General features: G+C 35.5%; 5 protein-coding genes across 7 annotated transcripts; 3 read left to right on the top strand and 2 right to left on the bottom strand.

Annotated features, from left to right (window-relative positions):
- Positions 1 to 16,869: 16,869 nt before the first annotated feature.
- Positions 16,870 to 42,432, bottom strand: mrrf (mitochondrial ribosome recycling factor). Its single transcript, XM_051121097.1, has 7 exons — positions 42,311 to 42,432; positions 36,506 to 36,690; positions 36,027 to 36,179; positions 26,716 to 26,834; positions 22,933 to 23,024; positions 19,283 to 19,442; positions 16,870 to 17,484 (listed from the first exon to the last, which is right to left on the bottom strand). The coding sequence occupies exons 2-7, from the start codon at positions 36,672 to 36,674 to the stop codon at positions 17,407 to 17,409; spliced, it is 771 nt and encodes a 256-aa protein (XP_050977054.1). The 5' UTR covers positions 36,675 to 36,690; positions 42,311 to 42,432; the 3' UTR covers positions 16,870 to 17,406.
- Positions 42,433 to 42,459: 27 nt separating this feature from the next.
- rbm18 (RNA binding motif protein 18) lies at positions 42,460 to 63,757 on the top strand. The gene is made up of 6 exons (XM_051121098.1): positions 42,460 to 42,628; positions 43,910 to 44,023; positions 54,986 to 55,112; positions 55,568 to 55,648; positions 62,415 to 62,503; positions 62,720 to 63,757. The coding sequence occupies exons 2-6, from the start codon at positions 43,917 to 43,919 to the stop codon at positions 62,880 to 62,882; spliced, it is 567 nt and encodes a 188-aa protein (XP_050977055.1). The 5' UTR covers positions 42,460 to 42,628; positions 43,910 to 43,916; the 3' UTR covers positions 62,883 to 63,757.
- Positions 63,758 to 65,344: 1,587 nt separating this feature from the next.
- Positions 65,345 to 84,399, top strand: lhx6a (LIM homeobox 6a). 2 transcript variants are annotated; one of them, XM_051121580.1, is made up of 9 exons: positions 65,345 to 66,011; positions 66,642 to 66,713; positions 67,091 to 67,273; positions 68,955 to 69,076; positions 77,742 to 77,959; positions 78,039 to 78,139; positions 78,237 to 78,332; positions 78,437 to 78,611; positions 82,869 to 84,399. In XM_051121580.1, the coding sequence occupies exons 1-9, from the start codon at positions 65,934 to 65,936 to the stop codon at positions 82,946 to 82,948; spliced, it is 1,125 nt and encodes a 374-aa protein (XP_050977537.1). In that variant the 5' UTR covers positions 65,345 to 65,933; the 3' UTR covers positions 82,949 to 84,399. The 2 variants fall into 2 exon arrangements, with proteins under 2 accessions (XP_050977537.1, XP_050977536.1); XM_051121579.1 differs by having other exon boundaries at positions 65,346 to 66,011; positions 77,739 to 77,959.
- Positions 66,025 to 104,999, bottom strand: morn5 (MORN repeat containing 5). Of its 2 annotated transcripts, none has more exons than XM_051121583.1 (6): positions 104,756 to 104,999; positions 103,253 to 103,400; positions 101,232 to 101,343; positions 100,993 to 101,124; positions 87,767 to 87,860; positions 66,025 to 66,260 (listed from the first exon to the last, which is right to left on the bottom strand). In XM_051121583.1, exons 2-6 carry the CDS (start codon positions 103,397 to 103,399, stop codon positions 66,248 to 66,250), a joined length of 498 nt encoding a protein of 165 aa, XP_050977540.1. In that variant the 5' UTR covers position 103,400; positions 104,756 to 104,999; the 3' UTR covers positions 66,025 to 66,247. The 2 variants fall into 2 exon arrangements, with proteins under 2 accessions (XP_050977540.1, XP_050977541.1); XM_051121584.1 differs by lacking the exon at positions 66,025 to 66,260 and adding an exon at positions 74,397 to 74,707.
- Positions 105,000 to 105,084: 85 nt separating this feature from the next.
- On the top strand, positions 105,085 to 110,289 carry ndufa8 (NADH:ubiquinone oxidoreductase subunit A8). The gene is made up of 4 exons (XM_051121582.1): positions 105,085 to 105,253; positions 105,813 to 105,976; positions 109,714 to 109,879; positions 109,981 to 110,289. Exons 1-4 carry the CDS (start codon positions 105,203 to 105,205, stop codon positions 110,116 to 110,118), a joined length of 519 nt encoding a protein of 172 aa, XP_050977539.1. The 5' UTR covers positions 105,085 to 105,202; the 3' UTR covers positions 110,119 to 110,289.
- The last annotated feature ends 14,090 nt before the right edge of the window (positions 110,290 to 124,379 follow it).

The raw sequence follows: 124,379 nt of genomic DNA, 5'->3' as shown, positions 1-124,379 counted from the left end.
CTTTAAGGATCCGAGGACCACAGGAGAGATAGACAAACAAACTCTCTCTGCCTTTTTTTTTTTTTTTTTTTTTTTGCATTTTGGCGTCCTGTTTGAGAGAAAAAAACAAGTATTTTTTCTGTGCCAGCAGAAAGCATATGCGCCGCAGCTCTTCGTTGTTCTTTTCTTTTCTTCATTTCCAGCGACCGTAAGAAAAATTAGATGCTGAAAGACTCTATTAATTCGGGAAACGCTGCCAAAGCCTCAGTCCACATGAAATTCTCTGCCTCCTCTTGAGCTACAAACCAAATGTCCGATCTCCTGCCGAAATGACAGTTAAACCCATCAAACGGCGCACCGTCCCCGCACTAGGCCTTACTTCCCCTCACCCGAAGACCCCAAAAAGGTTTTAATCATCTCGTAATTAATATTCCTGGAGAAAGAAGCCATAAGGAACCAATTATTCAATAAGACCCCCAGCCCCCATTGTTTAATGTGACATACAGGACGTATGTACGCTGTAGTTGACGCTTTCAGCCGGTGAATTCAGAGGTCCACCATCAGCGCCGCTGGCTGGGCTCGAGCCTCGACCGCTGCGCGACGATAATTGAGATCAGATGCGAGCGCGACCTGCTCGGAGGGTAACCTGGAAGCATTTATTTTATGGAAAAGATGTTTAGTTAAGTGCAGCGCTGTGGTCTAATGAGGCTGGACTGGGTTCTGTGATGAATATGATTGGTGAAAGCTCTGAAGGCTGGTTCCTGAGTCCTTCCTTCCTTGCGCATCAGGTTACAGATTAGTAGACTTCCTGTCCGCTCCGTGCATTTACCCTCGAAAAGACAATTCTTTTTAATGAAACTTATCATGTATTGGACTCACATGCATTAATCCTTCTTTGCGACTTTGAGCGTTTGATAAGAGGGGCTCTGCAAGGCATCACGAGTCCACGATCTCTGATGACATTGAACTCTGGGGGGCCTTAGCCGATGACTAATTTTGCATTATAACTAATTAGCATACGGCTTTTTTTTTTGTCCTGACTATTTATTATGTGCTGTCAAACGATTAATCGCATCCAAAATAAAAGTCTTTGTTTACATAATATATTTGTGTGTACTGTGTATTTGTTATGTATAAATTAATACACACACATAACTAATTAGCATACTTTTTTTTAGGGCTGTCAAACGATTAATCGCGATTAATCGCATCCAAAATAAAAGTCTTTGTTTACATAATATATTTGTGTGTACTATGTATTTGTTATGTATAAATAAATACACACACATAACTAATTAGCATACGGCTTTTTTTGTCCTGACTATTCATTTATTTAGTGCTGTCAAACTATTAATCGCGATTAATCGCATCCAAAATAAAAGTCTTTGTTTACATAATATATTTGTGTGTACTGTGTATGTGTTATGTATATATAAATACACACACATAACTAATTAGCATACAGCTTTTTTTGTCCTGACTATTCATTTATTTAGTGCTGTCAAACGATTAATCGCATCCAAAATAAAAGTCTTTGTTTACATAATATATTTGTGTGTACTGTGTATTTGTTATGTATAAATTAATACACACACATAACTAATTAGCATACTTTTTTTTAGGGCTGTCAAACGATTAATCGCGATTAATTGCATCCAAAATAAAAGTCTTTGTTTACATAATATATTTGTGTGTACTATGTATTTGTTATGTATAAATAAATACACACACATAACTAATTAGCATACGGCTTTTTTTGTCCTGACTATTCATTTATTTAGTGCTGTCAAACTATTAATCGCGATTAATCGCATCCAAAATAAAAGTCTTTGTTTACATAATATATTTGTGTGTACTGTGTATGTGTTATGTATATATATAAATACACACACATAACTAATTAGCATACGGCTTTTTTGTCCTGACTATTCATTTATTTAGTGCTGTCAAACTATTAATCGCGATTAATCGCATCCAAAATAAAAGTCTTTGTTTACATAATATATTTGTGTGTACTGTGTATGTGTTATGTATATATAAATACACACACATAACTAATTAGCATACGGCTTTTTTTGTCCTGACTATTCATTTATTTAGTGCTGTCAAACGATTAATCGCATCCAAAATAAAAGTCTTTGTTTACATAATATATTTGTGTGTACTGTGTATTTGTTATGTATAAATTAATACACACACATAACTAATTAGCATACGTTTTTTTAGGGCTGTCAATTTATTAATCGCGATTAATTGCATCCAAAATAAAAGTCTTTGTTTACATAATATATTTGTGTGTACTATGTATTTGTTATGTATAAATAAATACACACACATAACTAATTGGCATACGACTTTTTTTGTCCTGACTATTCATTTATTTAGTGCTGTCAAACTATTAATCGCGATTAATCGCATCCAAAATAAAAGTCTTTGTTTACATAATATATTTGTGTGTACTGTGTATTTGTTATGTATAAATAAATACACACACATAACTAATTAGCATACGGCTTTTTTTGTCCTGACTATTCATTTATTTAGTGCTGTCAAACTATTAATCGCGATTAATCGCATCCAAAATAAAAGTCTTTGTTTACATAATATATTTGTGTGTACTGTGTATGTGTTATGTATATATAAATACACACACATAACTAATTAGCATACGGCTTTTTTTGTCCTGACTATTCATTTATTTAGTGCTGTCAAACTATTAATCGCGATTAATCGCATCCAAAATAAAAGTCTTTGTTTACATAATATATTTGTGTGTACTGTGTATGTGTTATGTATATATAAATACACACACATAACTAATTAGCATACAGCTTTTTTTGTCCTGACTATTCATTTATTTAGTGCTGTCAAACGATTAATCGCATCCAAAATAAAAGTCTTTGTTTACATAATATATTTGTGTGTACTGTGTATTTGTTATGTATAAATTAATACACACACATAACTAATTAGCATACGTTTTTTAGGGCTGTCAAACGATTAATCGCGATTAATTGCATCCAAAATAAAAGTCTTTGTTTACATAATATATTTGTGTGTACTATGTATTTGTTATGTATAAATAAATACACACACATAACTAATTAGCATACGGCTTTTTTTGTCCTGACTATTCATTTATTTAGTGCTGTCAAACTATTAATCGCGATTAATCGCATCCAAAATAAAAGTCTTTGTTTACATAATATATTTGTGTGTACTGTGTATGTGTTATGTATATATAAATACACACACATAACTAATTAGCATACAGCTTTTTTTGTCCTGACTATTCATTTATTTAGTGCTGTCAAACGATTAATCGCATCCAAAATAAAAGTCTTTGTTTACATAATATATTTGTGTGTACTGTGTATTTGTTATGTATAAATTAATACACACACATAACTAACGGCTTTTTTAGCATACATTTTTTAGGGCTGTCAAACGATTAATCGCGATTAATCGCATCCAAAATAAAAGTCTTTGTTTACATAATATATTTGTGTGTACTATGTATTTGTTATGTATAAATAAATACACACACATAACTAATTGGCATACGACTTTTTTTGTCCTGACTATTCATTTATTTAGTGCTGTCAAACGATTAATCGCATCCAAAATAAAAGTCTTTGTTTACATAATATATTTGTGTGTACTGTGTATTTGTTATGTATAAATTAATACACACACATAACTAATTAGCATACTATTTTTTTTTAGGGCTGTCAAACGATTAATCGCGATTAATTGCATCCAAAATAAAAGTCTTTGTTTACATAATATATTTGTGTGTACTATGTATTTGTTATGTATAAATAAATACACACACATAACTAATTAGCATACGGCTTTTTTGTCCTGACTATTCATTTATTTAGTGCTGTCAAACTATTAATCGCGATTAATCGCATCCAAAATAAAAGTCTTTGTTTACATAATATATTTGTGTGTACTGTGTATGTGTTATGTATATATAAATACACACACATAACTAATTAGCATACAGCTTTTTTTGTCCTGACTATTCATTTATTTAGTGCTGTCAAACGATTAATCGCATCCAAAATAAAAGTCTTTTTGTTTACATAATATATTTGTGTGTACTGTGTATTTGTTATGTATAAATTAATACACACACATAACTAATTAGCATACTATTCATTTTTTAGGGCTGTCAAACGATTAATCGCGATTAATTGCATCCAAAATAAAAGTCTTTGTTTACATAATATATTTGTGTGTACTATGTATTTGTTATGTATAAATAAATACACACACATAACTAATTAGCATACAGCTTTTTTGTCCTGACTATTCATTTATTTAGTGCTGTCAAACGATTAAATTAATCGCATCCAAAATAAAAGTCTTTGTTTACATAATATATTTGTGTGTACTATGTATTTGTTATGTATAAATAAATACACACACATAACTAATTAGCATACGGCTTTTTTTGTCCTGACTATTCATTTATTTAGTGCTGTCAAACTATTAATCGCGATTAATCGCATCCAAAATAAAAGTCTTTGTTTACATAATATATTTGTGTGTACTGTGTATGTGTTATGTATATATAAATACACACACATAACTAATTAGCATACAGCTTTTTTTGTCCTGACTATATATTTATTTAGTGCTGTCAAACGATTAATCGCATCCAAAATAAAAGTCTTTGTTTACATAATATATTTGTGTGTACTGTGTATTTGTTATGTATAAATTAATACACACACATAACTAATTAGCATACGTTTTTTAGGGCTGTCAAACGATTAATCGCAATTAATTGCATCCAAAATAAAAGTCTTTGTTTACATAATATATTTGTGTGTACTATGTATTTGTTATGTATAAATAAATACACACACATAACTAATTAGCATACAGCTTTTTTGTCCTGACTATTCATTTATTTAGTGCTGTCAAACAATTAATTCGCGATTAATCGCATCCAAAATAAAAGTCTTTGTTTACATAATATATTTGTGTGTACTATGTATTTGTTATGTATAAATAAATACACACACATAACTAATTAGCATACAGCTTTTTTTGTCCTGACTATTCATTTATTTAGTGCTGTCAAACAATTAATTCGCGATTAATCGCATCCAAAATAAAAGTCTTTGTTTACATAATATATTTGTGTGTACTATGTATTTGTTATGTATAAATAAATACACACACATAACTAATTAGCATACAGCTTTTTTGTCCTGACTATTCATTTATTTAGTGCTGTCAAACAATTAATTCGCGATTAATCGCATCCAAAATAAAAGTCTTTGTTTACATAATATATTTGTGTGTACTGTGTATGTGTTATGTATATATAAATACACACACATAACTAATTAGCATACAGCTTTTTTTGTCCTGACTATTCATTTATTTAGTGCTGTCAAACTATTAATCGCGATTAATCGCATCCAAAATAAAAGTCTTTGTTTACATAATATATTTGTGTGTACTGTGTATTTGTTATGTATTTATAAATACACACACATACATGGATATATTTTTTCAAAAATATTATGTTTATGTATGTTATATAGTAACAATTATTTACTTTGTAAACACATGCATATTTTCAAAATATATATTGTATGTGTGTGTATTTATATATACACAGCACACACACGTATGTTAACAAAAACTTTTATTTTGGATGCGATTAATCACTGACTATAATGAGCATGTATCAAAATCTAATAAGAGCTGGGTAGTAACTGATTACATGTAGTCTTATGTAATCACATTCCAATAATGAAGCACTTGTAATTAGATTAAATTAGATTTTAAAATACTCATATCATACTAGGTAAATTTTTTACGGATTACATGATTATATTAACACAATATAAATGAATTATTCATGATTGATTTATTCACCCCAATTCCTATTTTCCATCTGTTAAATGTTCCTTTCAAAATGTTTTCCAGTTTTGTGGAGGTTCACACAAAGAACAGTCAGGTGGCTAAACGAGTTAGGTCAAAAAGTAATCTAAAAGTAATTAAAAAGTAGTCTGATTACATTACCTAAAATGTGTAATGTAATGGATTTATGGATTATGCTACTAACAATTTTTGTCATGTAGTTTGGCACCAGTAACAAAGAACAATATGTAAGTAATCTACCATGATATCATAATGAATAAAGCTTGATTTAAAATGAAATTCCTTAAGCATTTTAACAAAAAAATGAGTCATATGGTCCAGAAAAAAAGCACAAAAGCAGAAAACGATATCACAGAGAAGACCCTGCAGACCTTTATTATGACTGTGTGTCAAGATCAATAAATCACCTAAAATAATACATATTTTTTTTATACATAGACAAGGTTAGTTCAGTTTTTAAAATGCCATGTGATGTGATTCCTTAACATGTAATAGTAATTAAGAATAATTCATGATATTCAAAAAAAATAAAAAATACCTTTGTATTTGCCTGTGTACACTCACAGTGCAAGGAAAATATAGTTTTAGTCTTATTGTTTCAGATTTATTAAAAACTGTATGAAACCAACATGAAAGAGGCTACATTTACTAAAAACTTGGCACATAGATTTTTTAAAAAAAAAAAAGACATAAATTCTGAACACAAAATCTACACACAATTTCTTTCACAAAAAATGAGTTAATAATCTACAAAGTTGACCAGACTTCATGTTGCTAAAAAATAAAGATTCAAAAGGTTCTTTAGATTCTTTAGAACATGGTTCTTTTAAGAAAGGTTCTTTTCGGAACAAAACATCATTCTACTATTATATGAAAACCCCCGTTTGGAACCTTTATTTTTAGTTTACCTGTACTCCTACCACCTCAAATTCTTGAATTAAACTGTATTTTTAGATGCTACTGGCTGAGAAATCTTGGTGGCCTAAAATGAGGGTCATATCGCTACCCAATCTTTAAATCTGTCTACAGTCCACTTTCATTCCCCTCAGCATTAGCTGCACTGTCACTAGTGATCACGGGCTCAGTAAGAGGCCTCTCACCCCAGTCGCGTGTCCCTTTAACTAACTTGCATGGCAGGTGCCTCCCTTCTCGTTTGTGCAGTAAGACTTATGAATAAAATACGCTTAGCAACAGACAGCTTTGTGCCTGCGCGCATGTATGCGGTGACCCCCACTCGCCTCATCTCGCGTCTCTCCGTGCTTTGAGCCGTTGATTACAGTCCTCCCGCGGGGATATCGAGACTCCGCGGAGATGGGGGTATCTACAGCTCCAGTCACTTAGGATCAAGACAGGGGCAGGAAATCGCTACGGACTTAAAGCTAAATATATAATTCCTCCCGTGCTGGTAATCACAAGGTCCAGACGATTTGAAATGACAGTTTAACCACTTCAAACTCAAAGACGTTTCTGTTCAATAGGGTTCATCTAATGAGCGCACCCTGGGCCGGGATGTAATTGCACATACAGCGCAGGTTTAGGTCGTTCAGGTTGGATGGAGGGCAACCGGAAGGAAACTATTTCCACAGACTAAAATCCCAACTTGAATAGACCTTAGTCAGGTTTGCAGTATATTTAATTTTTGACAGAAGTCAAAACGAGGCTGTGAGGGGCTGAAGTGCAGTGCATTCAATGGATTGTTTAATCGGCTAATGAAATCGTCTTTCCGAGAGAAAGAAAAGCAAACTTTCAGTAGACAAAAAATCCATTAGTTGTGATTTGAAATTCTTCATGAACTAGGATCTTTATGCCATTTGTGCCATTGTAAACAGAGTTGGCGGTAACACTACAAGTACGCGAAGTAACGGGGCACAAACTAACGCCGGGTTAATTGTAACACACGTTGTTTAAAAATTTCCACACAAGCTAGCATAACCAAATTTACGGTATGTACTAGTTGCCGCAGCAACACTATTCAGAGAAAAAAGTGCGCCAAGATTCAAAAGCCTTTTGATGATATCGCTGAATGTTTATTTTACCATAGTAAAAGTAAATTTCTAGCTTAAGTGAATTTTTCTTCTCAATTTTTAGTATTCATTTAAAATGAGACAAATCTACTATTATTTTAATCACCAATCTGTTGTTTATCAGTTTAGATAGTTTATTAATGCTTGGCAAGTCAGCAGAAAACACTAACCAGTTTTATATTCCAGTCGCGCTGATGGGGAAAGTTGTAACACTGCGTTACAATCTGCCTCGCTATATTAAACTATGCTATTCTATGACATTTGCCATGTAATTTTCACTATTTACTTTTATGGAAACAGGTGAATAAAGACTTACAATCGACGTTTAATGTTGAGAAATTATTATTTCAAGAAATGTAAAGCATTTTGGCTCGTTTATGTGTCTCGTGATCTATGAGAGCTGTGTTTGGAGGGAGGGGAGTGTTTTTCTGAATGTCTAAATGTGTTTAATTTATTTGCTTGCATTGTTTTGAACTATACTGTATAGCTGTGTTTTGCGATCAGGGCCGTCCCACGCATGGTTGCGATGTGTTCATTGTGAACCTCAAAAATTAGATTTTGTTTTATTCTTAGAAAAACCCATTATTTTATTTGAAAAAGTTAATCATTTTATTTTATTGACAAAATATTTCAGTTTGTCGTGTATATTTTTTTCATTCGACCAGATAATATTTTAAGCTGTCATATGGTCATGTTACAGCGTGCCCCTCACATGTTACAATTAAGGGTTGGGACAATACATAGATTCGTGGATCGATTCTTTTCGGAATCGATTCTGAGCTTAGATTTTAAGAGCAGATAGTGCTCCAATCTAGTTTTTATCCGCACATTCAAATTCTCATGAAGTGTGCTGAAGAGAACTTGTGTGTTTGGCTGAGTCATGTAATTTCACCTCGGCTCAGAATGCTTTTATGACGTGAGGTTATTGTAAACACAGCCCACTGTGAATACCCTTGTAATAAATGATTATTTTAGGTTCAAGTGCGTGTTCAAGGATTTGGAAACAAGCAGAGCACAGCTGTTTCTAAAGCAGTGCCATCTGCTGTTCAAAACTAAGCTCAGAATCGATTTGAGAAAGGATCACGATGTGTTCGGAAAATCTCGAATCGATGCTGAATCATTTCTCGATTCGCGTTGCAACGATTTATGGTCCCATCCCTAGTGTACCCCACATACGGGGCATGTTGTCACTTTTCACTTCCTTTCTTTTGAGGTAAATAGCGAAAAAAGTATACACTGTAATTATGAAACAAAGCCACATATTTTTACAAGACAAGTGTGAAATAAACGTGAATAAAAAATATACTCTGAACCCCACGTGGATTTACACAAACTGAGAAATTCAAAAAGTGTTAGGTTGTGCCCCATGCTCCCCTACATAATCAGATTACTTTTAAAGTAACTAAGAAAGTAATGCTTTACTATTAAATTTACAAGAAAATATCTGAGTTACTTTCGCAAATAAGTAATGCAAGTTAATTTGTTTTCCCATTTATTCACTGACACATCTCATCATCCTTATGTTGAGAGAAATCAGAGGCACTTCCTTAAGCCTGAGGCTTATTAATTTCACTTTTAGTGTTAAAGGGCCTTTATAGTTGACAAAAATATATTTTTTTGTGTTTTTGTTATTTAGAATTAATAAGCAAGCTCAGCTTAGATGACAAAAACTAACACAAAAGTAACATAATGCATTACTTTCCATAAAAAGGAACTAATGCAATAAGTTACCTTTTTTTTTTTAATGGAGTAATGCAATATTGTAATGCATTTCTTTTAAAAGTAACTCAACAAACATACACCTTTGTTTACGTTTGTGTGATACTTTGTTGCAACCACAACCTTTCTGAGGAACTACATTGTTTGGCAGAAAAAATAATGTTTGTATTAATATCACTGCACTTTATTTGATCTGTTTTATTTTGTGTAACCTTATATGGATTAATTTATATAAAAGCAATAAGCCCTGTAAAGCTGTGGTTTACAGTGAATTTATAACAGCTAAGGGGGTTTTAATCAGTGTTTTCCCCAACACTGATTGTAAAAACTAAGCCTCATTTTCATCCATGTTAAATTCAATATGGCTGCGCGCGAACTGTGGTGGCAGAAAAACACTGGTAACAAGTGGAGGAAAACGGGTAAAATCCATGAAATAAAAGAGAAAAAGAAAACAATTTTTTTAATGCCAGAATTGGAATGCAAATAATTTTTAGAGAATGCTGACGTCAAAAACGCCATTTGAAGTTAAACACAGATGTTGGATGAACACTGCTATGATTACTCTACTTTTAAAGAATAAATATGATTTAAACCATATGTTTACATCATATTTACATATGCTGTTCGTAGGAGACACATCGTATTAACCCTTCAGTTACAGCACGACATAATATTTCAATATAACATTTATTTAATCTCTTTTTTTAAATTACTTTTTTCTCGCAAATGCAAGTTTGTATCTCCTAGGTCGGACTTTATAACTTGATTTAACTCAACGATAGTGAGTTTGTCAATTCTCAGGGGAAAAAAAGCCAGAGCTGAGGGGAAAAGAGAGAATGACGAGTTGTTTTTTCTTATCAGAATTGTAGATTTAACCTCGGAATTGTGAGAATAAAGTCAGAATTTTTAAATATAAACTCAAATTTACCTTTTTTTATTCTTTTATTCCATGGCTCCATAGACTGCTACTCGAAAACCGTCATTTTCTGCAACCAGATAAGCTCCACCCACAAACAACATCATCACTAAATTGGTATGTAGTTTTCATTTTGTATAAAAATCAGATTTACATTTATAGTACTTGGAAAACAGTAAAAGGTTTAAGGGTCAAGAAAGCTTAGTGTGTAAAAAAATAAATAAATAAGCAATAGGTCCTAAAATCATATGAAGCAATTCACACTTAAAAAAAAAAGAAAAAAAAGGGAATATTTAAAGCTTTAAATATATATTATTTTATATAATATATTAAAAAGAAAACAGACAGAGACTGTCTTATTTTGTCCAATCAAATGGCCCCAAAATGAACATGTCCCTCCCTCTACTTCCTCTAATAATAGCAAGTATAAAACCACTAAAGGCAAGCCTGCAACCTTTAGCCAAAAAAGCATAACAGCTAATGCTGCGGAGCAAGTAAGGAGACCAGATGGCTTTTCTTTGAATGGATGTCATTGGAGGAGAGGCCTCAGTTTTGAGGAAACAGCTTATCCTTTATTGAATCGACTGACTATCGGCTAATCGTCAACATGTTTTACACTAAACAATAGTTTTAGGTTGAGTTTACACTGAAAAGAGAAGTCAACTGACTTTTTGCAACAGGTGGGGTAATACAGACCCTCTCATCTCGCAATAGCAAGACAATCTCTGGCAAGTAGCAAATCAAAGTTCATAGCTGTGGCTACTGTCTATTTTATTATTATTATTATTATACAAGACATTTTTTAAGGGATACGTCCTTCAATCTGTCCTGTCTCAACTTCCAAATTTCATTAGGAAATATGTAAACAAGGAAAGAAAACAGAGTAAAATAATGACAAATAATGTCACGGAAACTTCAAACAAATGCAAGAAATAAATGACTAGTCACATTTCTGCATACAAGAAGTATAAATTGCAACTACTAGATTTTGAAAACACAAATATCTTAAAATATTTACAGTACATCTAGCAGTGATTCCATAGAAAACTAATTTTGGTTCCCCAAAGAACCTTTCCATGAACAGTTCTTAAAATAACCATTGTTTTTCTTCGGGTAAAGAGCGTTTGTGACCCTGGACCACAAAACCAGTCGTAAGTAGCATGAGTATATTTGTAGCAATAGCCAACAATACATTGTATGGGTCAAAATTATTTTTCTTTTATGCCAAAAATCATTAGGATGTTAAGTAAAGATCACGTTCCATGAAGATATTTTGTAAATTTCTTACTGTAAATATATCAAAACTTATTTTTTGATTAGTAATGTGCATGGCTAAGAACTTCATTTGGACAATTTCTCAATATTTCGATTTTTTTGCACCATCTCAGCCAAATGTTGTCCTAACATACATCAATGGAAAACTTATTTTTATTCAGCTATTAGATGTTGTATAAATCTCAGTTTCAAAACACTGACCCTTATGACTGGTTTTGTGGTCCAGGGTCACATTTGAATATTCTAAATAACCCTTTTCCTCTAAAAAAAGAACCTTTGTGCAATGGAAAGATTCCATGGATGTTAAACGTTCTTCAAATTCTAAAAGTTCCATCAACACTCTTAAAAATAAAGGTTCACCTTTCATTGAACAGTTCTTAAAAGAACCATTTTTGTCTTAGTATAAATAACTTTTTTAATAATCTGAAGAACCCTTTTTCCATTACAAAGGTTCCATGAACGTGCAGGAAACTGAAAAGAAAATAGGTTTAGAATAAAAAAATTTCGGGGAAGGATTTCGATTCTGTGCTTCCTCACAGGCAGCATAATAAATGATCAGGGCGGAAAAGTTTGTTAGGCTGATATCGAATAACAGCAGCGAGCTCGAAGTCCAATTCAAGTGTGAAGTGACATGAGCGTGCGGCGGTTAAATCTAACCGCGCATTCACGCAGGCTATCATCATGCCTGCATTACAATGCAGTTCACAACCAAGCCACATATTAAGTTGTGTAATTCTTTAAAAAGCGCTCCGATTGACCTGAGATCAAGAATGAATAATGCATTTGCCAGAAAAAGCTTCGTTTTGAACTCCTTATACGCTCCTCTGATGTATGCATGACTATCAGGGGGAAGAGAATCCGCGCTAATTTCCCTTCCACTTTGCATATGCAGTGATCATGCCCTTATGGCACCGACATCCCGACGGAAAATCTCTTTTCATCTCCAGCGAAGTGCATCTCGCGCTTAAACTGATTGGATTCTTGATGAGGCGGTCGGGGTGGCTCGCGCACTTCAGGCGAGGACGCGTCGAGCGCGCGGGAGCCAATTCGGTGCCACTGAAGTGATTAAACGCGCTCTCGAGGCCCCCGGTAACTATCTCCGCGTACGGATGCGTGCGCGGACCGTAATCAGCGCACGCGGACAGGGAAAGTATAATAGCACCGCTCTGCTCCTTCGCTGGAGACCCCGTTGTCTGGAAAGTGCTCATATTCCCACCTAACCAGCATATCAGTGTTCTAGCATTGTCACAAGACTGAGAGGATGAATAATGCAGTGCGGTCCTAACTCATTTGCATGCAAACTAGGGGGGAAATATGGAAGATTTCCATGCGTTTCTGCAGGGCAAGACAGAAAAGGCCGCTGGACACTTGTCTAGGCTAATAGCAGATGTATTGTTTTGATTATGCGCTCGCACTGACCCCGTTCCGACGTGGGGTCAAGAGGTGACGGTCCACGTAACGCGGCGTAGTGTATACTTCTGCGATGCGAGTTTACTGTCAATTCGAGAGTTTACAGAGCCAATTTACATGTATATATTTCCAGCGACACAGAAGGAAAAACATTTGGTCTCCCCGCTGCTATCGCAATCCTCTCCATCATGGTAGTGGTAAACAGAGAAACACACAGTAATCCACTTGATAAATGTCAAGTGAAATGAAGCTATCAGCTGAAAGCAATTTTCGGGGCAGCGCACGGAGCCAGCGACTCGGGATTTTCACCCCTCCATCGATCATGAGCCTCTCTCTCAGGCCAAGGTATACAATGCCCCCAAATTGCTGACATATGGACCGGGGGAAACCTGCCCATTTCCTCTGTCTGCGAACTAGCTCCTCTAAACTTTTGTTTATTTAGTGACCCCATGTTTTCATCCATTAGAGACAATGCTTTTCGGTTACTGCCAATGGCTTGCGAGAAATAGTGCTTGGATATGCAAGGAATAACTGATGATGGAATGTTGTATTATTAAAAAATTACGCAACCAGGAGGCGATAATGCAACCACAAAGCTGTTAGGCCACAAGTGTGTTCATTTAAAAAAATGGCCCAGAGTCAATTATTCATACCATAGTTATCATTTATATTTATCGCAAAGCCTTTTTTTGACTTCATTATGAAACTGATTAGAAACAGCCCAACTTCCTGTTGACTAGTCACGCTATTACCATTTTTGGATGAGCATTCACCCCATTCACCTTTCGCCCAGCTGCTAAAATCCTAAAAATAAAGGTTTCAAATAGGCTTAAAAGAGCTATTATGGTTCCCCAAAGAAACTTTCAGTAACGAGTTTCTAAAAGAACTAGTGTTTTTATTAGTGTGAAGTACATTTAAATAATCTAAAGAACCCTTTTTCACTATAAAGTACTAATTGACCCTTCGCGTTTAAGCACATCACATGACAAAAGACACATAAATGATTCAAAAAATAAAACATTTTTGGCAAATCCAGGTCATTTGCCATAAAAATATGATGATTTTTAATGTTTATGACTGTTACAGTGCCAGCTGTGGTCTGATTTCCCTAAAACCTTGCATGCTTGTTTAGAATCAGCTGTTGCATGTGCTCACCTTTTGTGAAGTTTTGAGTTTTCCTTTAGGCTTTATAGGCTATTGGGTATATTTGGACAGACCTGTTTTCTAAATGACCCTGTTATAGCTTCCCAAAGGTTTCATTTCAGCCTTTTTTGATAATTATTGACCTAGAGAGTCCAGAGAATTGCACTGCAGCTGGTTTTTCCAGATCGAGCGAAAAACCTGGGACTAGTTTGCAAAAGTTTTTTTTTCCACATTTTCTCAATCATTTAACAAATGGTTTGACTGACAACAGTGCTTCTAGAGGCAAAGTTTTTCCGAACGAGGAGGTCTAACATATTTTATGAATATCGTGCAACCCAAACCTTAAGTCGTGGAGACTTGAAACTTGGAGGGGTGGTAGAACTCACACTGTCTACAACGTCCAGGATTCCAGTGACATAAGACACTTGAGCCTGCGACAAACGGTTAAGGAATTATGAGCGATTTTGTACTTTTGATCGCTGTAGCTCCCCTGTCAGGCCGATTGAGGTGAGCCCTTGGTGACGTTGTAGATGGTGTGAGTTCTACCATCCCTCCAAGTTTCAAGTCTCCACGACTTATGGTTTGGTCTGCACGATTAGTTTTTTGGCAAATCCAGGTCATTTACTATAGAAATATGTTTTTTAATGTTTATGACTGTTATAGCACCAGCTGTGGTCCGGTCTCCTTAAAACTTTGCATGCTTGTTTAGAGTTTTGGTTTTTTTTAGAGATGTTAGTTTTGAGTTTTCATTTAGGCTTTATAGGCTTTTGGGTATATTTGGACAGGCCCCGTTTCTAAATGACCCCGTTATAACTTCCCAAAGGTTAATAGCAACATTTTTTGATAATTATTGACCTACAAAGTGCAGAGAATTGCACTGCTGTTGGTTTTGTCCACCTAGGACTTGTTCGCAAAAGTAGGTCTTTACATTTTCTCAATCATTTAACAAACAGTTTGATTAACAGCAGCGGTTCTAGAGGCAAAGTTGTTCAGAACGAGGACACAAAATACAATCATTTACGCCCTTGAACATGGCCAAACAGACCCACTGAGTTTCGATCTAATAGGTGTGCAAAGTTCGCTCAAATCGGCCTGATTTTTAAGATACAAAAATGTCATTATACCTACTTGCAGGACCAAGACCATGTGTACCGATTGGCCAAGCGGCCAAGCTCCGTGCCTTTTTTCATGTGACCTCAGATTCAGCTCTTATATACGCATTGTGAGTTTAGTGAAAATATCTCATTCTGTTCAAAAGTTAAAGCCGTTTCGAACGTTTGCGTCGGAGAGTCGAAAGTTAAACTTTTTTGATAATTATTTTAATTCACTGTCCAGAGAATCTTCCTGCGCAGATTTGGTTCCAATTGGGTGACAAAACTAGGACTAGTTTGCAAAAGTAGGTTTTTCGAAAAAATACCCGAAAATGTTGCTAGGGTGAGCGAAGGATTCCAATGACATAAGACACTTGAGCCTGTGATGAACGGTTAAGGAGTTATGAGTGATTTCGTACTTTTGATCAAAGTAGCGCCCGCGTCAGGCCGATTGAGGCGAGCTTGGGTCACGTTGTAGACAGTGTGAGTACTACCATCGCTCCAAGTTTCAAGTCTCTATGACTTAAGGTTTGGTCTGCACGATCAGTTTTACGTGGAGATTGCTGATCCTTTGCCATTCTAACAATTACAATAAGGTTTCAGCGCTACACGCTTGAACCCCTAAATGCTGTTTTGTGTCTCTTTAATGTGTCATGACAGATCGCTGTAGTGCCTCAGTTCAAGCAGCACATGAATCGATCATCTCTTTCGCTTTACTAGTTATAGCATGAAATAAACATGAATGAACATCGGAAGGTATGTTGTTTCAACCGTGGAAAGATGTCAATGCACAACATTTTCAAGTTCAGGTCCACCGACGTTAATCTGCTCTCCTGTCTGGTTTGTTTGTCGGACAAAAACGGCAGATTCAGTGTTACGATTGGTCAGATCACCTGTCAGTCAAATTCCCTGCAAAGGGTCAATTGTGCATTGGTAAAATTTAATGGATGTTCATGGAGGTTCTAAATGGAACCACCAATGCCAATAAAGAACCTTTATTTTTTAATGTAGAACATTTCTATTGCATTAAATGTTCTTTAGATGATTAAAATGTTCTTTACACTGGTTGTTTTGATTAAAATTTAGGTTAAAAATGGTTACTGTTCACTGAAAAGTTATTCAGGAAACCTAAAATGGTTCTTCTATGGAATTCGCTTCTATGTGAAAATCCTTTTTTGTTTTGAAGAGAGCAGCCGAAAAAACATGCAACATTCATCAACCATTCAGAATTGATATTCAGCACTGAGAATTCAGAAATGTTGTGGTACAAGAAGATATATTTCACATTGCCATTCTAGAATAATCTTAGGGATTATGTTTCAGCATTAATAAACAAAGAGCAGTGGATGTGGAAATATGATACAAAAGGCGAAACACACACACACAAACACATGGACTGGAGCACTAGGACAATAACAGATGCGTTTTATTCAGTTTACATTGCTAGATCTGATCATATAGATGAAAATAATGACTATTTTAGGTTGCAACAGTGAATGGGAAACAAATGCTGGCAGCATGTTGTTTTGTGCTCTCGGTCTCCATCCTGTGTGACTTTCACCCTCCTGTAAAGACCACAGAGTTTACATTCAGTGCGGTGCTTTTTACATAAACACCACGTTTGTGGCATCGCTTTGATTAGGAGGAGTACCCCAAATCACATTAAAACTTCATTTGTCCTGCATTTGTTTGTTTGGAGATGTGAACACAAGAAGCACCATAAGCCACTGGCGTGCCACGCCAACATTTGTTTATGCACGAGAAAAACACCCAAACACCATCCAAAACGCCACCTTCACCACTTCCATCACCAAGATCATTAACTGTTTTTTGTTTAGGGGGATTTTTGTTCCAGTCACAAGAACAGCAGACTGCCTTTGACCTGATGGTAGCAAGACAAACGAATCGGGGCACTATGAACGTTTGGAAGGCCTTGTTGTCATCCGAGCAACTCCTTGGTTTTGGTGGCTAGCTGTTTGTCAATGTCTGCCACATAACCGTCTGCCATTTGTTGAATCTGGAGATATTGGAGAACAGAAGACAGAACAAATGTATATGGTTATTAGTTATTCACGCATACGACATAAAATTTACACAGTTACACATTTATTGACTGCAAAATACCTTGTATTATTTATTGATTTTTTTGTTTGTTTGTTTGAAAACAATTATTATTGATGTTTTACTATTTATCACTACTACTACTACTACTACTACTTCTGCTGCTATATTATATTTATTATTATTAATAATAATAATAAAACAATTGAATATTTACTAGTATCAGTACTTCTACTAGCTGCTGATTAGTCTATTTATAAATAAAATAATTATTAATAATTTCAATTCTTATTTTATTAACACTGCAACTACTAAAACTACTACTAACTTACATTAATTTATTAATAATAAGACTAGTATTAATATTTAGTATAACAATGTATCTAATACTACTATAATAGTTTCAAGTTAAAATAAAACAGTTAAAATTTATTTGTAATTATTTACTATTATTATGAATGTACATTAATTTAATATGATTATAACAATACGTTATTATTATTATCATTATTACTGCTACTACTAAAACTACTACTAATAATTTATATTATTGTATTAATAAAACCAATATTTAGTATTAATAATATTGAATACTATTATTACTAATATTTTCTTAAAATTAATAAAACAACAATTAAAATATTAATAATTATTTAATATTACTATTACTGTACATTCACTTAATATTAATAAAACAAGAAATATTATTTTTATTATTATTATTACTAATAATAATTTATATAAATTTATTAATAAGATCAGTATTATTATTATTATTATTATTATTATTATTAACAACAGTTATATAAATATATTTAATACTACTATTACTAATTACTATTTTCTTATTCATTCATTTCTAAAATGAATGAAACAATTAAAATATTCATAATTATTTAACATTACTGTATGTTCACGTAATATTAATGATACAAGAAATACATGTATTATTATGATTATTATTATTACTACTACTGCTACTACTAAAACTACTAATAATAATTTATATTAATTTATTAATAATAAGACCCGTATTTATATTTAGTATTAATAATAATAAACAGGTTAAATAAATATTTAAAACTACTACTACTAATTACTATTTACTTATTATAATGAATAAAACAACTAAAATATTATCAGTAACAATTTACTATTACTATTAATGTACATGCATTTAATATTAACAAAACATGAAATAATAATAATTATTAATACTTCTGTTGCTTTAAAATATTTATTTAACAAAACAATAATTAAAAATATAATAATAATAATAATTATTAAAACTACTACTACTACTACTAATAACAAACATTAATTTATTATTAATGAACTAATACAATTATTATTACAATTACTTTTGTTATTACTGTTGTTATTCTTAATACTATTGTATTATTTAAAATGTATGTATTTTATTAATAATAAAACGACAACAAAACATGAATAAGTATTTATTACTATTACTATTACTACTACTACTACTAATAATAATAATGCACATGAAGTTATTATTAAAACAAGCTTTAATATTTACTACTATTACTTTTACTACTGCTACTACTACTTAACTACCTTCAAGTAAATATTTATTTATTAATAATAAAACAACAATAATATTTTTACTACTACTACTAATAGTAATATTAAAAATAACAATTAATAGTATTTATAATCTATTTTTAAATGGGTGTCTTTACAATTTCTAAATTCTCCAGCTATTTTTATTAGTTCATCCTAATTTGTCTCACCTGTTTTTCTATCAAGTGAATGGTATCTTCAGAGACGCCCTCTTTGGACTTCTTCACTCGAGTGACAGCGTTGGTTCGCACTTTCCTCAGCGAATCCTTGGCTTTGTTACTAAACTGCTTTGCCAGTTTCACCAGATTCTCCCTGTGTTCTCGTGTCACCCTGGAATTTAAATATACGGTTAAACCGACTCATTTCAGACCATAATAATCACTGAAAACTCTTCAGATCAGATGTGCTGATTTATATTTTTAGACCAAATGACATTGAGAAAAAATAGCTGCGTTAAGAACAAATCTGATAGTTCAGACTGTTATGTATACTTATGATGATATTATGATGGTTAAGACAGGCAATCTTTGATTATGATATGGCTGCGAGCCAGAAACGGCTACAAGCTCGCTCTTTGAAAATAAAACAAAAAAGTTTGACAATCAACAAACTGTTGTTCTCGCTCAAATTTTGCTGTAGGTGTAGAAGTTTCCCCATCTTATAATTGGCATTTTGCTGCCAGCCATTTGCAAACAGTCCAAGAGTAGTGTCTGTTTACTGCAAACAATGTTCATAATTACTGATTCGGAGCCAATCAAGCCTCCCGCTCTCTTTAGAAATGCAAATGCATGCGAGGAGGCTGCGCTGATTACGGGCGAGACGTTCGGCCCCTCCGAACGCGCTGCCAGATGAGCACCTGCTGCTGGAGCTGGAGCTGCTACGCGGCCTCGTAATCAAACAGTTTTGTGGTTTGTAGAATGAAGGCCGTGCGGCGAGACTCTTTGGCTTGGCAGGGAGAAGGAGCGGCGCTCGGAGATTCAAGACCGCTGCGTTCGCTTCTTTGTATCACATATAAAAGAGAGTGTATGGTGCACAGAAGGGAACATGAAAAATTACAATACAAAGCTCTCTGAAACACTAACAGAACAGCTGAGTTTTCCCAAAGCAATTTTGAATATATGTATCAGATGAAAAAGAACAGGATACGACTGGATTGAGATAAAAAGAAACATTAAGAAAAGAATGCAAGTGCTGCTAGAGTGTTCTGGATGGTTGCTAGGGCGTTGCTATGTGTTGGATAGCGTGTTTTGCATAGTTGCTAGGGCGTTGCTATGGGCAGGGTGCTCTCATTCCCTTTCTTGGCCTCTATAGAGAATGTGTTAAAGCTAAGGACTTTATACCAGAGGTCTAGAGAATTTTACTGTAGTACCAATTTGTAAACAGTAAAAGGGGTTTAAAATTAGTAATATTGCTAGACTATTAGTTCTATTTCAAAGCCCAATTTTCCATTGTTTACTTGTATGTAATGTATTGCCCCATTGAAACTTCAAGGCTTCATAAAAATATATGTCATATCAGAAGTTGGATTTCATTGGATCATTGGACCCTGCATTAAATCCCTTGACTCATTCAACTCTAACAGCGCTTGTTTCCATTGTGTTCAACCAATCTGGCTGTATTATGGTGTGTTTTCATTGGGTTGCACCAATTTTGTTGTACTGTGGCTTGTTTTCATTGTGTTGCGACTTCTTTCCATTGTTTGTGCCAAGTTCATTGTGTTGCAGATGGTTTCTGTTGTGTTTTGCCAGTTCTGTTGTACTGTGGCTTGTTTTCATTGTGTTGCAGCTTCTTTCCATTGTTTGTGCCAATTTTCCATTGTGTTGTTCCAATCAGGCTGCATTTGTGTCTTGTTTTTGTTATGTTGCACCAATTCCGTTTTGTTGCAGCTTGTTTCTGTTGTGTTGCACCATTTCGTTGTATTGTGGCACGTTTTTGTTGGGTTGCACCAATTTTGTTGTACTGTGGTGTGTTTTCATGGGGTTGCACCAATTTCGTTGTATTGTGGCGTGTTTTCATTGGGTTGCACCAATTTTGTTGTATTGTGACTTGTTTCTGTTGTGTTGCACCAGTTTCGTTGTATTGTGGCGTGTTTTCGTTGGGTTGCACCAATTTTGTTGTATTGTGGCGTGTTTTCATGGGGTTGCACCAATTTTGTTGTATTGTGGCGTGTTTTCATTGGGTTGCACCAATTTCGATGTATTGTGGTGTGTTTATGTTGGGTTGCACCAATTTTGTTGTGTTGTGGCTTGTTTTCATTGTATTGCGGCTTCTTTCCATTGTGTTGTGCCAGTTCTGTTGTATTATGGTGTTTTCGTTGGGTTGCACCATTTTTTTTGTATTGTGGTTTCTTTCCATTGCGTTGTACCAATTTGTTTGGGTTGCGACTGGTTTCTATTGTGTCATGCCAGTTCCGTTGTATTGTAGCGTGTTTTCATTGGGTTGCACGAATTTTTTTGTAGTGTGGCTTGCTTTATTTGCGTTGTGGCTTCTTTCCATTGTGTTGTGCCATTTTGTTGTGTTGCGGCTTGTTTCCATTGGATTACGGCTGGTTTCTGTTGTGTTTTCGTTGGGTTGCAGCAATTTTGTTCTATTGTGGCTTGTTTCCATTGTGTTGTGCCGATTCCGCTGTATTGTGGCTTGTTTTTGTTGTATTGTGGTTTCTTTCCATTGTGTTGTACCAATTTTGTTGTGCTGCGACTTGTTTACATTGGGTTGCGACTGGTTTCTATGGTGTTGTGCCAGTTCCGTTGTATTGTGGCGTGTTTTCATTGGGTTGCGGCTTTTTTTCATTGTGTTGTGCCATTTTGTTGTGTTGCGGCTTGTTTCCATTGGATTGCGGCTGGTTTCTGTTGTTTTGCACAAATTTTGTTGCATTGTGACTTGTTTCCATTGTGTTGCGTTAATTTTATTGTATTGTGGCTTGTTTTCGTTGTGTTGTGCCAGTTTCTTTGTATTGTAATTTCATTGTGTGGTTTCAATTTTATTGTGTTGTGCACTACTGGATCACCGTAAATGATAGTGTGTTCTAAATGGTTGCTAAGGTGTTACTATGCAGTTGCTAGGGCACTGTTATACAGATGACGATCAACAATTCATCAAGATCAAGATTTCTAGGCTATGCAGTGGATAGAGTGTTTTGAGTGGTTACTAGAGAGTTGCTATGTGGCTGACATCCTGATCTGAATAGTTACTAAGGTGATACTATTTGGTTGCTAGGGTGCTGACATATAGATGGAGTATTTTGAATGGTTTCTAGGGAGTTGATATGCATTGGATAGAGTGTTTTGAGTAGTTGCTAGAGAATGTGGTTCACAGATTGTTCTGGATGGTTCCTATGTTACTAATATGTTCTAGGTAGTTGCTAGGGTGTTCCTATGCAGTTGAAAGGGTGTTCTGGGTGGTTGCTCATGTGCAGCTGACAGTTGATACTAAGGTGATCTGGATTGTGATTGTTTATTGCCCCTAGTGAAAACAGGCTCTCCTTCACCCTGCTGAAAAAAAGTTAAAAACCAGCCTAAGCTGGTCTTCCAGCCCAGCCAAGCAGGTTTTCAGCTAGTCTAGATGACCTCCAGTCTAACCAACTTAAAAAAAGAGCCCAAAATCACTCTAAAACAAAAATGTCCAATAGCAATTGTGATGCATGCCTTAGCAAGCTAAAAACACATTAAAGATACATTAGCATTACACAGACAAACAGGATGAGAATGAGCCAGAAAGTCAGGAACTGGAGTGAAAGCAAACAAAGCTTGTAGAAAGTGCTGTTAAAAGGAAAGGTGAGAGTGGTCATGGGGATTCAGGCCCTGGGCGGTAAAACACTCACTTGGGAACAGGCACCCTGATGATGGTGCCCTCCACCTCCGGGTTGAGTCCCATGCTGCTGTCTTGTAAGGCACGGGTGACGGCTGCCGTGGCCTGAGGACACATCGAACAAACACACACACATCAGAGCTAATGACAGCCAGCTGGGCTTGTGGTACCTGCTGCAAACCTCCACGCACCCTTTGCATCTCTCCAGCCCTCATATCTCACTTGACCACCCCCTTCCAGATCAGTGGAGTACCCCGACCTCGGGCCCTTTGATCCAGAAGGAGCTGGGCAGCATCTCCCCATGATGGAGCTCCAGAGAGTGAGGTAGAGGGGTGGAGTGCGTGGTGTAGGAAGCGCCGCGGGGCGCTGTCAGTGAGAGATCCCGTGGGACGGAGCTGAGAGGTTGCAGTGCAGGGCGATGACCCACCGTGACCCTGTGTCGGGGGTTTCTGCCTGTTCACCTCATAACCTATTACAACTCCTGTGGCCAGACTAGCCTGAGATTACACTGAACTTGTGTGCAGGCAGTCTAGTGTGTATACATCATGGGGGCTGGTTTCACGGATATGAATTTAGGCTGTTTGGACTGGAATAGTAGTGTACCGCTTACTGCATATTGCACAGTGCAGTTGAGGTTAAAAGTTTACATCCCCCTTCTAGAATCGGCAAATTATTTTACCAAAATGAGAGAAATCATACAAAATGCATGTTACGGTTTATTTAGTGCTGACCTGAATAAGATATTTTACATAAAAGACATTTACATATAGTTCATAAGAGAAAACTATTTCAATTTATAATAATGACCCTGTTTAAAAGTTTACATACGCTTGATTACTGTGTTCTTACCTGAATGATTTTTAACGACAGAGTCCCTTGTTTATCCTGAACTGAAACTGCCAGCTGTTCTTCAGAAAAATCCTTAAGGTCCAACAAATTCTTTGGCTTTTCTTTTAGCTTTTTGTATATTTGAACCCTTTCTAACAATGACTGTATGATTTTGAGATCCATCTTTTCATGCTGAGGACAACTGAAGGACTCATTTTTAAGTCAGTGAGGTGCTCACTGATGCTCCAGAAGAAAAAAAACAATGCATTAAGTGCAGGGGGGTGAAAACTTCTGAACAGAATGGAGATGTGTACATTTTTCTTATTTTGCCTTAAGATCATATATTTTTTTTTTTTCATTTAGTACTGCCTTTCAGAGTTCGGTTCTGTACATACTGCATGTAATTTCTGTAAATGCAGTTGCCACAACCTGACTTTTTCAGGAGTCAATTTGGTTGCAGAATGTGGCTGTCACCCGCCTAAATTACTGAATTGTGTGTGTACACAACAGGATTAAGCACTAAAAGGTGAACTGACAACCAAATTTAGCTACAGTGTGTAAACAACCTCTGAATCAGACTCATTTAAAACTGTACACTCTAAACTGTAACTAAAACACTCACTGATGCTCCAGAAGGAAAAACAATGCATTAAGAGCCCGGGGGGGTGAAAACTTTTTGAATTTGAAGATCAGGGTAAATTGAACTTATTTTGTCGTCTGGGAAACATGCAAGTATCTTCTGTAACTTTTAAATGGCAGTACTAAATGAAAAAAAAAAAAAAAAAAAAAAAAGGTAGACAAAATAAGAAAAATGTGCACATCTTCAGTCTGTTCAAAAGTTTTCACCCCCTGGCTCTTAATGCACCGTTGTCCCTCTGGAGCATCAGTGAGTGTTTGAACCTTCTGTAATAGTTGAGTCCCTCAGTTGTCCTCAGTGTGAAAAGATGCATCTCAAAATCATGCCATCATTGTTGGAAAGAGTACACAAAAATGTTGAAAAACCAAATAATTTGTGCGACCTGAAGGATTTTTCTAAAGAACAGCAGGCAGTTTAACTGTTCAGGACAAACAAGAGACTCACAAACAACTATCACTAAACAAAAACACAGCTGTGGATCATTCACGTAACAACACAGTATTATGAATCAAGTATATGTAAACTTTTGAACAGGGTAATTTTTATAAATTCAACTATTATTTTCTCTTGTGGACTATATGTAAATGTCTTTTATGTGAAAAATCTTATTCAGGTCAGTACTAAATAAAAAATAACATGCATTTTGTATGACCCCTCTTATATTGCTAAAAATAATTGACATTTTGCAGATTCTGCAAGGTGTATGTAAACTTTTGACTTCGGCTGTACATATTCACCACAGAATTTTGTTGTACAATTAATAATGGAACGATACAATTATAACTCATACAGTTAATCTTTTTTTATTTACCGAAACCAGAAACAGACAAAAAAGCGCATACACATGTACTGTACACACATTCCTCTTATGTTAAATGCATTTCTTGTGAGGTCTGACTCACTCTCAGGCATTGTGTGAGTGCAATTCCTCTCTGATCGTCATCCATCATTACTTCCTGGTGGTTCATAATTTTACGGTAAAACCAGTATTGTTCTGGTTAGCAAGTTGAAAAAAACCCTGTAACCCTCTGCACTTGTGATTAAAACGCGAACAGGGTTCAAAGTCGCTCGAGAAACTGTGGGCTAAAAAAACTCATGTTCTTAATGATTCTGGATACCACACAGGCACACAGAGAGCGAAAGCTAATGACTGCTGTCTGCACCACAACACACAACAGCCACTGGGGTTTCTCAACAAGCCTGTACCTTCTCCGGCCCTTTAATGAATGACTGGAAAACAACAGCCTCTTCCCAAAGAGTGCGTAATGGATTAGAACAATCACGAAGCTGTTTGCTTTTGGTCCGGGCCGGTCACCTCTGTGTTGTTTTTTGCAGGCCTGTTAGGTAATGGCCAGTTTTTCCTGACACCCTAAACGCCCACATATGGCATTATGGTCATCTGAGCATGAAATCCGACCCTGTAATATTGTGCAGGGTCTTTTTTACTATTATTTTAATATAGAAGTGATGAATAGAAAGGCAAACCCATTTGCAAATGGTTAATTGTTAGATCAATAACATAACGCGTCACCCCAGCTGGTGTTATCACAAGGAAAAGTTACATTTTTGGATTTATGACATGGCTCTGTGTAATGCTTGATTAAAATTGTAATATTATAAGAGTGTTATCGATTGGCTGATATGTTGCAATGGACTATTTTTCTTGACAGAAGCTTCAAGCCAAAGCTTCAGGGTGATGCAAAACACCAAATGATCATCCCATCAAGGTTTATTTTGCAATAATGACCGGCTGACTGTACATTATCCCTTACATACGTGCAATCTTTGGCTTGAAGTCTCCCAGGATGGATGACTAAAGTAGATTGGTGGGTTTCAGAGCCACCAGGAAACCAGAGCCTTTGGTACATAGGCCAAGAAGTGAGAGCATTAATCTCATTAGGGTTATCTGAACATCAGGCAGAAAGAACTCATATATTTCAGCGGAGAGAGTGTGGTGACGGGAGGAGGAGGAGAGGAAAACCAGAAAGACACCGACTCGTAATGTGTAGCGAGGCAGAAAGACACCGAAAAGAGAGAGAGATATCACACATTAGCTCAGGTCTAAGTTGCAGAGGGCACTCTGCGGTCATTTCCTGGCCTGACAGCTAACCACAGAGTCTTGGCCTACGTTTCAATCGTTCTCCAAGAACAAAGGGCTTCCCCCAACAATCAATCAATTTCTCTGAAACCAGGCTGGAAAGAGTCCATCACACTCAGGTTTCAGTAGGAGAAAGACTGTGTTTTTGGTATGCGTGTATGTGTTTGACTTCGCATGCGGCGGTATGAAATGAGAAGTTCTGCTAGGAAACCATCTGTAGTTCGGTTCCGTACCTCTGGGAAGCCAGTCATGTTGACCACAAGTAGCTGAGGAGACTTCATGGATATCTGGCCCAGCTGGTTGAGTGGAAATTTGCCATCCTTTGTGGTGACTGTGATGTGGTCCAGCGCACCTGAGAACACATAAGAACACAATCCTTCGTTAACCAGTGGGTTTCGCCACACTTTCTAAGCGAGTTATTCAACCATTTGCCACTTAAAATAAAATAAACATAGCAATAAACTGGCAATACAACAGTTAAAATGGCATACAGTTTCATAACACCTCCTTGTTAATAGACATTATAGGAACATTTTTGCCCTCACTGAAAGCGAAAAGCACAATTAATCAGAGTATATGTGATATGTTTGATATTTGGGTGTGCGGTATACCAGTAGACATGATTAACCGGTAGAAATTTGTCAAATGGTAGAGATTTTGGACTATTGTTTCTATCACTGTTACCTTGCTGTGTTATGTGGTTATGAAAACGTATCGTTTGCGTGTGTTTTTAAGCATTGCGGTTTAAAAACAAGTGATTTTAAGCCATTGAAACGCAATCAGCAACAAAAGAGAACTTACTTCGCTATATGTGTGAGCTGTCTGATACAAATTGCCAAATTAAACTGCAAAAATACTATTCAAATATGAATCCTGCATGTTTTGTGTGTCCCTGTGTGAATGAATGGCGCAGACGCACGATTTCGTTTACTACACACATACTGAAGAGTGCGTGACGCTCGCCGTGTTTTCAGCCTCTGCCGCCTCAATACATGAGTACATGAACAATCTCTTGAACTGCTCTAAGAGTCACTTCATGAGCATTTTACTGTTTCTCTTGAAAAAAAATTGTTATATCATATACAAACAGAAACTTAAAGGTCTTCACAGTAACCTGTCAAAATAAAAGGTTGGTTTAACTTGAAGAAACTATGACAGAAATATATCACTTAAAGGAACACTCCACTTTTTTTGAAAATAGGCTCATTTTCCAACTCTTCCAGAGTTAAACAGTTGAGTTTTACCGTTTTTGAATCCATTCAGCCGATCTCCGGGTCTGACGGTAGCACTTTTAGCACAGCTTAGCATAGATCATTGAATCAGGTTAGACCGTTAGCATCTCGCTCAAAAATGACACAAGAGTTTCGATATTTTTCCTATTAAAACTTGACTCTTCTGTAGTTACATTGTGTACTAAGACTGACGGAAAATGAAAAGTTGCGATTTTCTAGGTCGATATGGCTAGGAACTATGGTCTTAGTACATGACGTAACTACAGACGAGTCAAGTTTTAAATAGTAAAAATATCGAAACTCTTTGGTAATTTTTGAGTGATTTGGTAAATTCAATGATCTATGCTAAGCTATGCTAAAAGTGCTACCGCCAGACCCGGAGATCGGCTGATTGGATTCGAAAACGTTAAAACTCAACTGTTTAACTCTAGGGGAGTTGGAAAATAAGCCTATTTTCAAAAAAAGTGGAGTGTTCCTTTAATGAAATGATAATAACAGTAATAAAATTATTATAAAAACATTGTTTTAAGGAATGTTTACCAGAAAAATGATTTACCAGAATTTATTTACCAGAAAAATGTAAATACACAACACAGTATTTCTGAAAAAAAGAATTATTAAAAAGATTATAAAAATTGAATGAAAACATTAAAATGGAATCCAGAAAATGAACTGAAACACAGAATTTGGAATTTGAGAGAGAGGAAAAAAATATTTCATAGAGCCTTAAAAAAATGTCACTTTTATTCAGTTAGACATACTTTTTGATTAATATTTTTTTTAATTTTGTTATTAATATTTAAAAATATTTTTTAGTCTTGAAAAATTGAAAAAAAAAAAAAAAAAAATGGAATCCAGAAAAATTAAAATAGAAAAAAACAAATTTGGAAAAAAATAAACAGATTTCATAGGGAACTAATGTTAATCAAACAACAAACGAGAGAAAAATCTCTCACTGCTCTTGACTAAATCACTTTTGTAACTTTAATAATAAGAAATATATATTTAATTTGCAGTGTTTTTATACATTTGATGACTTTATACAACATATGCAGTATTTCTTTTTTATTTGTTCCACTGTAGTTTTTCTGTCCTATTGCTTGTAAACAGTTTCTTATTTTGTGATATTGACACTGGTGACAAGAATGATGAAATTTCTATGGTATCAAAAATTGATATCATAAAGACCTTATTTAAAACAATCATAATATATCTTTACCATGAAATAGAATTACTCATATCGTGATTTTGGTCATATCCCCTATCCCCATTTCATATACAGTTTTGCCATGGGATACTGGAGCTATCCAGTAAGGAATCAGCCGACAAGATGCTTACAGTTTGAGCTAGTTAGGCCAAAACATTTAAGGGGCGTTTCTGAAACTTCAAGAGTAAAGCACAGCACTAGCAACACCAAGGTCATGGGTTCCATTCTCAGGAAATGCATGAAGCGAAAAAGAATGTTTTTGAACTCAAGAATGTTTCGACTGTTTTTGTTCATACAATGAAAGTCATTAGGGCCCAAAACAACACTGTATGTACCATTGTATGTACAAAAAACAGAGACATTTTTCAAAATTCCACAGAAGGTTTGGAATCACACAAGGCTGGATTTATTTTGGTGAACCATCCCTTCAAAAAAAACAATGCAATAACTACCTTCACTGTCTGACAACTAGACATTTGCCTGCATTTTGTATCCTTTCCCGAGCAGTCTCAAAAAAAATGAAAGGTTGCAAAAGAAGAGGCACCTTTCGATGTCTGTTGTGACGACATGTCTCGCTCTCCTTGAGGGATGAAAGCAGCCATTCCTTTCTCTCCAGACAGAAAACCAGAGCATTTCGCCAGCATGTCTCCTTCCCTCATCTGCCTTACCTCACACAGCAGTGTTTCTGTCTCCCACCCTTTGTCTGCAGTCTTACCTTACTTTAACCCACACTTCTAAAAGACCAGAGAACAGCTGAGACGCACTGCACTTTGATCTTTCACGAGAGAACCTGCATGTGCCTTTTTGACCAAAGAAAACACTCAAGAACTTCTCCATATAGTTCGCAGTTGAACAGTAACATCTAAGAAGATCATACTTTGCTAACCTTGAAAACCAGCTTCTGTTCAATCTTCAGTGGGTTCAACAGTGCATATGGGACTTCACCCAAACCTCCATCTCATCATGAGCAAAGGTATGGAGAGATTTGGCTCTGGATCCCACCTCAGATTGTGTGTGCGTGCTACCTGGAAGCCTTCACATCTGCTAACGCTTCTATGAAACATATTGCTGTTTCCTCCACTAAAAACCTTGAAGTTTAACAGGGAAACTATTAGCCAAATGGGCTCTTCCTGGTCATGGTACCAGCTGTTGCCCTCCCCGTTTCAAAAACCTAAAGGTTAGTCAATATTTAGAATATTTAGTTGCTTGCAGAAGAACCATCATATACATATACGATGGCTGTTTGAGCCTTTTGTTAGAAACACTGACCAATGAGGTGTTTGGAAAAATACAAATGTCTCTGTGAGGCGATGTACTCTGACGGCAGATTTATCTGGAACAAGAGAAGGTATATTTGCGGTGATCCAAGCGTAAGCGTTCTATCCTATAGATGACAGACCGACAGGCCGTAATCCTTGTGCAGTGTGCCCAGACACCAGGTCACCACATTAATCCTGCACTCTGCAACCTCGTTCCCTCGGCAAAGGTGATTCTCCTGTCCTTCATAATAAACTTGCAGCTTAATTAAATCCAGATGATTCCATCATTTACTTAAAAGAATGTTTTGCCATCTTACCGACTTTTTATATTCACTCCGTGGAACCAAGTCCAAGCTGGATCAAGGAGCATTGAGGGAAGGACTGGCAAAGGTCAAGAGGTGAAGAGGAAGAACATGGACTCCACAACCACAAGTCCCAAATGCCCAACTGTTGGGTCTTTAGGGATTGGGCTGGAGTGAACGGGGTCGACCTGGATGTACTTCAGGAAGTAGGATCGCAAACAGGGTGACCCCACCTTGTGGAACAATAGTCACAGCCAGAACATGTGCAACGGTTGATCGTTGTGCATTGATCCTCATGGGAGGACGAGGCAACACAATACTTCCCTACCCTTGTGTAACCTCACTGACATTGATAATGTAGATCAGGGCTCCTCCACTCCAGTCCCGAAGGGTCAACGTCCTGCTAAGTTTAGGTTCAACCGTAACCAAACACATCCGAACAAGCTAATAAAGGTGTGCAGAACTGCTTGCAAATACAGACAAGTCTGCAGGACACTGGCTCTCCAGGAATGGAGCTTAAAGAATCAGTTCACTTCCAGAATAAAAACTTCCTGATAATTTACTCACCCCCATATCTTGCAAAATGTTCATGTCTTTTTTTCTCTTCAGCTGAAAAGAAATTAAAGTTTCTGAGGAAAGCATTCCAGGATTTTTCTTCATGTAGTGGACTTCAATGGGGATTAGCGGGTTGAAGGTCCAAATTGCAGTTTAAATGCAGCTTCAAAGGGCTCTACACGATTTTAGCCAAGGAAGAAGGGTCGATCTGTTATTTTCTCAAAAAAAATTGGCAATTTCTGTACTTTTTAACCTATTATGATTCAATACAGTTAGGGTATGTCGAAAAACTCCCATCTCATTTTCTTCTCCAACTTCGCTGCAGAAGTACCAACCCAGTGTTTACAAAGCGAACATGCAAAGAAGGTCAAACGCCCTTTACAAAAAAGTTAAAACGGCAATGTAGGATGATTTTGAAGTTGGAGAAAATGAGATGGAAGTTTTTCGACATACCCTAACTATCTTAAACCGGAATACACAGAGTTCACGCAGAGCTAGACAAGACGAGCATTTGAGGTTAAAAAGTATATAAATTGTAATTTTTTTTAGAAAATAACTGATCGTTTCGCTAGATAAGACCCTTCTTCCTCAGCTGGGATCGTTTAAAGCCGCATTTTGGAAGTTCAAACTCACGGGCACCATATCAGTCCATTATATGGAGAAAAAACCTGTAATGTTTTCCTCAGAAAACATAATTTCTTTACGACTGAAGAAAGAAAGACATGAACATCTCGGATGACATGGGGGTGAGTAAATTATCTTTAAATATTTGTTCTGGAAGTGGACTTCTCCTTTAATGTTTATTTAATTCTAACAAATAAGTTCTTGTTAAAAACTAACCAGAATTAAAAATAATTTGCTTATAATTTCTGCACAGGAGAGACTTGGTGTTGTTTCCAAACAAAAGGAAATATATCGGTATTGGTATCAGCATTGGCTATCGGTCAAAATTAGCTGAAAATATCGCCATATTAGATGTCGGCAAAAATCCAATAACGTGCATCCCTAACGTCTATGATTTCAAACATTATGTAATCATGATGGAAAGGTCACTTGTGGTTACTTCTTCATCTGTGTACTCTGATTCAAAAATGTAGGGTAGGGCAAAAAACACAGATTTTCTCCAACTTCAAAATCATCCGACATTGTTGGTTTATCTTTTTTCTGTTTGTACCTGTATTGCTTGCATTTATCTGTATTGATTTATCTCGACTTTTTTTGCACATTTGCTTTGCGAACACCGGTACTTCCAGCTGTGTCACTTGTGTGTAATTACATAATGCGTGAGTTTGAGCCACAAGTATTTGTGGTTAAAAAGTTCATACATTTTTCTTTTTTTTAGAAAATGAAAAATAATTTAATTACATAATGCGTGAGCAAGTATTTGGGATTTTTCTTTTTTTTAGAAAATGAAAGAGCCCTTTGAAGCAGCATTAAAAATGCAATTTGACCTTTAACCTGTTGGCCACTATTGAGCTTTATGGAGAAAAATCCTAGAATGTTTTCCTCAAAAACATTCATTTCTTTTTGACTGAATCTTGACATTATCAACATCTTAAACGGCATGGTGGTGAGTAAATCATCAGGAAATTTTTATTCTGGAAGCGAACTTCTTGTTTAAAAGCACTGATGTAGATGACAAGTAAATGACACCAAATAGATAGATGTAAAAATATATCAGATATCATCAAATGACTAAAAGTCTCTTTAATTTAGGATATGATTTATTAATTCATTTAATTGTATCTTTCATATCTGAACTGAATTTAAAGTGCAGAGACAGAACTGCAATTTGAACTTGAATTTAAATAATGGAATTAACAGAATTAAATCCAAAATTATGCTGTAACTGTATTATTACACTCTAATAACTGTAAAACTAGTGCTGTCAAATGATTAATCGTGAATTATTATTATTATTTTATTTACATAATATAACTTTGTGTACTTTGTATATTTACAATGTGCATACAAATACACACACACGCATATATTAAATATATTTATATATAATATTGATTATATGAATAAAAAAGTACACTACCACTCAAAAGTTTGGGATCAGTAAGATTTTTAAATATGTTTGTAATGCTCAAAAATATAGAAAAAAGTTATATTGTGAAATATTACTATGATGTAAAACAACATTAAAAATCACATTTATTTCTGTGATTAAAGCTGAATTTTTCAGCATCACTACTCCAGTATTCAGTGTCACATGATCCTTCAGAAATCTGATTTATTATCAGTGCTGGAAACAGTTGTGATACTTTTTCTAACAATATACACTACTGTTCAAAAGTTTGGCATCAGTGAATTTTTATTCTTTCTTTTTTTTTAAGAAATTAATACTTTTATTCACCAAGGATGTGTTCATTTAATAAAAAGTGATAGCATAGATTTACATTGCTAGAAAAGATTTATATTTTGAATAAATGCTGTTCTTTTTAACTTCTTGTTCATCAAAGAATCCTAAAAAAAAAAAAAGGAAACCCAGGTTCCAAAAAAGTATTTGGCAGCACAACTGTTTCCAACATTGATAATTCTAATAATAAAACCGCATATTAGAATGATTTCTGAAGGATCATGTGATACTTAAGACTGGAGTAACGGCTGATGAAAATTCAGCTTTGCATGACAGTAATAAATTATATTTTAAAATATATTAAACATAAAAACCATTATTTTATATTGTAATAACATTTTGCAATATTATTGTTTTTTTCTGTATTTCTGATCAAATAAATGCAGTCTTGATGAGCATAAGAGACTTTTTTAAAAAACATTACAAGTCTTACTGATTCCAAACTATTGAGCGGTAGTGTACACGTGTAAATATTTTCAAAATATAGACTGTATGTGTGTGTATTTATATATACACGCGATTAATCATTTGACAGCACTATGACATGTAATTTTTACCAAATTATCTATAAATATATTATCATAAATTATTATATACATACATTATCATAAATCAAACATGAGGTAACAAATAATAATAATAATAATAATAATAATAATAATAATAATCCATTAAAGGGGAAGTCCACTTCCAGAACAAAAATTTACAGATAATTTACCCCCTTGTCATCCAAGATGTTCATGTCTTTCTTTCTTCAGTCAATGAGAAATTATGTTTCTTGAGGAAAACATTTTCAGTAATTTTCTCCAAATAGTGGACTTCAGTGGTGCCCTACATCGCTGTAGGAGTGAGTACATTGTCTGTGAATTTTTGCTCTGGAAGTGAACTTCTTTAATTCAACTTTAAAATGAAAGTTACCTGAAAAAAATATGATGGACATTTTTGTGCTGTAGACTACTATATAAAATCATACTACTGCTTTGACAGTATTGAACCCTTAAACTTAGAGAAATATGTTGAGAAACAAATGTATTCTACATATCAGTGACTACATAGGCATAGTTAGTCCAAATAAATTATGTAAATCCTTGTTGTGTGACTGTGTAGAATTATCAGCAATTCTGTCCGTTCCTGTTTCTGTCATTCTAATTCCAATTCCGTGAGGTCTTTTCAACAACAGTTCAACGGTTTTAAAGGGGGTCATCGGATGCTCATTTTCCACAAGTTGATTGTGGTGACTGATTTTTTAGGGTCTTAAAGGAGAAGTCCACTTCCAAAACAAAGATTCACATATAATTTACTCACCCCCTTGTCATCCAAGATGTTCATGTCTTTCTTTCTTCAGTCGTAAAGAAATTATGTTTTTTGAGGAAAACGTTTTAGAGAAACATTTTTCTCCATATAATGGACTGATATGGTGTCCCGATTTTGAATTTTCAAAATGCAGTTTAAATACGGCTTCAAACGATCCCAAATGCAGTTGTAAACGACCCCGGCCGAGGAAAAAGGGTCTTTCTGTTATTTTCATAAAAATTATACAATTTATATACTTTTTAATGTCAAATGCTCGTCTTGTCTTGCTGTTCCTGAACTCTGTTTTGGTTTCGGTTCATGACAGTTGTGGTATGTTGAAAAACTCCCATCTCATGTTCTCCCCCAACTTCAAAATCGTCCTATATCGCTGTTTTATCTTTTTTGTTAAGGGTGTTTGATCTTCTTTGCATGCTCACTTTGCAAAGACTGTGTCGGTACTTCTGCAGTGATGTAGATCTGCAGGCTGGGATTGTTTACAACCGCATTTAAGATCGTTAGAAGCCGCATTTAAACTGCATTTTCAAAATCGGGGCACCATATCAGTCTATTATATGGAGAAAAATGCTGAAATGTTTTCCTCAAAAAACATGTTATTAGGAAAGGTGATTGCAGAGATTCATTAAAAAACCTTATACTCATTTCTGCTGTAGGTGAAGCTGGATGATGAATGATTTGCGCGAACATAGACGGATATATGTAGATCGGGAGGTGCATTCCCTTCACAAACAAACGTAATCCACTGCATCTTCAGCGGCTCAGATGTCGGGAGTAAATGACGACCACTATGTTCATTATTACATCCAGCAACACAACACCTCAATCGCTCAATCGGAGATATTCTTTCTAACTTACATCCCTGCTCCAGCATCGAAACAGTGGAGGTCGGACTGTTACAGCTGATCTGAGACGCTCATGTCAATCAAACTATCGTGGGGATATTATTTTTACAGATTAATTAAAAACCACTGCATGGATTTTTATCATTATATGGTCGATTTGTACATACACTGCCAACACACATTAATGTTCAAACAACATGTTAAAATGAACTTTGCATCCGATGACCCCTTTAAGACCTCTCCAAAAAACAACTAAACTCATAAATCTATTATAATGAAGTATTTATGAGTTTCTTGCAAAAATGGATTTCATCAGAACATTCACATATTTTTGGACAGCTTTCAAAGAAGCAGCCAGATGTTGCAGTAACAACATCTACCAGTGGGGGCTATTTAGTCAAACCTGTGTCCCAGTGTCCCAGTGTCGGGTTAAAAGCACAGGGTGGTCTGCGTGTCAGTGTCTTGCCTGACCTGGTGATGTGCGAATGCTGAGGTTGCGGCTGAAATCTTCTTTCAGAGTAGTCAGGACAGCAGCCATGTCTTCCTTCACCTCCTCCAGACTGATAATATCCTCCACCAATGCCGCATTGATGTTCACTTTAGCGGTCTGCCCTTTTGCCTTCGCTAACATATAAAACAAGCAACAAAGAAGAAAGAAACATTAATGTCTTCATCACTGATGGCTTCAAAAGAAGAGCTGGAGATGGAAATGAAAGACTGTGACCAGCATGCTGGCTGATTGTCTTAGCAAATACAAATGAAAGCAGGATTTGGAGGTCAGACGGGGAAAGAGGGAATTTCTCCTCCCTTCATATGGGCTCAAAGCCCACTTGAGTGAACCTAAACAAGCGCTGCTATGGAAAACAAACACAATATCCACTTCTACCCCTATGCTGGACGCTCTTTGTTGTGGCTGTGTGAGGGATAAGTAGCTGCCGTGCTCCACTCACCTTTACTCTTCTTTGTGGCATAATGACGGACGTAATTCGGCAGAACCGCGGGACGGCTCGTGTGGGGTAGAGAGGGGACTCTTGAACTGGTCACCAGCGGGGTCCTCACAACGGAGGGCAGAAATCTGCACAATGCTGGTCGCAGGAGGTTAAGATGACTCAATGCCATGTCTGTGGTCACAATACTGAAAAAAGGAGGGAAAAGTATTTCATGCAAGGATGAAAAACACAGAGTGACTTTACATCAAATATAGATTTTGTGATACTCCATAAGAAAAAGAAAAAGAAGGAAAGATGCAAAGAAGCAAAACACATTAGCCACTGGTTAACATTCAATGTTGCCACCAGGGGGCGTCTCTAAAATCTAAAAATGACCCATACAGAGACAGAAATGCAAACCATCAGTTTCATCAGTACAGTTAAGCTGACCTCAAAAGCATAGCCAAATGACAAATATGAATGTTAAAGATAAAGAAAAGGAACAATTTTTTAAAACAACTTTAAAATGCATGAACTTGCTGTAGTCATGCTTGTTTTGACAAGAACATTTTATGACTCACTTTGAATAACACCTTTTTTAATACTTATTTTTATTTTAATGATTATTATTGTCCTAAAAGGTCAAATTACTGATATTTTAAACAATGTATTGACAGTTATGAGGGTCTAAGGGGGCCCTCTTTGTGAAATAATTATCTGATTTATTTTTTTCTGCATTTTAGTTGCACCACATTACTTCGATTTGGTGAAGAAATGTTTTTCAAACCTTTAAAAAAATTAGCTGCTTCATATTCATGCCAATTTTTCTTTTATCTTAAGAAGTTTTTAATTATGGTATATATTATATATCCCCAAAAATATAGTATAATATAATATAATATAATTAGGAAAACTAAAAAAGGAAAATAATTTAAAATCAAAGTATCTTACAAAGGTTTTATTCAAGTCATTGTATTTATGAACTGTTTTTAATTTTTTAATTAATTAAAATTGTCTTTTTTAGTTGTTAGTGTTGTTTAGTTGTTTTCTCATAACATATTCATTTTTTTAATCATTAAAATATTTTAATTAAATTAGTATCTAGATGAAAAATTTTATATATATTACATATATACCAGAATAAGTGCCAAATTACTTAAAACAAACAAACAAACAAAATAAAACAATACAATGCTTAAAAATGTGTTTTCCTCAAGAAGTTTGAAATGATGGTATATATTCATATCCCAAAATATATATAATATAATATAATATAATATAATATAATATAATATAATATAACAAATTTTAATTAGGAAAATAAAAAGTATCATACAATCGTTTTAATCAAGTCATTGTATTTATGAATTGTTTTTATTTTTTAATTAAATTTCATTTTAATTGTGTTTTTTTAGTTGTGTTAACTGTTATTATAACTTTTTTTCATTTTTTAAAATTAAAATATTTTAATAAAATTAATATATATATAAATATATATATATATTTATATATGCAACATAATCAGTGCCAAATTACAAAAAAACAAAACAAAGCAATACTTAAAAATAAGTTTTTTCCCTGGAAAGTTTTAAATTATGGTATATATTTATATCCCAGAAAATATAATATAATTTAATTTAATTTAATTTAATATAGAAAATAAAAAATAAATGTACATACAAAAGTTTTATTCAAATCATTGTATTCATGAACTGTTTTGATTTTTTAATTAAATTTAATTTTAATGTTATTTGTTGTATGGCATACTCTATGCCATATATATATATATATATATATATATATATATATATAAAATTACTTTAAATAAATAAATAAATAAATAAATTTTTCCCCTCAAGAAAGTTTTAATTACAGTATATATATTTATATCCCCAAAATATAAAGTATAAAAATTATTTTTAATTATGAAAATTAAAAATAAATGTATCATACAAAGGCTTTTTTCGAGTCAATGTATTGATGAATTGTTTTTTCATTTTTTATTTATTAAAATATTTCAATTACATAGATTAATGTACAATTTTATATAGAATATATGTAACAATCCATATCAATTTTTTTAAGCACATTTTTAGATGAAATGTGCATGCAAACGGTTGCACACCACAATGGCATTTTAGCAATGTAGTACGTTTTTATCATGTTGATAGGGTGTTCATGTTACCCTGTGTGAGTTTCTGTGATATTCTAGTCCCTTAATACAGCTCAGGACTTTTCTTCAATGTAAGTTTATACATTTCCCCAACTTGTTTATAGTCGGCCAGGTGAAAACTGTAAGTCTGATGGCTTAGAAAAGTAATAGCACAACTCCCCTGCAGCCGCACCATTTGACGTATCATTCATGTCCGTAGCACAAACAGTGCTGAGTTTAATACTCAGGGTTAGGGCAGTGCTCCTCAATCCTGGTCCTGGAGGTCCCCCAACGCCACACATTTGGGATGTCTCCCTAATCGAACACATCTGATTCAACTCATCAGCTCATTAGCGGAGACTCCGAGTCCTGCGATGTGCGTCGCTGCCGCTTGGTTTCCCACTGTTTCGCAGCATAAATCTTCAACTGGTGGTTGTTTATCAGCGTGGACTGTAACAACAGCTCTGTTCTGCAGGTGCTCTGGAACAAGCCACCTCACGGGTTGCTTGCGCCTCTGTCATTGCTTCTTTGTTTTGTCTAGAGCGAGGTATCCCGCTAGTCAAAATACAGCCCGGCTTCTGCTTCTCCAAAGGACAGAGACTGAAACAAGTTTGGCCGTGTGTTTTTACAGTTGCTGTGATAAAGATAACTCCACGGCACGGGTCTAATAGCAGCCGCTAAAGCTTTTCCCCCCAAACACGCACAAGCCGCGATTTTTATCTGCCCTTGATGATGCATGTTGCAGGTTGAATGGGTGCCGCAGCTGTTTCGGTTAGACGCAGATCAAAAAATGAAAAGCGTGACTCTTCTTGTCGTCCTTGCGAGATGGGAGTTGTCCGACACGGGTGTTTTGGTCCACAGGGTGTGGATGGAGAAGAGGTGATGGTGGTTTTTACAGAGGCCGTCAAGCAGAAAAACTGTTGCACAGGTGGTCTGTTGGTTACAGTGCGCTGCCGTTTGATTCATACCGGTAGGAATGAGAGCGCTTGGCGTACCCTTATTGTGTGAGCTCACCTTATGAAAGAAATGTTTACAGTGTGAACTCTTAAAGGTCTTACTGTAAAAACTGAGACAGTGTTGCATATCAGGTTTGGTTGCGGTAATGTAAACCAGTGGTTGTATTTCATGATATATAAGGCCACTGCCCGCAACTGACATTGTGCAGTAACTCTATTATAAACCTTTTACATTACAGGAGCAAATATGTATTATTTCACTTGTTGAACACGTGAGAGGAGATGTTTAGCAGAACGTTCATGCTGCTCTTTTACGACGTAATTTGCTCACCCTCCGGTCATCTGAGATGTAAATGAGTTTGTTTCTTCATCAGAACAGATTTGGAGAAATTTAGCATTGTGTAGTTTGCTCATCAATTGATCCTCTGCAGTGAATGGGTGCCGTCAGAATGAGAGTCCAAACAGCTGATAAAAACATCACAATAATCCACACAAATCTGGTCACAGAGAATGATTTTTTGGGTGAACCGTTTCCATTCACTTGCATTGTATCGAAAAGGCAGCGTGAACATTCTGTGAACATTCTCTTATGTGTTCAGTCGGGAAAATGAATCAGTCGGTCTGCCTTTCTATTTAGATACATTTTAAAATGTAATTTATTTCTATGATTTCAAAGCAGATTTTTTATCATCATTACTCCAGTCACATGATCCTTCAGAAATCATTTAAATATTCTGATTTGCTACTCAATATATATATATATATATATATATATATATATTAGGTTTAAAAAAAGCTGACTAGAATTTTTTCAGGTTTCTTTGATGAATAGAAAGTTCAGAAGAACAGCATTTATCTGAAATAGAAATCTTTTGTAACAGTATAAATATATTTATCATCACTTTTGATCAATTTAAAGCATCCTTGCTAAATAAAAGTATTAATTTCTATAATCCCTCCCCAATAAATAAAATAAAATAAAATAAAATAAAATAAAATAAAATAAAATAAAATAAAATAAAATAAAATAAAATATGATGAGTCCAAGCTTTTGAATGGTATAGTGTGTAATGTTACAAAAGTTTTTTATTTCAGATAAATGCTGATCTTTGGATCTTTCTCTTCAGCAAAGAATCCTGAAAAAAGTAATTAACTGTTTTAAATATTGATAATAATAATAATAATAATAATAATAATAATATTCTAATAATATTGATAATAAGTATAATATTCTAATAATATAAATTATCTTTTAAATTATTTGTTTATTGTTTTAGGTCTTCAAAGGTCTTCAAAGGAAAACTTAATTTGCATAATTGCATTAAATGTGTTTTTTTAATTGAAAGACATAATAAAATATAAAAAAGATAATTAATAATAATAATAATAATAATAACAGCAATAATAATAATAATTTCTTGAACAGCAAATCAGAATATTAGAATGATTTCTCAAGGATCATGTGAATAGAGTAATGACGCAAAAAATGTAGCTTGGATCATAGGAATAAATTACATTTTAAAATATATTCAAACAGAAAACAGTTATTTTAAATAGTAAAAATATGTCCAAAAAGATTAAAATAAATTTTAATTCAGGAATTAAAAACAAATTTATTATGCAAAATGTTTATTGAAGTCATTATTAATTAATTTTTAATAAATAAGCTACATCTGAATAAAGATTAGATTTGAAATGATAATAAAATAAATAATCATTATAAAACTGTCTGAACAGTGTTCATTTTAGAAATGTTCTATTTTAAATCTATCATTAAAAAATGCTTTTATTTTAAATTACCTAATGTATGCTCAGTGCATACAGTTTATTTTTTAACTAAAACATCTAGCTAATTAAATACTATGGTAACACTTTAGAGTAAGGTTCTTGAACATGAACTAAGAATAAACAATACTTCTACAGCATTTATTAATCTTAGTTAATTTTAGCATTTACTAATGCATTACTAAAAACATAAGTTATGTTTAACATTAGTTAATGCACTGTAAAATAAATTGAACAAAGACTTTTTTATTAACTAACATAAACAAAGATTAATAAACAGCGTAATAAATATACTGTAATTATTCATTCATGTCAAATGACACCTGATTGTAAAATGTTACCAATATGAATATGATTATATATAAGTATACTTTCCATAGAGTGCTGAAAAGAAAGTGGTTTTAAGTTTATGATCCATCATTTGGAGAGGAAAGTGCTTAAAAGGGAGCATTTAAAAAACAGAAGCCTGAGTTAGGAAAAAAGTGAAATAATTCTTCATCTTAGTAGGGCACCCTATAACAACACTTTAACCAATGATATATGATTATTATGTTCTGAAACTAAAACAACAACCCGTGCTTTCCTTTGCCTTCCATTTATTTATGCCCTGTGGTATTAATAACACTGTTTCCAAGCATTACCCAAGGAATCATTTAGAAGGAATACGAGTTTTCCATGCTTTTTTTTTTTTTTTTTTCAGCACAGGCAAGCTGTTCATTTTAGCTTAAGTCAAGTGTGCATTACTACACTGTAGTACATGACAAATAAACTCCAAGCATCTGTCAGCTGACGGAGACTGAGAGCAGTGCCATGCTGCGAGGCTACATTATGAACAGTGCAGAAATCAAACCCGCACATCGCTACAAACAAAAACACACATAGCGACTGCAAATAAATGAATCCCGTTAATATAACAAACAACTCAATACTCACTTTCCTCATGTAGAAAGATGTATCTTAGCAGGCATGGCTTGTAGTACAGTCCCTTTTTGACAACATGGCCAGCTCAAGGGCACATGTCATCGCATTTTCGTGTTTTGCGTCATCAGAACCGGTTGTTAACGTCACTCTCCGGCGCCGTTGTTGATGTTATGAATGCTAAGCTAACTGGCTACACTCAATGTTTTGTCTGACTCGTTCGTGTGGCAGATAAACGAGATGAATTTTAGGTTTTGAGGCGTTGCCACCAAATTTTGTACACAGTATTTTTAGTTTAGGTTTAAAGAGCAGACAAGAGGAACACGAGAGGAGGTGAGTGCGCTGCTAATGTATGTAATCTGTTAACGTTGCTTGCTAGTTGTTAGCACAACAGCCATTCATATGTAAAATTAATTATTTTTCGGCTAGGTTTATGTTATTTATCAGTTTTTCTATAATATGACCGTGTTTGCGTACTAAATCAATTACATGATTTGAAAAACGTCACATGGATATTATTTTTGTATTTGTCATGATTGTTTTCAAAAGTAAGGGGTTTGAAATATAACTGTCCTGCATGTATCGCACTTTCATAAGAGAATATCTTATAATTAAATAACGTTGGAGAAGAAAATAGAGTTTTTATGGCTGTCAGTCAGATCAGTTATGTAAATGTAATCTGTTATGTGATATACACTGTTGTCTAGATAGATGGATAGACTGATTGATAGACATGGTTGGATAGATAGTAATTCAGATATGTGGTTAGTTATATACAGTCAGGCAGGTAGACACAGATGGTTGGTTAGACAGTCAGATAGATAGTCAGGTATTTAGTTAGATACAGTTAGATAGATAGATAGATAGATAGATGGGTAGACAGTGGTTGGTTGGTTAGACACACAATTGGTTGATTGATTTATTGATTGAATGATTGTTTAAAAGATATATATATATATATATATATATATAGAAAGTCAGATAGATACAGTGAGACAGGTAGACACACAGATAGATAGATAGATGGTTTGTTGGTTAGACAATCAGATAGATAGATAGATAGATAGATAGAAAGATTGACAGTGTGATAGACAGTCAGACATTTAGATAGGATGATGGTTTGTTGGTTAGACAATCAGATAGATAGATAGATAGATTGACAGTCAGATAGATAGATAGATAGATAGATAGATGGTTTGATGGTTTGATGGTTAGACAATCAGATAGATAGATAGATAGATAGATTGTTAGACAGTCAGATAGATAGATTGACTGTCAGATAGACAGTCAGGTATTCAGTATAGTCATATACATAGATGGATAGACAGGTAGATGGATGGATGGTTCGTTGGTTAGACAATCAGATAGATGCACAGTCAGATGGATGGATGTTGGTTGGTTAGACAATCAGATAGATAGATGGATAGACAGACGGATGGTTGGTTGGTTAGACAATCAGATAGATACACACAGTCAGATAGATAGATGGTTGGTTGGTTGGATAGATAGATAGAGGAAAGTTTTATTTATATATATACATACATATACCTATATATATTCTTATGGCACACACTTACCTGAATGCCACTGAAACAGCTCTCTGTCTTTTCTCAGGAGCCTAATGCAGTCTGCAGCAGAGACTGTGGAGAATGCCTCCATCCTGTCAGGTGGCTCGGCACAGGACGGTCATCGGCTCTGGATCGGCAACATTGACCCCAAAATCACAGAGTGAGTGTTTGCCTGTGCAGTAAGCCAGCGCCGCACTGCCTCCCAGGCAGACCTGTGGAGCTGCCCGGGTGATTGATTAGCCAAGTGTGTCTTTGTGCTGGAGAATGAGCAGATGACGACAAGGCGTGTTAAAGAGAGCCGCTCGGCCGTGGAGACCTGTTTTGCTGAGGGGCTACCATCATTTCTCATTCACCTGGCGTGTTTACTTTGTGAACCTGTAGCGGCTGCTCAAGGTGGAGAGGGGGTGGCCGTGTGACACAGAAGGGAAGCGCGAGAGAAATAGCACACGTTGCTGGAGCGCCCCTGGAAAATGTACGGCTTGCCCGGGCTGGCGTCTAGACAGGCGTTTCCTTCCCTCTCGCTCCTCTGTTTTTCTTTAAATAACCTGCTTGAATGAAAACAGCCGTGATGCCCACAGGCTGGTGATTGGGAAGATTAATTAGTTCACATGCTGGGAGTGTTTGTAGTAGCGAGCTCCACTTCAGGGTCCTGCAGATCTCGCATACACACACACACACACAGTGCTGAGGTCCTGCTATGTGAGGTCAGCAGTCACCCAAAGGCAACTTTTTCCTGGGGTTTCCAAGTAAGTGGATAATTGAGAGCAGTAATTGAGTTGGGAGGTGAAAAGGTAGTTTAGGTACTGCACTGTAGCAGTTGTGGACGGATCATCAGAGAGATTTATGAAGAAACCAAGGAGGTGAGGTAAAAGCTTTGAAGCTTTTGAGTTGGTGGCAATGACCTTTTACAACGATTAGGCACTTTGGTCTTGTTTACACCTATTATTATGCTCCCTTGGTCATCCAAACACAAGTGGTCAGTAGTAGTCAACCGATATGGATTGTTTTAAAGACTGATGCTGATATCTGGATGACCAGTGGGCGATATAAAGCATATATATTTTACACTATATACTTTAAATAACATGCATTATAATTACTACGTTAACACTTTAGTATAGGGATCAATTCTTGATGTTAGCTAGTTGCTTATTAGCATGCCTATTGTTAACATATTGGCTGCTTATTAGTCCTTATAAAGCACATATTCTGCATGACCATATTCTACATCCCTAATCCTACCCAAAACTTAACAACTACCTTACTAACTATTAATAAGCAGCAAATTAGGAGTTTATTGAGGCAAATTTATATTTATTTTACATATTTACTAAATTTGAAAGAATCATAAAAACAATTAATCAATAAGAAAAAAATAATTTGAACTTATCTGATATTATTAATTTTAAAGTTACATTTTGTACTAATTTTATTTCAAAACATTTTGTAAATATAATAATAGTTAAAACATGAATAAAAAGGAAGTAAATGCTGTAACCAACAGTGCACAAATCTGTTAAATTTGTATGCACTGGAAATCATATTTTCTCAAATAAAGGCCAGGTAGATCTAATTTTACATATAATACACACTGAATCAAAAATTTGAAATCAAGAATTTAAAGAATTACTTAGCACTGTCAAAATAAAAGTCCCTTACTGTCAAAATAAAAGCTACTTCTGACATTGGTCAAACATATCATAATATAATAATTTAAAGTGGTTACAGGAGATGCATTTAAAGATTGTTAATACTGGGTGTAAACCGTAATGTGTTACCTGAGGCAGATGCTATGTTTGTATTTATACGTTTGGCATATTTTTTGTTTTATCCAAATCAGCCTACAATGCTTTCAAGTTGTACATTTTATTAGTTCGATATTAGTTTATTATCAATTCTCTAGGACAGCGTTTCTCAATTCCAGTCCTTGCGCCCCACCGCTCTGCATATTTTATATGTATTTATATGTAGCGTTCATAAGCAGGACGCTGCTTTGTTTACAGCGGTAACCAAGGAAACAGTGTTATCAGTGTTATTCCATAAGCGCCACCTGTTGGCAGAGACTGAATTTGCCTCCTTTTAGTCCGTCTGTTATTTTTTCTCTAAAGCATCTTTTCATTTGTAATAAAATAATAATAAAATAATTTTTTAACAAACAAATTATGTTTTAATTTTATATTTGTTAGGCTAGTAGTTTTTGCTGAGGAATCACTTATCAAAATAAAAGAAAACAACGATAACAGCAACTATGTTATTTTATTGTAGCAGGGCCAGTGAAAATTAAAATATGAACTGTGGCCTGACCGGGCCAGTAGAAAAATCCTTAACGTTCAGCCCTGTTATCTCTTATCACGTATGACGTTTGTTCTTTTGGAACATAAGTGCCCTGCGAAGTGGACATCACAGGAATTTCCATGATTCCAGTTCGAAGCGAGCATATATGTTCCATTTAACAGTCATTAAAGCATGCAAGACATAAATTTAAATTGTATTTATTTACAGATGCATTTATGTCACACTTCACACTTCTCTAGTAAGATTTGTCTGTGTGTGAAGACGCTGCAGGCAGCGGTGCAGCGCAAATCCATGAATAAATGTTCCCGAAGTGAAGTAAACTTCAATGGATTTCCCCTGTTTAGGGATCAGTGTCAACTGGAACACAGTTCATGCACGTAGCTCAATTCTGACAAGCTGGTTATCAGAAGCAGGTGCATTAACTAAGAGAGACATGCAAAATATGCAGAGCGGTGGGGCGTGAGGACTGGAATTGAAAACCGCTGCTCTAGGATTTGAACCCATGACTTGAGCTGTATTACCAGGTGTGAACAGGACTTAAGCCAACCGGATACAGGTGCAATTTTTGTTTCTAATCTTGATTTTTGTTGATATAAATAGTAGGGAGAGGACAGGAAAAGTAGAAAGCAGCAGAATGGGATCAAACTTGGCCACATGAGCGCCACAGCTCAAATGGCAGATCTCATAAGGTGAATGTCATGCAAAAATGTTGATTTCACCCAAAAATCAAATGAAATAAACTGTACTTTTTTATAAAAAAAGGAAGGACCATTAAGATTTTGCTTACTTATTTTTGCACTGGGACATTATTTTCATTTCAATTCATGAAAATGATTTTTTTTTAAATTAGCCTTCATTAAATTTCAAGGTAGGGCAGGTGATTTCAGAGAGGCTAGCAATAGCAGGCTAGCTTTGAAAGCATAAGATCCCACCCTCCCTGCAAATCACTCTCCAAAACACATGAACGCACTCAGGCAGACCAGAACAGGGTGTGCGGAGGTGTGCAGATATTATTTTCCTCAGTCCGAAGGCTACGTTGACAGTCCTGCCTGTCTGTCAACGTAGCCTTCGGACTGAGGAAAATAATTGGACGAACATATTATGGCCCTACACCTTACACAAATTATATAAATGCATGTAAGTAAGGGATAATGCACGGCTAGCTGTGCATTAAGCAATTTTAATGCACAACGTGAAGGCCAAGAACTACCCGACGCGAAGCACATTAAATCATTTAATGCAAAACTAGCCGTGCATTATCCCACTTATACCATGGCCATTTGCCAGCCTTGACAAGTTAAAGCTGTTAATGATGTTTGCAGTGCAATATTTGACCGGACGGATAAAAATTACGGTTATTTTCAGCAGTTAAGGCTCGTTAGAGATGACTGTGTGTGTGTGTGTTACCTGCGTCTGCGCGTTCTCTACAAACAATGAAGCTGTGTTACTTCAAAAACAGCGATTTTACCACCTCATTGCTGAGGAATATAATGTATTGATCTAGTATCTAGGCTATTTTATTAATAAAAGTTGTGGGGCAGCGTTGACAGCACGTTTCTGATGTATGTGCAGTGCAATCTGCAATCTCCGACCTCTATTTTGTATCTATTTTCAAATAGATGAAACTATTTGAAAATCTGGAATCAGAGGGTGCAAAAAAATCTAAATATTGAGAAAATCGCCTTTAAAGTTGTCTAGATAAAGTTCTTAGCAAGGCATATTACTAATCAAAAATTAAGTTTTGTTGTATTTACGGTAGGAAATTTACAAAATATCTTCTTGGAACATGATCTTTACTTAATATCCTAATGATTTTTGGCATAAAAGAAAAATCTATCATTTTGACCAATACAGACAGTGTATTTCTAGCTATTGCTACAAATATAGCCGTGCTACTTTACGAGTGGTTTTATGGCCCAGGGTCACATTTATGATGTTTTATTTAGTTATTTATCTGATATATCATTCTTTATTTGTATTGCAGTGCTAAAAATGTATTTTTTGGCTTTACAGTAACCTAAAATTGCGTAGGAGGGGTGCATAATTATAATAAAAAATAATGTCAAAATGCAAAAATAATTTAGTAGTCCTAAATACAAGCTTCATTTTTAAATGTGAAGTATTTGTGTGAATTATGACGTTTCTTGACAGTTTTCGTGAGCTTTACCCGGTAGTTTTTGGGATTGAAAACAAAAACACAGTATGAACACTCCATTTGTCTTTCTTGTGTTATTCTCATGTTATTTCTCTGACCTTTGTGCATTAACAAGCAATTTTCATCTGTCAGTTTGCAATGAATTAGTAACATTTTGGAAATTAAAATATAGGAATAAATCAGATGTGCACATTCATGCTTAGATTCTGATGTAATGGTAATTTATTGCAAAACAACTTTTTTTGTCAGTCACTCTATCACTTCACAAACGGCCTCATTTATTTAATATGATTAATCTCAATGCATCGCAGATTTGGAAAAGTCTGTGAAGTACATATTTACAGTTCTGCGAATAGTCACCAACAAATTTCAGTCAGACAAAAAGAAAATCATTCTGTTCTTTCACCGTAAACAGTTTCTTCTGAGTGCTAATCCATCTACCTTACTGACTGTAAGTTTCACCATCATCGTCACATTAATCACAAGCTGTAGCTCGATGGAAAAATTATACTTTCTGGACACAGTTGCTTAATTCCTCTCATTTCTTTTCCACTGAAATGTGGTATAAATGTATTATGCTGATTTGTGGTACAGTCAGTGCTTAGGCAACATGACAAGTCACATTGCTGAAATTGCACGAGTCTCATACTTTCCACCTGTTAAATCAGCCCTGCGTCGACGCTCGGTCCAGGGTGTGTCTCAATCCGCTTGTGAGGTAAGTACACTTCCCGAGGAGTCAAAATCTTTCTAAAACTGGAAGGTTGTTTCGCTAGCAGACCAAGTCATCACTGTCCCAATATCACTCATTTCCAATGTACATATTGACATCATGGGGAACTAGGGTGTGTAATGGTACACGGCCTAAAAAGGACTGTGTTGTATACCACACCACAGGTGTTTCATAAGATCTCAAGGACTTTAACCTCTGTCAGATCCACCTAAACTAATCCTGACACTGAGATGCCAGGCGATGAGGTTCGAGCAACCGACGGTGATGACAACGTTTCTTCGCTAATGAAAATATCTGTCAACATTGACAGAGCTCCGCCCCATCACGCGTGAACAATCTCCCTGACTCAAACCTACAAACTCTTTCTTTCAGGGTTGGTTTCCCACAGTTGAGACCTGTGGCGGACGCGGCCGTTCACACAAAGCAGGAGCTGCTGTCGTAATAACAGGCTGACATATTGACCTGTCCGTGCTCCGCTGGGGCCCATTTAGGGCCGGTGATGGATCTACCATGTGCCGCAGGTTGTTTGTGCTTTTGGAGGCCTGCTTTGCATTGTCCGTTACGCGGGCAGAAGGGAACAGGAGGCCTATCCGATGGGACGGCCGAGGAGGAAAACAGCACTGGTCTTAGACCACACCCTCTAGTAATCTGAAATAGACACGTGTCTGTCTGGAATCGCTCTTTGACCTTGATATCCGTGCTGTTTTTTTGATTCAGTGCTGTTAAATGTTTCTCAAGGTCTGCATGCTGCACAGCGATACTGAAACGGGAGACGCTGCAGGTGGGTGGGCAGCGCTCCGACTTCTTCGGCCCAAACAGATGACATGCTTGGCTCACATCAACACTTTCACAAAATGCTCCGAGCCCCTTGGACGGACCCCTTCTTCCTCCCAACGGCACATTTTATGGCTCTCTAGGGGCGTGCATTGTGGTCTGCAAAAAATCTACAGGTTGTCCCTTTGAATCGGGCCACAATCGATTCTTCAATCTGCCTCAAGTCAGGAAGATCCCGTGGCCCGAGTCTGAGAGGGTGGTGGCTGGGAAAGTGCGAAATACTACTTGGAGAAAAGCTCCTGGGAGAGGAGGGGAAAACATTAATACCGAAGCCAGGACCCCCAGTTCTATCTGCGTTCCTACCTTTCCAGGATTAAAAATAACCTCAACCATCCAAAACAATAAAGAAATCCCCGGCATCTCCTCGTCTTGGCGCAGGAGGCAACTCCCAGACCGCTCTGGCTGTCATGCTGGAAGAACAACAATATAGTAAGAAGTTCCACAAATGTATTGTTGTTTATCCTGAGCGTGCTCCTGATGCTCAGTTCGGTAGCTTTCCCAGTCTTTTCCCAGTTGAAGGAAATGCTTGAATGCCTTCCTGAGCTGCATTACTCAGTCTTTAGAATTTTGTTTCAAAGATGCCCATGTGATGCAACATTCATCATCCTACGTCAAGATGAATCATTGGAGATGATGATAACATTAGCAACACTATTTACTTGAGTTTAGACGACAAGTAGAAGCATCCAAGATAAAGACTTACTGACCTAGACACACTGTCATGAGGTTTTTGCACACTGGTTGCACAACATGACACATGAAGTTTTTAAATATTTATTTTCAAGAGTTTCACCTTTTAAAGAGAGAGTTCACCCAAAAATGAAAATTACTCTCAAGCCATCCTAGGTCTACATGACTTCCATCTTTCAGACAAATACAAGCGGAGTTATATTAATGTCCTGTCCCTTCCAAGCTTTATAATGGCAGTGAATGGCTGTTGAGATTTTGAAGTCCAATAATGTGCATCCATCCATCATAAAAAAAAAGTGCTCCACATGGCTCTGGGGGATTAATAAAGGCCTTCTGAAGCAAATCTATGCGGTTTTGAAAGAACCATATTTAAAACTTGAAAGATTCCATATTTAAATCTTTTTTATTTTTAATTGTAACCACTGGCTTCTGCTAACTGTCGTACATGTGTTCACGAGAGAGTGATGTTTTCACACGATGACGTAGATGTAGTGTAAGCTCTGGTGAGAAGTGATGAACACTGAAGAGCAGATAGCAAGATAGCAAAATAAAGCTCCGGTCACAAATTAGAAGTACAAAACGAGGATTTGTAAGGCAAAATGTCAAATAATTTCCAAGAGGAGACTGTTTTTTCTTTTCTGTAAACAAAACTTGATTCTCACGAGATTAGAATGTTCTTACTGGAGCTTATGCTACGCCTACATCATCTGCTGGAAAGCCACTCTCTCATGAATGTGTGTATGTTAGTTAACTGAAGCTAGAAGTTACGGTTTTTGTTATATAAGCGTTTTCAATAGGCCAATACAAAAAATTTTTTTTTTTTTTGTTAAAATACAAAAAATAATATCTGTTGTGATTGTTCAAACATTAAGAATGTTGTGTACACACAAATTCATATAAAAATGTTAAATTACGTGATTTTAGTGTTTTTTTTCATCTCGATGAATTGGCCATAGCCTTAAAAAATGTCATGTGGTGCGACCATGATTTATATTAAAATTAATTAATTTTTATAGTATGCTAAACATTTTTTTTAGATGTTATCAGTAATTATAGTGTTTAGAAATGAAGTATCTGCATTTTTTTTTAAATGATCTCATATTTTTGTTTTATAATTTCAGAGTTGCTTTTTTAAATGTAGTTAGCAGACTTATTTTCCTGTAAATTGCATAAAAATGCTTAAAAAATACCATTCACTTAAGCAAACTGTAGCAGTGATTCATATTTCAACTACAGAAATTAGATATTTTATTTTTATTTTAATACAGTTATTCCTATTATTGGTAGCACTACATGAGTGGTCGCTCCAAATGATGCGAAGGCCTTATGTCATTAAACATCTATTTAAAGAGAAAAGTGCAGCACATGGCCCCAGATATTTCAGAACTTTGCCTAATCTTGGCTGCTCAATTCACCCTTCGTGGGAGTTTGATTAACAGGCAATCTGACCAATCATAACGCAAAATATGCCATTTCGTCCGACAAACAAACCAGATAGGAAAGTAGATTAAAGTCGGTGGACTTAAAGAATGGTGTGTATTGATATCTTTTCAAACAAGAAACCTTCTGATGTTCATTCATGTTTATTTCATGCTATGACTAACAAAGATGAAGAGATACAGCGATCTGTCAGGACACATTACAGAGCCACAAAACAGTATTTGTTGTTTGAATTTCTTAACAAAATGTCAAAATGTGAACACGTGGACTTTTCATACCAAAAATAACCAGCTCTGTCTTGTATGTTGGCACATTGTCAGTGTCCTCTTTGCTCCGTGATGTATTTTTCACTTCATGAGAACATGATGTGTGGTATAAAAGTGTCATGGTTTGTCGGATGTAGCAACAGTAACTAAGGGGATGGGTCTTTGCGAAGGGTCAATTTAGAGTAGCTGAAGGTTGCTGGATCAGATTCTGAGATCTTTCTCACAGTAGAAAATAAAATCTGGAGTTTGTGTTTAACTGCAGGGTCAGAATTAAAAAGCTGCCTACACTGTAAAAAACAATTTGTTGAGTCAACATAAAATTATTTGTAACCTGGCTGCCTTAAAATTTTAAGTTCAGTCAACTCAAAAAAGTTTGTTCAACTTGAAATGTTAAATTATACTGACAACTTAGATATTTGAGTTGAATCAAGTTAAAATTTTAAGGCAGCTGGGTTACTTACCCATCTGTTAAGTTTACCAAACACAAATATTTAAGTTGTTACTTAGTACAACTTAACATTTCAAGTTGAACAAACTTATTTTAGTTGACTGAACTTAAAATTTTAAGGCAGCAGGGTAACAAATTATTTTAAGATGACTCAACAAATTGTGTTTTTTATTTTTTACAGTGTATGGCGAGCATTTATTTTACTTTGCTTGGCAGTGGAAATATTCATTGTTTCTTTGAGGTCATACCACATAATATCCAAATGTGGTAACTACATACCAGCTGTTAAAAAGGTTTTTTTTTTTTCCAAATTTGAAAGAGAGTTACAAACCTGCTCAACGCTTCCATGGGTCATTGGCAAATTGCTGTATGATGCAAAGTCCTATCTTTGAATGGATTTCAACATAAAAGTCCCAAAATGGTACTTTCTGGATGGTTGCACCACATGGTATTTTATAAAATGGAAATCATCTGACAAAGTTTGTTTGTATTTTCTGATGGGAATATAAACATAAATTGCTTGCAATTGTATACAGGATTATGAATTTTTTAACTGAATTTTTAACTGTAAAATTGCAAAAATCCTTATAAAGTTTTAAATATGGATATTTTTCTTACACAAATGTATCAGTTCACTTTAGAAGGCCTTTATTAACCCCCCGGAGCTGTGTGGAGCACTTTTTATGATTGATGGATGCACTTTATTTTGCTTCAAAATCTCAACAGCCATTCACTGCCATTTTAAAGCTTGGAAAAGGCAGTACATTTTTTTTAATATAACTCTGATTGTATTTATCTAAAAGAAGAAGAAAGTCATATACATCTAGGATGGCTTGAGGGTGAATAAATCATTGTAATTTTCATTTTTGGGTGAACTATCCATCTAATGAGGCTATTGTATATTATTTATACCCTCATTTGTTTATACCTCTTTTATGAAGAACATGTTTTTTAAGTAATTGTTACAAGTAGAAATTGCATTTTTATTGTGTTTTTTAAAATTAATAGATCTGGACAAAAAAAAACGAACGTCATGTCACTGAACCATGATGTTGCTTTCGTCAAATGTGGTTTTGCCAACATTCCGAAAAAACTTTAGGTGCAAATAGAGTCATGTTCATGCAGCGTTAAGTCACATTAAATGTTAACGGTTCGGATGACGTACAGGTGAACATGCAGAAGCAAGGATACTTGCAAACACTCGCTTTTATGTATGGACAGCATGCTACAGTGCTCTTGAATGATGTGGACATGCTTGTTTGAAAGAATCCTATTTGTACGGAGCTCTCTTTGTTTGAATAGAGCAGGTTCAGCGTGAAGTTCTCTTGGAAAGAAATTCTCATTTTCTCATTATTCTCATTTTCAAGAACTCTCTGCCTGTACTCTTGGCTGTACTGAAGATTGACCAGTTGCTTTTCTTTTACTAGACTTTCATTTTTGGCTGATGTCACTAAACGCTCTATTTTGTTCCCAACCTTCATTCATATAGAGACCACGCCAAGCCGGATCTTGTATGCAACACCCATGTTTTATAATCCGTTCCTAATCAATTCCTGATGGATTCTCTCGGAAATATGTCACATTTTGGAAGTCGAATAAGTTGCAAATGCCATTGCATGTTGACATGTGGTCATTGTGAATTTGAATCTGGCTTGCAACATTTCTAATTTACCTATACCTTAAATTCTATTCGCTTTCCTTCTTTTGTGGAATGCAAATGAAGATATATTGAAGAATGTTTTGGTCTATACAGTGGAAGTCAATGGGGTCCAAAACGACGTTTAACCCCGTTGACCTACGTTAAGTAACAAAATAATCAGTACTGGTTTTGGCAATAATAATAATAGACTTGCGTCTTATATGACGGCAGGTTATAAAAGCTGTACTCGTCGTAATTGTTTGTCTTAAATTAAACTCTAGAGGGAATTCAGTCTTCCGCCTTTTTATATCCTCATTGTCCCTCTGCTGTATCCTTTGTATTGTGTGAATAAAAGACTTACAGCAGCTAAAAAGGTGTAAAGAGGCCTGTCATTCTGATCAGGCTTTGCCTACAAAGAATTATTGTACATGACATACATTATTCCCTTGTGGCTTTAATCACTCATTTTTAATGCTTGGTCAGTACAATTATTAGTGCCATTTGTTAAAGGAAGCATTACGATTACAATCGCTCATAATTCCAGTGTCCTTAATTATGTCATCCCCTATTTTCGGGAGTATGTTGCTAATAGATTTCAAAATAACATCACTCTGTGTTCCTGCAGGTACCACCTAGTGAAGCTCCTGGAGAAGTTTGGCAAAGTGAAGCAGTTTGACTTCCTGTTCCATAAGTCGGGTCCTCTGGAGGGCCAGCCAAGAGGATACTGCTTTGTCAACTTCCACACCAAAGAGGTTCTGTTCATTCTTCTTGACAAAATCTGAGAATAAACAACCCAAAGTACCAAAGGAAGTGTCTGTTTGATGCAGTAATGATATGCAAGTCATTGAGAGGCACCCAGACAGCTGATGGAGATAAGGAACCGTTGGCTCTCTGGAGTGTAATATGAGGCAGTCCCAAGGGTGTTGTTGAAGGGGAAATGTGTGTTTACAGATCTCATTCACGCCCTTCATGAGAGCTTGGAAAACTGGTGATCCATCATCAGCCATTATTGTTCCCTTTCATTACGCCATGCTTCCAGCAACAGCCAGAAACTAGAAAGTAGCAAACAAACACACACACACACACAGGAAGGTTCAGAATCCAGACACTTCAGAAGTGATATTTGAACAGGATCAATAGAGGATTTGATTGTGATCATTGTAAAAGCTTCAGATCCGTGATTATCAGTGTTTTCTGTCCATCACAGGAGGCTGAACGGGCTATTCAGTGTCTGAATGGAAAACTGGCACTTTCTAAGAAGTTAGTGGTGCGTTGGGCTCATGCTCAGGTAAAGGTGGGTATCACATAAGTTATGATGTTTGCTAAGGCAACACTTTACATTAAGGTCTAGTTTGTTAACATTAGTTAATGAAATAATGAACAGTATAATTTTACAGCATTTATTAATCTTTGTTAATATAAAAATGTTAACAGTTACAACTTTAAATTGTAATAATGTATTAGTAAATTTTGAACTTAATGTAAACTAAGATTAGTAAATGCTATGTAAATATAGTTTATGTTAACTAACATAGTTTATTCATGTAAACAAATAAATTTTATTGTAAATTGTTACCAAAATCTCTAACTCTAAGTAACTCATTTTGCACTGTTTTTGGAGGACTATTTCATAATTCATTTATACACATATATTTGCCTGAAAGATGATAAAATGGGACAAATGCCAACTTGTATTGAAGGAAGGTCATATCTAGAGACCAGAATATCATGGGGCTTGTTCAGTCTGAATTTCATGGCTTTCATCTTTCGTTGTGTGACATAAAAAGCGTATAAATATATCGCACAGTTTCATTTAAAAATATAAATAACACATAACATTGCTCAAATAAAAACGAACATTTATTTTATATAATATTTGCTTAATCTGAAATAATTTGACAGTTAATTTAAAAAAAAAGCTTGATTTAAAAAAAAAAAGCAGTATCTTTACTCTGTTGTTTAATTTTACGTTAGTATTGTTTACCCACAATTAAAAAAATTAAAATTAAAAATATTAAATGTATATAGTTTCGTTCAAATGTTTAAGAGCAGTATTACAAAGGATGCATTGTAAAAAATAAATAAATACAGTAATAGGTAATGTTGTGAAATATTATTACTGTTTAAAATAACTGTTTTCTATAGAATCCCGTTTCCACCAGTGAATTAAAAAAAAAGGTTATTGCTACTTTTAATCTCATAATTCTGACCTTTTTCTCACAATTGTGAGTTTACATCTCGCAATTCAGACTTTTTGTCTACGAATTGTTAGAAATAAACTCAATTTTAAGTTATGAAGTCATAATTGCGAGATCACAGTTCAGATTTTTTTTTTTCTCAGAATTGCGTCATATAAACTCGTAATTCTGACTTTTTTTCTCAGAATTGTGATATAAACTCACAATTGTGAGATACAAAGTCAGAATTGTGGGATATAAACTCACAATCATGAGAAATAAAGATATAATAAAATAAAAATTGAAATTTTCTTGAAATTCTCTTGCAATTTCAAGTTTATATGTTTGCGTCATATAAACTTGCAATTACGAGTTATAAAGTCCAGTTCTAAGGAGAAAAAAAAAGACTAATATGTTCACAGAATTGCATTTATATCTCAAAATTCTGACTTTATAACTCACAATTGCGACTTTTAATCTCATAATTCTGACTTTTTTTTCTTGCAGTAGTGAGTTCATATCACACAGTTCTGACTTCATAACTCGCAATTGCGAGTTTATATCTCACAATTTTTAGAAAAAAGTCAGAAATTCGAGTTTGTATCATGCAATTCTGAGACAAAAGTCAGAATTATGAGATAAAAAAAGTCCCAGTAACTTTTTTTTTTAGTATTTTATTCAGTGGCGGAAATCGGCTGCCATTGTTTTCTATTTGAATTTATATTCAAATGTAATTTATTTCTGTGATCAAAGCTTACCATCATTACTCCAGTCTTCAGTGTCACATGATCCTTCAGAAATCATTCTAATATGCTGATTCGGTGCTCAAGAAACATTTCTTATATAATATTTTTGTGGTACTATTTTTTTAGAGATTTTATTTGGTGCATAGAATGTTCAAAAGAATTGAATTTATCTGAAATAGAAATCTTTAGTAACGTTACATATGTCACATTTGATCAATTTAATGTATTCCTGCAAAATAAAATGTTAAAAAACTAAACTTTTTAACCGTATTGTATAAATTAAAAATAAAATAAAATAAAATAAATAAATAAAATTTGGGTGAGTCTCGAATCACATTTTTGTCACAATTAATACTACACAGTGCTGATTACTTTCCCAACAGTCATTGTTGTTTTCATTGGTCCGTATTTGTTGCTCAAAGCTGCTGTATGTCATTTTGACTGTATCAAAGCACAACAACACCATAATACATTCACAGGTATTTAAGAAACATGCTAAGTTCACATACTTGTTTCTCAGAAAAACAAGCTAGTTATTCTACTTTGAAAATATGTGTTCTGTGTCAGAACGTCTGTTTTGTTTTGGTCTGTGTGACTCCGCCCATTGCCAGTTTAACCAATAGTATTTTGACACCCTGGGTTGCCAGTTGTTGGAAAACACAGCGTAGCCATTGAAGGAAACAAACTGGCTCAGAGCTCACAGACTCTATCCAACATAAAAAGCCTGGGCATCCAAAACGTGGATAAATCCACTCATAAACTTGCAGTGCAAGGCTCGTTGCCTTCCATTGTCAGCTATTCCTGTTGCATGTGCTCAATCTGGCAACGGGAGAAACAATATTTTGAATTTGGACTGCAGTACCCATTTCAACCACTAGTTGTCAGTATTACTTACTGCAGCTTTAACTGTGATACCTGCAATGACAGCGGCAACAAACAACGCACAAGCCAGCGTTTACCATTTATTACGCAGCTGTGTAAATGACAGATGTTCAGATTTGGATATTGTGCCTATGAAAACCAATGGCAAAGCATCCATTGCTAAAGTCTGACGCATGTTGAAACAGACTAGCATATAACTTGCCATGTGAATATCGCATCTAGAAAAGTATGAATGGTGCCATGTAGACTTGAGGGTGGGCTGTTTTGACTTGGACCACCCAGTAACCACTCAAAACATCCTAGCAACACTCAGAGCACCTTAGCAACCACAAAGCAGCAACCTAAAAACACCTTAATATCATGCCTGCGACATGACATTAATAAATGCCTCTATTGTTGTTTCATGGAATATCTGCAACCGCTACAACAAAACAGACCATAAAGATCACGGATCACATGTATAGTTAAGCTATAGAGAGAGGGGCTCCTGAGGCTGCCCGGCTCCTTAACAATAGGCAGCTGCCGCTGGGAGTGAGGAAATCCTGTATGGTTGAGAATCGCGCCCCTCCTGCGCACCCCCTCTGCCCCTCCCTGTCTGAGGGGAATGGGACATCAGGCTGGGGTCAAGGTCAACAGTGCAGAGTTGTTAACAACAAGTAGCAGTAGACAGGTCTGGTTCCAGGTCCTCTTGACCACCTCTACCCAACACTGAGCTCATTGTGAGGCTGGTGAAAGTGTTGGATTCGTCTGGCCACCACACAGACTGTGGATATCAGTGTATTCTTCAGTGCTGTGTTTATATCAGCCTTGCCCTTTGAAGGCCTCTGGTTCAGTGAAGCTGTGGTGTATTTAAAAAAATGGCTTCCTCTTTATACATAGTTGTTTGGGTGGAGTGCAGCGATCTAAAGGAAAATAAACAAAACTTAAATGATGAAATGATTGTAACCTAATGTAAAGGATCAGAAACAGGCTGTTAGAACATAGGGTTGGACTGATAGACGATGGCATCAGACATCACGATGTTAAAGGATTAGTTCACTTCCTGAACAAAAATTTACAGATAATGTATTCACCCCCTTGTCATCCAAGATGTTCATGTCTGTCTTTCGTCAGTCGTAAATTAATTGTTTTTTGAGGAAAACATTTCAGACTTTCTCTCCATGTACTGGACGTCTATGGTGCCCCCAAATTTGAACTTCCAAATCGCAGTTTAAATCAGCTTCAGAGGGCTCTAAATGATTCCAGCCACAGAAGAAGGGTCTTATCTAGTGAAATGATCGGTTATTTAAAAAAAACACAATTTATATACTAAACGCTCGTCTTGTCTAGCTCTGTGTGACTAACTCTGTTTTTTTCCAGTCATGACAGTTAGGGTACATCTAAAAAACTCCCATCTCATTTTCTCCTCCAGCTTTAAAATCGTCCTGCATTGCTGCAGAAGTACCAACCCAGTGAACATGTAAACAAGATCAAACACCCTTTACAAAAAACGGTAGAACAGTGATGTAGGAGGAGAAGTTAGAGGAGAGGAGGAGGAGAAAATGAGATGGGAGTTTTTCACATCTCATGACCAGAAACAAACAGAGTTCACACAGAGCTGGACAAGAGGAGCATTTGAAGTTAAAACGTATATAAATTGTATATTGTTTTGGAAAATAACCGATTGTTTCGCATTTTGGAAGTTCAAATTTGGGGGCACCATAGAAATCCATTACGTGGAGAGAAATCCTGAGCGCTCGCTTTTTACTTTCACTTTCGAGATTCGCGGTCACACATACTCTGTATATACTTTGAAATGGCGGTACTTAATACACATTTTACAAGATTAGATATTTGTCAGCGGTGCTCAGGATCTGCAGATCATCCTCCATTGTCCTCTGTCATCTCTCCTTACTCTGTTTATGTGGTACGTGAAATATATATTATGTACTGTAATGTAACAGGCTACCGCTAGCACACGGCTAACCTTGCACTTTAGTGGCTCCATAGAACGTGTTAGCTGTTTTCCGTCCCTTTCTCAATACGGATTCAGGCTTTGGTCACACCCCTGCGACATTTCATTGTAGATATGGTTCGATGCCAATTTGGTAGACATTGCCCAACCGTGTTAGAACATGCTGCATGTTTTTGTTGTTGTTGTTGTTGTTGTATTTTAAAAGATGAGATTTTACAAAAGAAGAAATCAAAGTTGATCCTGTTTACTTGTCCTTGGTCTCATTGTGCACAATTCATTAGTACTCATTAATTAATTCCATTAATTGCAATGGAGGAGGAAAAACAAATACATCCTGACCATTTTCAGCAAGGGCAAGTGTTTGGAAAAATATTCTATTAATTATTGATTAATAGAATATTATACATAATATATATTTCACTTACCACATAAAAAGAGTAAGGAGAGATGACTGAGGATGATGGCAAATGAGCAGCAGATCCTGAGCACCACTGACAAACATCTAATCTTGTAAAATATGTGGAATGTAGGTACTGCCGCTCTGTGTGATCGCATATCTTGAAAGTGAAAGTAAACCTCAAGCGCGCATTCAAAAGAAGTTTCAATGCCCCGCATATTAATAACGGCTCCCTGATCCCCACAATTTATATGATTACCCAACAATATAATTGCAAGAGAAAACACTGAAATGTATTTTTTCCTTCCATCTCGTATTTAGGGGTTTTGTAGTACATGTCATTTCCTTTCTGAACATGGTATGATCGGATTCAGTATTAAAATCTGTATTAAAATACTGGTGTGTTTGATGCCCAGTATGCACAAAAAAATTGATGAAAAATTGCGAATCATGATTAAAAATCAGAAAAATCGTGAAACAATTTTTAATCGAACCCTGACCCCAAGAATCAATTTGAATCAAATCGTGAGGTACCGAAAGATTCCCACCCCTAATATTTATACTGTGCAGGCAGTACAACTAAACTAAATACAACTATTTTTTTTAAGAAATCGGAGCAAAGCATTTTTTAATGATGCAACTGCACTGAAGTCCGCATACCAGCAAAATCAGATTACCTCAAAAAACCTCAAATTAATTTATTTTCTTTTTAGATTTTGCAATTTTTAAAGAACTTTTTAATTATTTAAAAAAACAAAAAAACATTTTGCCCAGCTGACAGAATCTGTCTTGCATGTTTGTACTTTTTATTATTTAACAAAAAGTTAAAACTGAAAAAATTCTGTTTTCATAATTTTTGTTGTCAATAAAAATGTTTTGTTGTTTAAAAAGATACACACACACACACACACACACACACACACACACATATATATATATAGCATATAATTTGCATATTAATGAATTCATTTTCCTTCATCAGATACTTGTGGGGTTGTGAAATGGTTTTCCTACTTTCAAACAGGGGTGACACTTTGTCTCGATGATATTTTGGTCCCTAGATGTGGTCATTCTATATGAGCGTATTTTCCAGTTTTATCATCCACCAGGTCTGATTGTTTCAAAGAGTAATAGAACTGCTCATTATGAATGATTTAAAGTATCATTTGTGCTTGTACAGTAGTTACATGCCAAAGTTTACTTTGGGTTGGGGAATTTGGAACAGGAAGCACTCCTAAATATTGGCTAACTCTTTATTATTCAAACAAAATTGATCCTAACAGATAAAATGACCTTCCTAAAATGAGATCAGTCCCAGCCCACACTACTTGACACTTAATATTCAGGTTAACTCAATAAATGTGACTCATTACAGAAATCAAATGCATTGTGAAAGCAGCTTCATATTAATTTTGTTTTTGATAGATTATGGAACCCAAGGATTGGAAAAATATATTTTCTTGTCATGTCAAATTGTTTGCTACTCATACTTTTGGATTAAAAAACTGAAACAATATTTTTTTTGCCCGTTTTTCTGTAATTTCTAAATATGTGTTATCACCAATTGCAAAGCATTTTCCAATCACTCATCAAATCTCTCTTTGTTTTTATTCCCCACAGATTCCCATGAGCTATCATCATCCTCATGGTCGCAAGGGTTATTGGATGGATGCTTTTCAGTGGAATGAATGTTTATGACGTTGCATAGCCCAAATTTTCCCACACTATTCCAAGGGAGCATATGACTAATAAGCAGCCAACTCTTTGTTTTTTTTTTCCTGGTCTCTAATGCAACCAGTTTAAGTTACAAAATACCCAGCAAGTTAAACATCCCCTCAGCGCATGTTGTCTCAGAAACTGTCTTGTATCCATCCTGGTATGTGCTTGTTGTCTTTCAGAAGTTCGAACCCTTCAGAGGAGACAAAAACCTGCCGGCCAGTTTAGAACCTTCATCCAGTGAAGCTGAGGAGCTGCCAACCACATTGAGGTTTGGGTCGTTACCACTCCAGAAACTCTCAGTTTCCTTTCATTTTCTTCCATGTTTCGAAATTCTCATGTTCACTTTCCCTGTTTTTGTTTTCGTTCTCGAACGTTCCCTTTCCAAATAGCCTTGAGCTCACATTGACGAAAGTGACCCATTTGGACTGGATGAGAAGGTTAATGCTCTTTTCTTTTCTCTCGATTCCCTTCCCTCTGCCGTTAGTGTTAATGCAAAGATTCGTGCCATCGAAGCCAAGCTGCAGATGATGGAAGAAAACCCAGATGACTATTCCGGCCCATCTGCGTACATCTACAACAAACCCCCCGATAAGAGAGACAAAAGGTCCCAGCCCTACCACAAGCAGTTCCGCAAATTCAGGAGATGACCTCTCCAACAACTGGCCAAGTGTCGCGGACTGTGAGATATGCGGAGATAAGCTGCTCTTGTCTCTTGGCCAGTGTGAGACTGTAACGTATCATGAGAAGACAGAGCCGAACACCTTTGATTTGCAGTGCTGTTCTGTTTCTCGGCCAGCGGAGGAGTCTTTTTACTGTGAAAGACAGCTGATGTAAGCAGAATCTAACCACAAAATTCTAGTGAATTTAGTTTTGCCTTTTTTTGAACGTTGATGTTACCCAAGTAATTTCAGTTCTTCAGGGTTTAAAGGGATAGTTCAGTCGAAAGACGACAATTCGGTCATCATTTATTCAACCTTATGTCCTTCCAAACCTGTAAGAGGATATTTTGATAAATGTCTCCTCATTTTTTGAGTCAAAGAGGTCCAATGTTGTTTGAACCCTAAAATATCTTTGTTTGCGCTCCACAGAAGTAACAACAGTTAGGCAGAAAGTTCACTATCCTTTTTAGAGTTTTGCACCTTTCTTACACCCCTTTCTTGATATCTTTCCAGAATATATCTCTCATTGTTTTTTTTTAATTCACGTAAACTGCCCAGCGTGCTGCTTGCGAAAGTGTTGTTGTGTGTTGCGAGTCTTATGATCCTAAATCTACATACTCAGACTTTACCATTCTCTGTTACACTGTTGTATGTGTAAAGGAAGCACAATATGCATTGTTTATTTAACTATTAATATCTTGCCTTTTTAAGTCTAAAGTGAAAAGGGCTTTTATCACATGATCTGGAGAGGGGGCATCACAACAGTGGATGTCATCAACAGTTTAGATCAAGTGTAAATATCCAGGTATTTTGATAGATTTTGCTCTTGTCGTGTCCAGAAATAAATGAAACGGTCCTCCTGAGGTGTCCAAATTGGATTCTTGTGCCTTTATTTGAGATGGACGTGTTTGTAAGTAGGGTCTGCTGTGCTGTTTTTGCATCGCTTTGAACTCTCTGTATTGATCGATAATAGTGCCTGTACACAATTTTTATAGCGCCGTTGTCTTAATAGCCTGCGTTTATTTATTACACTGCGACCGTTTTCAATTACGAACAGGCCTGGTGAGTATAAGGTGCTTAGACTCTTGCCATAAGCAGAATTTAATTATTTCAATATCAGCTGAACTCTAAAATAACGTTTTCCTATTTATTAAAACTGCGTCGCTTTAAAATTTTAATTAAAGTGGGTCATCAGCGGACTTTCATAACAATATAGCGAATTTGACACCCTGTCTATTTCATTTTATTTGTATGTTTATAATAATATTTATTTTTAATTTACCGGGTTCATTTATTTTTCGACAGTACTATGATTTTTGTGATATAAAAATAAATCGGTCAGATCGACTAACGAAGCAAGTTCCCGCCATGCATACACTTTTGAAAAATATAGGTTCTTCACTGGCTTCTTTGATTCCATTAAGAACCTTTAACATCAATGGAATCGTTCCATTCCACAAAAGGTTCTTTAGATTTTTAAAACATTCTCTACACACACACACACACACACACACAACAACGTTCTTTAAGAAATGTTATTTTGGGAACCCAAAAATATATTTTTAGGAGTGCATAGAGGTAAAATAACCTGTTGGTGAACATGTTGATGTTCCTAACTAAATTCTGCAAGGTCATCTCACTACTATTCCTCTTTTATCCTCATTCATTTCCAAACCCCGAACAACAGTAAGTTCACATCCAAATGAAAGATGAGTAATACATGGGTTTTAGAACTGCTGTTCCCATTGAATTCTTTTCTTTATAATCTCTTACATGCACATGCAACCCTTCATTCTAACAATACACATGAATATATCCAAACGATCTTTTTTCCTCGTAATGCAACTGTTGCATAAGAGAAAAGGTCTACGCCGCTCCCTCCACCTGAATATTATCTGATGGAAATGTATTGTTTCCGCTGTTTCTCTCCGACATAATAATAGCATGACGGTTTCAGGATTGGTAAAAGGATATATTTTTATCTCACATGCCCATGTTAAACCAATTCAAGAAACGAATGACATTGTGATTGCAAAGCTTGCAAAACAAGTCAACTGCATAAAATATAGTATTAATTATGTACAGTTTGGCATTTAAAAAATATAGGCTATGAACGATTTTGTTGCAATATAGTAAACAGAATGCGACACAAAGCTAAGCGGACTTCTTAACATATAAAATCAATAATATAGTCAACATTTACAAGATAAACGGCCTCAGTAAGAAATATATTTTAGTTGCCCTCACAAAAACTTGCAATACATAAGTATACAATAACGAATAACATTCAAAAGAGAACATTGTTCGGATGTTTTTTTTAATTAGGTATAATTAATTTTGTTTTATATTCTACAAACTGGAAGATCACGCATTTTCCGTATTTCATATGCCAGTGTATGAATCTATAAAATATTCTTAAAAATCGCTTAAATGTAATAATGTTAATACATTTTATTTTTGTAATTAAATCTCAATACGCTCGATAGCAATAGCACCCCAGATAAATATCGACCTTGCCGTCCGGTATCATTTTTTGAATCGCTAATTTGTCCGACAATTAAAACCCAAACATCATGCAAGGTTTCAGCATCACAAAATGTCGATACATACTCAGGCCACATCTCTTCCCTCCCCTCTGATCTGTAAACTTTCAGAAGGTAGGCTGTGCTCTGACTGCCTATGAGGAGAGCAGGAGCAAAACCTGCCAGCCCCTCAATTTTCTCCACTTCCTGTACTCAAGCAACTGCATCCCAAAAGAGGGAAAAAGTAGGAAATATCCTGCAAACGGTTCTAAATAAGGCGTCCCGACGAACGGCTCTCGCTCAGCGCGTCTGCTGACGCTTTACTGACCTTTCACGAATGTGAAGACTTGCTTGCGACGTTTTTGCTAGTTTACCGATCGTTATTGATTGACTGCACGGGAGGAAACAGCGAACTGGGTTCGCTTTAGAGCGATTTTGACCGCATGGGATAACGAATCTTTAACAGACAACGCCTGCAGAAATTTGAAGATATCGAAAGAGAAGGTTAAGCCGTCAAATGTATTGGAAAAATGAGGCTTTGGCCCCTCTATCAGAGGGAAATCAGTTTCTATCCGAAGGAATTCCCTCGAAACAGGTAAGACATTTAGGGTATCCTGTTCAAGTGTGAATGATAATGCAGTTATGGTTGTTATTATCCATTTAATTGCACGGAAAGAAAAACCGGAGAGTTTCACTGGAGAAGTAGCCAACATGTTGCTCGACGCGAAAGTCCTCGGTTTCATCTCCTGCAGCCTGTAACATCTTCACCTTAAAGTGATGTCATGAGAATCAGGATCTATTCTGAATAGTGTGATTTGCGGTCCATCCTCTTCACATGCCAAGTCTGCAGAGGAAAAATTAGATTTTAATTACTGCCATTAAAAATCAAATTTGCAATTCTTTGGGTGGCCCGTTGCTTTCTCTGATTGGCAGTTGAAATTGACACTCTGGGGTCCTCTTATCGCGAGCATTTCAAGCTATTTGTAATTGCAGGTAGTTTATTTTTTTCAGCTCCCTGGATTGCGTGGAAATACGATTATGGGAAGAGGCACGGGTTAAGTGTGGGGGAAAAAATCAATCCAAATTGAAATCGCTTCATTAAAACAGGGGCTTTTTGTCGCGGGGCTCTCAATGCACAGTTAAAAGCGTTTTTATTGTTTTTGGACGCATATATAGAGCAGGGACCATGCCTGACATGGAGCACTGTGGCTTGACTGTTTTGTAGGTGATCTCTCCAGACTCGCACAGCACACCGGGAGCATCACGCTGCGTGGACGGACAACACGGACGCGCGATGGTGAGTGTGTAATGCGCCTTCACTGCGACTCTGCTAGAGTTTTGCTTTTGCAGAAAAGGCCTTCAGCCGTAACACAACACTCTTTATTCATGTAATGCGATTTTGCGGATTACTTCAACTTGCAGCTGCAAACAACTTTTATACTACTGCGCCCAGAGAGCGTTTTAAATGTCAGATGTTAGAAAACATCTTTATTTCCAAGCTGACACGATTATTTCAGCCTCTCCTACTGGAGAAGAATTTCAAAGTTCTTCCTCAGTAATTAAATTCGAAATGTTCGAAAATCTTTTTGCGCTTACAGAATATTCCTGTCAGTAAAATAACCTTCTGAACCTCATACTTTCCAGAGTGTCATATTTATTGCGCTTTTCTTTCAGTCACAGTCTGACGGAGAATCTCACAGGTCTAACATGGAGAAAGACGACACTCGCTCTTCGCCCAGTCCGCCCTCGACGCCGTCCATCTGCTCGCCCACGTCCACCGCCTCCTCCGTGCCGTCCACCGGGAAAAACGTGTGCGCTAGCTGCGGTCTCGAGATCCTGGACAGATATCTGCTCAAGGTACGAGGGCGTGAGTGTGTGTTTGTGTGTGTTTCGCCTCATGTGACGAGTGGACCGACTCTGTTATATAATATTGTGTGGCGCTTTTGACAGACTTTCGTAAAACTAAATTACGTGGCTGGAACGACGTAGTAAGATTTGCCTGAATTTTTACTTTTATTATTATTTTTTTATATTGCTTATTATTAATTAGGCTATCATCTTTGTTAACTCTCACATTTGGGGGTGATACACCGCGGCCAATTTTGACTAAATATAACTGACTAAAAATCGATAAACATTTGTGATTGTTTTCCTAATCGTATGATAAACAGATTGTTGATAAAACCGTTCAATAAAAAATGCTGCTACTTATGTTTTGGGTCTCTCAGCCCTCATGTATAAATGAATTCATATATAAAAATAGTAGTTCGTTTTACTGTACGTTCTACAATGCTTTTTGTTTTATTTAAAAAAAATTCTGAGGACAAATTGATCAAAACCATTCGTTACTATAATCAGTCATTTTTCTGAAAAATGCATGCCAACTTTGATATAACAGAACGGTTCAAGTTTCTGTAATGTCTGCATGTGTTTTGGTTTGGTCAGAGGAGCATATTATAATAGGCTAATGTTAACGGGAAAAGATGTAATTTTCGAAATTGCTGTTATTTTTTACACACATTGTATAAAAAAAAAATAAATCGCAGCAGAACATGATGGATTAAAAATACTGCGAGCATTCTTTTTTAAATCTATAGATATAGATTTACATTTTTCAACGAATAGTTGTTTGTATTTTAGTTTCTAAAACGGACCAGTCGTTTTTAGTGCAGATGTTGACAGTATCGCTGTGCTCTCGGCCTGCTTGTTTTTCAGGAAGTGCGTGTGTTGCGCGTAAGGATCATTAGAGCTCAAGCTCTCTGACTGTAGTGTTTTGCTCTTCTGCGGAAACTAATAAAACTGCGTGAATTTATTACAATTTAGTCAGGATGAATAAACTTAAACCCCTTTTTTTGTACATCTTCCTTTTTCTCAGCTCTTGGGACCTGGGAGTTTGGCAGTATAATTACATGTAGCCTGTTATTATTATTATTATTATTTTCGACAGATTGTTTAAATAAATATTTCTAAGATGCACGTCCTGCGTGTCGTAAATGTTCCAAAGCAAACATGGTTAAAATCACAATTTTAAAACCCAAATACCAATAATCAAATTTAAAATAGTCTATCAATAGTCTGAACGGAATATGTTGCAATTTTGATGAACGTTATTAAATTATACATTTTATAATTCCGCTTGAAATTCAGCAAGATGTTACCATTTACATTTAAATATTTGTGCACAGCGCAATTCAAATTAAACTTTAACAAAATATTTAGCAGGTTCTAATTTTAAATCACAACTTTAATTGTAAACAAAACATTTCTTGTAGTAGACTCTCATATATTTATATGGCAGTCATTCTGAGTGCATATTAAAACGTGTGTGCGGAACGACTTCATTTTAATACACGTTGACATTTCATTTTACAATGCACGACGAATTTACCAAATGCAAAAAAATACACTTAGTCCTCCACTGTGCATAAAGGTAGCCTTTGTGAAGAAAATGTTAATTTAATTATTTTCAGTGATTGTTGTTTTTATTATTACTATTACTGTGGTTTTAATTTAATTTTGTCTGTTGTATTTGTTACAGGTTAATAATCTGATCTGGCACGTCAGGTGTTTGGAGTGTTCCGTTTGCAGGACGTCACTACGTCAGCACAGCAGCTGCTACATTAAAAATAAGGAAATCTTCTGTAAAATGGATTATTTCAGGTAGGGTAAGTTTTTCACTTTCTGTCCTCAGAAATACCAGGTGTGCATTTAAACGAAATACTGCTACGTTATTTAGTTGTGGTTGTGTCTGCGTTGCGCGAGTGTTGCGTGTTAGGGTTGAATGCTAAAAATACGATTTCTTAAAAAAGTAGCGATGCAGTTTTTACCACAACGAATACATATAATTACGCAATACGGCGTTTGTAATTTAGTTAATTGTCTGGTGATAAACTCAGTGAAAAAAGCCCTCATTCAACAATTTTAAATATCGCTAACATCATAAAACGTGATATTCATGACAGTCGATTTATTAGACGCATTCCGCGTTTGCCGCTAATTCATTCATCTGTTAGAAAATCTTACGTTTGTTCTCTAAAGCTCAGTTAGAACTACGTTTTATATTATAATAGCAAAACGCCCAAATAAGACCAAAATAATAAAGTAAATATTTTACACCTTAAAATACTTTAATTGGTGTTTCCGATACAGTCATATTAAATTATACGTGTGACCAATTTAGACCACATGAAGCACATTTTTTTGCTGTGTACACTGGATTGTGCCCACAAAAGGAGATGGTGTCAATAGTAATAATGAGAGGTCTAAATACTACTTGATTACTTGATTATTAGCAGAGTTATATTTGCCAATATTGCGACTGAATAGTGTTAGAAATCAAACACAAGTTACATAATTCAATCCTCAGAAGTATCAAGCTCTGGTTTAGATCCAGTAATATGCTGATGGGAAGGCATGGAGTGAGGGAGATCCGACAGGGAAGCTGTGAAATTGCATTGAGGGTGGAAGGACTGCGATATGGCATGATTGCAGAGCACTCAGCAAGGCCTGTGAATGGCAGTGTGATATTGGCCAGCCTTCCCTGCTTATTGCCTGTCAGTGTGAATGACTGGCCCCTTTAAAGTCAATGCTGTGTTGCAGGAGAGGGTTTGTTTTCTACGTTAAGGCCAATAATCTGAAGAGATGCTCCATGAGATGGTGCATCAATGCCTTGATCTTCACTGAGCAACACTGAGCGGTTGTGTTGAGTCTAGGACGTCTCAGGCTGTTTATCCACGAGAGATTACAAGAGGAAACTCCGCGAGAAAGCTTTACAAAATAAATTTTATAGGGGATTACCTTATAGATCTTATTATGGACGAAACCATATTCTGAAGATGGCGAGTTGTGGTTTAGTACGGTAGAAATCTGAAGTGATGAAACGCTTTGAGTTAAATATACAAATTCTTCCAAACTGGTTAATCAGTATTATTTTATTAGCATTAAATATGCTAAAAATATTCACATGTCTTCAGACCTTGAAACTTTAAGTGTGATTTTCATGTGATTTGTAGCTTGCAATAGTTGTAAAAAACTTACATTTAGATGAATAAAATAAATGCAAATTTCCAGTGTCCAATTTTTCAGATGTTTAAAGTAGCTATATATACATATAAAATTGTATTTTATCTATATATAATAATATAATCTAAAATATGAATATATGTATCATTGTTCCTCTACAGTTTTTTGTCATAGCAGCAGCCATAGAGGTTTATGTTGATTTCGGAAGCAGATTAAAGCTTTTCCCCCTAATTATCTGCGTTAATTAGGAAACGTAATCAGATACACGTTTAACGGTTTTGACATGGAATCACAGGAACATCTCTGGAAGCGAAATACTGATTGACTCACGTTTCCTTTAAAAAAAGAGACAGTAATCGCTCCATGCTTGTGTCGAATTCAGCGATCTGAAGTACACTGAATGTGTACTTTTCTCCAGTGGCATTAAAACATCTTGTCAAGTCTTCTGCAAATAGAAGTGTTTTTCTGTAGGCCTTCATAAGTGGATTTCACCTTTTTTTTTTTTTTTTAGTCGGTTTTGGTAGCTATTTCATATAAGGAGGTTAAGATCACAACCGCTAGTAGTTAGCAGAACGCAGCATTTAACGTAATTGCTTGAAACTAATTCTATATATTTACGTCCACATTCTTTATTGGCATCGATGGTTCCATAAAGAATATTTAACATCCATGGAATCTTTCCATTCCACAAAAGATTCTTTATAGGGTCTTTAGATTTTTAGAATGTTCTTCACACTGAAAAAAAATGGTTCTTTTAAGAACTGTTCATTGAAAGGTTCTTTGAGGAACCAAAAATGGTTCTTTTATGGCATAGCTGCAAAAAACTTTATTTTAAGAGTGTATATTTATATAACTAGACATAAATGTATCCGTAACCCTAGTTATTCTAAAATATTCTATGAATTAGTTTGATTGGAAATTGTTTTCTTTTTGACGCTTAGATGTTTGTCCTTTGACACGTGGACCTGTAGCTCATGTTTGTCTCTGGCAGCTGGATTGTTTCGCTAGTGCTGAACACCAATAGACGACGGCCATCATATGCCTGAAAGGAAAAGGATCTCCATTGATTTCTTGCAAAAAAAGGCAAACAAAACATAAGGAGATATGTTTCATTTGTGTTAGTCTCTCATCTAGGCCAGATTGACAGCTGCTCTAATAGAGTGTAATTACAGGAAATCAAAGTGGGTTTTCTGTGTGTGCGAAGGGGGGTTGGGGGGAAGATCTGGCGGTAAGGGTCAGAGCGGAGACTGTACCTACACTAAAAAGAAACAGCCACAAAGGCACGAGCATCAGGCCACACAGGAAGTCAGAGGAGGCTGTTAATCAGAGGAACCAAAGGATAAGGACAGGGTGATGGAGTAAGGCGGTAACCCGAGTGGGTTTGTGCGGAGCTGAGATCGCTCGATTCGGAGGAGATGACGTACTGTAATGGCCATATGCGCGTACAGGACTCCTTGTGTTTAAATGCAAACAGAAGTAAACAGAGCTTGTGTAACTCATAACTTGCCGGAGAATGCAGGAAATTATATGAGTGACTGAAATTACAATGACAAAATGAAATGTGTTTTTTTCTGGTTAGAAGAGGAAAAAATGGCTTTGACATATGGATATATTTGAGAATAAAAAATCAAAAGAAAAATATTTTCAAGGCCAGAGTGTTGTGGAAGGTGTTGCTAGTCCGAAATCGCATACTGTAAAGTAGATACTACATTTAGTATAATACTGTGTTTTAGATTTAATTCGGATGTGCTACATCTGACGTGCTGTTACTGTCATGTGACCTATGACGTCAGTTAAGTCGCTTTACTGCCATCCATGAATCCCATCCCGTGGCCTCATGGGATAGTAAAGAGTCCATCAAATACGCACTCCAGAAACTTGGCGAAAGTAGTAGGTCATCCATGTAGTTTTCGCTAATTATAAATTTGGACATACGTTTTCACGTAATGTTTTTCGCATACTATACAGTATTGAAGAAGGCTTTTTTAATGTGTTAAAGGGACCTATATGAGCTTCTTTTTTGACCATTTCATTTGATATTTTGAAAAACGCCAAACCAGTTGCTGGTAGTTACTGATTTCAATTGTATGAAGAAAAAAATACGGGGGAAGTCAATGGCTACCGTCAACTTTCATGTTTAACAGAAGAAAGAAACTCATACAGTTTGGATCCATCACAAAGTAGTATGCAAATACATGCAAAAAAGAGAACCAGTCGCATACTATAAATTTGGACATACTATTTTTTCACGAATGTTTAACTTTAATACAGTATTAAAGTAGGCTTTTCTGAACGTTTGACTGACTTTCTTCTGTTGGACACAAAAGAAGATATTTTGAAGAATGCTGATAACCAGACAGTTCTGGTAGCCATTGACTTCAATGGTATGAAAAAAAAAATACTGTGGAAGTCAATGGCTACCGTCAATTGATTGGTTAGACACATTCTTCAAAATATCTTCTTTTGTGTTTAACAAAAGAAACTGTTTGGTTGCCAACATTCTTTGAAATATCTTTTTTAACATAAGAAAGAAATTCATACAGGTTTGGATCAATCCAAGGTTTGGTAATACTCTTTTTTTACATACTATATAGTAGTAAAGTAGGCATTTCAAATGCGTTAAAGAGACCTGTATGAGCTGCTTTCGTCTGTTGAACATAATTGTTTTTGATATTTTGAAGAATGCTGATAACCAGACAGTTGCTGGTAGCCATTGACTTCAGTAGTATTCAGTTAGTCAACGGTTACCACCAACTGGATTCTTCTTTGTGTTCAACAGAAGAAAGGAACTCATACGGGTTTGGATCAATCACAAAGTAGCATGCAAAAGAAAAAAAAAAATTCACATACTATAAACATAATATTTTTGCATACTATATAGTGTGGAAGTAGGCATTTTCAAATGCGTTAAAGGGACTTGTATGAATTCATTTCTTTTGATAGTATGAGGGAAAAAAAATACTGTGGAAGTCAATGGCTAACATCCACTGTTTGGTTAGACACATTCTTAAAAATATCTTCATTTGAGTTGAGATTTCAATAGTATGAAAAAAAAAATACTGTGTTAGTCAGTGGTTACCATTAACTGGATTCTTCAAAATATCTTCTTTTGTGTTCACCAGAAGAAAGAAACTCATACAGGTTTGGATTAATCACAAAATAGCATGCAAATAAACACAAAAAAAGAACCAATCACATACTATACATTTAGATGTGCTTCTTTTTCACATAATGTTTTTTGCATACTATATAGTATGGAAGGAAGTAGGCATTTTTAAATATGTTAAATGGACCTGTATGAATTTCTTTCTTCTGTTGAACTCAGAAAAAGATATTTTGAAGAATGCTGGTAACCAAACAATCACTGGTAGCCACTGACTTCAATAGTATGAAAAAAAAATACTATGGAAGTCAATGGCTACCATCAACTGTTTGGTTACCAACATTCTTCAAAATATCTTCCTTTGTGTTCAACAGAAGAAAGAAACTTATACAGGCATTAAACCAATCATAAAGTAGCATGCAAATAAATGCAGAAAAGAGAACCAGTCGCATACTATAAATTTGGACATTCTACTCTTTTCACATACTGTCTTTCGCACAATGTAAAGTATGGAAGTAGGCATTTTTGAATACGTTAAAGGGATGCATATGAATTTCTTTCTTCTGTTGAGCACAGAAAAAGATATTTTGGTAACCAAACAGTTGCTGGCAGCCATTGACAACTATTTGGTTACCAACATTCTTCAAAATGTCGTCTTCTGTGTCCAACCAAAGAAAGAAACAACAACAAAGTGAATAAATGATGGCAAAATTATATAAAATTATTGTTTTCTTGGCAAACTAGTTGGCATATGTCTACCATGTTTCTCGGACAATTTATCATCCACCAGGTTTCGCCGATGCAATCGCTAAGGAATGGAAAAGCACACCTCAGAAAGTTGTAAGATTTGTGGTATTATTGCACAAGCAATGAAATGGGACGAGTTGCATACCAAATTTAATACTCATGGTTCAGGGTTTTGAAAAACCACCATGAGCAATAGTAATGGCAATAGTAATATGCTCGCCGTAGCGAGCACCGCTAATATATCTCGGCAGTCTCTGAGAGGGAGATTTACCCCAGATTATAATACTCCGAGAGTATATCAAATTTAATCTAGTGAATTTGTACTTCCACAAGCCTCTCTTTTCCAGCCAAAGGTGAATTTCTCCGGCGCTGAGGGAAACGCTTTGCGGCTGCAGGAATTTTCCCCGGCGAGTTATGATCTGCAGGACAGAAATAAATCCAGAATAAGCACAACAACGCACAATCAGACGTGCGGCAGATCTGAACAAAAACAAAACCCCCTTAAGATCTTTATGGCTTTTCTGAAAGGTTTTGCGGTAAATGAACTGCCATGACAGATTACGGCTCCGTTCCACAATGTTTCTCCTCTAAACACACGTCTGAAATGCATCATTACTCAAATGTTGTATTCTTTGTCTGGAATGATGCTGTCAGAATTTGGTGCGCAGTGTACACAGAAAGCCCTTTGAATGCTTTCTGCAGGCATTAATACGCGAGGCGTGTTTTATGTGTCGATACTTCGCGCATAAGTGGACTGTAAATATTTTCGAAGGTTTTTGAGTCAGGTTTGTTTTCGCTTCTTGGCTCATCCTGCTTAAGGGCTGATTGGCAGAGACAAATTCTTATACACACACACACACACACACAAGTGCCGGTCAAAGTTTCCTGCTTTGTTGAGCCCCGTGGGGCTCCCTGGTGGGCTATGATGTCATTTCCAGTGGATGAACGCCCCGAGGGCCCCGCTGTGGGACTTTCGGGGCCGGTGTCATCATTCTTCAGTAGCGTATACGGGGGAAACATGGCTATCTCCATATCCCGTGTTTCTTTGCAGTCGGAGGAGGTTGTGTGTGACACTTTGTTTACACAAGGGCTCCCAATGACAGAGGTGTAGCGGTGGAGGGGGGGCTCAGATTCGGGCCAAAAAAGGGCCGTGCCTGGCCATCTGCAGAGCATTAGTCTCTTCTAGTCCTTTCAACACTGGAACCCTCTTTGGTCACCCAAATGTGATGTCTGGGTCAAGAAGAAAAAAAGGCACGGTCAGCCCCGTCCAGTCAAAATAACACTTCATTTTAGCCGTACTTGCTGTGGTTTGTATCGCCGCAGGGTTGTTTATCGAGTCCCGTTGATCGCACAATAACACAAGAAGTGCTACAAACATCTACACGGCCATACGGCTGCTGAAAACGCAGGGCTGAATTAAATATAGAATATGTGGTTTACAAATCACATTTGGCTGAGAATGTGATGATTAACATGTAACGTCGGCAGTAACATCAATAACATGCAGCATCTTAACTCCATTTGTGCATCAACTATGCAGTGTGTATTATAACATGAAAAACAGAATTACAACGTAGTATGCAAATAAATCCAAAAAAGAGAACCAATCGCATTCGCAAATATTTAAATGACATCATGTCTGATGATGAATGGCACAAATTCAGTGAACTAATTGTAGAATAACTAAGTAAACAAATAGATTGATAGATGGATAGACAGTAAAATAATCTTGCATTTCTTAAAAAGTGTTCATTAAACTTTTTTTTAAGTTAACACTCAACTAAACTAAACTAAACTAAAAAAAAGAAATGATTCAGAGTTTTAAGTATGTAAAATGGAGTAATTTTTTGCAGAATAAAAAAAAATATATAATACATATTGTTTAATTTATTGCAGAAAATGGTTAAATAATACCAGCCAGTGAATTCAATTGAAGACATAATATATGAATAAATTATTATATATAATAATTATAATGTTCTAAACTAATTATATACATTTTATTATATAATTATATACATAGTGCATATTATATATTATATCATGTAACATATTAAAACATGTTATATATTAACTATAGTATTATTATGTAGTATTATATGTATTATATATATATATATATATATATATATATATATAAACTGAGATATTTTTATTATTAATACTTTACAATAAGGTTTATTAGTTAACTACTTTAGTTCACATGAATTAACAATACTTCTACTGCATTTGTTTATTTATTTATTTTTTAGTTACTTTCAACATTTATTAATGCTTTATAAAAAACACAAGTTGTGCTTGTTAACATTAGTTAATACCCTGTGAATTAACATGAACTAACAATGAACAACTCCCTTTTCATTAACTAACATTAACAAAGATTAATATATACTATAACAAATGTATTGCTCATTGTTCATTCATGTTAGTTAATAAATTAACTAACATTAAATCGTGGAAATGGTAACACTACAATAATGTGTCATTTGTTAACATTAGTTAATGTATTAACTAACATGAATGAACAATGAACAATACATTTATTACAGTATTTATTAATATTTGTTAATGTTAGTTAATAAAAAAGTCATTCATTGTTCATGTCAGTTCACAGTTCATTAACTAATGTTAACAAACACAACTTGTGATTTTAATAATGCATTATAAATGCTAAAATTAACATTAACTAAGATTAATAAATGCTGTTGAAGTATTGCTCATTCTTAGTTCATTTTACCTAATGTACTTAACAAATATTAACTAAAGAATCTAAATTGTACAGTGTTACCAAAAACACAACTTGTGCTTTTAATAATGCATTAGTAGATGCTAAAATTAACATGAACTAAGATTAATAAATGCTGTAGAAGTATTGTTCATCCTTCCTTCATGTTACCTAATGTAATTAACTAATGTTAACTCATGAACCTTATTGTAAAGTGTTACTAAATATTGTCTAATATTATGTCATATATATCAAACAAGGTAATATATCTCCACCCTGCCTTTATGCATATACATTTATGCACATATGCATATAAATTATATCTTAAGTCGACTCCACAAAAGAAAAAGTGGAGGTGGTTTAAAAATAGACATCGCATTACGCACTTTGTTGGATTAAATCACGAGTTTATGGATCCTATCAGAACAGTTTATCAGCAGACATTTCCTGTCGACCTGCGGCTCAGAGAATTACTAGTGGTTTGTTTGTGCTGAGAGTTTTACAGCCGTGTCTGACACGTTTAGCGGTTATCTTTTGGACACGGTTCAGCCTATCTGTATTCTGTCTTCTGCCAGCGAGAGCTTTCGGTGGAGAAACAAAATACCTGCTGAATTCAGAACAAGACACAAAATGCACGAATGCTTATCATTACACTAGCAAATGTGTAACATGTTTTATTGTTTACGGGCTAAGTATTGATGCCCAAGCCCTTCTCTGTCTCACAGTAGGTTTGGTACAAAGTGCGCCCGCTGTGGCCGGCAGATCTACGCCAGCGACTGGGTACGGCGAGCCAGAGGCAATGCCTACCATCTGGCCTGCTTCGCCTGCTTCTCCTGCAAACGGCAGCTGTCCACAGGCGAGGAGTTCGGGCTGGTGGAGGAGAAAGTGCTTTGTCGGATTCATTACGACACAATGGTGGAGAACCTGAAACGGGCTGCTGAGAGCGGTATGTGGGTTTCAGATGCATTTCGACTTAAGATCTCATTGAGAGATTTGCTGACCACTTTTCCTGTGTTTTTATTCAGGAAGCGGACTCACTCTAGAAGGGGCGGTGCCGTCAGAACAGGACAGTCAACCAAAACCGGCTAAAAGGGCACGGACGTCCTTCACTGCAGAACAGCTGCAGGTAAGATGATCAAACATTGCAGAATATGGATATCTGAGGAAGGTGCTTTCCCACAAATAATCTAATGACCTTAACGCGAGACTTGTTGCATGCACAGGTAATGCAAGCACAGTTTGCACAGGACAACAACCCTGACGCTCAGACTCTGCAGAAGTTGGCAGACATGACGGGACTGAGTAGACGAGTCATACAGGTGACGAAAATCTCTTAATGTTTCCTTAGTGCTTCATGCTTCTATTCCTTTCAATTGCATTAAAAAGACACAGCTTGTCTTAACAGTTGGTTGTACTGTCACAGGTCTGGTTTCAAAACTGCAGAGCGAGACATAAAAAGCACACTCCACAGCACAGCGGCCCACCTCAAGCTCACCCGCAGGCCCGCATGCCCCCCTCGCTGCCCGACGAGCTGCATTACTCCCCCTTCGGCAGTCCTGAGAGAGCACGCATGGTGGCCCTGCACGGGTACATCGAAAGTGAGTGTTTCCTCTAGAGCTGCTGTCATTAAAGCCAAAGGGAAAGAGAAAGTGTTGCTAATAATTAGGGCTGTTAAACGACTCATCGCGATTAATCGCACACAACATAAAAGTTTGAGTTTACCTAATATATGTGTGTGTATATGTACATACACACAAATTAATGTATGTTTTTAAGAGAAATGTTATGTACAAAATATTTTTATTTATATATATATAACATAAATATACATAATAATTACGCACAGTACACACACATACAATAGGCAAACTTAAACTTTTATTTTGAAAGTGGTTAATTGCAATTAATCGTTTGACAGCCCTACTTATAATACATTAAAAGTGTATGAGTTTATTTTCAAAAATAGATAACTCTGTTTTTATTCATTTTCATAAATTGTGGTTTTTATTGTGTTACCATGTTTTCATTGTGTTAGTTGGCTGTATTTTTTGAGTTATTATTATTTCATCAAAACAACCCAACTGCAGTTTGATTGATATTGCTTGGAATGTAGACAAAAAATAAATAAATAAATATAATATATTATATAATAATAATAATAATAAAAATATACTACTGGTCAAAAGTGTAAGATTTAGATTATTTGATTTTTTTAAGAAAAGTAATTTCTACTCACCAAGGCTGCATTTATTTAATCAAAAATACAGTAAAACTTTAATAATATTGTGAAATACTTAGTGATTCAAAAAAATCAACTAATCACATTTTTTCTGAAAGTAATCACAATTAATCCCACCTAACATTAAAGTTTTTAAATATACTATTATACTGCAATAATTTCACATTCAATCTTTGAAACAACATAAAGATGGTATATTTTTAATATTTGTTATATATTTTTTATTTTTTATAGGTGAGTATTACTGATACCAATATTACTGATGTCCCTAAGAAAATTGTTCTTTTTCCTAATATTTAACCACTGATTAATTAAGAGCTATTAATTTTAACATTTATTAGACTTAAAAACAATAACAACTTTTAATTTAAGTGAACTTAAAACAGTCTTCACATAAACCCATTATTCACCTGTGCGCTTCAGGAAGTAGGAAGTAGACACTAAATACAAATAAATTGAATATAGATGAATCCTTAAAGCTACAAACGTTATTGATTTCCTCAATTTTTTTTTATCTTTGATTAACAGACATCACAGCAGCTGGGTTATTAGGTTATTTGGCTGCTATTACTATTAAAGGTCACGCGGATCTGACACGCATTCTCATAGTTTCATCCGCGCTTTAATATAAAATGATACAGACTATGGCAAACGCTGCCGTGTTTGTGTGTGCAACTGAAGCGCAGTTAAACTGGAAAAAATAATTGTCTGCGTTAACGCACTAATTTTGACAGCACTAGAAATATTATTCCAGTTTAAAACAACTGTTTTCTATTTGAATATGTTTTAAAATATAATTTATTCCTGTGATCAAAGCTGAATTTTCAGCATCATTACAGCAGTCTTCAGTGTCACATGATCCTTCAGAAATCATTCTAATATGCTGACTTGATGTTCCAGAAACATTTATTATTATCAGTGTTGAAAAAAAATGTGTTGCTTCATATTTTGGCGCCTTTGATAGGATTTTCCTGTAAACCACTAGATGGCACAAAAATGTGTCGTAGCACTTTCTAAAACATTCACTTTTCAAGATGCACGTACAAATTTGTCTGATCCTTGATGCGATCGCAGGCTGCAGCGCAAAGTTGATTCTGTGCTTAGTTGATCTAATAGTAGATGTTTTTTAAAGTGTAGATTTAAGTAGCAAATGAGAATCGCTAAAATGAATGCATATATTCATAAATGTCTTCTTGATGATTTTTCATTTCGTTTAAGATCATTAAAACAGCAGTTTTTAAATAACGAAAGAATATGTAAAAGTATGGTATTTTTGGTAAAAAGCGCCCCTGCTGTTGGGGCTAAAAGGCACAATAATTAACATGATAATAAACAGAAGGCTGACTTTTCCATTTGTTGACATGACATTGTTAGATTCAGATGATAAATATCATATATTATGTTGGGTGTCCATCTTAGAAATAATCACCTTGTTTAGAATAAAACCATCATATTTAAAAACATGATATTAATCATATCTTATAATAAAACATAACTTGTTGTTACTACTGTGAATCTATTTTAAATTATTATGGGATCTCCTTCAATGCTTTCAGAATGTTTACTTTTTAAAATGATTTTTTCTGTAATTTAAAAAATATTTTTTATATTAACATATTTTAATGACAGTGTATTTATTGAACAAAATTGAATTATTTTATTTTTCAAAATAAGCAGAAAATAATACAAACTTTGCATAAGTGATTGTTTTGAACAAGTAATAACTTAGACATTATTAAAAAAAAACATTATTTTAGTGAAAGTATTTGTATCAGTACTGTGTGCCTTTTGCCCCATGCTGGTGAGCCTTATACGCCCCCCCTTGCCAGCTCATTTATAAGATTTTAAAACAAATGTTGGAAATTATTTATTGACACACAAAATCTGTTGCTTCATAAACTTTTTCTTTTTTTTTTTGCAATTATACATTTTAGGCGCAGTGAGCATATTTTTTTCTTAAGATGTGACTTTAGCCCCATTGTACAGCAAGGATGCATTAAATTGATCAAAAGTGACAGTAAAGATATTTCTAATGTTACCATTTCAAATGAATGCTGTTCTTTTGAACTTAACATTCATCAAAGAGTCTTGAAAAAAATGGAATCACGTTTCCAAAGGAATATTAAGCTGCACAACTGTTGTCAGCATTGATGATAGCAATAAATGTTTCATAAGGAGCATATTAGAATGATTTCTGAAGGATCATGTGATACTGAAGACTGGAGTAATGATGCTGAAAATTCACAGGATCACAGGAATAAATTACACTTTAAAATATATTCATAGGAAACAGTTATTTTAAATTGTAATCATATTTCACAACCTTACTGTTTTCACTGTATACTTAAATATGTGCATTTTTCCAAACCAAACTGGTGACATTCGATACTACGAAAAAAACAGAACAGGAAAAGTAATTGAATAATAGACGATCCAAATGGAGATCATAGTTATTTTATCTATTAAAACAAAGCATTTCATCCCCCCCTTTAAAAAAAAAAAAATAAATAAAATAATAATAATCACAAGCCAGTGCCTCAGGATTATGGTGAACAACCTACAGATGTGTAGAGATCTTTGCTATATTGGTAAGTTAACTTAAAGGATAAAGCCACATCTTATTTCATAATACAGTAATTTTATTTCACCAATTTATATCATGACATAGTCATTTTTTGTTATTTTATCTTTGTTATTAATAATAAGAAGACACAAATTAAATAAAGAGGACCCTGAAATCTGTTTTATTTTTTTCCTAAATTCCTTTTGATTTTTTCTAGACTCTATTTTAATGGTTACATTACCAAAAGCAATGTCTAATTAATTGAAATCATGAAACTTGCAGAATTTAACAGCAATTTATTAAAAGTTTAACAAAAATTACATTTTTAAGGCCCTATGAAATACGTTTTGTTATTTTTCTCAAATTCAGTTTTGTTTGTGAATCTCTGTTTTCCATTAATTTTCAAAATTCTATTTTAATCTTTTCATTACATTTTAATAATCACAAGCATGTCTAATGAATTTATAAAGGATAATTAAATTTGATAAAGAATTAATTTATTATAGGCTATTTTCTTTTTTCAGAAATACTCTGTTGTGTATTTACAATTTTCTGGTAAATATATTCTGGTAAATATTCCTTAAACATTGTTTGAATAATATTTTTATTAGTAGTAGTAGTACTATCTTTACATTAAGTAATATATTAATATATTTCTGACTGTCAAATTAAACCAAACTTTTATTTTGACAGGTTATTATGAAGACCTTTAGGGTCTTCATTACACGACAATAGTTTTCCGCAAAAGAAATGTTAAAATGCTCATGAAGTGACTCTCAGAGCAGTTCTAGAGATTATGTTCATGTGTTCATGTACTTGTATATATCAAGGCGGCAGATGCTGAAAACACGGCGAGCGCCACGTGTATGTGTGTGGTAAACAAATACGCCTCTTATTAAAATGCCTTCTTAAAGTACCGGTACTAGTAAAATGCGTAATCGTACCGTTTTTAAAAGCAGGGTATCGCGATACTTTTTAAGTACCGGTATATCGTGCAACACTAATAGCTAGAGATTAATATTATGTTGTGTTTATTTTGTTTTGGTTTCGCAGGTCATCCGTTCTCGGTGCTCACCACACAGAGCCTCCCTCACCAGGCCATGACGTTGCCACAGCTCCCTCTCAGCCGCTAACGCCCCCCGGCCCCCTCGCACTGACCCCTGACCCCTTCACCCTGACCTTCTGCTCCAAACCTGCGCCGACCCCAGAGGTCGGATCTGGCTGAAGGAGAGGGTCACGGTCCCTCTCGCTCTTGACCTCTGAACTCGCCAAGAGAGAGACTGTTTCCTCTCTGGTTTCATTGGACAGGATTTTACTCACCTGCATCCAGTCACTCTCGGTTAAGGAAAAACCGCGTGACCTGTGAATTTAGGACTTTGTCACCAAGACCAGGATCTGGACTTTTGGACAATAGAAAAAGGACTCGAGCACACACTGTAAAAGACTAGCGCTCTTGGTTCGTCCTCTCTTCTGATAGTCTCGTCTGACTTTTGGAGACTCTGAATGCAACAAAAGGAATGTAAAGTTACCAGCATCAGTGTTAAACATTTAGATTGAAAAGGGAGAAGCACAAGAGATGTGGATGGGAAATAAATGGCATAGGACCAGGTGGTAAGACAAATTTTATCTCTTTTTTCCTTGCCACGATTAAACATGAAATCTGTACTATGCTATAGTTCAGTTCACTTTTTCTTGCTTTCTTGTTCTTACATCCGTATGCGAAGCATATGTGTTTTCTTAGGCCTAAAAAGCCAGCAGGCTTGATTTGTCCACAGATTTCGCTTTAAAAATAACTGTACCTAAAGGATTTAAAGTCCATTGTTTAATTGTAAAATAACTGCAAATTGCTTCTGCAATTATTTGTTTTGAAAGCAGATAGTTTTAGAAAAGTGAAATTGTTTAATTCTAGATCCAGGTAAAATGTTCAATAATTTCTATAGTTTAAAAAGATGTCTTTGATATCTTCCCTAATTGTATTATTTTTCTCATTGCGGTTTACCTGCAATCATAGACTACAAACGACGTCTTAGTGTGAGATTATTTCAAATCAAAGTGCTCTGAACATTTTTTTAAAAGACAAAATATTAAACGTAAGGATCCAGAAGGGATTATCAATGACAAACAACAGTATTCTGTGCGTGAGATAGAAAGGAAGAGGAAGAGTGAGACTAAAAAGAGCACTTGAGTAAATTGTAAAGATAGCTACATGTAAAGAAAATGTACATGTAATGTATTTTTATTTAAGCGGTGTCCTGACTTTATGTGGGAAGCGAATGTGTCTGTGTTTCATTGTTTTCTTCATACATGTGTGCCGTATATGCCTCAGCTGTGACGAGGGAGCGGGAGTGTTGTATACTTGCTGCAGACACGCTGTATACTAACAGATAGGAGCTGTGTACAGGTCTGAAACCGTGGGGGAAAAGTCTGAAATTGTAACTTAAATTTGAGAAATACATTTCTTGTGTTCTGAATGGGGGACAAGGCCTCTACATTCTTGTATTTATTATGACAGGTAGCCTGTAAGCACTTTTCCCCACTTCCACATGTCTGTTTTGTAAAAAATAAAATAAAATAATTAACTATTTCTTTGGTTGTGCATCATTAATTACTTCTTTGACTATGCATATTTTTTAAATGAATGAATTGGTTAAATAGACTTTAAAATTATTTATTTATTTTTTTTAAATTAAAAAAATATTTATTTGGTTGTGCATCATTAATTATCTATTTCTTTGGCTATGCATTTTTTTTTAATAAATGCATTTTTAAATAAATAAATGAATTATTGAAAAAAACTTTAAAAATGATGATTATTTTCTTTTAATTAGCTATTTCTATTATCTATACTATTTTTAGTTAAAAAGAAAAGAAAAAAAATGTTTTAAAAAAATCCTAAAATGATTTTTAAATTGTTCTCCAAAACATAATAATTAACTATTTCTTTAGGCTATGCATTTTTAAATAAATAATTGAATTAACTGAGTTAAAAAGATGTCTAAAATGATTTTTAATTTGTTTTCCAAAAAAATATAGTAATTAACTATTTCTTTGGATGGTATTTCTTAAAAGAATATATATATATATATATATATATATATATATATATATATATATATATATTCTTTTTATTAATGCATTAATTAAATTAGTTAAAAAAGACTTCTAAAATGAATTTTAATTTGTTAAAATATAATGATTTTATTAATTTTATTAATAATTGAAATAACCACTTTTTTTTGCTATGTATGTTTTTAAATAAATGCATTTTTTAAAATAAATAAATGGATTAGTTAAAAAGACTTTAAAAATGATTTTACAATTTTTTCCAATAAAATAATTAACCATTTCTTTGGCTATGCATCATTAACTATTTCTTTGGCTATGTATTTTTTTTTTAATAAATGGATTTCTTTAATAAATAAATGAATTAGTTAAATGACTTTAAAAATGATTTTACATTTTTTTCCCAGAGCTTAAAAAAATATTATTATTAATAAAAAATAATGATTATTACATTAAAGCACTATTTAAATGGTAAATACATGTCAACTATTTGTCAAATAATAATTCAATTAAATGAATTAAAATACACATTTAGAATCAGAATATCTGTTGTATTAAAAAAAAATGGTAACACTTGTGTCATCTGTTAACATTAGTTAATCTCTTAACTAACATGAATAAACAATGAACAATGCATTTATTACATTATTTATTAATCTTTGTTAATGTTAGTTAATTCAGCCGTTACATTGTTTGTTCATGTTAGTCACAGTGCATTAACTAATGTTAACAAACAACTTGTGATTTTAATAATGCATTGGTAAATTCTGAAATTAACATGAACTGAGATTAATAAATGCTGTAGAAGTATTGTTTATTCTTAGTTCATGGTAACTAATGTAGTTATCTAACGTTAACTAATAAACCCTATTGTAAAGTGTTACCAAAAAACTGTTTGACCAATTTCATTTATTTATTTATGTTTTAACATGCTTGTGTGAGCTTGGATGGTATTATAAATATGAATATGTTTCATTCAGTACCATTCAGACTGCTACAGGTTATGATGCCAGGATAGGATATTATGGCATATTTCAGATATTACAGAAAACAGATCATTTGCAAAAAAAAAAAAAAAAAAAAAAAAAAAAATCTAGATGTCACTTTCAGTGGTATTTTTGCCCTGAGCCCTGGTTAATTTCTGTCTGAGGTATAAATGCATGGGCCAGTGTTGGGTCTGTGTGCGCGAGTGAAGCAGGAAGCAATCACAGGCTGATGGAGGAGCTGGCAGACCCTTCACGGGTCAGTGTGTGCAGTAATGACTCCATCACTGATTCCATCGCCATCACATACAGGAATTCCCTGTCAGTCCACATCACAGGAATGATCTCGTATCCCGGGTTGTGTTTCAAAAGACCCACCGAGACATAATCTTTCACTTGCCTATCCTCTCTTCACTCGAGCACACACACTTTTTTTTAGATGCAGATTTCGCATCGCATTTCTTTCGAGCTGAGCAAGAATCTGACTTAGTCACGTCAACAGAACACTGAGCTGTATTCAGCTGTTGAATGTTTTTGCAGTACTGGTAATGATGAAACAATTATTACTTGAGTTTTTACCCAAATCCAAAATGATCTATTCAAACGTAATTCTGTCTTTAAAATAAACTGTATGTAATGAATATTAAAGCCTAAACTCATTTAATGATATTTTATTATTTTGTGGTATGTCATGTGGCTGTTCAGTTGAGATACACTACAAGTCTCTTCTGCTTACCAAGCCTGCATTTATTTGATCCAAATACCGCAAAAACGGTACAATTTTGAAATATTTCTACTATTGAAAATAACTGCTTTTTATTGCATATCTTTTAAAATGTAATTTATTGCTGTGATTTCAAATCTGAATTTTTAGCATTGTTACTCCAGTCACATGATTTTTCAGAAATCATTCTAATATGCTGATTTGCTGCTTAAAAAACATATTTTGTTATTATTATGTTGAAAACAGCCGAGTGATTTTTTTCTGTGATGAATAGAACGTTCAGAAGAACAGCATTTATTTGAAATAGAAATCTTTTGTAACATTATAAATGTCTTTATCATCACTTTTAAATTTAAAGTATCCTTACTAAATAAAAGCAAACATAAATAAATAAATAAAAATAAAAATGATACTGACTCCACTGACTGGTATAATGTATAATGATACAAAAGCTTTTTATTTCAGATAAACGTTGATCTTTGGATATTTCTATTCATCAACGAATCCTGAAAAAATGTACTCAACTGTTTTAAATATTGATAATAATAATAATAATAATAATAGTTTCTTGAACAGCAAATCAGCATATTAGAATGATTTCTGAAGGTTTAAAGACTGGAGTAATGATGCTGAAAATTCAGCGTTGATCACAGGAATAAATAATATTTTAAAATATATTCAAATAGAAAGCAGTTATTTTAAATAGTAAAAATATTTCAAAATTGTACTGTTTTGCTGTACTTTGGATCAAATAAATGCAGGCTTGAGCAGAAGAGACTTCTTTAAAAACATTAAAAATCTTGGTCGTGTATTTTTTCTCTTTCACTTCTCAATAATAATAATAACAGAAAATAAAGCACATATGCTAAGAAACATTTTTTAAAAAAGCTGCTCAATGCAGAATAGATTTTGTAAATATAAAGCTTTTGCACACAAATACACTTTTATTTCTAGTTTTCAATTAAGCATGCATTCATATTACAAAGATTTCTGTGGGCTGCAGTATTACAGATGTCGGTGTAGTGATAATAAATATATTTGTAAGTGAAAATATTTTATTTTTAACTGTCAGTTCAGTTTTGGAAAAGAAAACAGGACTGACAGAATGAATTAATGTCACAAAGCTGCATCAATGTGTCATTCAGATAAACAGTGGCCTGCCTGTGTGTGAGTATTCTCACTTCTCCTCTAGTGTGTCGCCTCTTGGACAGTGGCCAACGAACTCGTCCCAGCTCTTCCTGCAGGTCCCTACAATCCAGTCGTGTTCCTGGTCGTCTACAAGAGCAGATAATACATATTTCACTCATTCTGACAAGGAAAAGCGCTTTCTACATTTCTAATAAAAGCATGAAGTCTGCACGCGTTGTAAATGAGATACGTGGTATTTTTTCCTCTGATTGTTTGGTCAAAAATCGAGCTCCAAAAGGCATGTGTCAAACTCATTCATATGCGGTTAAAGGCAATTTACATTTTTTACGTGCGGGATTAAGACAACAATTATGAAAATTCGCTCTCAGCAGCCTACTTCAGGCGACAATCAATCACTCCCTTTTTTCTTCCCCTTCGCAGAGATGATTCCGCAACCAAAAACAGTGGATAATATACTGCTTTTTTAAATGGTTAAAACTGAAAGGAGTTGCTAATTGCGGAGCGCGAGGTAGTTCTGCTGCTGGTGCTGAATGTGAGCGCGCAGCTGCACGCACTTGAGCGCTCACCCCCATGAACGTGGCGAACTGGGCCCATTGTTGAGAACAGGTCTTAAGCTCTCCTCTGATTGTCGGTAATTGCACGCGATGGCCCTAAACGGCCTCTCCACGCGCCTCCCGCCACTTCTACCTGGCTCCCGCGCGCGGCAATTGAGACTTTTCCAGCACGCGACCGGTCCATTCTGCGACAGCTGCATGCTAACGTCTCACTTCATTCAGTCGCTCCCACCTCACGCTCTCCACATGGAGGTCACACTCGAGAGGAACATTTCATCACTATTTTAAACCAATTAATACCTCCGTGGACGCTTCAACCAATGGCTGATGGACAAGGTCGGTCTACAATTACGTCTCGGTAAACGGGTTTTGGTAAATGGGCCGAGTTCGCACGGTTATATTTGCACGAAATTAGCACCTCAGTACTTATTGTTTGCCTAGCATTCATGCACTTGCTAAATTCATAGGCTAATACAAACCTGTTTCAGAGCACACGTGTCACTCACATCAAATCTACGCCAAATAAATCATCCTCCGTATCAGTTGTCCAGGGCTGAATGGGTCTGTAAATTATACTTTTCACGTGCGATTTACATGACAGTAGCGCTTCACATTGAACTGCCTAACAGGTAAGTCTGTAAAGACGTCAAATAAAAGTTCTTATAAAATGTCAGTAAGCTTTATATATATATTTAATCATTACGTGGGTACTTTCAATTGTGAGGTGGCTGTCCCAAACCCTAACCCCTAAATTTCAACTTATGAAAATGATATTGAAATACTTTTTTAATTTTATTACATTGTTTTTAAAAATATCTTTTTTTTAAGTCAAGTTAAAAATATATATATATTTTCTTTATGAATTATAAAACTTTATGTAAAAAATGTCCCGCATTCATGTCACTACTGAAACAGTGTATGTTTTAGTCCATTGGCTGAGACTGATTTTAACTACATCCCTACATTTATGATCAGGAAATATTCATGTGTCCCTCTCTCCCATATCTACATGTTGAGTAGATAGGTCCCATCACTTTGAGGTAAATGTTTTTCTATAATTAAACATTTTTTTGGGAGTTTTTCCATTGCATTTAGTTTTTATATGTGTACAACTGTTCAGAACTGTGCTAACTAACCATGTGCTGATTAGCATCTTTGAGCTAGCTTCAAAAGTATCTAAAATGGTCACGACCAAAATCATTTGGTAAAGTTTCGGTAGTGGCATCATTGTTTTTTTGGGTGTTATCCCATTAAATTGTCACTTCCGAAACAGTCACGACCGAAACATTTGGTGGAGTTTCGGTAGTGACATCATTGTTTTTTGGGGTGTTATCCCATAAAATTGTAACTACTGAAATATTTGGTGGAGTTTCGGTAGTGACATCGTTTTTGGGGTGTTATTCAATAAAATTGTAACTACTGAAATATTTGGTGGAGTTTCGGTAGTGACATCATTGTTTTTTTGGGTGTTATCCAATAAAATTGTCACTTCTGAAACAGTCACGACCGAAACATTTGGTGGAGTTTCGGTAGTGACATCATTGTTTTTCGGGGTGTTATCCCATAAAATTGTAACTACTGAAATATTTGGTGGAGTTTCGGTAGTGACATCATTGTTTTTTGGGGTGTTATCCAATAAAATTGTAACTACTGAAATATTTGGTGGAGTTTCGGTTGTGACATCATTGTTTTTTGGGGTGTTATCCAATAAAATTGTAACTACTGAAATATTTGGTGGCGTTTCGGTTGTGACATCATTGTTTTTTGGGGTGTTATCCAATAAAATTGTCACTTCCGAAACAGTCACGACCGAAACATTTGGTGGAGTTTCGGTAGTGACATCATTGTTTTTTGGGGTATTATCCCATAAAATTGTAACTACTGAAATATTTGGTGGAGTTTCGGTAGTGACATCATTGTTTTTTGGGGTGTTATCCAATAAAATTGTAACTACTGAAATATTTGGTAGAGTTTCGGTAGTGACATCATTGTTTTTTGGGGTGTTATCCAATAAAATTGTAACTACTGAAATATTTGGTGGAATTTTCGGTAGTGACATCATTGTTTTTTGGGGTGTTATCCCATAAAATTGTAACTACTGAAATATTTGGTGGAGTTTCAGTAGTGACATCATTGTTTTTTGGGGTGTTATCCAATAAAATTGTAACTACTTAAATATTTGGTGGAGTTTCAGTAGTGACATCATTGTTTTTTGGGGTGTTATCCCATAAAATTGTAACTACTGAAATATTTGGTGGAGTTTCAGTAGTGACATCATTGTTTTTTGGGGTGTTATCCCATAAAATTGTAACTACACAAATATATTCGGTGGAGTTTCGGTAGTGACATCATTGTTTTTTGGGGTGTTATCCAATAAAATTGTAACTACTGAAATATTTGGTGGAGTTTCGGTAGTGACATCATTGTTTTTTTCGGTGTTATCCCATAAATTTAATTTATCCCTTAATTTTTTCATAAAATGACATCGTTTTTTTGGGGGTGTCAAAATTGTCACTACCGTAGTTTGTAAAGCAAAATCTTAATAGGTCAATATAACACTTATTAAATTATATATTATTGTGTTTTAGTGGTGACAAATTTGGGGAGAGGACAAATATTCCAAAACTTTCTGAAAGTACAATATGAGAATTAACTGCACAATTTGTAGAAATGTGTATCTTGGATATTATACAATTTGCATGCATTCCAAATTAGTTTCAACTCTGCCTTTGAACCAGTTCTGTAGAATGACCCATATATAATATAGCAAATCCACAACAAAATGTATCTAGGCCTAAATATTATTCCTGCTGGAAAATGAGTTATTTGTTAACAGACCACAGTCTGTCTTTCAGTGCAAAGTTCTGTCTTCTTGACATCTTTGGGCTGATTCACAATTTCATAAACAGTACAAGTCCTTATGGTCACTTTAGGATTCCCACAGTAATAGAAAAATACCAGGGAATGTTAAAATTGTGTTTCTCATTTATATGAGTTTTTGTTCTATAAAATATTTCAAGTGCAATTTCTATAAAATGATTTGTTAAATTCCCTGTCCAGTAACCACAAATGACTGGAATAGCCATTCATAAGTCATTCACAATTGCACATTCATTGTGGGAATGCTGTTTAAAGAACTGTCTTAGCCCTCATACTTCCTCAGACTTTGCTGAAATTCATCTCCTTGAATTTCCGTAACCCATATAACCATCTATTTGTTTTCATTACTAATGTTTAGTCCCTTTCTCTTGGCTTTTTTTTTAAAGTCTGATTTTCCCCTTATCAATTTATTCCCTTTTTTCTTGTCTTTTTTTGTTTATGTGGAAGAGTTTTTATTCATGAGAAAGTACTCTGCACAATCCCTTTTTGGGATTGGGAATTTTTTTAACTTACACCCCCCAAAAAATGTCCTCAAATTTATTGTGGTTGTGTGCCTGTACTTTGTACAAAACAAAAATGATTTCTTTGTTTCTAGTAATAATCTCTGTTTATCCATGCTTTAATTGAGCCTCCTTTCCTTATGCTCATGTTGAGCCCTCACTCAGGTGGCCTAACAAATATGATACACATTCTTCCACGATCAAAGCCCAGGAGTCGGAAAGGGAAGCAGTAATTGCACCTTGTTAGAAGGTGTTTATCTTAATCCTTAAAATACAATCAAAAGGAAAAGTGTTTCCTTCCAGAATCATGATCATCTGATCATCTGAGATTATTCGAAGGCTTGAGGGGCTGAGTGTGTGTATCCTCACCAGTTGCATGATCATCTCCTGTCAAGGATTACCTTAAAACAGTGACTAGTGGCTCGGGCCAGGGCTGTTTTCATTGTCGGTGGGGTTTTAGAACATGAACCTTTAGCAATTATCACAGAAGCAGGAAACCACTGCAAACCATATGGCAGTAGAGTTTTTGGCTCAAGTGAAGTTGTATTACCAAGGAACAGGCGCTAAAGCAAGACAAAAGCAGTATTGTTTAAAAATCATAATCACAGTCAAATCTCCAAATATTTAATAGGATAGATCAATATGTTGCTTAATGCTAAGCCAAGCACTATTATAGCAACCATACACAACATCCACGGTGGAGTTCTCCATGGGCAATCACCACTCGGAAAACTATAAAAGTCACTTTCAGTATGAAAATAAACTGTGGACAGTACTAAATATGGCCCATACATTACTATGTCTTGACAGCTCAATCAAATTTAATTACTGTAAATGGAGTGTATCAACCTCCGTCGCTCATTTACACACAGTGTTATTAAAGCTGGTTGTAAACAGGATTTCTAGTCCTATCATAAACTAAACGCCTGCCTCCTACTGCCGGCTTGAGTCCAGATAGTTTGATACAACTGAGGCACCCTATGTACTCCCTAAAGCCTATAATCCTGCTACCTCTGCTGGGCAAGGCTCATTACAAATGTTCTGTGTAATGACAGGGGCTTTAGTGACGCCTCCACTCGTGTTTCAAAGCCTTTTTAGTCAGGAAGGAACTAGTGGAATCATCCCATGTTCTTATAGCAATCTTCCAGGCAAACCTTAACCTCTTATCCTCTCCAGGAATCTTATAGAGGAAACTGGTGCAATGACAAATGGGTGTGTCATTATGGAATGATTTGGGTAATGTAATAAAAACAACTTTTTACATTTTCAGAAAAGTGCCTGTACGAAAGATGCCATAGTGATGCAAAATTGTAAGTTGGTTACTTACTGGTCCAAGTCAAAAGAGCCTCTGTGCCGTTCTGATCCTTAGATATGGCTTGGGTCCTTTCTTTAATGTAACTCACCAAGTAGAAACTCCAGATTAGGTAACTTTACGCTGAAATACACTAGACAACTTTTAAAATCTGAACAGATTTTAAAGGGGTGATGAAGTGAGAAACCAAAATTGCCTTGATCTTTTGACATATAGAAGGTCATTGTACTATTAAAACATCCTGTAAGTTTCAGAACTCAAAACTTTGCTGTTGATCTAAAAACAGTATATATTAAAGGCAGTCTGCCAAAATGACAGCTTTTGGAATGTTCCTATGCATGATGTAATAGGTAGACTAACCACCGCCTCCACAGAAGAAGATCAACATCGCTGTCTGTTTAGCCCCACCCACCGATTCGTGCATAATGTCAAAGTCCCTTTAAGGCAAGTAATTTCACTCGGTGGCCATCTTTGAAATGCCTCTTAAACAGGCAAGTGCAGCTCCTATCTATTTGAATGGGGAAACATCAAATTCTCCAAAACTGTTCATCAAGCTTACGATTAAATTTTATATTTGAAATCACCAATGAAATCTGACAACAAACTGCCTCATAAATATTGTTCCTTATGCTCCAATAGCGTTAAAAAGCTGAAGTCAGAATGCTGACTGTTTCTATAGCAAATGGGACTTCTAACGGCAGCTGCAGTGACACGCTGACTTTACTAATCAACGATCGGCTCTTTCATTAAGAAGGGGGAGCTTGGCGGCCATAATGAGCGTTGCATCTTCCCCATTCAAAACTATATGAGTGACAAAGTCTTGGGTATTCTATAGTTTTTGATAATGTTTACCAGAGAGGCGAATGCAGGTATACGCAGGAATGCGGGAAAAAAACAACATCTTTGCATTGCCTTACTTCTGATCCCAACGTTAGGAAAGACTGGATGAACTTTATTTTTAATGTAGTTCCAGACCACGTCAGTAAGAACTGGGTCCTTCAATTACTTCATTTTACTGTGGTTTCGTTTATAAGTACCCATAGCTCCAGCGACACAACGCTTGTTCCCTTATCTCAGGAAACAGAGGTTATGACAGTAATTTGACGTGGGATTTTCAAAAAGATTGAAACTAAAAGACAATGCTTTGCCGCCAATATTGGATCCGACAGTAATGTCACACCACACAAGTGTGAGTAACTGTTTTTATTATGTGGTCACTATTGCTTTGTCTGTTCTTACAGATTGTTTGATATGTACTGAGTTATTTATGTGTTTTAAACCTAAATCACAGCGGTGTCCATCTGTGAGGAATGAATGTACGCTGTTAGCCAATAATAACAGTGGGCGTTTACTTCCGTGTCTACAATGCGCCACGCCTATTCAAACAGAGTGTTCTGCTGAAGGGGGCTAAAAACAGGAGAGTAAACAGCTTATTACTTCTAAATTATGTTTTTTGATGTAAAAATTATAAGTGGACCTCAGAGAACAGTACAAAATAAAAAAGGCAATTCATTATCCTTTTAAAAGGGCAGTTCACCCAAAAATTAAAAATCTGTCATTTATTACTCACCCTCATGTTGTTCCAAACTCGTAAGTCCTTCATTCATCTTCAGAACACAAATTAAGATATTTTTTATGAAATCTGAGAGCTTCATGACCCTGCATAGACAGTAACACAACTGACACATTCAAGGCCCAGAAAGGTAGTAAGAACATTGTTAAAATAGTCCATCATTGGTTCAACCTTAATTTTATGCATGCAAAGAAAACAAAAATAACCACTTTATTCAACAATTTCTTCTCTTTTGTGTCAGTCTTCGGTGCTCGTTCACAAGAGTACCATGACATAGAACCTGGATGCGCTGCACCTTAATTACAACCAGAGGAAGATGCACGCTGTACATTAAAAGCCTTTGTAAACATGTCTGAAGATTTCGTCAGAGACGATGACTTGCAATTTTTTTGCCAAGTCTTACTTATATGAACCAGAATATACAAATAATGAACTAATAGAGATGGAAGTTCTACATCAGAACGTTGGCTCTTGCATCAGCAGCACCAGACGCATACATGTGATATTCTTGTGAATGCTTGTTAAAGACTGACATGGAAGAGAAGAAACTGTTCAATAAAGTCATTATTTTTGTTTTTGTTAATAATATTGTTAATAATATTAAGGTTGAACCACTGATGTCACATGGACTATTTTAACAATGTCCTTACTACCTTTCTGGGCCTTAAACGTGGTAGTTGTGTTGCTGTCTATGCAGGGTCAGAAAGTTCTCGGATTTGATCAAAAATATCTTAATTTGTGTTCTGAAGATGAACAAAGATCCTACGGGTTTGGAATGACATGACGGTGAGTAATTGTGACAGAATTTTCATTTTTGGGTGGACTATCCCTTTAAAACACTAGGCATTATACACTTGCCAACTTTTGTAGCACCATAAACTAAACGACTGAAGATCACACACTACCAGACTTTCAAGTCATTCCAAGCACAACAAACTCAAACATGCATCTCATTAACAAGAGTTATGTAGCTTTGGGTGGGTAGATGCCAGTGTCCAAATTGCAGCTGGAGTTGTAGATAAGTGGCATTAAAATACGGAATAACACACTACAATATGTGTTCTGAAAGAAACTCAAAATATCAAATACGTTTAATATCCTCCAGTGGATGGGATCATAGTCTAAAGCTGGGTTTCTCAATTCTGGCCCTCGAGGTCCACTTTCCTGCAGAGTTTAGCTCCAACCTTAATCAAACACTCCTGAACAAGTTAATCAATGTCTTCAGGATTACTAGAAAGTTACAGGGTGGTGAGTTTGATCAAGGTTGGAGTTAAATTCTTAAGGAAAGTAGATCTTGAGAGCCACAGTTACCCTGGTGTAAAGCAAAAAAATTCAGCGTGTGTCCATCATACACTATTGCCCCTTTTCCATCAGCAGGCACCGGGTGCTAGTTCAGAGCTAGCGCTATTTCCAATTTGGAGTTAGTTCGGCTGACGAGCCTTCTAAGAACCGGTTTGCTTCTCCACGGGCTAGGGAGCCACCATAGAGCCAGGTCTTACGTCAGTGAATACGCCACATCTTTCCCAGCAACGGTATGCGGCAGCGCCAAACACAAACACACCAGATGTGCTCGAGATGCATCAGCGCCACGCAGACCGATTGGCGCACGACACCAAAGCACTGTGAGAGCGATTGGAGAGCAGACGACTCTTTAAGTTTTTAAATTGCTCTTGCGGTACTTCAACGCCACACGCGACCAGTCTGCACAGCGTTAATATTAACAATGACTTTGCGAACCTACATCAGCATCCAAACACGGTGAATCCAACATGTTTGTGTTTAGCTGCTCTTCCAAAAAAAAAAAGCCTGTTCAAGTTTCTGTTTGCCTTGTTGGTCACGGTAACCCCGCCCCAAGCCCCTGTTGCAAGCGGTTCTTGCCTCTAGATCAGAAATATTTTGGTGCTACTTTCAAACCACTTTTCCTGTTGGTGTTTCGGGTGTTGAAAGACAAAGAACCGATTTGAAACTAGGCTCTGGCTCTGAACCAGCACTGGAATTCCCTTGGTGGAAGAGGGGTATCTGAGAACTCTTCCGACTGGCTCTGAAATTCAGCTACTAGTGGTGACTCATCCAGACTTCAAATTGGGGCAGAAGTTTGGGCAAAAGTCATTTTGGTGTATTCCAGATCACCTCTCCTCAACAAGCTGCAAGATTTGAGGTATTGTTCATCTCCACAAGACAAACGGTTACACGCCAGTGTTGAATACTTGGGGTTGGAGGTTTAGAACAGACAATAGTGAAAGAGCAAATACCACTAACTATATATTTACTGTTATTTTGGTCATTTAAATGTTTTTTGGTCATATAATTTTCCCTTTTTTGAAAAGACAGGCCATATGGCTTCAAATTTGTTCAGAGTATACAGTTACTGTGCTTTGGTGTGCTTGGATTCAAGACAAAGTGGTGGAGAATCTGGTCGACTGGGGCAAAACAGGACATGTGGTAGAGACTCTGTCTGCCTTGTGCCCATCTCAAAGGGCAGTCCTACAAGATACGCCAGCAACCGCTGCTTGTAATAACCCACCTCCCTGACTTCAAATGACCAGTGTGTTGAGATTCTTCAGGCCCTCTTTCCATCTGCTTTTCTCGTGCTCTCCAACCAGCTTCAGAGTTGGCCTGCAGCCTGGGCATTTCCGCAAGCCTTCCTGTCCAGCCTGGGCTGCTGCTGCCTAGGATTGCCACCCCATCATGCCTACCTCCTGGATCCTACTGTTTCTCTGCCCCACAGCTGTAGTTGGACTTATCCCTCTTTCCTCTCCTCCCAAAAACATCCTCCCACAGGGAACGTGGTTCCTTTTCGCTTGCCTCTTCAGCGTCTGCGCCCTCTGTGATCCCCCATCCTGAAGGGAAGCTACTGGCAATAAATTCTGTCTTCACACCCATTTTGACAAATGCACCATCACCTCCAGGCGATAAAAATAAATCCATAGGATGCACAATATTCCATATTATAATACACTCCAACGTAAGAGCTACCTTTGATTTGAAGGCCAGATGCATGTTTGAATGGGAATTCCGCTATGCAGTCTATGTGAAGAATTTCTCAATTCCCGCTCTATGGAACATAGTCAGGGTAGACGTCATGCTTAATTGCCATTGGTTGGATAGTTCACCCTCGGGCTGGGCAACTCTGGGCAAGAGTTTAGCTCCAACCCTAATCAAACACACTAACCTGGAGCTTTCTAGTGATCTTGAAGACATTGATTAGCTTGTTCAGGTGTGTTCGATTAGGGTTGGAGCTAAACTTTGCAGGACAGTGGCCCTTCAGGACCGAAGTTTCCCAGCCCTGGTTTACCCAAAAAAATCCAGTCATTATCACCCAACATTTTTTTGGTGTTCCACAGAACAAAGAAATTCATGTAGGTTTGGAACAACATGAGGGTGAGTAACTAACAATAGGTTTTCCATTTTTAGGGAAACTATCCCTCAAAGGTTGAGCCAATGTTGTTATGTTGAGCAGTCACAACTGGTAACTACGGCTTATGTGAAACGTCCACTTTATTGTAAGTGGCTTCAGTTTGAAAGCTTCTACTTAGAACATGAATGTAAATGCAAATGAAGTCTGTGATGTGGACTCTTGTGGAAGCGGGTGGGCTTTGGCTCTGGGAGTCATAACCAGGATGTGGTTTAATGTGACAGGTCTGCACTCTTGTGTAAGTCTCGGTCTCTGATGTTTGCTCTCACTTTCCAGCCGCATGTGGTAAGGATGTAATCCCAGAGGCCTGGAAATGATCTGATCTGAAGACTGAACAAGTACCACACTGACGCAAAAGTGACAGTGTGTTTGCTAACCCTGAATAGAGGCATGGAGTGACTGACACATGGAAACGTGTACCAAAATGTAGAAACACAAATAAGTGTTTAATATGAAGACACATATACACATATCAGTCTAACTTGGAAGTAAAATATAAAAACACTTGAGGCTGTGTTATGCTCAGAAGGAATATCAATATCCTTACCAATATAGTTGGTCTAAAAGCTAATAGATACAGACTGGCCACAAACACTTAAGGGTTGGAGATGTGTAACATTGTGTTTTCTGCAGGCAAAATAATCTGTGTGCCTGATGGCGACACATAAGGAAGAACGAAAGACAAATTTTATTAGCATCACCATGTTGCTACCATGCACGGACTCTATTTCTTAACAATATCAATAAGCAGCTTCCAATTCACTCACATGAGCTCTGTTTCACTGAAGAAAATCTGTATGCGTTTCGATACAGAACTCTTCTGACATCTGTTCAGGATGTGTCTGCCTTCCTATGTTATAGTAACTGTAGATGTATGAAATAGTCATGCAAGCTCACAATCAGACTGTGACGAAAGCTGGGGCTGCAGATCGTGTTGCATGTAGTTGCTTTAGACAGTGTTTACCAAATTATGCATCTCACAATACTGGAAAATACAGCACACTGCCAAATAATTCCCAAGTAACCTTCCAAATACAGATACCTCAATATGAAAGCAGGAAAAAAATAGATGGAAGTCTGACACATGTATACATAGATGATTAATTTTAAAAAAGTGCAGATGGAATACATATTGTCATGTTTTTATACTCAATACACAATATTAAATTTACTGCAGATGAACCCAAGTGAAACTAGCCAATGTCTAGCCAATGTGCACATTAACACATATGACTGGTTATGTTGTGTGTGCATATAACAAAAGAAACTGCACAAGAAAATATACCGTAATACATTGTAGGTTACATTTATAGAATGTAATTCCACTACTAATGATGGTAATTATATTTTTACAGTAAGCAAATAATAATATATATGCATCTCTACTCAGACTGCAAAAATAAAAGATAGACTCCACACTACTGTTCAAATGTTTGGAGCCTGTCAGGTTTTTACTTTTTTGGGAAAAGAAAAATAAAAATAAAAAATACAGAAAAATCTGTAATATTGTGAAATATTGAAATATATGAAACTACAATTTGAAATGACTGTTTTATTTTAATATATAATTTATTCCTGTGATAAAAAGTTGAATTACCTCCAGTCTTATAACATGATCCATCAGAAATCTTTCTAATACACTGCTCAAGAAGCATTTTCAGAATTCTATGATAAATAGAAAATTCAAAAGTCAACATTTATGTGTACTAAAAATCTTTTGTAATATTATAAATGTCTTTACTGTCACATTTGTTCAATCTAATGCTACCTATCTGAATAAAAGCATTATTTTCTTTTAAATTAATTTCTTTTTTCTTGTATTTTTTTTAACGCTTTAACCCTTTTTTTTTGCCCCTTTAAATTTTAAATACACTACCAGTCAAAAGATTTTTAATGTTTTTTGAAGCAGTCTCTTCTGCTCACCAAGCTTGCATTTATTTGATCCAAAGTACAACAAAAACAGTACAATTTTGAAATATTTTTACTATTTAAAAAAACTGCTTTCTATCCGAATATATTTTGAAATGTAATTTATTCTTATGATCAAAGCTGAAATAGTATCTGCATTATTCTACTATGCTGATTTGCTGTTCAAGAAACATTTTTATTATTATTATTATCAATATTTAAAACAGCTGAGTACATTTTTTCAGTTTTCTTTGATATTTATGATTCTTATGATGTGACTGGAGTAATGATGCTAGAAATTCAGCTTTGAAATCACAGGAATAAATTAATTTTTAAAATACATTCAAACAGAAAACAGTTGTTGTGAATAGTAAAAATATTTAAAATGTTTACTGTTTTTGTTGTACTTTGGATCAAAGAAATGCAGGCTTGGTGAGCAGAAGAAATCTCTTTAAAAACATTAAAAATCTTGGACTGGTAGCGTATATATAAATAGACATTTTTAAAAGGAATATACTGTATTAAATTATAATTTGCTTGTAGCTTTCTCAAATATATACATGCATATAGATGCATTCCATAAATTACTTCAGGTAACAAAGGGATTATTAATTCCACAACCTTTTCTAATCAATGACGTACTTGGTCTTGAGCTGATGGGGGTGTTCTGGCCTCCTATCTATAAGGCTGACATAATGAATTCACCTCAAATCAGAGATCCCACGTCGGGCACTGGAAAATGTGTTTTACATTTTCCTTGAAAACAATTCAAATGACTACAGCACAGAGGCATGTCTGCCCGAGAGAAAAGACCTACAGATGAGTTATCTTACAATCTCACTGCTCAGTCTATAGCCCTACACTATCTACATGCATTTAGCTAATCCATTTATGCCTCTCTAATGCTTGTGGTCTTATGTGTTCCAGGTGGAAGGACCAAAGGCAAATGTTGGCTAAAAGGCACTTCAGATCAGAAAAGGATTGAACTAAGAAATATATATAGAGATTTCGTGGATTTCATGGAACATTGTGTAGGAAATTGTGAATGACTTGGTAGCACACGCACGCGCTCACCGACTAAAACTTGCTCTGGCACTGCATGACGCCTTCTCTTACCTGCGTTCCTGAGAAAATTGCCATCATAGTCTTTGACGACTCTAGTGCTGGCATCATAAAAGCCATCGACGCTGTCATAGCAACCGCCAGGGATGGCCCGCGGGGGGTCCCGATCAGTTAACTGGGATTCTCCTATTTAAAGACACGGTGAGACTTGTTTCCTTTCTTAGATTTTCACAAAATCATGCTGCTTAGCTATAAATGATCACACACAATAATTCCAATAATGTCAACCATACCTGCTGGTTTGAGGCCATTGCACCTTTCAGAGTAAAACCGCCTGTCTTTGGCATCACAGTAATCCCAGTCTGTCTCTTTATACTCCAGGCCATCAGAAAATGTGTACTTTCCCTGTGTAACAAAAACATTTAATATAAGCATTTGGAGACTTAAAGTGATAGTTCACCCAAAAGTAAAAATAAGCCACCCTAGGGGTATATGACTTTTTTTCTTTCAGACGAACACAGCTGGAGTTATATTAAAAATGTCCAAGTTTTATAATGGCAGTAAATGGCTTCTAAGATTTTGAAGTCCAATAACGTGCATCCATCCAGCCATCCATCATAACAAGTACTCCTCACGGCTCCAGGGGGTTAATAAAGGCCTTCTGAAGTGAATCTAAAATAAAATTCAGATTGAACCACTGATGGCAGATGGACTATTTTGGCGATGTTTGACAGTCGTATTTACCTGGCAGTCAATGGGACAGTTTACAAGCCTCCCGGTTTTCATCCAAAATTTCTTAAATTGTGTTCCAAAGACAAACACAGCTTTTACGGGTTTGGAACGACATGGGGGTAAGTGATTAATGACAAAATTTTCATTTTGGGGTGGAGTAACCCTTTAAACCACTATTTCTATAGTGCAACAACACTAAGGAAGGAAAATATGTATGAAAATATTTAAGTATCTTTGATGTACATTTAAGAATTACATAACATTTACTTTGTTTAATGCATACTTACTTTAGTTCGGTCATGTTTTCATAGCCTACCACAGCTGCGTGCTGCAGTCATATTTGCTTCCAAGGAAAACACAGCAACAACACTAAGGAAGGAAAATATGTATGTATTTAAAAATATTTAAGTATCTTTGATGTACATTTAAGAATTACACGGACGTTGCAAGGAAACACAGACACGGACGTGGATTTCTGTGCAAAAAGACAGCACGAGTTCGTGTTTTCGGTTAAAGTGCGCGACCGCGTTGCTTTTATAAGCGTGAATTAGGTTACTACATTGCACGTGCCCCAGTAAAAGGGGTCTGGTGATGCCCCTGGGTGAGACTATGCTAGTCTCGCAGGAACCAAGTTTTGTTTACAGCAAAGGAAAACCAGTCTCCTCTTGGCTTATATCGAAATCCTCTGACATTTTTATTTACAAATCCTTGTTTTGTACTTCGAATTCATGACTAGTGTTTTGGTTTGCTCTCTCCACTGTGCTTCCGCATTCATCACCACGTTTGCCTACATCCTACGCCAGGGGTGCTCAACCCTGTTCCTGGAGATCTACCTTCCTGCAGAGTTCAGCTCCAACCCTGATCAAACATACCTGAACCAACTAATTAGGATCTGAAGGAGCACTTGATAATTATAGACAGGTGTGTTTGATCAGGGTTGGAACTAACCTGGAACTAAGGTAGATCTCCAGGAACAGGGTTGGGCACCCCTGTCCTACGCCATCCGCTGGAACGCCACTCTCTCATGAACGCGCATACGACAGTTAGCGGAAGCTAGAGATTACAGTTTATAAAGTTTTAAATATGGATGTTTTTCTCATACAAGTGCATCGATTTGCTTTAGAAGACCTTTATTAACCCCCTGGAGCCATGTGGAGTATTTTTTTTTTTTGGATGGATGCACTTTATTGAACTTCAAAATCTTAACACCCATTCACTGCCATTATAAAGCTTGGAAGAGCCAGGACATTTTTTAATATAACTCCAATTGTACTTGTCTGAAAGAAGAAAGTCATATACACCTAGGATGGCTTGAGGGTGAGTAAATTATTTTTGTGTGAACTAGCCCTTTAAGGCACACTTAAAGACGTCATTGCAAAGAATACAAGTGTGACAAGTGTTACAACCAAAATGTGTTACAATACTTTTTGTTTTAATTTTAATCAGTGTATCTATTATTTTAATTTTGTAAATATGTTAGCATACTTTTTTTAATATTTTGATAAATATCAAATACATTGTTGTCAACAGCTATGCTTTATTATCATTAACTTCATTATTATCATTAGGAGGAGGGCAAGACCTCTATGGATATTCCTTTCTCCCAAGTTCCTTCATATTTGCTTCCATTGGGGAAATGCAGCACTCCTTTTCCATGGAACATGCCGTCTTTCATTTCTCCGACATATCTGGTGTGAGTGGGAAGTGTGTATTCGCCCGTCCCCTCCATCCTTTGAAAGACAGCATGTGATGAGAGCCATAGACCATTTGATTCATTTCTTCCTTATTTGTAAAATTACTGTATCTTTAGTATCGCAATAGCACTGCTACATTGATATGAACTTATTGCAAAAGGAAAATTGTTGTATACATTATTGCTTTTGCTACTCTGAAAAATAATGAGTCATATTTAAAGGGGTCATTGGGTGCAAAGTTCACTTTTACATGTTGTTTGAACATTAATGTGTGTTGGCAGTGTATGTACAAATCTACCCTATAATGATAAAAATCCATGCAGTGGTTTTTAATTAATCTGTAAAAATAATATTCCCCTTTTCAAATCGAGCCGTTCTCAGATGCCTGTTGGTGTGGCGTCAAACCGACAGAGGCCGCTCTCACGATAGTTGATTGACATGAGCGTCTTACCTCAGACCCGCCTTAAATCAGCTGTAACAGTCCGACCTAGTTAGCACATTTAGCGGCTAAAGTAAACAGGCTTGTCACTCCACAGAGAGAAGAGAGGGGCGGGGCGAGCAGAGCTCATTAACATTTAAAGCAACCTCGACCAGAATGAGACGATTTTTGCAGAGCTGATTTTGACAAGGTAAAAAGGGTGTTGTTTTACACTACCATTGAGAATTTTGAACCAAAGTATATTATAGATTTTTCATCAAGACCCTAAAGAATCATATCAACTTGTGGAAAATGGGCATCTGATGACCCCTTTAAAATATGGCATTGACCCTTGACTAGTCAGTCATGAAAAAGATCTAAAATATTCTAAAAACCCTATATAAAACATAATTCCATTACCTTACATTTAATTCAATAATATGAAATAGATACACTTCATATTATTCTATACATTTAAAAAGTATACACCCTTATGAAAATTAAGTGTTTTTGGTGTATTCATTACCATTTGTATAACCACAGTTTTACTGCAAATACTATGGTTAAACTATGTTTGGTATCAAACCCATGGTTAATTTGTGGTTACCATGGTTTAACTATAGTGACCATGTTTTTTTTTTTTTTTTGGATTTATTTGTAGTAAAACCATGGTAAATATAAAATATTTAATTTAGCAGGTGCCTAAAAGAACCCTTGAGCCCTTAATTTGGTTTATCACTTACTACATTTAAAGTATTTATTATTTCACTTTGTTTTATGAATATAATTTCTGTATGTATATGTAATATGTATTTGTGATGACCTCTCTTTCTTTCTCTCCAGCTTTGCTAAGACATTATTAAAAACCAGAAACATCGTATAAAATGTTACATACAACAAGTGTACGGCACTCACATAAAACTTGATTCAAGGGCATATAAATGTCATCAGTCGCCAACAAAATTTGCTTTACCTGCTGTTTTTGTAATCTCCATCATAACTGCTTTTCCATAAACTCCATGTTGATCAACAGCAAAGCAACAACATGTGTTTCCATGGAAACACAAACGAGACGCTACATATTTAATGGTAACACTTTTATGGGACAGATATCACTGTCATTCATACACAAGGTGAAAGAATGCGTTTTATATAATAATCTTATAGCTAGGTAAATGTTTTGAAGGGTATCAGTAGAAAAGTAGTGCCATAACTTGGCGTTGTGTTTGGAGCCAAGATGGCGCTACAGCGTCTCCCAGTTTCCTCACGCATGACGTCGTCCAAAGGCGCCTGTAATTTTTCGCGCATGCGCGGTTAACTGACCTTCTCCGTGCGGCCTCGTCCTGCTGCCGACGAGGACCTTGAGTTGTGTTGTTGTGCGAACTGTCAAACTCGTTTTTGGTGGATTAAAACTCGCACCATGCCTGGTGTGGTTGAGGTTCCGACGTTGAAGGAACTGAACGTCGAAGAGGTATGTCTTAAAGAATGAAAACAGAACCAGGTGTTAGCCTGAAGCTGCAGGAATAGCACTGCTAACGTTAACCTGTGAAGTTCATTTAAATGTGTTCAGCTAGTATTGCTGTGTTTGCTGGTTTGTGAAGATAAAAAAGCAAGAATGCATTTGAACACACTGGAAAACTGACTTTTGGACTATAGTGATGTTGTTTTTAGCAGCTTTCTAATAGTCAGTGTTTGGTTTAATATTTTGTGGTACCATATCTGTGTCTGTGTCTGTGTGTGTGTGTGTTATTAAGTGTAATATACTCAAACTAGCATTTACAGCTTTTGTCTAATTATGGCAGGCTTATTATAGACACAATAGGTTATTGGGTGAAAAGGCATGGCATGTAATCCATATTATTTTGGAGATTAATATCTAATGCAAAAGCAAGACTTCACATCAGACATTGTGTATTACTAGCCAATATCTCTTTAATTTCATGCATGTATTTCTTGCTAGAGAAAATAGTCATTAAAGATTAATTATTTATGCATTATATGTGATATCAGGACTGCGGCTTTCTGTGCAGGTTAATGTGTCGTCAGCCGTACTGAAGGCAGCTGCTCATCACTATGGCTCACAATGTGACAAGGCCAACAAAGAGTTCATGCTGTGCCGCTGGGAGGAGAAGGACCCCAGAAAGTGTCTGAAAGAAGGGAGGAAAGTCAACGAGTGTGCGCTCAACTTCTTCAGGTACTTTTAGTTTTTTAGTCAAAGTTGTAGTTTTTACTAGGAATGCAACAATACAGTTAGTCCACGGTTCAATACGTACCTCAGTTTTTAACCACGGTGTTCGGTTCGGTTCTGATATCTTGCCACTTCAGTGTGTTTTTTTATTTTTTTTTTTTTTTTTTTGCTTTTTGCAACAAATTAACAAAATACTTCCGTAAACCTCTGTACACTAGAAAAAGCGTGGTTTAGTATATCTCTGCTTGATTTTTCTTTTGAGAGAGGTATTATTTTTTTTATTTTTATGCAAAATAGAATAGGTTTCATTCATACTGGACGCCAAAGGGCGCCTTTGTGCAGAAAATCCACATATGCGTCAAAGAAGTATCACTGATGACATTCCGTTACAGCTTCACTAATGGATAAAGGCATGGCTATTGCTGTAACTGAATAAAAACAAGCTATAGCGTTAAACGTTTTGAATGATGAAATGTAAGGACAATAAACACTCGTCTGCAATAATATAGGGTTTATCTGTGTTCTTCAAGCCATTGTGTATTTTCATAAGCCATTGCTAATTGACATACATAGAATATGAGTATAGAATTTATCGCTGCCTCATTCTGTGATAAGAATCCACATCAGATCACATAAGGAAGTTATTTCAAACAATTGACTGATGTTGTGAATTAAAAACAAGTTATAATGTTTTTTATAACTCTTTTGTTGGACAACAGGTTTAGAAAGGCTTATCATTGCATGTCATTAGAAGGGAAGATGCTCTGCGTGTGTTGCTTTTTCAAATATAAGCGGGGAAGCGTTTCGTCATTTCAGCACGTGAAATCACGGGTACACATAGAGCAAATTCAAAAGTTTGGGATCAGTAAAGTTTTTAAAAGTTTCTTATGCTCATCAAGGCTGTATCTATTAAAAAAATACTGAATACTATTTCAGAAAATAATATTGTGAAATATTATTGCAATTTAAAAGTATTTTTCTACTTTAATATACTTTAAAATGTAATTTATTCCTGTGAAGCAAAGCTGAATTTTCAGCTTCATTACTCCAGTCTTCAGTGTCACATGATCCTTCAGAAATCATTCAGATATGCTGATTTATAATCAATGTTGGAAACAGTTGTGCTACATAATATTTTTGGGACCTGTGATATTTTTTCAGAATTATTTGTTGAATAAAAAGTTAAAAAGAACAGTGTTTATTCAAAATAGAAATTTTGTCTTACAACATACACTGCTAAGCAAAAGTTTGGAATCAGTAATTTTTTATTTATTAATTTTTTTAAAAGAAAGTCATACTTTTATTCATGTGTTAAATGCATTAAAAAGTGATAATAAAGACTTATATTGTTAGAAAAGATTTCTATTTTGAATAAATGCTGTTCTTTTAAATTTTTTATTCATCAAAGAAAAAAGTACCACAGGTTCCAAAAGAAATATTAAGCATCACATGAAAGCTGAATAAATAAGCTTTCCGTTGATGTATGGTTTGTTAGGATAGGACAATATTTGGCCGAGATACAACTATTTGAAAATCTGGAATCTGATGGTGCAAAAAAAATCTACCTAATCACCTTTAAAGTTGTCCAAATGAAGTTCATAGCAATGCAAGTTACTAATCAAAAATTAAGTTTTGATATATTTATGGTGGGAAATTTACAAAATATCTTCATGGAACATGATCTTTACTTAATATCCTAATGATTTTTTGGCATAAAAGAAAAATCGATAAATTTGATCCCATCCGATGTATTTTTGGCTATTGCTACAAATGTAATTTTGAAACATAAGACTGGTTTTGTGGTTCTAATAGCGACATCAACGGTTTAACCAAGCACTGCAGTTCTTTCACTTTTACTAGAATACAGTCAAATGGCACAGATGTGTGCAGGACATTATTTCTTCCCAGATTAAACTGGGTTCACACTACAGGATTTTTAAAATCCTAACCGATTACGAAATCTGGTTGCAGCGCACACAGAAGGAGAATCTTTGCAGATTATCTTCCCTGAAATCTTAAACATGCACACACTACAAGTTTTGAAAATTGTGGCGCATCACACACTACAAGATATTATTAAGATTATCATGCCGGTGGGATTGCCTCACGTGATTTTACGCAACAGATCGTCATTTCAGCAGTATTTACATATGTTAGCTAGCGTGCTAGCAGCTTTCTGCACTCATCCGGTATGTTGAAAACGTGAGACGATTTCACCTCATAGCTTCTCTTACTCTTCAGTGTTGTGATATGTTTTCGACACATTATACAGACAGTTTTACTACAAAAACTCAAAAAGCAGTTTCCTCCGTCTCCATTATCAGCTGTTTTGTGGTCACGCATTGGCTGTTGTGAAGGTAGTGATGTAATCATATAGCCTTCATTATCCCGATTTAAAATCCTAAATATCAAACATGTTTGATATTAATCGGGGATTTGTGTGCAAGCAAATCGGGAGGTGCAAGATTCGATCTGTGAACGCCTCAAATTACCAGATAATCTGCGCCGAACATTGGGACAGATCAAGGTGCTGGACTGGATTTTTGCTCCGATCTCGGGAGGGCAAAATAGGGGCAATCGGGCTAAAAATCCTGTAGTGTGAGCCTGGCTTTAGAGAGAACATTGCTTAGAATATTTTACAGTAAATACAACAAGAATTACCATGAATAAGGATGCTGTCTGACAAGGCATTGTGCGTATCACTGTGGATGTCAGGTATGTGTTCTTAGAAGGGCTGGACGATATGACCTAACATCAAAATCTCGATTAATTAAACTTTTTTCCTCGATTACGATTAATGAACGATTATTTATTTATTTATTTATTTATTGCCCTCATAGTTATAGATGTGAATCTGACTCATGATTCCTGGTACATGTGATCTTCCTCTGAGTGATCTTGTCCTGTCACTCTATATGCGCGTTAGTATTTATAGTAAAAAAAAAATAATAATAATAAAAAAAAAACGCGCAGAATGCCCACTCCACCATGTTGCCGTCCTATAGAGGGTATGCATGTGACATCACCGTCATATGGAGTGAGTGCGTGGCTCCGCCCAGTGAGTGGCAAAAAGACTGAGCGGCAGCGTTGGTTTAGCGTGAATGCTGCGAAGAACACACAAAACACACCTAAAACCAGAACGAGCTTTGCGATTGACTGTACAAATGGATTTGACAAGAAACCTGAGGTACATTTTTACAGGATGCCAAAAGCTACAGAAAAGAAAAGCAAATGGATCACTGCAATTCAAAGAAATAAATGGACTCCAGGTGGCGAAACACGGATTTGCAGATTTCATTTTATGTTAATATGTTGAATATTGCCGGGGTGTTCTGCTGGTAAAGTGACGTCAATGCATACCCTCTATACAAAAGGTGCCAAGGCAACCTGCTACTGTAAACAAAAGCTGGCAATGCTTGTCCCGCCTCTGTGGTCTTCTGATTGGTCCACTGTTTTGCAACTGACATTGATGAGCGGCGCAGTGTGTAAAAGTTTAAATACTGTTTACTTGATGCAGCGTCTTAAACGTGCTGCTCACGTGCAAAAGACATGAGCGCACCGGTCATACATGTCTCTGTATATACACACACGGAAGTATGTTTTTAATGGGAAAGTATTAACAGGATTAAAAAAACGAAATAACCGACATGGAAAAATTTGTTGTGGCTGGTTAGGACATAGTGTAAATCCCAATATTAGCATGTAATAAAGTTTTTTTTACCTTTTTATTGTTTGACCCACAGGCAGATAAAGGGGAACTGTGCCGAGTCCTTCACAGAGTACTGGACCTGTCTGGATTACTCTAACCTGGCTGAGCTGCGCCACTGCCGTAAACAGCAGAAGGAGTTTGATAACTGTGTGCTGGATAAGCTGGGCTGGGAGAGGCCAGAGCTAGGAGACCTGTCCAAAGTGAGTCAATATGTCCATTGCTTTGCTATTCCTGGTAAGTGATTTATATTAAAAGTTCTTTCAATGACTTTTTGATCTCACAACTTTGACCCCTCCCACAGGTGACCAAGGTGGCAACCTCTCGGCCCCTGCCTGAAAACGCCTACCTTTCAAGACCAAGACCCGAGCCCAATCCTCCGATTGAGGCTGAGCTACAGCCATCCAAGCACGGCAGCCGCATGTTCTTCTGGAACTGGTAAAAAGGGCCAGTCGCTGTCCTATAAATATGTTCACCATCTCCGTGCTTCTGACCAGATGAGAGACAGTGTGCCAGTGGTTGCGCTGTAATCCTAACGTATTGTGTAGAAATGTTAATAAATTTTGTGCACTCAAAACGTGTTATCCAATTAAAAAGATTTAATTTAAACTTGGCTTCAGTTTGCTTTTTGTGTACTTCATAGTTTTCATGATATACTGAAAATGTATCTCTTTTTATTTTTTCTTTTATTATTTTTTTAATTAAAGAATATAAAGTTCTACAACAGATCATAACTTCTGTATTAATTGTGGTTACTTCATTTAGTATATTTCTTTATGTTAATTTCTATTACTCTTTGATAGGACTGGGTTTTGACAAATTTCATGATAGGATTAAGATTCACAAGCTTGAAATTTGATTGGATTTGATTTCTGATTTGATTCGATATTGATTGTTTTGGATAAAAGGTACAGTACATGCCAAAATTTCTCAAGGAAAAGAAAATCTCAACTAATGCTGTAAAATATACATGAGAGTCAGTTGGTACCACATGACTATAATATTGAAGGTTAAAATGAATTGATTTGTATACAAATGTTTTAAAAATAATAACGTTACAACTATTGTATTTCTACTCTAATTCCTTTTTGAAATACAAACATTTATGCAGAGAACAATTTTGTTCCCTACCGTAAAAATAAGTGATTTAAAATAGCAATGTTGAATAGGCGTTGAATAATTATGACATAGTTGTGTTATTTAAAAATCCTATAAGTCAAAAACATTATATATAGACATTATCACTTTTAATATGCCACTAAACTGTTGTAGATGCAAATTTTATAAAGTCCTGGATCTTCAGAAAAGCTTGTAGTTGTAAAGCATTGCAGTCTTCGCGGGGATGAATAATTTTGATTGCAACTGTATATCGGCAGATATTGGTTGTTTAATTGTGCAAATCTGAACATACAAAAGCTGAAAATGACTAAACAGTGTATTTAAAGTCCCCTTGTAGTCGACATTTTTATCCCTTAAAACTGATCTTTGATCAAAATGACATATTTAAATGCTTTTTTTTTTGTGAAAATAATTTTCTCATGCCTTAAAACAGCTTGAATATAACTCTACCCCTCCTTGCCTCATTTACTATACGCGGGTCTTTGAATATGCAAATTAGCCCCGCCCCCACGCAGTCACACCAGCCAGAACACCCTGATCCACTAACTGAACTGTAGTAAACGCGATATAATGGTGAAACACAGATGATGACTGATAAAAACTATGTTTTTATTGGCGGACAACTACAGTGGATACTGTAACATTTGTTAAAGTTACTTACTTAACGATGTTGTGCCCTCAAATGCCTTGAAGACTCGAATGCAGCCTAGTTTGTGATTCCAGTTCGCGCCCTTGAGCATATGCGAGTAAAGTGCAGACGGCAATGCGGGAGGGGTGAGCCTGACACCGGGCTACTTTACACTGTTGCCGCGGGTTATTTTTCAAGTTCGCGGTTAGCGCCTAGTGGTTGTGCTCTATTTAACACTCTATATGCTCTATTAAATGCTCTATTTAATATTTGTTTTTGTGCTGATAATCCTATTGGTATATTTTGCATGCTAATGATAGGAATCTATCCTTTGACGTGATTGGTTACTGAAGTTTGTGACGTAGCAAAAAAGGGCTGTTTCAAACCGCATTTCTGGGACAGCCTTTGGGAAACTAGTTTTAAGGAGAAAATACTCAGCAATGGTGTTAATTAATGAACTGGCACATGGTTTGTCTTAAGGCATATTAAAGGAGAAATCCACTTCCAAAACAAAGATTCACATATAATGTACTCACCCCCTTGTCATTCAAGATGTTCATGTCTTTCTTTCTTCAGTCATAAAGAAATTATGTTTTTTAACATAATGTTTTTTCTGCATTTTTCTCCATATAATGGACTGATATGGTGCCCCGATTCTGAACTTCCAAAATGCATTTTAAATGCAGCTTCAGACGATCCCAAATGTGGTTGTAAACGATCCCAGCCCGAGGAAGAAGGGTCTTATCTAGCAAAACGATTGATTATTTTATTATAAAAATACAATTTATATACTTTTTAATCTCAAACACTTGTCTTGCCTTTCTCTCTCTGAAATCTGTTTATTCTGGTTCAAGACAGTTAGGGTATGTCGAAAAACTCCAATCGTATTTTCTCCCTCAACTTCAAAAATCATTTCAAAATCATCCTACATCGCTGCAGAAGTACCGACACAGTATTTGCAAAGTGAACATGCAAAGAAGAACAAACACCCTTAACAAAAAAGATAAAACAGCGATATAGGACGATTTTGAAGTTGAGGGAGAACATGAGATGGGAGTTTTTCGACATACCCTAACTGTCATGAACCGGAACAAAAACAGTCCAGGCAGAGTAAGACAAGACGAGCGTTTGGCATTAAAAAGTATATAAATCGTATTATTTTTATTCAAATAACTAATTGTTTCGCTAGATAAGACCCTTCTTTCTTGGCTGGGATCGTTTGAAGCCGCATTTAAACTGCATTTTGGAAGTTCAAACTCGGGGCACCATATCAGTCCATTATATGGAGAAATATGCTAAAATGTTTTTCTTAAAAAAAAAAAATTTCCTTACGACTGAAGAAAGAAAGACATAAACATCTTGGATGACAAGTGGGTGAGTACATTATATGTGAATCTTTGTTTTGAAAGTGAACTTCTCCTTTAAAAACACCACATAAACAAATAAACAACATAAAAATCTTGATTTTCACTACAGGGGGATTTTAACTAGTGTAATGTCTTTACCTATAGACTTCCAATGAAAGTGCATTACTCAAAATCTGCTGGTTTCTAATTTAACAGGTGAATCTTTTCTAAATGACAGCATGTAACAAATATCATGAAGAGTAAATACAGTGCTGAATTTTGACACCATGCACACTCCAGGTACTCTACCTTCTACAGCTTGTATGTTTTTGGTCTGTGTTGTGAGGTGGCAGTGAGAAGTGTTCATACGATCACACATTCACCCTTAAAGCTTGTTATAAAGGTGCTTTCTTTCATTCATTCACCTGGCCTTCTGTTCTGGCCAGACATCAACTCCTGTCTTAATCCAGTGGTATGGTGTGTGTTTTAAAACCAGATTGTGGCTGTGTAGTGTCATGGACCTCAGGGGCTGGAGACTCGGTCCCCTCGGGTAAAGGCCAATTTCCCCCAGAGCTCCCTCCTCACTTCCTTACTAGCCCCTGGAGCAGGAGCGTCTGAACAGCACTACAAGTTCAAAGAGTCAGTAGTGCACAGCCAGAGCAGCACAGGTCAATTGGCCCTACAGGCAACAGCACTGCTGTCTTAAGTAAATAAACCTGTGTGCAAAGCTCCATTTTGCAGTGTATTTTCATAACAGGTTTTCCAGTGTTAACCTTCATGACATGCAGGTAAAAGACGCTTATTGTTGGGGTAAAATGGCGCTGTATCGTTCTCTATCAACACGGAGCGTTTTCTGGGGGGTCCCACATGTGAAATTTAATCAAACTGTGGAACTAAATTTGTTCTTTTTTTCCCCTCATATGTGCAAATTTAGCTCAAGAGTCGCTCTTGCCCCGTACAAGTCAAACGTCATTCTGGATGAAATTCGTGCTCTTTGAAGAACAAAAGTAAGCTGATGTCAGATTGCAGCCTGAGAGGCACTGCCGAATTTGATTTGACGTTTTCTTGGCTACAGAAACTTAATAGAGCAGGGCCAGCTTTGTGCCAGTAACAGAGGATTTATGGGATACGAGCCCTGCGGGTATCAGATCAAGGGAAGTATGACACATACAAAGAGTACCAGTTAACACTGGGGCAAAACAATAACTGTAAACTTACAATAACAAGATATTTAGCTTATAAAATAAGCTTGCCTTATGTTCAAATGTTTTACAACAGGGTTACCAGGTCCTGGGACAAATTTTTTTATTGAGTCTCTCTGGTTCAAGCTCACTGGAAATAACACTTAGTATAGTAAACTGATTTGAGATAAACTAATAAGCCATGAGAAGTCATCCATTACAGTGACTTTACTGCACATGGAGGGCATGATGTGAAACGGTGTCAAAAAAATATTTTCATTTATTAATAATGACAGATAATCAGTGTTGTTGTAGCATTATCGAGATACTCCTAGAGTTTTATAAACATTTTAAATTAGTTTTTATATTTTTGAAGTTTTTTAAAGTTAGTCATTTTGTTTTGTTGTGCCATTTTTATTTTACCATTTTTTTTATTTATTTTTTTTTACCAGAATTTCTCTACCAGAAAATTTTAAATATACAATACAGTAAAAAAAAATTGTGAAAAACAAAATAACATAAATAAATAAATAAATAATACATTTTATATATATATATATATATATATACGATCAACTAATTAGAGATGCTTTTGATTTTAATATTTTGAAATTTTGAAATTAATAAAAACACAGAATGTGATAAAAATAAAAGTAAATTTGAGGGGGAAAAGTAAAACTTATTTCATAGGGCCTTAAAAAATTTTTTTTTTTTTTTTTTTTTTTTGTAAATTGTTTATGTAAGTATTAAAACATTGTTTAAAATGGTTTAAAAATAAAAAATGGAATCAAGAAAAATTAAAATGGAAAAAACGGAATTTGGAAAAAAAATAAAGCGGATTCCATAGGGTCCTAAATTTGATGTACTAAATGAACTAAAACAAAACCTGTTTGTATTTTTATATTTTCCATTTTAATGCTAAAGTTTTTTTAAAGTTAGTCATTTTGTTTTGTCTTAGTTTTTTAAAATATATATATTTTATTTTTATTTCAGTTGTTGTTTGAAATGAATTTAGATTAATTTAGAGATGTTTTTGATTATAAAAATAAGTTATTAATCATGAAACCATTAAAATGGAATCCAGAATATTAATGGAAAACAGAATTTGATTTAAAAAAAAAAAAAAAACTTAGGGCCTTAAATGTGATTTTTGTTCATTTTAATTAATTAGGCATGCTTTTTGATTAATATTTTTTAGTTTAACTATTTAAACAGAGTCTAGAAATGATTTAAACATTTAAAATTGTTTAAAGATTGAAACAGAATCAAGAAAAATTAAAATGGGAAAAAAGGAATTTGGAAAATAGATCTCTATATATATATATTTATATAACTAATAAAAATCACAAAACAGCCCTGCAACTAATCCAGTCAGAACATAGAGTTGGAATCGTCACAAATTTAAAGTCATCTCTTCGGTAAATGTGGAAACAGTACACCAAACAATAAATGCTTTATATGTGACACTGATTTTGGGAAAAATCTGACTTTTAACAGGACTGCTACAGTCCACAGATGGCCTTGTTTCCATGCTGTAAGCGTTTATAATACGTGTTTGTCCAAAAACTCAGTGATAGATGTTAGAACTCATCATAAAATTATTTCAAACTCCACCCTTATGACCAGAACTGCAAGAGCAAATAGACAAAATATTCGCCCTGGCATTAGTAAAGGCCAAGTTTTTCTTCTTAGACTCACAGTTAGGTCAGTTTCATGTCAGTCATTAATGGTGTTTGCTAATGTAAGCATCGCTAAACTGTTGCTAGTGATTTAATCAGCTTAAGTCATACAACTTAAGTAGAGGTTCAAATTTAAATGTACACTTTTAGTGGACAATAAAACATACCAATATATACCACAGGCTTTAATTGGAGAGTCTCATATCTAGAAACAGACCAGCTAAAAAGTGGCCAGTGTGGGATGCGTTTTGGCCTGATATTTTGCCTACAGTTAAGGTCAAAAGTTTACATACACCTTGCAGAATCTGCAAAATGTTCATTATTTGACCAAAATGAGAGGGATCATACAAAATGCATGTTATTTTTTATTTAACACTGACCTGAATAAGACATTTCACATAAAACACAATTACATATAGTCCACAAGAAAAAATATTAGTTGAATTTATAAAAACAACCCTATTCAAAATTTTACATACACTTGATTCTTAATACTGTGTTGTTACCTGAATGATCCACAGCTGTGTTTTTTTGTTTAGTGATAGTTGTTCATGAGTCCCTTGTTTGTCCTGAACAGTTAAACTGCCTGCTGTTCTTCAGAAAAATCCTTCAGGTCCCACAAATGATTTAGTTTTTCAGCATTTTTGTGTACTTAAACCCTTTCCCACAATGACTGTATGATTTTGAGATCCATCTTTTCACACTGAGGACAACTGAGGGACTCATATGCAATTATTACAGAAGGTTCAAACACTCACTGATGCTCCAGAAGGAAAAATGATGCATTAAGAGCAGGGGGGTGAAAACTTTTGAACCGAATGAATATGTGTACATTTTTCTTATTTTGCCTAAATATGATTTTTTTTCCCCTTTAGTACTGCCCTTCAGAAGCTACAGAAGATACTCACATGTTTCCCAGAAGACAAAATAAGCTTTTAATGCATTGTGTTTCCTTCTGGAGCATCAGTGAGTATTTGAACCTTCTGTAATAGTTGTGTATGAGTCCCTCAGTTGTCTTCAGTGTGAAAAGATAGAACTCAAAATCATACAGTCATTGTTGGTTCAAATACACAAAAATGCTGAAAAACCACAGAATTTGTGGGTCCTGAAGGATTTTTCTGAAGAACAGCAGGCAGTTTAACTGTTCAGGACAAACAAGGGACTCATGAACAACTATCACTAAACAAAAAAAACACAGCTGTGGATCATTCAGGTAACAACACAGTATTAAGAATCGAGTGTATGTAAACTTTTGACGGGGTCATTTTTATAAATTCAACTATTATTTTCTCTTGTGGACTATATGTAAACATCTTTTATGTGAAATATCTTATTCAGGTCATGAATATTATTTTGATAAAACAATTAACATTTTGCAGATTCTGTAAAAAAGTATGTATTATTTTGACCTATATCCATTAGTGGCTATTTTCCTTTAAAGATCTATTTGTGATACAATTCAATTTAAGGAATAATTCTCCCAAAAATTACAATTCTGTCATCATTTAATCACTTGACTTGCTTCTGGAGTAGATACTTTGAAGAACATTGGGTTCCAAACAACATTGGACCCAAATTTGAAACAAAGTTTCAAAGATTTTTCAAATTATTTTTCGGGTGGACTATCCCTTTAAGGTCTAGCAAGTCAAGCGCCATTGTTGTCATTAAGCCAAAAGTGTCTAACTGCAAAATTCCCCCTAGATATCCAAAGGTGCGGTCCGATCCACCAACTCCCGCAGGAAACGTCGACAGCGGTGACGGTGACCTGGGCCGCTTCGCAGGTTCGCGTTGGGAGGCCGGAGTCTGGAGGCAGGGCCCGGGGGCTCGTGGCAGCGCTAGTTCAGACCTCAACAAAGGAAATGGAGGTCAGTGTTGGTCGACTCTGCCCCGGCGCAGGAAGCACGCTTTGGCAGCGGAAAGAAATACAATACTGGACTTTCACAAAGCAACAGCCCGCACGGGAGTCCATGGTGCTAAAACACTCAAACAAACTAGCTCATTCTCATCCCTACACTGTCAATATTCCTATTGTTCGCTGCTGACTTTGACAGGATCAAATAAATATTTAAGGTAGCGATGTGCACAAACCGCATGTTGCCTGGCGTTACCTTATCGTTCAGTCATCGGGCCGCATGTATGAAGCAATGTTATGAAGCGTGAGCTATGACCTGTTCGGAGGCCCCCTTAGAACCTGGACCTGCTGCCCGTGTGATATGTTGAAACAACCTATCGATTGTGGTTTTGTCTCAGTGTACGTGGCTTGCTGTAGTTTTAACTCCTTGTTGCGTCTGTTTACGACAAGACCGCATGTTATATGTTTACTTGAGGCTTTCTCCTCGTCTCTGATCTGGCGTGTTGAGAGGCGCTTTCATGTTTCCACTTAAAATGGCCTCTCACTCAAGTGGCTTTGAACTCACATGCAGGTCTAAGTAAAATACACAGGCTGCCACAGTCTGTAGACAAGCGCTCCAGATGTCACTGTGTGTAACAATACATGCATATTGCAGGATAACGCACCACTTGATCCATACCATAAGTATAATGGGCCCTGCATTTTAATGGGATTAATGTCATGTGTTTGACAGGACAGACTGATTTTACTCATGCACACATGCAAACTCAAATGGTCGTTGGCAGAATACAAGAAACACACTGAACACCTTGACATTCTCCACCACAAAACGTACTGTGACTGTAATAAAGCACAACTGCGGTAGAATTTGGAGATGCTCATACTAAGGTACCACCAGATTATCACATTTATATACATTATACTTACCATCAAACAAGATACCGTGGCCATGAATAAAAAATTTGTTCCCACAACTTTTTAATTTAGTTTCTTGTTTTAGCTAAATCATGGCAGCACACTAATTGGTTATATCTTGTTTAAAACGAAGGTAGTAGTACAGGTAGGTAGTACAGTGTAACCAAAATTTAACCAAAGTGAAGGAACAAATTAGTAAAACCCCATGATGTTAAAACACCATTAGAGAACACTGACATCATGAGAGCACTTTTAAGTTCCTGTCACATCATAGAACAACATTTTAAGCTCTTAATGACATTGAAAAACACTGACATTAGGAGAACTGTTTTAAGCTTGTATGATGTCAAAAGAAAACATTTTTAAGTTCCTATGACATCATAGGAGAACATTTTGAGCTCCCAATGCCATTGAAAAACATTGACATCACAGGAGAACATTTTTAAGCTTGTATGTCATAAGAGAACATTTTAAGTTTCTATGACATCATAGGTGAACATTTTTAAGCTCCTATCACATCATAGGACATTTTAAACTAATGCTATTAAAGAAAATTAACATCATAGCAGAACATTTTTAAACTTGTATGATGTCATATGAGAACATTTTATGTCTCTATGACATCATAGAAGAACATTTTAAGGTCCTAATGCCATTAAAGAACATTGGCATCATATGAGAACATTTTTAAACTTGTATGATGTCATAGGAGAACATTTTTAAGTTTCTATGACATCATAGGAGAGCATTTTAGGTTTCTGTGACATGACAGAAGAATATTTTAAGCTTCTGTCACAACATAGAAGAACATTTTCAGCTCCCAATGCCATTAAATAACATTGGCATCATAGGATAATTTTTTTAAGTTCCTATGACATCACAGGAGAACATTTTAAGCTCCTAATGCCATTGAAAACCATTGACATCATACGAGAGCATTTTTAAGTTCTTATGACATCACAGAGGATTTTTAAGTTTCTATGACATCACAGGAGAACATTTTAAGCTCCTAATGCCATTGAAAACCATTGACATCATATGAGAGCATTTTTTTTTGACATCATAGGAGAGCATTTTTAAGCTCGTATGATGTCATAGAACTTTTTTAAGTTACTATGACATCATAGGTGAATAATTTAATCTCTTTTCACATCATAGGAGAACATTTTAAACTCCTAATGCCATTAAAGAACATTAACATCATAGCACAACTTTTTTAAAATTGTATGATGTCATATGAGAACATTTTATGTTTCTATGACATCATAGAAGAACATTTTAAGGTCCTAATGCCATTAAAGAACATTGGCATCATATGAGAACATTTTTAAACTTGTATGATGTCATAGGAGAACATTTTTAAGTTTCTATGACATCATAGGAGAACATTTTGAGCTCCCAATGCCATTGAAAAACATTGACATCACAGGAGAACATTTTTAAGCTTGTATGATGTCATAAGAGAACATTTTAAGTTTCTATGACATCATAGGAGAGCATTTTAGGTTTCTGTGACATGACAGAAGAATATTTTAAGCTTCTGTCACAACATAGAAGAACATTTTCAGCTCCCAATGCCATTAAATAACATTGGCATCATAGGATAATTTTTTTAAGTTCCTATGACATCACAGGAGAACATTTTAAGCTCCTAATGCCATTGAAAACCATTGACATCATATGAGAGCATTTTTTTTTGACATCATAGGAGAGCATTTTTAAGCTCGTATGATGTCATAGAACTTTTTTCAGTTACTATGACATCATAGGTGAATAATTTAATCTCTTTTCACATCATAGGAGAACATTTTAAACTCCTAATGCCATTAAAGAACATTAACATCATAGCACAACTTTTTTAAAATTGTATGATGTCATATGAGAACATTTTATGTTTCTATGACATCATAGAAGAACATTTTAAGGTCCTAATGCCATTAAAGAACATTGGCATCATATGAGAACATTTTTAAACTTGTATGATGTCATAGGAGAACATTTTTAAGTTTCTATGACATCATAGGAGAACATTTTGAGCTCCCAATGCCATTGAAAAACATTGACATCACAGGAAGAACATTTTTAAGCTCCCAATATGATGTCATAAGAGAACATTTTTTAAGTTTCTATGACATCATAGGAGAGCATTTTAGGTTTCTGTGACATGACAGAAGAATATTTTAAGCTTCTGTCACATCATAGAAGAACATTTTCAGCTCCCAATGCCATTAAATAACATTGGCATCATAGGATAATTTTTAAGTTCCTATGACATCACAGGAGAACATTTTAAGCTCCTAATGCCATTGAAAACCATTGACATCATATGAGAGCATTTTTTTGACATCATAGGAGAGCATTTTTTAATGCTCGTATGATGTCATAGAACATTTTTTTAAGTTACTATGACATCATAGGTGAATAATTTAATCTCTTTTCACATCATAGGAGAACATTTTAAACTCCTAATGCCATTAAAGAACATTAACATCATAGCACAACTTTTTTAAAATTGTATGATGTCATATGAGAACATTTTATGTTTCTATGACATCATAGAAGAACATTTTAAGGTCCTAATGCCATTAAAGAACAATCATATGAGAACATTTTTAAACTTGTATGATGTCATAGGAGAACATTTTTAAGTTTCTATGACATTAGGAGAACATTTTGAGCTCCCAATGCCATTGAAAAACATTGACATCACAGGGGAACAGTATGATGTCATAAGAGAACATTTTAAGTTTCTATGACATCATAGGAGAGCATTTTAGGTTTCTGTGACATGACAGAAGAATATTTTAAGCTTCTGTCACAACATAGAAGAACATTTTCAGCTCCCAATGCCATTAAATAACATTGGCATCATAGGATAATTTTTTTAAGTTCCTATGACATCACAGGAGAACATTTTAAGCTCCTAATGCCATTGAAAACCACTGACATCATATGAGAGCATTTTTAAGTTCTTATGACATCACAGAGGATTTTTAAGTTTCTATGACATCACAGGAGAACATTTTAAGCTCCTAATGCCATTGAAAACCATTGACATCATATGAGAGCATTTTTTTTTGACATCATAGGAGAGCATTTTTAAGCTCGTATGATGTCATAGAACTTTTTTAAGTTACTATGACATCATAGGTGAATAATTTAATCTCTTTTCACATCATAGGAGAACATTTTAAACTCCTAATGCCATTAAAGAACATTAACATCATAGCACAACTTTTTTAAAATTGTATGATGTCATATGAGAACATTTTATGTTTCTATGACATCATAGAAGAACATTTTAAGGTCCTAATGCCATTAAAGAACATTGGCATCATATGAGAACATTTTTAAACTTGTATGATGTCATAGGAGAACATTTTTAAGTTTCTATGACATCATAGGAGAACATTTTCAGCTCCCAATGCCATTAAATAACATTGGCATCATAGGATAAATTTTTTAAGTTCCTTTGGCATCACAGGAGAACATTTTAAGCTCCTAATGCCATTGAAAACCATTGACATCATATGAGAGCATTTTTTTTAGCTTGTACGATGTCATAAGAGAGCATTTTTAAGTTCCTATGACATCATAAAAGAACATTTTAAGCTCCTAATGCAATTGAAAGCCATTGACATCATAGGAGAGCATTTTTAAGCTTGTATGATGTCATAAGAGAACTTTTTTAAGTTACTATGACATCATAGGTGAATAATTTAATCTCTTTTCACATCATAGGAGAACATTTTAAACTCCTAATGCCATTAAAGAACATTAACATCATAGCACAACTTTTTTAAAATTGTATGATGTCATATTAGAGATATGTCATAGAAGAACATTTTTAAGCTTCTGTCACATCATAAGAGAACATTTTAAGGTCCCAATGCCATTAAAGAACATTGGCATCATAGGAGAACATTTTTAAGTTCTTATGATGTCGTATGATGTCATAGGGGAATTTTTTTTTTAAGTTTCTATGACATCATAGGAGAACATTTTTAAGCTTCTGTCACATCATAGAAGAACATTTTAAACTCCCAATGCCATTAAAGAGCATTGGAATCATAGGAGAACATTTATAAGTTCCTTTGACATCATAGGAGAACATTTTAAGCTCCTAATGCCATTGAAAACCACTGACATCATAGGAGAGCATTTTTTAGCTTGTATGTCATAAGAGAGCATTTTTAAGTTCCTATGACATCACAGAAGAACATTTTAAGCTCCTAATGCAATTGAAAACCATTGACATCATAGTAGAGCATTTTTTAAGCTTGTATGATTTCATAAGAACTTTTTTAAGTTACTATGACATCATAGGTAAACAATTTAAGCGCCTATCATATTATAGAAAGAACACTGATGTCATAGGAGAACATTTTTAAGCTTGTATGATGTCATAAGAAAACAAGCTGCTATCAAATAGGAGAACATTTTAAGCTCCTAATACCACTGAAATACATAGACATAATAAGAAAAAAAATTAAAGCTTGGTATGATATCATGTTTGTATAGTATCATAAAAAAACACATGTTCAAGTTTCTATGACATCATAGGAGAACATTTTTAAGCTCATAGGACACCACGATTTAATTAAAACATGGGAATTGATTAATAAAACATGGAAATTAATAATTTGCAGTTACAATATCCATTTTTTAATCCTAACATGTCATGTTTGAAGCTTCAAACATCTAAATTGTTCATTATAAGTAGTCTGCCCTTACGAAAATTAACCATGGTTTTACTCCAAAAAAATAAATATAATAAAACATGGTGACTATAGTAAAACTATTGTAACCACAAATTAAACATGGTTTTTCTACACTAACCATAGTTTATTCATGATATTTGAAGTAAACCTGTGATTATACAAATGGTAATCAACACGCCAAAAATCCGTAGTTACCATAATAAAACCATGGTTAATTTTCATAAGGGTGCTAACTTTTAAACCAATGTTTCTAAACCAGTTTATCTTCAACACAGATTTTACACTGGAGATCATAATAACACCAATAACACTTTTAATTCTATGTTTGAATCCTTTCAAGTTTTAAAGCTTTAGAGCATCCAGCACATTCTTCAAAATTTATCCTTTTGTGATTCACAGTAGTCAAATGGGTTTGTAACAACACCAGTAAGAGTAAATGATGAACAAATTTTTATTTTTAGATGAATTGTCGCTTAAAGTGTCATGTGTGATATTATTAACCATTCTTCTGCTATATGTATAGCCAAAATGATTTTGGTTACAATAATAAGATCATAAATTCATCAATGTAAAATAAGTTGATGTAGTTGTGAAAGTTTAACAAGTAAATTCCACTCAGCTTTTACCTCAGCTGACACACGTACCATCCTCAGACCTACCGCGGTGATTTAGCATGTAAATTTCCAGTATATCCTTTCAAAACAGACACTTTCAGACATCTGATAACTAATGGCCACTTCGCTGTTTGCATTCCAAACGGCATGTGAAGTGGCTTTTCTGTTTTGAAAAGGCTCCTGACAGCTTTGCCAGCGCTATCCATTTAGCCACTCTTTTTACAAGCCAAAACGAGGTGCTACAACCGGGACAAGACAGCACACGTGTGTACCGCCCTGGCCACACCTGAGCAACGGCAAAAAACGGTCGTAGGCAACTTTTCCTTCTTTTTTAAGCGTGCTCTCGCAATAACCGTTATTTAGGCGCGAATGCGCACGTGTTGAAATTGAAAGGTGTCAGCGCATGAACGCTTGTTTATTTTCTGAACTGGCTGCATAATGCGATATCGTGCTCGGCAGAAGTTTAAGTTTTTGAAAAGTGTCAGTGCGTCACAAATCTTTTACAAACTGTTACTGAAGTGTGTGATGACACACGACGTCTAAACGCATCATGGCCTTCCTGCAGGTGTCGCCGCGCTTTTCCAAAGATTAATTGCAGAGCTCCATCCACTGTATGCCTGTGGCAACATAACCATTTTTTACATGGCA

The sequence above is a fragment of the Labeo rohita genome, chromosome 10, assembly GCF_022985175.1.
Source record: "Labeo rohita strain BAU-BD-2019 chromosome 10, IGBB_LRoh.1.0, whole genome shotgun sequence".
NCBI lineage: Eukaryota > Metazoa > Chordata > Actinopteri > Cypriniformes > Cyprinidae > Labeo > Labeo rohita.
The sequence above is the reverse complement of the archived record's forward strand: the minus strand, read 5'-3'. Positions and strand labels throughout refer to the sequence as shown.

What these genes read in the sequence shown, in the direction of transcription:
- mrrf (XM_051121097.1), bottom strand. Translation starts at nt 36,674, where the DNA reads ATGGCATTGAGTCATCTTAACCTCCTGCGACCAGCATTGTGCAGATTT. An exon ending in CAGCATTCGCACATCACCAG is followed by an intron (nt 26,835 to 36,026) that starts GTCAGGCAAGAC and finishes ATGTGTTCTCAG; the next exon opens with GTGCGCTGGACCACATCACA. An exon ending in ACATGACTGGCTTCCCAGAG is followed by an intron (nt 23,025 to 26,715) that starts GTACGGAACCGA and finishes ATGTGTCCTCAG; the next exon opens with GCCACGGCAGCCGTCACCCG.
- morn5 (XM_051121583.1), bottom strand. Translation starts at nt 103,399, where the DNA reads ATGGAGGGGACGGGCGAATACACACTTCCCACTCACACCAGATATGTC. An exon ending in AGAAAGGAATATCCATAGAG is followed by an intron (nt 101,344 to 103,252) that starts GTCTTGCCCTCC and finishes TTTGTTACACAG; the next exon opens with GGAAAGTACACATTTTCTGA. An exon ending in CAATGGCCTCAAACCAGCAG is followed by an intron (nt 101,125 to 101,231) that starts GTATGGTTGACA and finishes GTCTTTAAATAG; the next exon opens with GAGAATCCCAGTTAACTGAT.
- lhx6a (XM_051121579.1), top strand. Translation starts at nt 65,934, where the DNA reads ATGTATTGGAAAAATGAGGCTTTGGCCCCTCTATCAGAGGGAAATCAG. An exon ending in AAGGAATTCCCTCGAAACAG is followed by an intron (nt 66,012 to 66,641) that starts GTAAGACATTTA and finishes ACTGTTTTGTAG; the next exon opens with GTGATCTCTCCAGACTCGCA. An exon ending in CCTGCACGGGTACATCGAAA is followed by an intron (nt 78,612 to 82,868) that starts GTGAGTGTTTCC and finishes TTGGTTTCGCAG; the next exon opens with GTCATCCGTTCTCGGTGCTC.
- ndufa8 (XM_051121582.1), top strand. Translation starts at nt 105,203, where the DNA reads ATGCCTGGTGTGGTTGAGGTTCCGACGTTGAAGGAACTGAACGTCGAA. An exon ending in TGTGCGCTCAACTTCTTCAG is followed by an intron (nt 105,977 to 109,713) that starts GTACTTTTAGTT and finishes TTTGACCCACAG; the next exon opens with GCAGATAAAGGGGAACTGTG. An exon ending in AGCTAGGAGACCTGTCCAAA is followed by an intron (nt 109,880 to 109,980) that starts GTGAGTCAATAT and finishes CCCCTCCCACAG; the next exon opens with GTGACCAAGGTGGCAACCTC.
- rbm18 (XM_051121098.1), top strand. Translation starts at nt 43,917, where the DNA reads ATGCAGTCTGCAGCAGAGACTGTGGAGAATGCCTCCATCCTGTCAGGT. An exon ending in ATTGACCCCAAAATCACAGA is followed by an intron (nt 44,024 to 54,985) that starts GTGAGTGTTTGC and finishes GTGTTCCTGCAG; the next exon opens with GTACCACCTAGTGAAGCTCC. An exon ending in TGCGTTGGGCTCATGCTCAG is followed by an intron (nt 55,649 to 62,414) that starts GTAAAGGTGGGT and finishes GTTGTCTTTCAG; the next exon opens with AAGTTCGAACCCTTCAGAGG.